Raw genomic sequence first — 137,500 nt, 5'->3', positions numbered from 1 at the left:
GCATATGTATCCAAATGTAGTGTATAAAATGTAAACATTGAAAAAACTGTTTCCCTATTTATTGTCATAATTTTTTACCACGTTTTCATTTTTAACTTGGAGCATAAAAATATTGAACATATAAAAGAAAAATAAATTAACATCATTGGAATGCTTATTTTATTCTCTTTCCATCAATGTAATTCTTTTAAAAATTGACCTACAAATAAAAAAGATATGATTTGTTGAAGCACATTAGGTATGTAATATTTTCAATGTCCATGAAAATACAGCATACACTTGTAATGCTAGTATATGCATCTGTATTTGTATCTGTAGGATTCACTTCTAAACTAATCACAGATCATTATTAATTTTGAAACATAGCTATGAGGTGTAAAGATGTGTGATGTAGACTATATTTAATTTAATATAATACTATGCAAAGGGTGTGACATCCATTTGTGAAAATTCAGGTATTTTGGATTTTTATAAAATGTTAGTAATAGCTATTCCACATCAATTAATAAGTAAATCACAAATTTCAGTTTCTTTTGATAATTTTTTAAAGGAGATTTAGGCATAATACTAGCACAACTTTTCATTTTGAAAATTCAAATATTTGCATTGACTTTGATTCAAAGTCATTAAATGCTAATTAAGCAAGATTCCCTGAATTTTAATTTTTCCTTATTAAGCTTAAGCCTAAAATTTTAGCCATTTTCTAGAATGAAAATCTTCACTGGATTTTAATCAAAAGTGGAATAAAGATTCTAGGTATAAATTTTAATTGTATCATTATATCTTGATTTTTATTTTTCTAAGTAGACATAAAAGCGGTGCAAAATTGTTCAGAGAATTAATTTTCCCTTTTGTGGGACAGATATTTTTCTAGTTACTGATAAATAAGTCGCTTTACAATTTTTATATACAAGGGAAATTACTCATAGGGAGTATTACACTTTATTGGACTTTTTTTTTAAATATTTTTTTTTTTTTTTCAAATTCTGCTCTCATTCTAAGTATGGAAACATAAACTACTTTAATGTTACCTCCTGATTTTCCCAAACTCTTTTTGTTCATGTGAAAGTGTTGTCACTCATGTATAAGGGAGTTACTGTGATAGGGGCCAGATTTATGGGGAGATGAGGAGTTGGGAAGCATGATGTTTGTTCAAATTGCATTTAAATCTCTGCTTATTAGCAATACTTGCAATTTATTTATTTTATTTCTTTTTTAATCTTTTCAGATGAGGCTTCATAATTTGTGCATTCATTCTTTTTCGCAAACTGTTATTCTCATCTTTATAGTTGTTGTTTTCACTATGTTTCGGCCAACTTCTGGCCATCTGGATGGAATACTGTTGCTATATCTGGGCAGGAGCGGCCAAAAACAGCCTATCATGCCTTGACAGAGTACAAAATAGACTTCGTGGCTTAGTGGGGGATGCCCTTTTCTCTACCCTGAAACCTCTCTCCCACAGAAGAGACGTTGCGAGCCTATCCTTGTTTTATCGTTATTTTCATGGCAGGTGCTCGTCTGAACTCCAATCTCTGGTCCCCCCCTCGCCAGTCTTTCACGAAAAACACCCGTCTAGCTGAATCCACTGTAAAAAATTTCCCCCACTCTATATCTGTGCCTAAATCAAAACGCGGATTCCATGAACAAAGCTTCTTTCTTAGAACTGCACACCTGTGGAACTCTGTTCCGTCTGCCTGCTTCCCTCCGGACTACAACTTGGATGTCTTCAAGTCCAATGTTAACAAATTCCTAATGAACCGCTCCCTTAATTAAACACTTCATCAAATCTCCACACTAACGTAATGTACTTGCAATAACCCTTATCCCTGAGTGGCTTCCGGGCCTTGATAAGTGGTGATCACTGTGTAAAAAAAAAAAAAAAAAAAAAAAAATCTTCAGATGATTAAACACGATGTGATAGGAATGCTGAGTTTTGTAACTTATCTCCTGTAATTACTACCTTCCATAGTTGTTGTCTCGTCATTTTTTTGGACAACTAATCCTCTGGTCTGCTTGGAAAAGATTGAAACTGCTATCTTCAGACAACGCTTATCTGAAACCATAGAGACTCAACACCTCTATCCACTGCGCTATGCAATTTGTTTTGCAATTTTAAAAGAAAATTATTATTATTTTTTTTTTTCTAAAAATATTTTTCATTCCAATCAAAGGTCTTTTTTTCTCCCCACTTTTTTTTTTTTAAGATGGCCATTTCCAAATAATTCGGACCCAGATATATTTTCTGGAAGAAATTAAATCTTAGCATCATGCTGCAGCAATTTACTAAAAAAACTGATGAACCAGAATCAAATGTTGATTTTTTTTTTTTTTTTTTTTTTTTTTTTTTTTAGGAAGAAAACTATTGATGACAAAGAAATGATAAAAAAAAAACTAGTTTTAAACCTTCTATAATTAAATAGAATAATGATTAAAAAAGTAAATTATTTTTTTCTAAGCATTAAAATATTTCTTTTGGTTTTACAGGAAGCTAAAGTTATTTCCTTCCAAGAAGACACAAAAATGTTAGAGATGAAAGTATTGTCTGCTCCAAAAAGTAAGTTGCACATTTTTTGTTCAAAAATATCAAATGTTATTTATATCCACGAAGAAGTATATATTCGTGTAGATAAAAGCATATGTTAATGTGACCTTTTTATTTAGCACAACCTGCTCCATATTACAATCCAATAATATTAATGTGACCTAGAACATTCCTACATTCTGCTAATATTGAAGAAATAAATTTAGAGTTGTATGTTTGTGCCATGATGTATAAACTATTCACATTTTGCTTATGTTATTAACAAATCCTAACCACAAATTAGGTTGAAGTAACTGTAGGAGTACATTAAAGTTAACATTTCTTGGAATTTGTAATAAAAGAACTGAAAGTCTGCAATCAACACTGATGCATAGCAATGAGTTTTCTACTAATATTTGTTATACTGATGACAGCATGCTCATGCCGCAGTCTTTTATAAGTTGAAGCTCTCTACTTCTGAGCTTAAAATCTCCCATAAGAAATGGGTGAAAGTGAATGCAGACAAATGCAAAATTGGTTATAGTCAGCTCACATACTTCCTAACTTCTGGCATAGCGCTATCGAAAATAGTGACAAGGCAAATCACTTTTATTACTCTTCAGTATTTCTCTGTGAAGCGATTTATTGAAATAAAATATAAGAAAAGGACATTATTGAAAAGTATACAATAAAAATTAACAATATTATGCAGATAAAAATAACACAATTTGTCTTTATTTGCACTTTTAATAGCAAAATTAAAATAAGTTTTCATTTTAATTTATATAATAACTATATGTTTATGAAAGTATAAAAATAAAATTATTGAAATCAAAATAACAAATGAAATTATTGAAATCAAAATAACAAATGAAATTATTGAAATCAAAAAGATTTTAAAGTATTTTCAATAATTATTTTTTAAAAATATAAAACTAATTACAATAATTCTTGATTAAAATAAGACCAAAAAAAAACTTTTCAATGATTATTAAATAAAAAAGAAAGATAGAAAAACATAAATAAAAAAAAAAAAAAAAAGAGTACATGCACAGGGAAGATATAGGCATGAGAGGAAAAAAAGCGAAGGAATTGATTTGCCTTGTAACCACTTCTAGTAGTGCTACGTCGGAAGTTAGGAAGTACATAAGAAGCTGACTATAACCACAAAATCTTTCTCTTTTCTGTAGATAATCTCTCAATAGATAATAAACCGATTAAAAAAACATTTACAGACTCACAAAGAAAATAATCTAATGGGATTAAATTGCATGAGTGAGGTGGTCAGTTTACAAGTCTATTTTGTGAAATTATTTGTTCACCAAATGTGAATAAAATAAATTTGCACAATTTGCAAACGCTGTTCAGGTGTCAGTCTGTTTATGATGAATTACCAAGTCTGCAATTGAAGAAAATAGTTGTTAATTTAAAGTTTACTGCTTCTTAAAAGAAACACTTTTTCTTTTCTGTAAAAGTAATTTTTTTATTTAAAAAAAATTTGCTTAAACATTTAAAAAAAATTTTTTTTGTCTAACAAAAAAGTAATAGAATATAAGAATACAGTATCCAAACTAAAATGGTTTACTTTCTGCAGAAGGATATTGTAGCTTTATACTAGTACTATGATTAGTATACTAGATTTTATTATATCTGTTATTGCAAGACATGTTTAGGCCAAATATTTTGCAATTCTACCCCACAGTTTTAAATTCATATTGTAAGTAGGACAGTTTTAATTAAAGATATTGAATATAAATATTTATTTATTGTATTTTTTCTTGTACATGCAGCTCGTAAAAAAGATAAATTTGAACTAATTTATGAAGATGACAAAGACATCATGATTCTTGAAGAATCCAATGACATGGTAAGTACAACCAAATTTAAATACATACCTATATACTAGCCATCCTTGACTGGTGTTTGCAAAACTTACGGAAGAATTATTACTAGCAGGATCTAATGGAAATTCCATGGTATTTTTTACATCAATCTGTATAATTTACTGTTAATAATTACATTACCTTTGAAATAATAAATATAATAATATAGATAAAATAGTGCCTAGGAATTTCAGATGTGGCAGGTGGGGGTATATACCAGAAGCTAAATGTTCCTGATGAATATCTTACTTTTGTGGGTACAATTACCAACGATTTCTCCTTTACAGAAAGTGTACAAAAACCAAAAATATGTTGATTTCAGCATTTTCCAATACTGCTTCGTTAACATTTCATATTTTCTTTGTGTGTGTGGATGGGAGGATTTGGAAAAATAATTTTTGCATGTGATGCCCTTATTTCATTTTATGAAACCTGAACAAAATATATTACACTCCCTTGAAATTTTAACATTTATAGATGTTGAAGTAATATTTATTTATATTTACTATAAATCCATAAATAAACAATACAAATGAATTCAATATTATTGTTTTGGAAAAAAACCCTGCTCATTAATATATATAATCTGATGAACTGTAAAGCAAAAAACATTCTTTAAAAAATTAATTTTTAAAAGATTGAGATGATTTACATTCGATTTTTATGAAATCTTCAATTTTAAACATAGAATTTTGAACACAGGCTTCCTATTTTAATTTATTTTTCTTCCATTTTACCTTTTTGCTACATCCATACCTATAAACATATACCTATAAGCAGCTTCGTAAAATATGCACAAAATAATGATGTCATCAATCCTGTAGCAAACATTTGCGGTCCTTACAGATAAAAGAGTGCAATTTCAATTATTTATAGGATTCAAATAAGAATTAGCATAGAAACAAAGCTTGTAAAGTATATTTTTGGGTGTTTGCATGTAAACACAAAATAATTTTAAGCATATATGAATTAAAAAAAAAAAGTATACTTTATATTTTTAGTTAGCATTCTTTTATATTCCCTGGTAACACCAGGAAACAGGACTTGCTAGTTATTATTATTATTACAATAAAAGTAAAAAAAATGAAGCATAGTCTTTTCTGTGTCACTATTCATTATGTAAAATTTGATTACATTCAAAAAGTCTTTTTTATTTTTCCAATCAATTTGAAAATTTAGCTGAATTGTTACAGTATTGTTATTCAATTCTTGATCTAAACACATATTTTGGTTAAGTTGAAATTGCAGATGTTAGGCCTCTAGGCTGGGATCAAAGTGTATTATCTGTTCTGCCTTCAGTCATAGTACAAGAAGTCCTCTGTATGCAAATTATATATTAGTTCCCAAAAAAACAGTAACTTTTCACAAACCAAATTTTTTTTTTTTTCAGGCAATTATGTGTAAACAGCCTGAAAAATAAATAAAACAAAAAGTAGGTTTTGCATATAAAATTAACAGAAAATGATTACTCTTTTAGATCAGACAGTGTTTTAAGGATGTAGGCAATTTTATTTGTTTTAAAATTTTGGCCATGTTAATGTTCCAGATCCAAATTTAACATAAAATGTCATTGTGAATAGTCATACAAAACATGATTTTTTTTCTGAGTACTTACCATAAATCGAGGTGGTAATGCAAAAAATATGAGTTTCATTACTTTGTGGATCAGACTTAAGGTTTGTGGTAAAAAAATTTGGTTAACTGCCCTAAAAGTTAGAATGGCCCGGAAATAGGGGCTTATTTTACACTAAATTTATATGTGCAACTCAACCCACACTAAATTCTACAATGATTATTTGTTTTCTTTGTGCGTTCCCATATAATCACCTAAAGTAGAATTTCATAGGGGATTGGGGGGGGGGTGATTTTAAATGTAGGTATAATTTCTTTTTTAAACATTTATCCTTTACATATTTTCAAGCATTTTATCCAAGGTTTTTATAAACACAAAATTTTTTTGTTTTTCACGTGTGGCAAAAAAAAAATGCAATAAAACATAGGATTATTTAAAAGATGACCACTCTAGACAACACACGACCAGGTTGGCACCAAAAAGATTAAAAATAGAACTTGTCAGGAGCGGTTTAAATCTTTTAATTTAACTGCAAACTCTGAAGGGTAACATATTGACTTTTATCAACTAGGTGCTAAAATAAGTGTGAGCATTCCGAAGGGTTTCCTAAGGGAATAGGAATAAATTAATTCTGGATCATTTACTTTGTTTGACATAATTTATGAATAAAATGATTAAATGGAGCCCAGGAATCTTTGTTCTGTGTCTTTTAGTTTTATAAATAAACACTCTTCTGATAAATGAAATGTTTTTTTATAATTGTCAGGAAAAAAATAAAAGAATCGTTTTGGAATCTGAAACAAGACTCAAATTTTCCGGATTCAGATTCCACTGCTCCCAAAAGTTCTGATTTTTCCAATTCCTGATTCCGATTAATCGTCCCAACACTAATATATAATTCTTCAGAATAATGAAATACAATAAATCTACTGGTGTGCAAATCCAGTGATTATCAGTCTTACAAAATATTATTGGATGTAATATTTTATATAAGACTATCCCAGCTAAATAAAATTGCTCAATATCCTAGATAGAGCAAATAAATCATATTCTATGTAGCTAAAATGATTTAAAAACATTTCATTTAATTTAATTTTCTATTTTTTTCAGCAAATTAGGTGCAAACCTTTCATTATATTTGCTAATATTTTTCCTCCGAGGAGATGTATAAACATCGAAAACTCATGGGTTAAGGAAATATTTTTTACTATAATGTATTCTTTGTCTTGCATACAATAAAATTTCTATATTTGAAATTTATCTTTTTCAAATCACAAATTTTTAAATTCCTAAATTACAATGTGTGTGTAACCTTCAAAACTATACAAAAAAAAAATTCTTTTTTATCATTCGTTAGAAAACCATTTAGTCAGTAAGTCATGCAATCACTGCATCAACTTGCTCTCTCGAATTCACTATAGTACCAGTAATAATTTATTTTTTAAGGGATCATCAGCTGTTTACTATGAAACACTGTTTCGGGGATTATTATTAAATATTTAAAAAAATAAAAATAAAGTGTATATATATATATACCTTATTTTTTTTTAATATTTAATAGTATTATAACTTACTATTTATACATTGTTCTTGTTCTATCAATTAAATTAGAGAAAGATCTTTTCTGTGAATAGTAGTTTGAATAATACAATTATTAATCCCCCCCCCCCCTCCGCCATCAAATTCTGAAAGAATGTCTTCCATCACTTAATGATTTATTTGAAACATTTTTGTTTTACTCTTTTTCAGGAGAGTGTGGAGCTATGCACCTTACAAGAAATTAAACTTTTAAAATAAAACCTTCATACTTCTAATGAATGGTTTACAACACATGAACACTTTTTTATTCAAATGTCTACAGTTTTAAAATGTATATATTTGTATAATAAAAAATAATTGCTAAATTTGTTTAAATTTTTGTCTATAAAACGCTTTTTTTTTATTAGAATTTTAAATAGAACTTTATTTTCTAGATAAATAAAATTCAGTGCATCTTGACATAACACTCTGATAAATACATGAAATAAATAAAACAATTATTTTTAGAAAATACATTTTTTTATGGTGATTAAAAACCGCTAACGAATTTTATGGAAAACAATGCAGTAGTCTTTTTTTCTTTTTTTTTTTTTGACTTAAGAGCTGCCATTTTTTTTTTTTTTTTTTTTTTTTTTTTTTTTTTTTTTTTTTAGTTTATCATTAACTCATTTCACTTTTGATGCAAATAATGAATTCCTATTTAGGAGAATGTATATGAAGACAGAAATTTGATGAATAATAAAAAAAAAATATCAGATTTTCTGTAAAATTTGATTACTGATTTTGAATTATCATAATAAATATATATTTTTTAAAATTAGAATTTAATTTAGTGCATTTACTGGTAAGTGTTATACCAAGAAGCTTCTAAATTGTAATATTTTAATGGAATATACCCTATATCAGAGATTGTCAACCTTTTTAATATATGTTCATGTAAGACTATAAGACAGCTCTGTTCCTACTTTTTTTATGCGACCATCTTCCTTTTCATCCAGTTTTGATATTTAAGCAGTTATGAGTGTCCTAAACTTCAGGTTGGACAACACTAGGCAATGTCTCCTATCTATTCTCTATATCCAAGGGGTTGATATCAGTCAGCTTGCATGCAGTCATCACTTATGCATTTGAACAAGGCCTTATTCAGTATACTGCCCAGGAGATCCAGAGTTGACGCAAGTGGTGTTATGCTGTACATGAATGAACCATATGAAATGTCTAGTGCATACAGCATCCATAATCCTACCAAAAGCAAGTTTCTGGTAAAACACTATTGATGGGATCTTTCCTTACAATTTTCAGTTGCACATCATTGCACCAAACCATTGTAGATCAGAAGTGTTTAGGGCAAATGTTTTACTTTTGTGCAAGATGGCAGCATGAACACAGGCTGAAAAAACTTGAAAGAATTGGTAGCAGCTTCCTGAACTTTCCCCATGCAACACAATGAGCAGTGAGTGTGCGTTCGCAGCCACTACTAACATTCATGATTTTAACAATAGCAGAAGAAGGTTTCAGTATCAAGCAGGATGTCATCTCCATCCACATGAACTTCAGCTTGACCATGGATTAGACGGTCATCTACGGCACACCTGATCTGGATCAGCTACCAGTCTCCCAGTTAAAACTACATTTCTTGTGAACCCATATTTGGCACTGGGAGCACTCTGTAGAGTTTACACTTGCACTTACATACAGTACAACAGGTAAGCTATCATCAAAAATTAATACAGGACAGGAAATGAATAGGTAAGTCTGATATTTATTGAATGGTGACTCTTTATCTGTTGGCATAGCATCACCATGTCATGTAGGTGTGAAAAGGATTTTGGACTGTATGTGTAAAAAAAAAAAAAAGTATTCAGTATTACGTCTTGAAAGAATTAGACAATGGAACTTGAAGCAAAAAGCAAACATCCATTGTCAAGTGAGTTTTCGGAATAAGACAGCTAAAAGTCCTTCCTGAGCAGCAAACATGAGTTGATAAGTCAGCTGAACTAAAATAGAAGAAACGGCTTACAGAAGACAGCAATATCACACATCCTCTTTAAACCCAACAAGTCACATTCTATATAATTATGTGTACTTGCGATGTAGTTCTTCCTTATTCTGACCATGCACAGCCACAAAAATCCACATTCCAATTGAGAAAAAATATATTTAAAATTAATTAACTATATGCATAATGAGAAAAATATATCCATAAAAAATTTTGAAATCAAGGAAAAATATATTGTAATAAACAAGTCTGTTTATTGTTCTCTGAATTAGAATAAAAATAAAAAGGAAAAAAAAACACAATCGCTTGAATCATTATTTAACTCATGCATCAATTGAACAAGAAATTTACTTTAAAAAAAGACAAATAAGAAAAGAGGCAATGCATACAGGTTTGAATGCGATTGATAAAAAGAAATATTTAACACAAAATATCTATTCGGTCTTAAGGTTTTTACAGAAACAACAATTCAGGATCAATGCTTTGAGTGTTTTGTATATTTTCTTTGCTTTGTTCTTTTTTTAGAAGCAGACGACATTTTTGTTTAGCATTAAATTCTTAAACAATTGTTGGAAAAAATTTTATATGAAACCTACTATTAGGATGGCTGAAATGTTGGTGTCATTTTAAGTCTTGTGATAAAATTTTCAAATAATCAAACAGCACACCATCATTATTAACATCATCATATTTGGTTCAATGTCTGTTTTACATGTTGGCATATGTTGAATGGCTTTTAAAAATTGACTTCCAAACTAACTTATCTCAGGTCAGGTCTTCATTTATTTATCCATCTCTCACGTTCATTCTTATCGCTCTTTCCCATGTTTTTCTTGGTGTTCCCAACTCTTCTCTTAGTTAACAATGGTAATGTTCTGCTGGTTATTAATAGAAGTTCTCTGAACTTATTCCATTCATTCTTAACTCTTTCAATAACACTAGCACCTGCTCTTTCTTAAGCGTCAATGGTATCACCAATGTAATAAAACTTTTCAATAACCTTATTAGCTTTGCTATCCAAATATACTTTATTATAATTTAATTAACATTGAGTTAATTCTAAAAATAAGATATAATTACGGTAAAAGCCTCAAATGCTTATACTCTTCAGTGCTTGTATTCTAGTTCATACTGATTTGTCGACCGCAGAAAAATATCTTGTATAAAAAAAAAAATATGATAGTCCGTAGTATACGTTGGAAGTTCATTGTGTTTGTAAGAATATACCTTAAGGTAACACCCTGTCGAGGCATGTTTCTATATCTAACCAAGCTATAACTTGTAGGCAAGTAAGGGTGATTTCCACTGAATTTTTTAAAAAGTTTACATATTAAGCAAACACTTTAATACAAGTCTTCCTTGTGACGATCAATCTCACTAAATGCAGGTGAGACTTTTACCCAATCACACAAATTGACAGCAATGTATTTCAAACAAGTCTCAGATGCAGGATAACACCAATCATGGCGCCATTCATAGTGTAAATCTCATTTGTTTGATTAAATGTATGTATGTTTGTATGTCTGCCTAAAACTTTTGACAGAGGCGACGGATTTTCATGAGATCAATATTGTTTTGAAGCTCGACCCTTTCGACAACAAATATCAGAAAATTAGCTAAAAACATTAATTCCTTCACCCTCAACTGGGTACTTTTCTACAAGGAGGGGGTTGCTTTTTTTCGCTTATATTTTCGAAAGTCATCACTGACTAGCCTTAATTTAAATATTCGTCACTTCTGGTTTGGCGATGGACGCAACAGCAAAAATGTCAGGGTTTTTTTTTTTCACATTCTTTGCCTCCTTCGCTGTACGGGTTCAAGTCTGCCTGCCTACTACCACATTTTTTTTTGCTCCACACACTTGGGCAACGCCGGTCATCCAGGCTAGTATCTATCTATATATATATAAAAGCGAAAATGCGTGTATGTATGTATGTGTGTTCGTTTTTTCTGTATGTCAACAAAAGGCTTTTTTCAGAGAAGCGGTCGCTCGCTTAACAACTTTAAAACTTTTTATATCACATACAAATCGTAATATCTCACAGTTAACAACGAAGCTCGCCTGTCTATTTAATTTGCTCGATTTCAGGAAGATAAATATTCAATATTTGTCGCTCACCACATGTGGGTTAATCTTTCTCCTATAACATCTTGGGGGTGGGAGGAAAAAAAGTGTTCAGCAGTAAATGAATACTATCCTGCAGTTGACCTCATTAACTCATTAAAATGGGCACCTGCTAAATCCAACTAATTAAATAAATTCAAACGTCTTTCTGTTAGCATCTCGCGGTGGGGCAATGGTTAACATCACACTTTTTTTTCACACTTTAATTTACAACTTTGCCTCAACGGTTCAGGTTCGATCCTCATACTTACTTTTTTTTTTTTAACTCCCCCAAACACCCGGGCAATGCCGGGTACCCCTCGCTAGTATCTATATATATATATATATATAAAAGCGAAAATGTATGTATGTTTGTGTGTCTACTAAAAACTTTTGACCGACGGAACAAAAATTCACAAACTTGGTCTCGTATGAAAGCCCCACCCTCCGGACGACAAATATCGAAAAATTAGCCCAAAAAGACCATCAGAAGTGCGTCAACTGATCGATTTTCTGCAGGGGAGGGGGGTGGCCAAAAAAGTGACATTTTAATATTAAACATTACATATTTTAAATCGATCGATTTATAACTGCCCCCAAAAATACGGGCGCCAACTCTTCTACATAAAGTATACACGAGGCCGTTTATTTTGGGTCAACTTGTATTTAAAACCCGCTGAGTCATGTTACGTGATCTTGACGTCAGCAAGCTATAATGGCAGTCTGAATTTAAAAAACATTGTTGTTATCGGTAAAAAAAAATTTAACCCTCACACAAGCTAAACTATGAACTTCTACGCTATGACAATGTTACCAAAGTTATTAGCACGTTAAAAATAGTTAGATATGATAGTTAAATGAAAAATAACAAGCCAAAAATGTGAAGTAAAAAAAAAAAAATATGCTTACAAAAAATATTAACGATCAAATTTTTTACAAAAAAAACAAACCCAGACGCCATTTTCTTTTTTAAGTAAGGAAGACGAGGTGTGTGAGAGAGAGAGAGAGAAAAACGTTAACTTTTTCACCCCGAAATCGACAATTTTCGATAGGTGGGGGGAGGTCAACAACGCATGCGTCAGATGACGTCATGACCTGATTTACTTTAAATAGTTGAAAAACCGAACAAATTTCATATACGTCGCTTTAGCTCAGGTAGTTAATGCCTTGGTTCATTATCTAAATGTTTTGGGTTCGAATCGTGGTGTGAGATGTTTTTTTGTTTTTTTTTTCGATTTTTGTTTTTTAAATTTAAATATTGAACCCTGTATTATTTAAGCCATTTTTCACGTAACGTTCGTTTTCTTGTTTTTTTTTTTTTTACTTCGCTTATTCTTGACGACACCCTAAAACACCCGGGTACCCACCGATTTTTTTTAATTTTAATATCGAAACAGGCTTATTTAAGCCATTTTTCACGTGTTCGTTTTTCTGTTTTCATCGTTCATTTGCCTTACGTTAGTTTTTTTTTTTCGATGTTTTGATTACCCCCCCCCACACCTAATTAAAACGTTTTCTTTTCTTACTTCGCTTATAACAATGCTTATGTCGTCGTCGTCTTCGTAACGCTCGACGACTTTCAAACATTTTTCACTTATTCGCTTATAACAATGCTTCATTCTGGCTGGCCGATTTTATTTTCAAACTTCGCTTCAGGGCTTCGGCTTCGATCCTACCCCCTCCCCCCGGTTTCTTTTTATTTAACACCACACACACCTACAAACACCCGGGCAACGCTGGGTACCCCCCGCTAGTCTATATATATAAAAGCAAAAATGTATGTATGTATGTATGCTTTTCCTCGATATCCACAAAAGGTTTCTTTCAGAGAAGTGCTTGCTTGGTTCACAACTTCTTAAAACTTTTTATATCATCTATAAATTTTAATATCTCAGAGTTATCCACGGAGCTCGCCTGTCTATTTAATTTTATTGACTTTCAAACGTTAATTATTCGACATTTCTCGCATCGGCACGTGTTACATTCGGTTTCTGGTATAAAAAAAAAAGCGAAACTCGACTCTAATCACAGGCCGGAAGCCAGTTGTCTCAAGAGAGCTAAGTAACGTTTTTTCAATGTCGACTTCGTCATATCAGACTGTAGCTTTCATTTCACTCCTAATAAACAGGGAGCGGGTTTTTAAAAACAAACAAACCGATTTATTCACCGCACAAAATGCTTACTGCTGAATACCTATCGCCGTCACGTCGATCAAAAACGCGCACCTGTTTTTTTTTTAACACTTTACTATTTTCCAACTGCGCGTCATGAAGGCTTCATTTTTTTTTTCACAGGCACCTGTTTTTTTTCACATTTTCGGGTTTTTTTCACATACCCCAAAAAACACCCGGGAAATGCCGGGTACCCCTCGCTAGTATATATATAAAAGCGAAAATGTGTGTGTGTATGTATGTTTGTTTGTATGTGTGCTTGTATGTCTTGCAAAAACTTTTGACATGGGTCACGGATTTTCACGAGATTGGTATCATTTTAAAGTTCCAACCTTCGCTCGGCAAATATCGAAAAATTGGCCAAAAACATTAATTTCTTCACCCTAAAATCGACAGCCTTGTAACTCTTGCTTCCCTTATTTTGTCCTTTAGTCCTCACATTCTATGAACAATGTTTCTGATACAGAGAAAGAATTGCTATTTTCTGGGTTGGAATCTATCCATCTAGCACTTATTGTTGGTTAGTTTTGGACCTTGAAATACTACTTTTTATGAGCTCTTTATAACAAGTTGCTTCATGCCATGTCTGGAGAGATTTCCATAAAAAATAAGGCAAATACCGAGCAAAATAGAAAAAAAATTTCTAAATATTTTCCTTATTCATTTCTAATGTTGTTTCTTTTGTAATCTCCATTTATTTACTTTGTCTTGTTAGGATCAGAGTTATCTTCCTTTGAGATATTTGGTTTAAACATGAGTTGTTGCTATAGTTGCAAACTTTAATACTTTCACACCTCCCAGTGAATCACAAATTCAAAATTGAAACTCATAATGTACACAACTTTCGAGCTGGTCAGATGTTGTCCAAACCATTTTGCTTCTTAGCATACTTTTCAAACCCTAACATTTTTTTTTCTGTTAGAGCTATTTCTCTATTTAAGTTAACTCTCTGATGTGATCTAGGGACCAAACAAAGCTTGTGCATATTTTCTCTGAGTCCTGCATTGCCAATGTTGAGTGTGTGTAGCTTTATATTTGTTTCATTTACACATTTTTATTTTTGTGTAGCACATTATTATATGACTTGTATTATTTGGATGATTCGAATGACTGTTCTCATCTTGAATGTTATTTGCTCACAACGTTTTAGCCAATGTAACCTCTGACCTTTTTATCTTGTTGAACTTGGGAATCAGCACAGAATATCAAACAGAATCCTTTTTTTAATCCACAGGGGTAGTATGCTCTCATTCAGTCAGCCATAACTAAGTAGAAGTCTTGAATAATTTGCAATTGTATTCTTAGTATCACCCATACTGAAGATTGACCCTAAACCTCCAGAAGAGTGTCACTTAGAACTGAATTTTACTTGGTATTTTATCTGTTACACCATGGGTCCTTGCAATACCTCTAAAGTAGGTTGGATGTTACATCGCCTGAAATGTTGTGAAAATAACATGCATAATAGATGAGAACAATAGAAATTATTGAGCCTCAACTAAAAAATTCAGAAACATCTATATATTTAATCTTAGTCTGTCTGTCTGTCAGTTCCACTTTTTTTTAATTACTGGGCCGATCTGACTAAAATGTTGTATAAACCTTTATGATAACATGCAGTGAACTAAGTATTATAGTATCAATTTGATATACATTTATGGATATATAGGGATTAGTATTTAAATGCAAAAAATGAGCATAGATTTAGCCATATTTAATCATCAGTTTAGCATTAATCACTCATTTTAAGTCAACGTTTTGAATGGGATAAAGAAGTTTAGCAATATTGTATTACTTGTTCAGAATTCAGTTTGTCTAACTGTTTTTTTTTCTCTGTACTTTCATGTCTTTAACCTGCCTTTAATGTCTAATCAGAATTATTAATATACACAGATAACATGTCACCTTTATTTATAGTTTGTTAACTGTTTCTTGTTATATTGCTTTTCAACATTTGCAATATCAATACAATAAACACACATGATGATTGCCACATGCCAATGGAATGAAACATTATCAAGAATCATAATCTTATTTGGTTTAACATCCGTTTTACATACTAGTATGTATTGAACGGCTTTTAGAAATTGGTTCCCAAACGAACCTATCTCTCCCCAGGTCTTATCTCTTTTTCTCTGAAATTCATCCTTGTCAATATGTTTTCTTTGGACTTTCCTTGTCAGCTGATACTACTACATCATCTGTTCTATGTCTACTAGCCGAAACACTTTCAGTAATTCTTTCAATGAGACCAAACCAACAACGTCTCCTGTTATGCATGCATCTCCCTATATAAAAGATGAAACACACTTTACTGAAAATTCCATAATTGTAAAATTGGTTCCAAACATTTATAATAAATAGTAATAATAGAGTAGAAAGAGACTAGCAATGTTTCCTTTGTAGGAAAGAGAAACGATAACTCCTCACTAGACTGTAAAGTTGATTTTTGTATCCCATCAACGCAAGGGAAGGATGCTGTGAATAGCATCTCCCTAGATATAACAGCAGTAGTTCATCTTTTAAATTAAACATTTAACGATTTAATTTTATTTATTATTAGTGTTAAACTCTGTGCACTTATTTCAAATGCCGTTTTTACTGATACTGTAACAGTTGCTGACATGTGTTAGTAGCAGCAGATATGACCAAGCCAGTGCATGATGTGACGTCACAGCAGAGGAAGAGAAGAAAAGAAAAAAAATGCATCACATGGCAAGGGCCAGAGAAAAAAAAATGTGTGGCAGCGTAAGATGAACATGTGACCTATGGTGACAAGAGACTTTTAAGCCAGTGTCAAGACAGCAGGGTTTTGTTAACTACTTGGCAGATGAGATGAACTAAGAGACTTTTAAAGCAAGATGCAATGCTTGTTGAAAAGACGGATAATAAATGCCTTTTATTAAAACTGGAAAAAATGTTGAGTTGAATTTCTTCCTGAGACAGTCGCATGGAAACAATGTGTTGGGTCCGAGTGTTAAAATGTAACACTATTGAAGAATAACGATCACGTTACAATATTCTCGGTGACAGGGATGCATAATTAAATATATCTATTTTTATCCCCTATATTGGAATTTGTAAGTAACAGGTTGAATGTTCAGATATATTGGAGGTGGTTTATACCCACTTAAGAGTTTTGGAGATGGGCCAAACAAAAAGTAATCCCACTTAGGAGTCACATGAAAAAAGTCGATACAAACACAAAAAGCTCTCCCAACAAAACTATAGTCATCATTATCTTTTCTGTTAACAGCCTTCTCAACAGACGTAGCAGCTGTGAGTGCATTTACTTTCTCCCATCATGGAGAGATGTAGCACAAGTCCAGTAGGTGAGAGACTAGACCAGCACACAAGACGTAATGCACGCTGGGTCTTTAAAAATTGCCTGAGCAGCCCTATTGGCTTTTTTTTTTTTTGTGAAGGTGCTCCAGAGAGTTAACTATGAATTAACTCCTTCCCAAAATGAGAATGCAGGGCCTGGGAGCGTGGACCTCTTAGAGCTGAACAGAAGAAATACTATAATCCAGCCGAAAAGGGCACTACTGTCAAAAGGACCCAATCTCTGTTGGACTGATTGCCAAGGACGGATCCTTGATTGGTATGATTGGCATAAGAAAGGCTTTCTATACTGAGAGGTCATTGAGAAAGCATCTCACTCCACCAAACAATACAAGAGCTGAAAACCTCAAGGGATAAAACTCCTACCACATAAGACACACACACACAGACACACACACACACCAGCTACAAAGACACTTCTTCACCACTACGGTAAGAATGCACATATTGGCAAACTGAATTTTTGTATATTTCCCTTTCATTATTTGCATATTTGTATATCCTTTTCTTTTTTTTTTTTTCTTTTACTAATTGAATAAATAAAATTGCTCAATTTATTGATTTTCTTTCTTTGAAAGCTATCATCCCAATTCAAAGTTTGCACTTATCTGTGGGTTTGAAAGGAAAAATTTTTCACCACACTTATTCTCATTGGTCAATTAACATCACAGCTCAACTAATGGAATCTAGCCCCGGATGACAATGGGCCAAGATTTTATATGACTTGTTTCTTGAATCCAAACTTATTGATTATTTTAATTAACCAATCCTATTATCAACACAAAAATACTTGTTAATCTACACAGCTCGGAGATGGGAGAGGAGTCACACCAAAATAAAGATCAACATGTAGCATTAAGGGCATTTAAGTTCAACATCGAATAGATTGGTAGCTAAAAAAAAATAATAGTTTAGTTCTAGAGGACTAACTCCCCACTATTGAGCTGATTATATATCTGCAGTATTCTGGAGAACAGATTTTAATTCATGTGTATAAATCTTACAATTAGTAAACATCGTTGAAAATTATATAAGTAGAGAATAAATTTACTTGCGTTTGGTAACAGTAATATGTTGCTGTTTGTTTGTTTGGATTGATGGAACCGGTTCAACACACTCTGGGTGAATGTTGTTTCAAGTCAAAGCTCAAACAGTTATCGATTTTGATTATAGATATTTTTTGCCTGAATTTAGATGCAGAAAATATTTTTGAAAATTTTTTATCATCTACAATTTTTGTTATTATAAAGTCAATGTATAAATCTTGTTAATGAATACACTAGTGATGGGACGATTCCAATATTTTCCCCAATTCCAATACATTTACCGATTCCGATTCTTTATAAATCTCTAAATATTTAACTATAGACTTGTCATTTTTTTTCCTGATTACCATAAATACACATGCTAAATATGCAGATATTTTTTAAGCATAAAAGAAAAACCCTTGCGGAGGATGATCTATAGATTTTAGGTTTACTGGTAGTTTAAAATCAATAAATATTTATTATTTTATCATTAACACCAGAAGCAGAAAATATTGTTTTAATCAAATAAGAAAAAAAAAAAAAAAAAAAAAAATCGTTTTTGGCATCGTAAAATCGGTACATTATTTTTTTGATACCAATTCTAATACCCCTAAAAGTTCCAATTTTTTTTATTCCAATTCTGATTAATCCCCCAACACTTGAATTGGGGGCCATTGTTGTGCCGTGTTAATCATGTAATCAAGTTTCATAATTACAGCAGTGCCCCATGCCCAAAGATTGCTCTATTTATTTAGCTATCTCATTCGTATACCATGCTACACATCCCAGAATCTGTGAGGTTTGATGCCTTAAATTGACCTCTCCCTCCATGGAGACCTCAATCTATCTTCATCTTCTACATCTGTTACGATATTTTCATTTTCCTTCATTTTTCATTTTTTTGTTCTTTTACTTTTTCCATTCTTTCAAAAACCCATTCCTTATTTTCTTATGTTATTTTCCCTATTGTTGGGCTTAGTCTTAATCCTGGAATAATTGTTTGTTGAAAATGTGATTTTCTTTTTTTTTTTTTACAAAGGAATCACCACTAATCAAAGCCTGGAGGCCACTCAAGGATAAGGGTTAATAAGTGTACGGTAGTTAATGGGATAATATCATAGTAATCATTAGTAGTAGAAATTTGGTAAATTGGATTACTTAAGGGGAACGGCTCATCAAGAACTTGTTTATGTTGGACTTGAAGACAACCATATTGTAGTCAGCTGGAAAGCAGGGAAACAGAACAGAGTTCCACAGGCGTGTAGTTCGAAGAAAGAAGCTTTGTTCATGGAATGTACGTTTAGATTTTGGCACAGATAAAAATTGGGGGAAAATTTTTATAATGGTTTCAGATAGATGAGTGCTTTTCGTGAAAGTCAGGCAAGGAGGGACCATAGATTGGAGCTCAGGTGTGCACTTGCCATGAAAATAACAATAGAGCAGAAACAGGCTTGCAACATCTCTTCTGCGGGAAAGAGGTTGCAGGGAAGACTACTAGGCTACAAAGTCTATTTTGAACTCTGTCAAGGCAGGATAAGATGCTTCTAGCAGCTCCTGCCCAGGTGTGACAACAGTACTCCATCCTAGGATGTATTTGGCTCTTATACAGATAGAGAATTGCATCAGCAGTCAGATATTTACTGGAGCAGTAGAACGATCCCATCATTTTTCCAGCAGCCTTGGCAACGGATTCTATATATGTGTTTCGTCTTAGATCAGAAGTAAAGGTCAGATCTAGAACCTTGTCAAAACATGGAGCCTCCCCAAGATGAGAGCCATTCATTTCAATTGATGCCACTCTCTTAAAATTCACCTAAATTTTTCTAAAGATGAGATATGACTTTTTAAATTACCATATTATCTCGAGTAGCAGTGCAGACGTTCAGTTAATATGTAGTGAAAACTTTCACTAAAATTTTGAAAACTTATGAGTGGTTTGGTCGATCAGTCATGCTTAATTTGAAATAGCATTACTGCCAATTTGTCACGCTTATGTTTAAAATAGAATTTTCATTGCTAATAACTAGACTAAACACACACCTGAAGAAGGTCGGAGGTTCCATTGATTGAAACATTATAAATGTTCCACAAGCTTGCTTTCCAGCTGACTACAACTTGGTCATTTTCAAGTCCAATGTAAACAAGTTCTTTCTACCATTACCGACCATTATACTGTTGTCCCACAAACCACTTGGCATTCATTGACTCTTATCCTCGAGTGGCCTTTAGGCTTTGATAAGTGATGAATCCTTTGTAAAAAAAAAAAAAAATGTGGAGATGACAATAATAATCCAAATAATCAGAATTATCCATCTTTATCTTAAAACATGTATGAGCGCGTTAATATAAATGCATCAAAATGAAAATGTGATTATCGTGTTTTGGGGGTTATTGTTAGGATCAGGGTCAGTGTTGCTTGTGTTTGCTTTTCCACTTGTAAAACTACAATTGTAAATTTGAATATTCATTAGGTTTATTTTTGTCCAGAAATGAGGTCGTTATCTCTCTGTCTTTCTTTTTAAGCTTTTTTCTTTTTAATTATTAGACTGGTTTCTGGTTCTTTATCTTCATGAGTATAAGGTTAGATCGCGAGTAACAAAACTGAATTTAATGTGTGTCTTTTACATAAAAGAAAATGTGATGAAGATGTTAAGTGATTTTAGTTGTGAAAGTACCAAGTTTACACTAAATTTCTTTGCATCTTGTGCAGATTTTTTTTATTAAACATTGAAAAACCAAAACGATGATGCAATTTCAAGATGAAAAAAAAAATCATTTTTTAAGATTTTTTCAATAAATATATTGTTTTCAAAGCAAAACTTTCTTTTCCATTTGTTCTTAGAAAAAAAAACTGGTGCTACTAGATACACTTGTCCGAAGATATTGGCTTCCTGACTTAAATGCACCAAACATTGATGCTATTGTTTTGATTACTTTTCTTTTGCAAAACCAAAAACAAAATTTCTGTAAAAAAAAAAAACTAAATTAAACATCATGAATCAATATTTGAATATATAAAAAATCAAAGATTAAATTAAAAAAAAAAAATTACTGGATTCTGCATTAAATTATTCCAAAAGGGCTGATATGTCATTAAAAAAAAAACAACCAAACCAAACACTATAAATAAATATTTGAAAATATAAAGAACTTGAAGTATATAAACTTACTGGATTCTGCATAAAATAACTGAAAAAGGTTTGATAAAACAACAACCTAAAAAAAATGTCTTGCTTTGAAAAGGATATATTTATATATTTATCAAAAGTCCTAACGAACACATCTATTCAACAGCGATTTTAATTAAACAAAAAAAATGATACAATTAGTACAATGTTTCCACAAAGATCAAAGAGTTCATTATGGTACAATTACGAGGGGCGTGCAATAAGTAATGCCCCTGACCCACTTCCAGTTGTTTGATCTAGCGGAAATTTTGCATGTGCAATGATTTATATATCTACGGGTTATGTGGCAAATTACAGCTCTAAACTAATTGTGGTTTCTGTTTTACAGGTGTCTGAACTGAGTCAGGTGTGAAATGGAGTCTGTTGAATGTCGAGCAGTGATCCGGTTTTTGTATTTGAAAGGACACACACCACAGGAGACTTTTGATGAAATGAAAGAAACTTATGGTGATAATGCCCCTTGTAAAACGCTGGCATCATGAATTCAAACATGGCTGGAAGTCTGTGGAAACAGCTCCCAGACCTGGTCGCCCCCCCCCCTTCTGCCATTGATGAGGTATCTGTCCGTCAAGTTGAGGCTGCCATTTTGGAAGATCCGCGCATTACTATTCGCCAAATAGCCCAAGATGTCAAGATTAGTACAGGGTCTGTGTAAACTATTATTCATGACCATTTGCATATGCATAAGGTGTCTGCCAGATGGATTCCCAGGCTGCTCACACCATTCCAGAAGCGAGAACGCGTTGAGTGCTCGAGGATGAATTTGGAGATGTGCCAAGAAGATGAGTTGAAGTTTTTCAAAAGACAGATTACACAGGATGAAACTTGGGTCCATCAATATGATCCAGAGACCAAAGCCCAGTCAATGCAGTAGAAGCACTTGGACTCACCACTTCCAAAGAAGGCAAGGGTGCAGCCCTCCACTGGCAAGGTCATGCTCACAGTCTTCTGGGATCAGGACGGAGTAGTGATGACAGATTTCCTGGCAAAGGGTACCACAATTACAGAAGCCTATTATACTTCACTTTTGAGGAAATTAAGGAAGCTATCAAAATCAAGAGGCGGGGCAAGATCAGCAAAGGTACCCTCCTCCTGCAGGACAACGCTTCGGTCCACAACTCGCATGTTGCCAGATCAGAAGCATGGGCATGTGGTTATGAAATCTCCCCCATTCTCCCTACTCTCCTGACCTTGCACCCTCTGACTTTCACCTCTTCCTAGCCATACAGTTGTTTTTGAAAGGAAAGTGTTTCCCATATGATGCAGCCTGGATTTCTGAAGTCACGTCGTGATTGGAGGACCAACCTGGGGTGTTCTACAAAAACGGTCTCCAGAGCTGCATCAAACGATGGGAGAAATGCATAACTCTGGGTGGTTCCTATGTAAATAAAGACTAATAACTGTGCCAAGTTTCGTTGCTCTACTGCTATGGGAAGTGGGTCAGGGGCATTACTTATTGCATGCCCCTCGTATAACAAAACTCTAGCTAGCAACGATGCCATGACCAAAAACTCCCAAACATTCACCCATTATAAAAAACCTTCAGGGAATTCAATCAATGAAGTCATTTCTGTCAGCACCATAAAATAAGTCTTACGAGATTATTATTATTATTGTTATTATTATTATTTTTATTTTTATTATTATTATTTTTATTATTATTATTATTATTTTGTTAGTTTTATCATTTTATTCTAGCTGGAGATGGAGCATCCTATCTCAGACATTCCAACTGAGAGACTCAACTTTTAAGACTCTAACCTAACTTTTAAGACTCTAACTGTCAATTGCTTGAATCTCTCTTGCCATGTAGATTTTAAATTCTTTTTCATGAGTCCGGTTGCTCCTATAATTATTGGCATGGGACAGATCTTCTTAAGATTCCAGTTTCTTTTCATGTTGATCTTGGTATTTTGTTATCTTTTCACTCTCAGCTTTGTTCAACCCAGCATCACTGGGCACGTGAACTTTGAACGAGTACAGATACATATGCGCTAATTATTCAACAACACTGGAGATTCATTATTTTCTTTATAAGAGTACTCATTAACTTCAACTGATGCACACAGACAATAGTGTAGACTCACTAACATTTATTACTTAGAATTTTCAGACCAGCTTGATTGGTTTTTAACAGCCATTCTGATCTGCTTGCACCATTATCTTTTAGCAGAATGCACCACTGGTCTTGATACTCAAACATTCGTTGATTAACTCCTTAAGGAAAAAAATTGTCAGCTTTGAGCACTGCAGTTTGTACCACTGACTTTGAGTGCAGTGCAGACAATTGCACTCTGCACTTCAACTGCCCTTATAAATTCACTTTGAGAAGCTGTGCACATCAGTTTCATAAACAACTCTTCCTAATGAACGTTTCTAATTGATATGATCAATTAGCTTGGGAAAGGACATTGTTGTGCTCCCGTTTGTGGCCTGGCACTCCTAACAAAACTAGATATTAATTTTTTTATAACTTTGGCATGCATAGCAAAGATAGCCATGATTTTATATCTCTGTGCATACTTTCCTTTTTGGTCAACCAATGGGGTATCATAAAGGTGTTAGTATCAGAAGCAGCTGGAAAGCTGTATAAAAGGGGTGTTTTATCCATTCACCAATCACTTCAAGGGGGTTGATCACCTGTTACTATGAGGCGACATCGCATATCGATCATATACGTCATCAGACAATATAACCCCCCCCCACATTGATGATGACTGAGTTCCAGTATCAGCAACAAAGCAATTTTATCAAAGTGATAGCAATTCCACTATGATGATGATGGGTACCTGCAACATTACTAAAGTGTCCCACAGCATAAGCCGCAGTTTCCATGATATTCACAACACAACATTAACAGCAGCTCTGTTCCTAGTGCCAAGGTTAATATCTTTTGTTACACAGGAAATACTGCTGCACTGATCATCATCATCATCATCATCATCATAGACTGAGACAATCCACTTCATGATGGCTGGTAACCTTCAAATGCTGTCATCATTATCGTCATCATCATCACCATCATCACTTTTCTCTTCTTATTTACAACTAGTAGCAGCAATTCTGCCATCTATAACTAGCAACAATTTCTGATCCCGCCTGCAGTAACATTCTGACCTACTCCATCAGCTATTTCATCATCATCATATTCGATTTAATATCCAGTTTACATGCTAGCAAGTGTTAGATGGCTTTAAGAAACTGACTTTCAAACTAACAAATCTCTGGACAAATCTTTATTCATCCCTTTTTCTCTAAAGTACATTTTTATCACTTCCTCTCATGCTTTCCTTAACTTTCTCCAGTGAACTGAACCTGCTACCTTAACTGGTCTACATCTATTAACACAAGAACTCTCATCCAATCTTTCAATGGAGTTACACTATCAAAGTTCTGCACGCATCTCATTTTCCCCTAAGCTCATCAGATCTAAGCCTTTCTTTAAATCCTCCATCATATCATTCTCATATTATTTCTCCCCATGCAATGCATGTCCTCAACCACCACTTTCATACATCATCAAACTGCGTACACATGCCTGATAGATTTTTTTCCTTGTTTGACAGTGGTAACACTCTGCTGGTTAGTAAAAACAGAAATTTTCTGAACTGATCCCTCTACTCTTAATTCTTGCAGTCACACTGGCACTTGCTCCATCCTGTGCTCCTATGGAATATCCAAGGTAACAAAACTGCTCGACAACCTCAATAGCTTCACCATCCAGATAAACAAACAAACCACCATGAACAAATATCTTAAGATATAAAGAATTTAAAGCATAAAAACTTTCACCAAAATAACCTGATTCTGTATTGAATAACCGAAAAGGGTTGATATGCTGAAAAGCAAAACAACCAAACTAAACATCATGAATAAATATGTGAAGATCTTGAAGCATAAAAACTTTTTCCAAAATAACCAGATTCGGCATTAAATAAAAAAGGCTGCTATAGCGTAAAACAAAATAATCAACTATCATGATCCAGATACACTTTATCCATTTCTGAGTTTGCATAGAGACGTCTTACTTTTATGTTCATTGTTTACCTGAGTTTGTCTTTTTCTTTATTGTTGCCGCAGTCATCACACATTTTTCTATTTTGTATTGTCCATCAGCTTGCCATGATATATCTCGCAAATCCAATAAGTGTCCTCTAATTTGTTCTCTTTACTTAAGTTTCTAACGTGAGTCTGAACAGAAGCGTGTGCTCCATCCCAACTATCATCAATGGACCTGAGGTAATCTCGTCAGCATCAGACAAAGCCAAACTCTTTGTCAAGAACTTTGCAGCTAATTCTACCTTTTGCGATCAAGGCCGCCAACCCCCAATATTTCCTCCTGTATCAGAAAACACACTATGTGATATACGTATATCTGTACGTGATGTTGCCAAGCTAATCAAAAACCTTGATTCCAGTAAAGCAACTGGCCCGGACGGTATTCCAATTATAGTACTCAAAAAACTTCAACCTGAACTAGCGCCCATACTTACAAAACTATTTAAACGTTGTCTTAAGGAGAATAGTTTCCCATCTCCCTGGAAAATCTCATCAGTATGCCCAGTATTTAAGAATTCAGGTTATCGCTCATCTCCCTCTCAGTACAGGCCAATAAGTCTCCTGTGCGTCATGAGTAAGTTGCTGGAATCTGTGTTAAATACAGAAGTAATCAACCATCTCAACAAAAATAACTTTCTTAGTGACACTCAATATGGTTTCCGTTCTGCTAGATCTACAGCAGATGTGCTTACAGTTATATCTCATAGGATTAGCAAATCTCTCGACGGAGGCAACCTTTCTAGGGCAATTGCTCTTGACATATCTAAGGCCTTTGATAGGGTATGGCATAAAGGTTTACTTCATAAGATCTCTAGCTATGGTATAGCTGGAAATGTTTTCTCAATTATTAAATCATTTCTTTCTGATAGGTTCATAAGAGTAGTAGTTGAGGGGCAAAAATCAGAAGCTCACAGTATTAATGCCGGTGTCCCTCAGGGGTCCATCCTGGGCCCAACTCTTTTCCTGATCTACATTAATGATCTTCCAAATCACATCCTTACATCATTTGTAGACATTTATGCTGACGACACTACCATTTATGGTAGCACATCTAAGACAGTAAACGACCAAGTTCTCTCCAATTCTCTCTCCTCTGATCTTGAGCATGTAGTACAATGGGGAAAGGAGTGGCTGGTTACTTTTAATGCATCTAAAACCAAGCTTCTCTCTTTACATCATAATCATTCTGATCCCCATTTGGCATCAATTGAAATGAATGGCTCTCGTCTTCAGGAGGCCTCAAGTTTTGACAAGCTTCTGGGCTTGACCATTACTCCTGATCTCAAATGGAACTCGTACATCAAATCTGTTGCCAAGGCCGCTGGAAAAATGGTGGGATCTTTCTATCGATCCGGTAGATATCTCACTGCTGATGCAATTCTCTATCTATATAAGAGCCAGGTACGTCCAAGGATGGAATACTGTTGCCACATCTGGGCAGGAGCTGCTAGAAAGGACTTGTCCTGCCTTGATAGAGTTCAAAATAGACTTCGTAGCCTCGTAGGAGATGCCCTTTTCTCTTCCTTGCAACCTCTATCTTACAGAAGAGATGTTGCGAGTCTGTCTCTGATGTATCGTTATTTTCATGGAAAGTGTTCAACTGAGCTTCAATCTATGGTCCCCCCTCGCCAAACTTTCACAAGAAACACTCGTCTAGCTGTAAACACTATCAATAATTCCCCCCACTCTTTATCTGTGCCTAAACCTAAACGTAGATTCCATGAACAAAGCTTTTTTATTAGAACTGCACGCCTGTGGAATTTTCTTCCGTTTTCCTGCTTTCCGGCTGACTACAATATGGTTGTGTTCAAGTCTAACGTAAATAAGTTCTTGATGAGCCGTTCCATACAATTATCAAATTTAACAAAGTTTCATTACTAATGATTATTATATTGTCCAATTTCTACTGTACACTCTTTAACCCTTATCCTTGAGTGGCCTCTTGGCCTTGATAATGTGTTGATGCCTATGAAAAAAAAAAGTCCAATGTGAACAAGTTCTAATTGAATCGTCCCCCTAAGTAATCAAAGTTACAAAATTCCCACTGTTTACTATGCTAAAATCACAATGACTAATGTATACCTATTAACCCTTATCCTCGAGTGGCCTCTGGGCCTTGATAAGTGGTGACACCCATGTAAAAAAAAAAAAAAGTTAAAAAAGAAGAAAAAAAGAAAAATGGCTAACGTAATCATAAAATAAGATATTTATGAGGTAAAACAATATTAAAAATGACCTTGATTAACCCCAACTCTGAAATCCGAAGTAGGAGCTTATAAAAAAAACAAAAAAAAAAACATGCACATTATTCATCCCAATGTTGGATTTGTAATATATATATATATATATATATATATATATATATATATATATATATATTGTTTAAATATTTATGTTTTTTAATTGAATTATATAAATATTTTCTGTTTTATATATTACTAGTTGAACCCGGCCACGCTTTGCTGTGGCTCAGTTTGTTTAAATAGAAATACAATAAAAAAAAAATGAAAATGTGCTGTAAATTTACTGAGTATGTGTATATATATATATTGATTTATTTATTTCACGAAAAGTTGCATTCGTTAATGTTCATATGCATTCATTAGTTTTTTTGCAATTGGTTTAACAATAAAAGCTGTTTTTTTAACATACGCACACAAACACACGTATGCACAGACTATAAAAAGAACCATTAGCGATGCATGTTTTTTGTTTGTTTATGTTTCAATACTTGTGGATACACAATCTTTTGAAATGTGTTAATGTCTATAGCAAATGCCCAGTGAATTGTGAAGTGCAACACACACATACAAATACAAGACAGTAATGATCTACGCATGAAACGAACTTGCCGCTGTGTGAAGTAATATGTCTCTTAGTGATGCCATAATTTAATTTTAGCAACCGTTCATTTATGAAGTGTAAAATTGGATTTCGGAATATGAGAATTATCAGAGCTCAGCCAATCACAATGGACAGAGTTTGGCAAAGGAACTGTTATTATTTATTAATCAGAAACTGTGAAGATTATGTTAGGTCTATGTATTTATTAGCAAGTTATGAGCAGTGAAAGTACAGAATCTGTGGAAAGTGTAGAATTTATTCTGGTGACAACTGGTAGTAGTGGCAGGACTAAATATTTAGAGAGAAAAATAGAGAATCCTTTCTCTAAAGATATTGCGATTGTGATGGTGTTGCTTGAAGGATGCAATGTAGCATTTTAATATCACGGCTGAATGTGTATAAAATGGTGTTCGTAAGATAATGGCTGTAGCCTAGATGTATTGAATTTGCATATGACATCTGTTGTTGCAAACCTACGATACTTTGCCCCATTTCTACAATCATCTATCTATCTATATATTTATAAAAGTGAAATTGTGTGTATGTGTGTTTGAGTGTGTACATTTTCCTACTGTCAATTTTTCAGTCTACAGACTCGAGATTTTGACATTTGGGAAAATCTTTTTAATTGGTTTTTGGCTAGAAATTTGGCTGTCGAGGGGCCAAAGTTCAATGATTTGACCTTTGAAAACTCTACCAAACTCCTCTGCAAATTTTGGGTCTAAACACTCGAAATTTTAGATGTAGGTTATTTGGACATGGATTAAACTTTTTAATTTGAATTACTCACGCAATTTTTGGTCTAAACATTTGAAATTTTACATTAGGTGTATTCAGATAAGGGGCAAGCTTTTTGATCGGTTTTTGGCCAAAAAATTTGGTTGCCAAGGGGGCAAAGTTCAAAAGATTTGACCTTTGCTATCTCTAGCAAACTATTCAGCCAATTTTGCATCTAAACATGTGAAATTTTACATAAAGGGTATTCAGACATGCAATAAGCTTTTTAATCAGTTCTTGAGCAAAAATGTTGCTTCCAAGAGGTAAACGTTGAAAGAGTTGACCTTTGCCGACTCTACCAAACTCTTCTGCCAATTTTGACATTTTAGATGTAGGTTACCTGGACATGAGTCAAACTTTTTAATATATATATATATATATGCACATAAAGTTATGAACAGTACATAGGACTCAAGCAAAGCCGGGCTGAACTGCCAGTTTTATTATATAGAAGATATTGTGTACTGTGTCAATTTTGATTATCAAAATTGTTGCCTATTTTTGGTGTAAGGAAAAACCAACCAAACAAAAAAATGGTGAATTAAAGTTAGCTTCTAAATACTTTAAGAAAAGTAAATTAGAATTTCAATTCAGGGCAATAAATAAAAGAAACAATTTTATCCAAAATATGAGCGAAAGCTAAGAAAAAAATAAATGAGATATTCTAATAGTCCCTATAAGTAGAATCAACTCCATCCAAATAGTTTTTAATAAATAAATAGATAAATAATAATTCTCCACTATAATAAAAAGCAATACATATCAATTTGTAAATATATATCCTTCCCTTCACACAAAAGTCTACCCAGCTAATAAAGGCAAGGGATATACAAATTTCTTTCCATAATGGGACATTTTCTTTTTTCCTCTCTTTCTGCTTTTTTATACTGATTAATTTTTTTAATTTTTTTATTTTAAACTTTCCAGTTGAGATGTTTTTATTTCTTCTATTTTTTTAAAAATGTTTTTATAAAGTTAAGTGAGTGACGATTGTTCTCTTTCATTTCATTTTTAACCATTTCACTTCTGCTAACCTCTTTGATTTTAAAAAGCATCATTTTTTAAAAAAAAAATCTCTAGTCGCTCCTTACCTTTCAACGATAAAAAGAAAAAAAGATTAAATAAAAGCAAAGTGAACTGTTAGTATTTGTTTTTTCCTTAGGAAATAATTTGCATATTTTTTCCACTTGTCATAACCATCCTATGCAAATGTAAAAAGCATTAGAAATACTTACATTGAAAAGTAAATAGCAAGTTAGATAACCCCTACTGTCTAAAATTAATTTAGAAAGAAATCTTCCACTCTAAATTAGGTTATAACACTGATTGACAATAAATTTGTTGCCTGCCCTTTTTCATTTGATTTAAGATGAATCTGATGCGCTGAATCCCAAAATCACATTAGTTTTACTCAATCAGGTCATTTTTTTTAGCTATGGGCACATATCTTTTTTTACGTTTTTGCTTACATTGTGACATTCCTAATGCTGGGCATCATCAGATCACCTTACAATCAGATGCCGCCATTGTCTTATTTCACTTCGTTATGTAAGCAGATAGAGTCTGTGGAAACTTTTAGTCAGGCGATCGAATTTAACCAATCAAATTAACCTATTTTGCTTAATGTATAAGTGAAGGATCATGCCAAGACCCGGCACAAGTTAAAGAAATCACTCCTGAAGCAGCAGTGAAATGAAAGGAAGTCCCCTTGTGTGATCGTCACCTAAGGTAAAGAAAGAAGTGGGAATGAATCATGTTGAAATGCATAATGTCTGACAGACAGGAAAAGGCAGCTGCAAAAAACGTGACAAGAACATTTTGAAATGAATCAATTGTCTAGATGAAAATTTTATGACTACTTGAAATTTACTGCTTCCGAATTGGATGGCACAAGGCCTTAAGTTTAAAGTTACTGACTCATGAAAGTAACAGAGAGAAATGAAAAGATATTTTATTTAAAACAGAAATAAAATTATGAACTTGGTGCTGCTCGAGTTGGAAGTATGCATCTCCCCAAGAGGGCATCCTGCGACACAAGATCTTTTGTGATTTGTAAATTCTACTTAATTTTTGCAAGCTATGGATTCAACTTAACAAAGTAAGACGCAAGACCTCAGGTTTTTACGACTTGTGGATTGCCTTCTTTAGTAAGGAAAAGAACACAACAAAAAAAAAAGAGAAGAAAAGAAAATAGAACACCATGAATTGCATGAGATCATCATATGTGTATTAATATTTCTCACATGGATTTAACCCCAGTGGAAAGGTTGGTGACAAATTAATTTTCATTCTCTATTTCTTTTAAGGTTTTTTCTTTCTAAATATCTTATATGGTATTTCAAAGGCTGCCGGCTCAATCTAAATGACTTTGGAACTTGCACAGTCACGCGCATTTAGTTGATTTGCATTTTGTTCAACTTTCACCTTGATATTCCAGCTCAATAAGTAATCCTGGGGAAATTATGTCAACTCTCAATGCCATGAGAATTTTTGCCTCGTCGGGCTATCCTGCAATTAAGAATTCTCTGGATTTGTGTCTTCTTTTCCATTTTTGTCTTTGTTGAACATTTATGCTTTTTACTACCTGCCTATCTCACTTCCTTCTTTATTTGAGGCATAGAAATTGTAAATATAGAGGTTCCCGGAGGAGATAAACATAATAGTCCATACCTGACTCGGTATCATTTGAAGATTTTTCCCATGGTTTTTCGTTTAGTGAGATAAAGTCTGGTGGCGCATTTCCAATGGTGGACTTCCCCGCCCTTGACTAATGCATGGATTGAAGATAACCAGAGCACTCGTTACTGAATTGGAAATGTAACAACATGTACGCATGTGTGGAGCATTGTAGAAGAAGTTGGGTAAAATGCCATGTTTTCATTGGAAATGATTATTTTAATGACAAGAAATATTCAGGTTCTGAGTAACTGCTGAAAAGGGATCAGTCTGAAGTCATAAAACCTCAAAATCTTCCAAAAATTGGTATTCAGCATGCACAAAGAAGAACTGGCCTGTGTAGGAAGAATTGGTGCCTTGGTAAGAAAAAAACGACCTCTGGTGGACAGAGAGAATACTCTTCCCACATCTGCACATCAAGCTCAGCTTAATCACACAGTTCACCAAGGCTCTGGACAAGGATGGTGACTGCTTCACTTACTTATGACAGGCTTTTCTAAAACTGACCATAAAGAATTTGAAAGCTAGCATCTTTGACAGTCCTCAGATCCAGTAGCTCAGAGATCCAGGGTTCGAAAACTCAATGAACAAAGTGAAACTGGAAGCGTAGAAGGCATTTGTTCTGGCAGTGAAGAACTTTCTTCGCAACAATAAGGTCAGAAACTATGCAGAACTTGTCAACAACATGCTGACTGCTTTCAGAAACCTGAGCTACAATATGAGCGTCAAGATGCACTATATATTTTCACATATGGACCGGTTTCCTGAGAACCTGGGTTCAATGAGTGACGAGCAGGGCGAGAGACTCCTTCAGGACCTAAAAGAGATGGAGACCAGGTATCAGAGTAGTGGGGACGCAGTCATAATGGCTGCTACTGTTGGAACCTGAAGAGAGACCTCTCTGCCACTAAGCATTCTAGGAGCTCAAAGAAAGAGAAGTTCAATCCCGGAAGTTTGAACAATGATGAAACAACATATGATTTACGTGTACTTAGCTTTATCAATGTCCACCGTTCAGTTTACAGTAATCGATGTTTCTATCGGGTAATCAATATTTGTTGTTGGCAAAACATTTTTTTCTCTTAAAAACATATTTAGGATGATATATGTTGTCAAAAATCAGGTAATAATGCCACAAAAATGTAATCGATTTCGTCACAAATTCTGATTTATTTTTCAAATCAACTTAGCACGAAAACCTGACCTAATGGAAAGAAATGGATGCCATTTCCTGATTCAGCAGTGCAAAAATGCCTGAAATCAGTTGTAGAAATGTAGACAACATTCAAAAAGTAAAAAAGATTGTAGCCCAGTGTAATTATTTATATATAAAACATTAAATTACTGACGTCATTCTATGATTTTATATAGACATTTGCAAAGCATATTTTTACGACTTTTCTTTTATATATAGGCGATGTAATAATTTTTCTTTTGTTTAACGCCCGTTTGACATGCTGGCTTCAGTTGAACTGCTTTTTAGAAATTAACTTCCAAAGTAGCCTATTTTAGGAAAGGTTTTTATTTATCCTTTTTTCTCTCAAATCCATCTTTATCACTTCCTCCTATGTCTTGGCTACATCATCTGTGCTACATCTACTGACCCTAGAACTCTAATCCATTTTTTCAATGTAACTAAACCAACAAAGTTTCCTGTTCTACATAGGAGGAGCCTTCAATAAGTTTCCAAACTTTTTTGTACAGGCATTTAAAATTGTCATAGGCTCTTGAAAAATCAGTATGTTATTGCTATACATCTTACAAGATGACTGACCAATTTTTATCATTTCAGGTTGAAATAAACAGCTACAGCATGAATGGGAATACACTCTACTAAAGTGTGATTGTCACAGTTGGCGAATTTTAAAAATGCAATCTGGACGTGAGGACACTTTAGAAGAACAATATGCAATAAAATTCTGTTTTGAACTTGGGAAAAATATCACAGAAACATATGGAATGCTCCACACTGCTTTTGGACCATCTTGCATCAGTTTTTGGGTGGCATAAGAGATTCAAGGAAGGCAGAGAGTCTGTGAGGGATGATGAGAGGTGTTGGAGGAGTAAGGAAGTCAGAACAGCAGAGTTGATTGGCCAAATAAAGAATTTTATTGATAAGGACCATTGTGTGTCTATAGAGACAATAAGTGCTCAACTTGATGTTAGTGTGGGTACTGTACACACAATTATTCACAAGAAACTGAAGATGGGAAGATTTGCAAAAAGTTTGTCCTAAGGGGCATCAAGACAGTTTCTTATTCTCCCTATAGTCCAGATTTTACCTTAAAGGCTGTTGTTATGAGACAATTGAGGAGATGAAAGAGACTGTGACAAGGGTCATTGACATGCTCGTACACGAGGACTTTCATGGGGCTTTCCAGAAGTTGTTGGAATGGTACAACAAGTGCATTGCAGCCGAAGGAGATTACTTCAAAGAGGACTAGAGTTTCATGCGTGTACTATCAATAAAAGTGCCTATACAAAAAAAGTCTGGAAACTTATTGAAGGCGCCTCGTACATCTCTCTATACTGTCCAAGTGAGATCTTCTAATCTAAGCTTGTTTTTAAGATTCACATTACAAATCCATTGTATCATTCTCATACTATTTCTCTCCATGCAATGCATGTCCTCAACCCTTACTAGCCTGGATTCACTCCCATACATAATCACGCTATGCATATCTGCCTGATAGATGCTTTTCTTGGTCAACAGCGATAATACTCTGCTGAAATTCCCTGCATTTACTCCATCAACTTATAACCAATGCTATTACACTAGCACCAGCTCATATCTATGATTCAATTATATGACGAAGGTAACACAATGGACAATCTCAATAGTCTTACCATTCAAATATACTTTCTTCACATTTGAACAATCTGTCTTCATCTCTGTCTTTGGCCTAAACGAGACAATTTTAATTTCTGTCAATTCAAAATACCTTTGGCGGAGAGTTGGATTTTTCCTGCCTTAAAAAACAGACCCTGTGTCTAACTCTGTCCTCGTGAGTAGGTAAGTAAATAGACTCTACTAGATGTACACAATAATTATCTATCTATTATATACAAGGAACTTTGTGTGTGTGTGAGTTCGTTCCCTATGAGCTCTGAAACGGCTGGGTAGATATTTTTTTAAGTTCACACGAAGGTACTTGATGTGTCTGGAAATGTTCTTACATAGGTTTTATATCGAAATGCGTCTGATAAGTATAACAATAGTATAGCAATAAACTAATCCCTTCTCAAAGTGAAAAGGCAAAGACTGGTAAAGTGAACCTCCTACAACTGCACAGGATTAGCTTCATACTGCAATCGACAGGGTCATTATAGGAACAATGTAGACCGTTGATTTGGGTGCCGATGTAAAACGCAAGCGCCAGATGACAAACGAACACCGGCGGAAGTTGCTGAAAATACGAACAAGGGGAGACAACCCTTGGTTATTTGTTTAGCTGTTGACTCGCGTATCGCGAGAGAAACAAGCGTAGTAGGAGGAGCTAACAGAGAGGAAGTTACCAATTGGCAATGTCTTCAATAGAGGGAGGTAGAAGACATCACTTAGCGCACGTCGCACACACGTACGTATTAATTGTTAAAGAGAAAGTAGGAGGGAATTACTCGCTCGCTGAAAAGGTACAATCGATTTACCAGAACGGGACAACTCTTTCTTTTTTTTTTCTCCTAACTCCCCTGCTTTTTTTTTCTTGTGTGTCCACGAGATCTATTCTAGTTAATTTCTACCAGTACTAGTGCGAATAGTAGTAACTACTAATGCTACTATATGTGTTCTTGAGGAAATTTTAAGTAATAATCGTATCAAAACTGAAAAAGGGACGGGTAAAAAAAAGCAACACAAAAAAAAAGCAACACAAAAAAAGATATGTCTGTCGCTTTTTGTCCCATGGTTTTTAACGGATTGAGTACGAGGAATACATCAACGTATGTATATGATTTTCTTTCTTTTTAAATGTTTTTTTTTTTTTTTTATATGGTTGTGTGTGGATAGTCTGGTTCGTTTGTAAAAATTATCCATATATCAATTAACGTGCACGATGTTAAAACATTGGTTATGTAAAAAAGCGTCCTTTAAAATGAAATCGATCACCAAAAGTAATTTTTTTTTCAAAAGAAAATTTTTAAAAAGTATCGAGTAAAACAAATTATGCACGCACACACGCATATATATATATATATATATATATATATATATATATATATATATATATATATATAATTGGTTTTAATATTTCTAAAATATATGTATTCCTAGCCTCACTGAAGAGCCGTGATACAACGAAACACACACATGGTACTCTGCGAACCGTGCTATTTTTTAAATAAAAAAAAAAAAATTATTTCAAGTTAAATTCAATAAATTGTTAGATGAAAGTACAGAATAGTTGCAAAACGCCCTCCATTTCACCATGTTAAAAATAGATTTCTAAATAATAGTGTTATTATTTCAGCACTGTCCGTATTCTAAAGGATCATTCATATATATTAGCCTAATAAAACAAACATTTTATGCGTAGCTAACTTGCCGTAATATATATATATATATATATATATATATATATATATATATATATATATCGGTGCTAATGCAGAGAGTGATCCGCGCTATTTTTTTCAATCGTATTTTCACGTTTAATTAAAGTTTTATGTTTTTTTGGTGCTAGTGCAGTGCAGTGCACTTACTGATCCGCGCTATTTTTTTTTAAATCGTATTTCCAAGTTTAATTAAAGTTTTATGTTTTTTTTTTTATTCAATTGTAATGTTAAAGTACAGAATAGGTACAACCCCCCCCCCATGTTAAGAATGGCTTTTTAAAATAAAATAAAAACATGCATAAATCACGAATAATTTTGTGTATAAATTCTAAGAACCACTGTGGCTTTATCTGGTTAAAATCTCTGCTCAAGGTCTATTTCTAAATAGTAAGTGAAAAGGCAAATTGATTTCTTCTTTCTTTTCCTTTCTTTATGATCATATTCAAAAGATAAATAAATCTGTAATGAAATTACCAAAATGTTAACGTTTATTTACATATATAAAATGTTCTTGTGTCTGTGGTTATTTTAAATTAATGTTTTCAGTAGTTAACTTTGTAAAGCAATAGTGAGCCAGCAGAACCAGCCAGTAAAATAAAAAGTAGAACTAAAAGTGTTAGTAATAATACTAATGGTAGTAGTAGAAAAATAGAGGTAGTAATAATATGAATTCAATTATATGACGAAGGTAACACAATGGACAATCTCAATAGTTTTACCATTCAAATATAGTTTCTTCACATTTGAACAATCTGTCTTCATTTCTGTCTTTGGCCTAAACAAGACAATTTTAATTTCTGTCAATTCAAAATACCTTTGGCGGAGAGTTGGATTTTTCCTGCCTTAAAAAACAGACCCTGTGTCTAACCCTGTCCTCGTGAGTAGGTAAGTAAATAGACTCTACTAGATGTACACAATAATTATCTATCTATTATATACAAGGAACTTTGTGTGTGTGAGTTCGTTCCCTATGAGCTCTGAAACGGCTGGGTAGATATTTTTTTAAGTTCACACGAAGGTACTTGATGTGTCTGGAAGTGTTCTTACATAGGTTTTATATCGAAATGCGTCTGATAAGTATAACAATAATATAGCAATAAACTAATCCCTTCTCAAAGTGAAAAGGCAAAGACTGGTAAAGTGAACCTCCTACAACTGCACAGGATTAGCTTCATACTGCAATCGACAGGGTCATTATAGGAACAATGTAGACCGTTATTTTGGGTGCCGATGTAAAACGCAAGCGCCAGATGACAAACGAACACCGGCGGAAGTTGCTGAAAATACGAACAAGGGGAGACAACCCTTGGTTATTTGTTTAGCTGTTGACTCGCGTATCGCGAGAGAAACAAGCGTAGTAGGAGGAGCTAACAGAGAGGAAGTTACCAATTGGCAATGTCTTCAATAGAGGGAGGTAGAAGACATCACTTAGCGCACGTCGCACACACGTACGTATTAATTGTTAAAGAGAAAGTAGGAGGGAATTACTCGCTCGCTGAAAAGGTACAATCGATTTACCAGAACGGGACAACTCTTTCTTTTTTTTTTCTCCTAACTCCCCTGCTTTTTTTTTTTCTTGTATGTCCACGAGATCTATTCTAGTTAATTTCTACCAGTACTAGTGCGAATAGTAGTAACTACTAATGCTACTATATGTGTTCTTGGGGAAATTTTAAGTAATAATCGTATCAAAACTGAAAAAGGGACGGGTAAAAAAAAGCAACACAAAAAAAAAGCAACACAAAAAAGATATGTCTGTCGCTTTTTGTCCCATGGTTTATAACGGATTGAGTACGAGGAATACATCAACGTATGTATATGATTTTCTTTCTTTTTAAATTTTTTTTTTATATGGTTGTGTGTGGATAGTCTGGTTCGTTTGTAAAAATTATCCATATATCAATTAACGTGCACGATGTTAAAACATTGGTTATGTAAAAAAGCGTCCTTTAAAATGAAATCGATCACCAAAAGTAATTTTTTTTTCAAAAGAAAATTTTTAAAAAGTATCGAGTAAAACAAATTATGCACGCACACACGCATATATATATATATATATATATATATATATATATATATATATATATATATATATATAATTGGTTTTAATATTTCTAAAATATATGTATTCCTAGCCTCACTGAAGAGCCGTGATACAACGAAACACACACATGGTACTCTGCGAACCGTGCTATTTTTTAAATTAAAAAAAAAAAATTATTTCAAGTTAAATTCAATAAATTGTTAGGTGAAAGTACAGAATAGTTGCAAAACGCCCTCCATTTCACCATGTTAAAAATAGATTTCTAAATAATAGTGTTATTATTTCAGCACTGTCCGTATTCTAAAGGATCATTCATATATATTAGCCTAATAAAACAAACATTTTATGCGTAGCTAACTTGCCGTAATATATATATATATATATATATATATATATCGGTGCTAATGCAGAGAGTGATCCGCGCTATTTTTTTCAATCGTATTTTCACGTTTAATTAAAGTTTTATGTTTTTTTGGTGCTAGTGCAGTGCAGTACTGCAGTGCACTTACTGATCCGCGCTATTTTTTTTAAATCGTATTTCCAAGTTTAATTAAAGTTTTATGTTTTTTTTTTTTTATTCAATTGTAATGTTAAAGTACAGAATAGGTACAACCCCCCCCCCTATGTTAAGAATGGCTTTTTAAATAATAACGTTATTATTTCAGCACGGATCATGCATGATTGCATGAGTACCTATTTTCATACAAAAATAAAAAAACCCTAATAAATGACATTTAAAATTAAATGCAAAACAAATATGAAAGTACAAAATAAATACTCCCAGGTAACACCGGTTATGAGTTCTGTACTTATATATATATATATATTTTTAATTTTATAATTTAGATATAATTTTACTGTCAATTGACACATTAAAAGAAATACAAAAACACCTGATTGAAACTATCATATCTTTCAACCTAATTTTTCTATTCAGGTGACAAAATATGTTTAATTTGTGAATAAATTGAGACGTTAAACTTTGTAATAATTACGTTCAAATGCGTGTATATATATATAATAAACTTTGCCTTTTTTCATCAAGCTTCTATTGGCCTCCTTTCAGTTTTGAGACGATCAGTACCCCATGTAGGAAGAATCTATAGTGAAGCAAGGCTGGCGCAATATTTAACACCCCACCTTTCTTGGATCTGCGTTACTTGATTCAGTAGTATATTTATTAAAATAATATTGTATGAATCATTTTTTCCCAGTTTTACTTTTTACAATTTTTATTTATTTACATAAACAAACCGCGTTCAGTAAATCTTTGATTATTTATCAGTTTTGTTTAAATTAGTTTAAATGCCATTTAATGCGACGAGACTAATCTCGTCTTTAAAAAAATGAAAGATATGTGTATTGTAGAAATAAATGTCATTATAATAATCACCTTTTAAATGTTTTTAGTGTTGATAACTAAAACTGTTTTTAGTCTAAAACTGTTTTCTACGTGCGTTGATTTTTTTTTTTGGTATTATTATACAAACACCGTGACAGCGTTAGGGTTAGGGTTAGGGTTTAGGGTTAGGTTTGGGGTTAGGGGTAGGGTTAATTCGCTGTCACGGTGTTTGTATAGTTTTACCTTTTTTTTTTTTTTTTTTTTTTTTTAAATAAATGAATTTTGAAAAAAAAAAAATAGAAAAAAAAAAAAAAAGGCCTTTAATTATGATTAATAATGCTAAATCAGAAGAATCCCCGACTCAATGCGCAGCAAACGGTGTCCGGTCAGATCCAGTTCTTGATATTCAAGACTTCCTGTTTTGGTTACTATTATGGTTTGACAAGTTTCGTACTAATTTTAATTTGATTTGTTTTTAATAACTAAATCAAATTAAGATTAGGTTAATCATTGTTGGGTGGAAGTACAGAATAGTTAGATGGACGTACAGAATGGTTAACAAAACACCACCATCACTCCATATTAAGAATGGTTTACTGACAGTGCTGCTGCTGCTGCTGCTGCTGAAATAACTTTATTCAGAAAGCCAATCTTAACATGGCGAGGGGTTTTGTTAACTATTCTGTATTTTCCCCTACCGATTTAATAAATAAATTTGGAAAAACTGAAAGTTTGGTCGGAAGTTATATTCCAGCAACTGAATTTGACCGTTTGCTATAATCATTAATATATTTAAAGAAAAAAGAGTAGACCGTGAATTTGAGACCATTTATTTTTCAATTGTGTATGTTTTCGGGCCGCAAACTCATTTTTCAAAATACGTCATGCCACACTATTATTTGATGTAACAAAGTAAAAATATTCATAAACATTTAATATCCATTTTGGGTTTGTATTACTGTACATATAGATTCGAAAAAGTTGTCAAAAAAAATTATATAACAAATAAATGTTATCAAAGGTAAGATAAGTTACTTTTCTACCTCACTGGATAATTTTCTAATGTTTTTATTTAATGTAACATGTTTATTCAGCTCGAAAAACAGTGTTTACCGATGTATGGGAAAATTTTATATGGCGCCCGACTTTCTCTTTGACACGGTAAGTTTGGGAAAATGAGTTATAAATAAAAAACTAGACAAAATACTGTTAGAAACTCGCTCAATATATTTTACCGTAACAGAGGCTGATATATATTCGGTGGGTTTTTAACAGTATTTTGCATATTTTTTATTTTTAACTCCTTTTCCCAAACTTACCGTGTCAAAGAGTCGGGCCGGGCGCCATTTAAAATTTTCCCATACATCGGTAAACACCGTATGTTTTTCGAGTTGAATAAACATGTTACATTAAATAAAAACACTAAAACATCAAGTTAGGTAGAAAAGTAACTTACCTTACCTTTGATAACATTTATTTGTTATATATTTGTTGACAACTTTTTCGAATCTGTGTACTGTACTGTACAGTAATACAAACCCAAACACCCTTTCCTCCTCATGTTAAGAATGGCTTTCTAAATAATAGCGTTATTTCAGCACGGATCAATAAGTGCACTTGCACTAGTACCGAATAATCGCTTAGAATATGCTTTTTTATGTAGGGTTTGGGACGCTAAAATCGTAATTTAATCAATAAAAAGGCAGCATATTTCTTTATTTACATTTAAAAATAATTGAAAATCTGTATGTCTGAAGTCATTACTTGATTTGGTGACAATTGTTTTCTGAAAGTTTTATTTTTTCTTTTCACCATGAGTGAAATATTCTTCTGTAAAAAGAATATTTTTTCTGTGTACTGTACTGTACTACCACCAACCACCACTACTACTATTACAAGCACCAGTGAGTGCGTGTGTAAAGATCGTATTTTCTGTGTATCAAGCTAAAATTCGGAAACTACGCAAGATACACACATCAGATTCAGTATAACCCAGATCTGATTCTATCAAAAAAAAAAAAAAAAAAAAAAAAAAATGTACTTTTACAAAATTTGAACCGAACGGATTTTTTTTTGTCAAACTCTAAAACTTAGTTTTGGGTTAAAAAAAAAATTAAGTTTGGTTCGAATTCGTTAATATATATATTCCATTCAGCTCACTAGTAAGATTTTTTTTACTAGTAGTTTTAAAAACAACACTGAAATTAGGCCAATCCGTCAGTTCTCTTTTTATTATATTGAATTAGTTGCTATATGTATTTAATAAGATCATGCAATCATGTGCTGATCAGCTATTCGTACCGGCGGTTTCTAATTGTATATTATAAATATATTGTGCTAGCCTCTTACTACGGTAGTTAGTTGAGCAATCGTACGCATTATAATATAGTCTGGCAGACTATGTATGTTACATCATCTGTTTATTTTCAGACATATTTTTTAAATGTAATAAATCAGAGGATACATCCACAGAATTTAAATTGATTGAACTGTTTTTTTTTTTAACCCGAGTTTTAAGCAAAAGTCAATCTGGTTCGGTTCAAATTCTGTAAGCACTTATTTTGGTTCTTCTTCGAAAAATCGAAATATTATTTCATCTGTTTCACTTTCACAATAATAACTTATAGAAAACAATTGAAGGTGGGCACTTTGAACACTTGAGAGCTAAAAAGTTCAATATAGAATGCGTAAATAATTCTCCAGTTTTTTAATAAAAGTAAAATGTGTGATTGTAACTAGACTTTTAGTCCACTCTGTTTTTATAATCACATACATATACATTAAAAGAACAAGCCATGCCCTTTTTACTCTTCTATTTTATCTATGCTCCCGGATAACGCCAGGTTGCCTTGCAATTAGCAGCTTATTTATTTTACCGTGTTAGCTGTACGTGTGTGTTGGGCGTATCATTATGAATATGCAGCTTTACTTTCATAAATGATATGCTGGTTTTCAGTAAAGGTAAGATCGGCAGGTGTTTCTTAAATTACCAGCCAGATGTAGATGTACTTTGAGACTTTGTGTATGTGTGTGTGTGTATATATATATATATATATATATATATATATATATATATATATATATATATATATATGCCATTGTTAAGCAACACAATACTACGAGAAAAGCGCGAGTAAAAAAAAAAAAAAAAAAAATGGAAGGGGATTTTCTAAATCTTTGATTTGCAGAGAGCTACAACCACAATTCAATAGTCTCCTATTCCCCCCTTATCAGTCGACCTCCTCTCTTTCCCCACAAGTGCTTGACACCAGGCAAGCTCGGGTCCTTTGACGAGTTGAGCGAGTATTTGATTCGATATGATGTACTAAAAAAGCCCCTCTCTTTGGTATGACTAATATCTATATTAATAAAATTATGTTAACGCGTCTCCCCGTTGTGTTACTTGCACATTTCTAATTACGATTATTTATTGACAAAAAATGCAATAAAGTATGAAATAAATAACTCCACCAGAATGAATTTCAGTTTTTTCCCAAACAAGTTTTGGTAAACACATATTAACCTAGTCGAGCGTGACACTGACCCACGTATATAGAAGGCCGTTCCAGTAAAGTCACGTAACCTGCTGACGTTGCAGAATAAAGTACAATGGCCACGGTTAGGCGATAGATGACTATAACGAGGATAGTTAATATTTGCTGTTTCAATGTTCAAATTGCCGAGGGATTTATAAAACTGATCCAAAAGTGACTGTTTTCATTTCCGAAAGATAAAGAGTTATTTTACATTTGGACATGGGCAATTAAAATGGAGTATTTTTGCTGGGAAAATACTGTATTGAAGTTTTTATTTATTTTATTTTTTAGTGTATTATTATTGATTTTAAAATGCACATGGTTTAAAATAATTCTCGTAATAATCGCCTAACCGTGACCATTATACTTATTCTGCGATGTCGGCCGGTTACATGACTAATGGAACGTCCTTCTATTTACGTAGGCCAAGCTGAACTTGATTAATATGCGTGTTTACCCAAGTCTTTAATTTATTTCATTCTATTCTATTAATAGTTAAAAAACAAACAAACAAACAAAAAACCCCGATAACCCTTCGAAATTTGAAAGTATTTAAAACACGTAAACAAGTTACGGACCCTCCTTATATAATAACATTTAGTAACCCATTTTTAACACGGAGAGGGTGATTTTTTTTATAACTATTTTGTACTTTCACCTAACAATTTAATAAACAAGATATCGTAAAAATTTAATTTGACTTGAAAATCCAGTACTTATACAAGGAAGGTACCGTGCTGAAATAACGTCATTATTTGAGAAACCCATCCTTACATGGGAGGATGTTTTGTAACTATTCTGTACTTTCACCTAACAATTTAATAAACAATAAATAACCTTAATTTGAATTTAACTTAAAAATACTAAAAAAAAAAAAAAAAATAGTACGGTACTTTCTCTACATAAGCACCGAAAATACTAAGCACGATCCGTATTCTGCATAAATACCCAATTTGGTTTAATTAAATTCAACTTTCAAAAAAAAAAATTTTTATTAAATAACTTTGTTTAAAAAAAATCATTTGATAAAATGAGGAGGAGAGGGACGAAAATGAAAGTAGAATCTGATTCTTCCTGGTGGTGCATGTACAAAGCAGAAAAAAGAATTTCAAAATAAAATAAAATTAAATAGTTTATAGAATGGAAATTTAATAACGTAAACTGAGCGAGCACCGACTTCCGGGGAATTAGCGGTAGGAATTATTTTTTTAATTTTTCATACATTTTTCCAATATCATAAAAGGGAAATCAAAATTTGTGCTACATAAAGGTAAATGTGGATTAACTAATATTATATAATATATATTGGGAGGGAGATCCCCCCCCCCCATAAAATAGTGTGAAACAATATTCAATGGGCACTGATGTATTTGATCAGTACCAAATTATTGCAATCGAAAACATTAGATTAGCCGGTGTAAAGGGAAGAAACGAGCCCTTCAATGAAGGGCCCCTTCATCTGAAATTACCGTGCGCGTTTATCGATTCGTTTTTTAATTTTATTTATTTTATTTTTTAGTCGGAAAAAGAAAAAAAAAACGACTCTGCTTCTCAAAAGTGCCTTTTTGTTTTTTGTTTAGTTTACGTTTAAATTTTAATAGTACCGTTTGAAAGATAAAATCTCGGTACTAGTGCAGAGTGATCCAGACGTAAATAATAACGTTATTATTTAAAAAGCCATTCTTAACATGGTGAGGGGGAGGGTGTTTTGTGCCTATTCTATACTTCAACCTTACAGTTGAATAAAAAAAAACATAAAACTTTAATTAAACTTGGAAATACGATTTAAAAAAAAATAGCGCGGATCACTCTCTGCACTAGCACCAAAATATCAAAGTTAATCTCCAAAAGAAAAAAATCTCGGGAAAAATAACTATCAGTTTTACGAAACTATTTCAACGATTAGTAAATTAAAATCTTAAGATGACGAATAAAAAAAAATTTTTTTACTAAAAATTCCATAATTACAAAAAAAAAAAAAGCAACAAAAAAAACAAAGGTACTTGTACAGTTTAATCAAGACATTAAAAATGAAAATATCGAAAAAAGTTTAAATTGTACGAATGGAATGAAGTCCCCCCCCCAAAAAAAAAAAACAATTCATTTAATTTCATCAAGTAGTTTTTGTTTTACAGCGAAAAACCAATTTGTTATGATACCGAGCAAAAGGTTCGATTTTTAGGAAGAAAAGCTAGTTGGGAGGGAGTATCGGCGCTTTAACTGGAGTTATCTCTCCGTAGCTCTTCTAAACTCCAAACAAAAATTAAGAAAAAATCCAAGATCTCTGCCTTCAACGCGCTCTCATAAAAACCTGTTTTTTTCCGCTGTAAAAAAAAAAAAAAAAAAAAAAATTATCAAATTAAGTGAAATTTTTTTTTCGGAGATCTTCAGTTCAAAACGGATACGTACAATTTAATGTTTTTTTTTTTGTTTTTTCAATATTTTCATTCTTTAATGTTTTGATTAAACTGTACAAGTGCCCCCCCCCCAAAAAAAACTGGTTAGTTAACGACAAAAACGCCAATCATTTGTAAACACAAACTGATTTTTCAAAAACTGTTAACTCTAATTGTAATAATTTCGTTTAATTTAATGTAGCAGCTAATAAAAAAAGAAGGTACTCTTGTATAATTTGACCCGAATTCCCGTCAAGCATGAATCAGGCGAGACCGGCGAGTCAGCCGAGCGTCGTAACGGACGCAGACTAATGATAAAAAAAAAAAAAAAAAAAAAAACCGGAAAAAATGCAAATAATCAAAAATAACAAAACAAAAAAAGCCTACCTTGAAAAATGAAAATATGTTTATTTATATGTGTATTTAATTTTTTTTATTTTGCAAAATATTTATCGACAGAAAGTTTTTTTTTTCTCCAAGAAAAGATTTTTTAATCGTATAATTGTTAGGTGTAAGTACAAGTTTGTTTTTTTTCTTTTTTGTAACCGTATTTTTTTTTCTTGTTTTTTTATTTTTTATTTTGAAGACTTGTCGTTCAGTCAAGTTCTTTTTGGTGACACTGTCCATTTGTACATCTCTAGGAGAAACCATCCTTTACACACGATCTTTTTTTTAAGTAAACATTTGTGTTTACAATTGTTGCACCTCATTTTTTGGGGACAGCAATTTCTTTTCCTGACAGTATGAGATTATCTGCATCGATGTTTTTATTTCTTTTTGTAACATAGATTTATTTCCTTACCTATCATTTTTCTGTTTAGCGAGTTTGAAAATATATTTGTCTTTTTTTTTTTTTTTTTTTTTTTGCTGGATAAGTCGCTTTCTTCCAATTCGAATGTCGTCTGCTTCCATTTAGATAGCGCTTTTTCATTTGGCTAATCAAACTCCCAAAAATTCAATTAAAAAAATAATAAATAACTAATCAGAAAATAAAAAGTCACCCCACCCCCTTAATATCACCTTAAAAATTACTAAAAACATAGCAGAAAAAAAAAATTAAATAAAATAAAAAGTCGAATTAGTGTTTAAACATTTGAACAACGCTCGGCCGACATTGATGATTGCCGGTCTCGCCCGATCCATGCTTGACAGGAATTCACAAGAATTCGGGTCAAATTATGCAAGAGTACCTTTAACTTGGTATAAGTTTTTGATGACATCGGTTTATCAATGTTTTTCCTTAAACTTTAAATGTTGTTCAAAATTTTCAAACTACATACTGCATAAATTTTAGCAATTACATTACTCGATTTATTAAGTTTTATTATTAATTTTAAAAAAATTAGCTAAACAATTCTTTATTTTATGACTAAATAGAATTCAAATTTGAAAGAAAATGATTTGCTAAATGAAATTTATAAACTTACATTTTATTTTTTTGCCGTTCTGTCCACCCATAGAAGTATCAAATTAATCGTTAGTAGAAATTATCCCATTTTTAAAATTATTGTTTTCTTATTGACTCGACACCTAAATTTTTATTTTATTTTCAAGTTTATATAAAAAAAATTTCTTATGCTGATGTTTACACATTCATGCATACAAGGGAAATATATCACACTTACAATTTTCCCCACAAACTGTTATCGGTAAAATCACAAAATATTTTTTACTAGCAGTATTACCTGACCTTGGTCGGGTGTTGATTTAATGCCATTTTTATGCTTATTGTCTGTATCTTTGGTAAAATTCAATATTTTTTTGTAATCCTAAAATTATTTTAGTAAATTTTGGTTATATTGATACCTTACTGACCAATGTAGCTTTCACATAGTGAATCCAACGTGCCAGCAACAGAATAGCTGCTAAGGGAAAAAATCAGAGAAATTAGATAATTTCTCTGATTTTTCCCCTTAGCAGCTATTCTTCCAGCTCAAAACCATGCCGTCCGAGCTGATTTTTTTTTTTTTTTTTTTTTTGGTTGCAGTGTTGGGAAATAGAATGCTCCAAGGAAGTGGTCAGAAAGGATTGCGGTAGATGTTTATTTAGTTTGCTATAGACTCTGTCGAAAGAATGGTTAAATGAGTCAATATTTAGGTAGTGCGTATGTTAAGAAATTTATTAAAAAAAATGTCCGGGAAAAAGGCAATCAATATATGTAAATTCCCCGATACATCAGTGAAGAATTATGAGGATTAGCAGAACTTTTCTAGAAATATATTTATTTGTTATTTAAAGTGTTAGTTAAAGTCAAGTTAATGGAAAAAATGGAAGAACTATTTTAAAATATAAAGAAATGTTAAGTTGTACTGTAATTGAGGTATTACCGTCTGTAAATTTTTGATTTAAGAAAGTAAATTGTCCAATTGTATCAATAAACGTCTTTCCAATTAATGGAACAACATTAAGAAGTTACGTCATCAAACAAAAAAAAAGAAGGAAAAAGAAAACACGCTGTAATGGTCGTGTGTGCGTCTGTACGTACGCTGTGAAGTATGAAGTAGTAGTACGAACAATTCCATAACAGAAATATGATGTCAACGTCGGTCTGGCTTATAGCTAAAAAATGGCCGGTCATTTGCATATGTACAATAATACATAGCGATTATCAGTTGCCGATACTTGTTGAAAACATTTCAATGCAAAATCTACCTTAAAACACTGCCAGGCACAGCAAGTACCTTTGTGTGAAATTTCATAAAAATTGGTCCAGCTGTTTTTCAGTCTATAATGAATGAACTCACACACAGTGACAAAGTTGCATTTATATAATTGTAGATGCATGTGTGTGTGTGAAAATATTGAATAAACAATACTTAGTCTAACGATATTGAATAACAATACTTAGTCTAACGATAATATTGTTAATTGAAGAAATTTATATTGATTTCATTAACATGGATTTTATGAGCTTTATTTTTGTAATATTCCCGAAATATTAAAAAAAATATAATTGTTAACATCTATGTTTTCATAAAAAAGGCAAGCAAAAAAAAATTCATGCGTTTTTTTTTTTTTTTTTAGTACTTGAAATTATAACTTTAATAAAGGTATTTTTTATTTGTACAAAGTAATACATTTTCACTAAGATTTAAAAAATAATGGGTTTGTTCATTATATTCTATGATCGTTGATTAATAAATGCTGAAAATTTCATTAAAATTGGTTTATTTCCTGAATTTTGGTGAATTTTTAAATGAAGTTGTAGGAAGCTACTATCAGGGAGATAAGTTGCAGGGATGCTATGTAGGGAGTTGAGAAGCAAGATATGTTTACCTTACCCTTGAACTTCTGTATATCAGTACAGTTGAGGAAGCAGGAACCCGAAAGGGAATTCTAAAGTCTAAAATTTCTGGGAAAGAAACTATTAGAGTAGAAAGCTTTCTAACATCTGGGGATCTCTACTGTGTAGGGGTGAGACTTTGCTGCTTGTTGTAGGGGGTATTTATGTCGAGTGGGCACAAGGGCTTTTAGTTCGTTGGAGCATCTACCACTAAAATACTTGTAAAAAAAGCAGAGGGATGCAACATTTCGTCTATGGGATAGTTGAAGCTTAGATGACAATTCAGAACCTATCAGGTTGGCGACATTCTTTTGAACCCTGTCCAGGAATGAGAAACTAGTAGCAGATGCGCCAGCCCAAATATGACAACAATACTCCACACATGGGTGAATGATGGTCTTGTAAAGGTACAGGATACTTTCAGGCATATATAACTTTCTAGCACAGTAAAGAAAGTCCACCTTCTTCCCAGTAGCCTTGACAATGCCTTCCATGTATCTGTTCCAACTCATGCTCCCTGTGAACGTTAAGCTGAGGAGTTTGAACAAAGTAATTTCAGGTAATGTATCTTAAGCCATAGCTATTAGTGGTAGAGAAGGTTTCTTGTAATTATAAACAAGTATAGTCTTGGCAGCACTGAACGTTACCATTTATTTTTGTCCCGATTCCACTACAGACTGGAGATCTTTCTCTAGGATTTCTGCCAATGCCTTGGATATGTGTTCATTCGTTTTCCCCTCGTACCTGTTATAAAGCATGGTGTCATCAGTAAATATGCCCATTTCAAAGACAATTTTGTCAGGGAGGTCATTTTATGAATATCAGGAATGATACAGGTCCAAGGATCAACCCCTGAGGTACACCCGCATTTATATCATTGTTTTGACGTGACGATTAAGCACAATCTGGATTCTTCTTTTCTTTAAGAAGGAGTTAATTATTAGTTCAGTAATACCATATTTTTCTGAGAAGACCATGGTGCCATACCTTGTCAAAAGCCTTAGATATAGCTAGGGCTACTGCTTCCCCTCCCCCTGCCTTATCCAGTGCATGGTATATGCATTCAAAGATTAGTTAGAATATCTACAGTAGAACTGGGTTGCCTAAATCGATATTGATGGTCAGACAGAACTGTAAGATGCTGGACTAGAGCTTTAAGTATGGACTCAAATATTTTGGTGACAAGAGGGAGGCGATAATTTAATGGGTCAGTTCTTTTGCCAGCATTCTTGTAAACTGGTACCACAGAAGCAGTTTTCCAACAGTCAGGGAAGCAAGATTTAAGACATTTGTTGAAAAGTTTGGAGAGAACTGGAGCAACCTCAGCAGAGCATTTTTTTTCTTTAATAGTACAGCTGGGATGAGATCGGATCTACATGCTTTTGAGGTGTTTAGTTTTTTATATCATGTACTTGAGAAGGAGTGATTTTCAGATCATTTAGTGTGGTTACTGCCCGCAAAGAAAACTCAGGGAGGGAGTAGTTTGGGGAGTCCAAAGTAGAGTTTGAGGCAAACTGACGAGCAAGCATGTTAGCTTTCTCTGTTGCCGTGCAAACAACTTCATGATTGTTGGATAGTGGGGGATTTGTTGATTGCCCATTATTTACTACACTATTATAGATTTTCCAGAAATCACGAGTTCCTAATTTCTGCGCTTCAATGCATTTCCTGGTGGTTTCAGTATATTCACTCTTAGCTGTCACTATTTCTTCCTTATAATTACTTCTAGCTTCAATAAACTTTAGTCTGTTTGTACTAGACTTATGTCGGATAAATCTGCGGTATGCATGTTTCCTTGGAGCAATGGCAGCTGCGCAAGTAGAAGTAAACCATTGGGGAGAGTGGGGTTTGCTATAGAACTTCCATGTGGGAATATGTGCTTCTATTGCTGCTTTTAACCATTCAATGGTCTTATTTGCGCGCTGTTCCGCAGGAAGAGAAAGATATTTCCCATGGGGTATCTCAATCAGCCTTATTGTAGTACCTTGTCATTTTGAGCAATAGCTCTTCAATTTGGGCTTGAGAGTTTAGAGTGACGTCTATCATTATCACAGCATGATCAGCATTCTTGCATGGGCAATGGGCATTTGTTACACAATCCTCAGGAACTGTTGTAGGAAATAAGTCCAAAAGTGAGATTTACTGGTCCTGACGATCTGGGAGACGGGTAGGAAACATGACTGACTGTGTCAAGGAATGGGATTTAGAAAAGCTATGAATGATGCTACCAGCTGTATCTATGTAGTTAGAAAAGCCAAACCGATTATTGTAGTGGGCATTAAAGTCACCAAATATATGTATTTAGATGCTAGTGTCAAGGAAGGATACTACATCTATGCTGTCAAAGACACGATTGATTTGAGTACAATCCTGGGTCGAGGAAGAGTGATAAAGAAAATATAAGTTGCTATGCTATGTTGTAAAGTTAGTTAGCACATGAAGGCTTGGTCATCTGATTCTAGTTTAGATTCCTTAATCATGGGGGAGGGTGTTACGAATGTAGACTCCAAGTCTGTGCATGTGTCTGTCAGAGTCCTTACGACAAAGTGGAAGATAACCAGACATGTTAAAGTGGTTAGATGGGATGGAGGAGTGCAAATTAGTTTCACTTAGTGTTATCCGGGGATTTTGCTAGGAGAAATGATTCTACATCGTCTAAGTTAGTTCCAAGTTCACGGATATTTGTAAATGTAAGACTCAAGGGAAGAGGCAAATCATTGTTCGAGTGTGTCTGGTTTAGTCGTTATTTTGAATTGAGCTGTCATTTATTTTTATTTCGTAGTTTCAGTTCAGGGTGAGAGGTGCTAGACAAAGTGGATGTGCATAGCTACCATAATGCAACACAAGTAGACCATCAGCCGATTCCTCATCCACAGGAATGTGGTCTCCAGAATGCCCACCAGAGATGAGTGCAAGGTCCCTTTCCATGTGAGACATGGCACTACAAACATCCTGATATACAACTGATGATAGAGCAGCCGCTCTAAGTGCTACCAAATAGTTAGGACACCTGTACTGTCAGTCGGAATACAGCAGCCAGACAAACTGTTAAACTGGTACCCTCAAACCTATCAGGCAAGAGTGGTCCAGTCCAATCATGTTAGCATACATGGTAAACAAGCACCCCCAAAATGCTCAGGTTTAGAAGGGAATGGTGCGCATGTGGGGAACAGCATTCATTGCTCTAGTCAAGAAACATAGCTAAGCACTGGACATCTCTAATGAGTCCATGTGATTACACCTCTGCTCCTGGCTAATAGGCAAAAAAGGAGTATGGAAGCCTGGCGATAGGCAGAGCCTATCTACTCCTTAAGCAGTTCAGGTTTGCAAACCAGTGATTTGATCGAGTCACCTGCTCTAAGTAGGTCGTTGACCAGGATTGAGAAGGCCTCCCACCCCCGTTTGGTGTCAAGATGTATGAGGTTAGTGGCACAGGTTTAACACTAGTTTTCCTTCTCCTAGATGGATGACCTGACCAGATCTACAGCTCCATTAGCACTGAGAGGGTTATCCCTGTTCCTGGTTTTAAAACTAGGTATTTCTACACCCCTGCATGGGTAGTTAGGATTAATTGAGTTAGTATCAAAGATAATTAGTATCTGCTTTGAAGTTACACTCCTCAAAATAGGATTAAGATTGGAAGATGTGGTTATTTACACGTTTTGAGTCGAACCACGGGTGGAGGTATATATGAGTATGTGCTGTAAATTTAAAGTTTATATCTACTAGAGTTCAATGAGGATTAAATATGGTTTGTGGATTAATAAATACATTGGAAAGACTATAGTATAAAGAGTTAGGGTATGATTCGAAATGAGCTTCAGGTGTTAGTTTTCATGTAAAGAAAATCACCAGTACTTTGGCCCACCTAAGGGAAAGAAAGATATAGTTGCTACTTAATATAGATCACTTTGAATATAAGTACAAACTATGGCTAATAAGTATATTTTATAAATAAGCTATAAAATACAGGTATAAGTTATAAGATAATGCATGCCGTCTCAATAGATAACTATAGATGTTTAGTATCAATTTTTAAAGGTCAGCCTTCTAAAGTTAAGGACCGGAAGTTAAACCCTTCTCCCAAGATATGTGCAAGTATGTGATGTTATAGCAGCTTGGGGAGAAGAGCGATTGGTTAGTTGTCCAGCTGGAACAGGAAAGATGATATAACTTACTAGAATACAGTATTAATATACATTAGGATATACAGAGATATGGGAAGAGTCTAGGAGTATAAGGATTTGTAATGTTTATCATGCAAAACAGACACAGGTAGTCATCTTGGCGGCAAAGTGGCTAGCCCTTTTAACTCTACATTTAGAAAAGAATTTGTACCAGTTATTTTAGTATCATACATAAGTAACCATATGTGTGGCCAGTCTAGGCCTTATATTTAGACATGCACTTAGTGAAGTAATGATAAGAGTGAAGAAATATCAGTAATTAAGAGTTTAGGTGAATTGTATTATTTTGATTTATTGGACTACTGTTCTCATCTTGAGTTTGATTTTCACAATGTTTCTATCAATGTAACCTCTGACTTTCTTCAGGCGTAGCTTGTCGAACTTGAGAATATTTCTGTCAAACTCAGAAATTTGGATGAAATTTTGGACGGAACCCTTTATTTATGTTATTTTTGATGTACCAAATGTTTTGTTGTTCTTATTTAGTGTTCTTGTTTGGGCGAGTCTTAGTGTGGTAGACAGTCTTAGGAGTGTTCATGTTGTGAGATGCTAGATATTATATATATTCATTGTGAGTGTTCATATTGTCTTAAGATGTTCATGTTTGTGGAGATAGATATTTTGGAGACATAAACAGGGTATATATATAAAGAGAGAGACAGTTCTGTATATATAAGAGATGGGATATATATAAAGAGAGAGAGACAGTTCTTATATATAAAATAGGCAGTGTACATGTTACTACAATAGCCAACGGCATGTAATACACATTGAGAGGAGATTTATGAATATCTTGATAGATAGACCGAGAGTTTTATATTTATACTTTTGACAGTTCTGTGAACGGGAGTGTTTCTATAACATTTATACCTTGACACATATACTTTCTAACACATATTTTTTAGATGATGATTTTATCAAGGTCCTTATAATATAAATGGACAATGCCTTTTCTGTTGAATAACAACACGACGATGCAGATACAAAACCACATGATGAAATCCTTTATTTCATGACCGGTCCTGATTTCGCTCGAGGAATTCAAAGTTTCTTTACATGGCTTTTCTTCTCTAACCTTTGTTTCCAAGGTTTGGTGTCAGCAGCTGTCTCTGACCTCTCTCTCTCGACTCTTCTCCTCTTTTTCTCCCAGACTGCATCTAAAACTCCACCTATATTGAGAACTCTTCACGTCATCGCATGATTAAACATGTACTCATCGAGCATGTTGCCTTGACATGCGTCACGTTGCAAAAGATGCCACACTGACATGACCCCGAGTTCAGTAACCTATTTTTCGAGTAACCTCTTTACAAAATATGTTTACAATTTCAATTGACGATTAAATTCCTTATTTTAATTTTCACAGAAACAAATTTCATCATTACATTCCTTTTCCAATAAACAGATATCTAACTAAACAATTGCGATTCCACATTCCTTATTTTCAATAACATTTTGTATTTATTTTAACATATGATTGGAATTCTCAATTTCAAATCTAGCTTCGCAAGTTCGAATCCTTGACTATCCTCTTTCATATTTACTCACTTACAAGAACAGGCTTCTGTTATTGTAACATATTTACTTAACGAGGGTAGCATGCTCTTGTTTCATCAGCCATGACTGGATAGAGCTCCTAAGTAATTCGCAATTCTATTTTTCAGTCACCCATACTGAGGATTGAACCTTCAGGAGAATATCACTTTTTACAATTGATTTTCCAAGTACTCTAACCACTGTGCCATGGTGCCACAGGTTCAATCCTCGGTGTGGGTGACCAAAAAAATACAATTGCGAATTACTTAGGACCTCGATCCCGTCATGGCTGACGGAACAAGAGCACGCTAATAAAGGGTTCTGTTTGAAATTCCTGAGTTCGACACGATACACCTGAAGAAGGTCGGAGGTTACATCCAAAACATTATGAAAATGATGCTCAAGATAAGAACAGTAGTCCGAAGAATCCAAATAATATGAATGACCAATCCTCAGCACAAAAATTCAGAAAAGTTTAGGTGAATATGCAATAACTTTGTAGTAAGTAAATAATTAAAAGTAAGAGGCTTTCTTTCCACAAAAGTTTCGACTACACATCGTGTTCAGCTACATTTCTATTTTTTAACCTGTAGTCAGTAGTTCAGCAGGGTGATCTTTTTTTTTGAAATTTATATTTTAATTTTATTTAATATATCTTACCAGGAAATAAAGTTGAGAAATTTAATTTAAGTACATTATGCAACAACTTTACAATGAGTAGCATGCAAGCAAAGCCATTTGCTCTGTTTAAGAAAAATATTTAGGAAATGGGGAGTCGGGGTTTGTTGGCCTAATCAGGAATCAAGGCCAGGCACAGTGTTTCAAGTGAGTCCCTCATATTGTAACTGCATCTGGCTAATGAGTAAAGGATAAGTATGGAAGTTGGGCGATAGGCAGAACCTACAACACCTTAGGTGATATAAGTTTGCAAACTGAGAAATTTGTTGTTATCAGCTCTAGGAAGGTTGTTGACTATGACCCAGGAACCCCCCCCCTTCCCCAGTGTTTTGGTGCAATGTCATGGAATAAAAAGCATAGGTTTACTCCAAAACTTTTATGTACTAACAGATTAGGTTAAAAAAACATGCAAATTCAAGTATTTTATTTTATTTTGAACAAGAAAAACACATTTAACAGCAAACTGTCTTCTTCCATTTTTTTGCTTACATCAAGGTCAAGGAACGTAATTCAAACTTGAATTCATACACAATCACCACAAATAATATTAGCGAGAAATCGTTTACCGATCAATTTTTATAAAATAAAAATATTAGATGAATTTGCGTAAGTTTTGGCGTACATTTTTTTTTTTTTTTTTTAAATGAAAATATTGGAATAAAACTTTATAAGTGCCAACTTGTGTGTGTGGAAAACGTTCTTCAAAGCGTGCACTAATCAAAAATTACACAGATTTTTCAGATCAATTGCATCAAAAATTGTCAAAATATAAAATAATTAAGGAAAATATATGAAAAATTGTTTTTTATTTATTAAATAGAGCATGTTCAAGGCATACTTTTTTTCCCACTAGGAAAATCTCCCTAAAAATATGCTTAAGGGTTGTTTTTTTAATATCACGTGATCTAATGTTTATTATAGTAGGAATTTTATACACTAACACCATTCAAGATTTTTAGTGTACATTTTTTTTTTTTTTTTTTTTTCGGGGCCCAGAAATATGCATTAGGAGAGAAGGGGTAATTTTTTTCTCCACAATAAAATGTAACTTGTGGAAACAATATTTAATGTTGGTACTAATTCCAAATAGAAACTTATAAATTGGCAGTCTTGATTTAAGCAGTTCTTTTATTAAGTCTAAAGACAACCGATAAAAATATTTTAGCAAATGAAAAATTTTACTTTTTCATTTGCTATTTAGCGATGAGCTTTGTATATTATTTAATTGGAATTCATTATTGAGATGAGAATTATTTATTAATTTATTTTATTGTGGACTATTATCCTCATCTTTCTTAGTTGTTGTTGTTTTACAATGTTTCGGCCAACTATTCCTCTAGCCTTCGTCAGGTGGTTCCAGGTGAGAATTGTCTGAAGATAGCGATTTCAATCCTATCCAAAGCCGATCAGAGGCTTACTTGGCCAAAAACGTGGTGAGACGACAACAACTATGGATGGCAGTGATTGCTGAGAATGCAGTTGGGAGATCCAGAGTTCCTATCCTGTCGCGGTTACCACCTAACGAAGACCAGTGGAATAGTTGGCCGAAATGTCATTAAACAACAGCTAAAAAAGATGAGGATAATAGTCCGCAATAAAATAAATTAATAAATAATATTCATCTCATTAATGAATTTCAGTTAAATAATATATATACCATTCGGTTCGGCCCAGACTATGGAAGATCAGATAATAAATAAACGTGGATTTATAAGACCAAAAAGTTCAACCTTGATTGCCCTTCGGGATCCGTGGCGCTGTGGATAGAGATGTTGAATCTCTACAGTTCCAGGTGAGAATTGTCTGAAGATAACAGTTTCACTCCTACCCAAAGCCGGCCAAAGGCTTACTTGGCCAAAAATGTGGTGAGACGACAGCAACTATGGATGTAATTTCTGAGAATGCAGTTAGGAGATTCGGAGATCCTATTCTGTTGCGATTACCACCTGACGAAGAGGAATAGTTGGCCGAAACGTTGTGAAAAAACTAAGAAAGATAAGAATAATAGTCCACAATAAAATAAATTGATGAACTTTGTGTTTTTACCTGCAACTTCTATAGAAGATTGTATAAGTTTTTGTTATATGGTGGATTCAACCAAATACAGGTACACTGCTGGTTCTTACCATTTTCAGATTTAGGACTAGATAATTTTCAAGTTTCATTAGCATATTGCTGATGCAAAGCTTGATTATCTCTGCCAATCACACCATTAATGTTGTCACAAGGTCTACATCTGTTTTTCATCGCCATATTATGGACAATCTATATATATCAAAGGCAAATACAGCGTGCACATTTTTGTATGTCAAAGAAAGGCTTTTTTTCGCCGGGGTTCTCGGGGGTGGGGGTGGGGGGGTACTATGTCTTAGAACTGTTTATATACCCCCTAGATCATAATATGTACGATTTGTGAAAGCGCGTCTAGATTTATTTACATCGACTTTTACAAAATTCTTGCTATTTCGGCTGGCCATGTGTGTGTTGGGCTTTTTCGTATAAAAGCGAAACTAAATCTAATGTGAAGGTGTGGTTCTTGGCCTCGTGCCGGGAACATCCAGAAAGCAATCAGCTATTGATCAATGCGGGGGGAAACCCCTTATATCAGACAATTGCTATTCAATTTAGACATTCTCCTTTTTATAGGGAGCTGGTTTTTCTCCCCCAATATCTTGGGTAAACAAAACCAGCCAAAGTTGGGTAAAAAAACAAAAAAAAAAACTGCCTTGCAGTAAAACTTAACTGCGGTATTTCTATTTGACCTTATTAAATTCACACACCTGTCAATTTGTGTAAACAAACCTCAAAAAAACGTTAACTGCACGATTTCGATGGCATGATATTTGACCTCATTTTTTAATTGTTAAATAAATTCAAACGTTTTTCTCTTACTCTCCCTTGCTGGCTGAGCGGGTAAACATGTCAGGTTTTTTTCACACTTTATTTTCCACCTTTGCCTTAACACTCTTGGTTCGATCCTATCTACCTACCAAAACTTTTTTTTTTTATTATTATTACCCCCCCCCCCCCCAACGCACACACCTACAAACACTCCTGCTAGTATTACTTAAAATACAGCCGCTAGTCATAGTTTTACTGTAATCTCTTGTATGGTGGTCAGATGATTTTATGTAGACAATGTTTTGTTCATAACCCAAATTTCTTAAAGCATCGTTATAGAATTGTGAAGTTTTCATCAAAAATATGATCGTAGTATGAAATACGAGAAATTCTTTGAGCCATATTTGGCACAATAAAGTTAAATAGTAGATTTGGAATGGTTAGTATTTATGCATGTAATATAAATTTTTCTTAGGTGTATGCTAAGGGTCATGTGTATTAGTCCATAGGTTCATAGTTAAATCTAAGAAATTTGCTACCTTTTTATTACAGTCAATTAATCCGTGTGGTTGAGCCTAGCAAGCGCATCAAGCCAGAGATTCGAAACCCAGATGCCAGGTCACTACTAACTGTAATCTCAAGAGTCAGATGTGTTCCCATTTGAGTTAATGATGCCACTACTAGATTATGAGACAACTTTTTTTTATGGATTAATGAATCATCATTTCAAGTCCCAACAACCATTCTAGTATAATGGTTAATGAGTGTGGTAGGTGAACGGTGGATATGGCATAATCACGTTGGCACACAGGTTTCCGCTGGATCACCAAAGTTAAGCAATGGTCAGTACTAAATTAGCCACTGGACTCAAACAGTGGCGATTCAAGAGAGGCGTGGTTGGGGATTGTGCCCCTTGCCTTACAATTACATGTGCAGCTGCCCCTAGGGGATATCCTTTGTCTTTCAAAACTGAATGGAGGCATCGAAATGAACAGTGAGACAACGCTACAAGAATTGGTAATGATAGTTAAAACTGGGCAGAATTTGATTATTTAAAAAAGATGGTTGAACAAGAGTTTGTTAACATTGAACTTTAAAATGATTTTTTGAAGCAGCCCCATGGTAATGTGTCCAACAGACAGTTCTTGGAAAGAAACTTTGTTCATGGAAGTTCCGTTTAGTTTTAGGTACACAAACGAAGAAAAGGAAAATTAAGTGGTTTTAACTAGATGAGTTTTTGCTGTGAATGTTTTACATAGAGAACCAAAGACTGAAGCTCATTTGAGTACCTGCCATGAAAATAGCAATAGAGAAGAGAAAGACTTTACAGGTATTGATGATTGTACATTGAACTATTTCTTTTCGATTTACCAGAAATCATGTATTTATCAAAATCCAAACTATAAAGATAAAATAGCATAAAATGAAGCAAAATTTTAAAGATCCTATTTTATAAAAGTAATTAAATTTCTTAAAAATCACCTTTTTGAAGGCCACAATGGTACCTGTTGTCACTTCCTTGGGTGACAAGTATAAACTCATGCCCCTACCTCTTTGAAAGGAAAAGTTAATGCCTGGGATTATGGCCTCCTGACTCCAAACAGATGTTATGGTTTAATCCTAAATGAATTGTTATATATTTGCTACGGCCGGTCGTTCAATGTGCTTTTCAGTCTATATAATTTCTAAAAATCAACTTTTGTCAACTGCCTCGATATATACACTTGTCAATGAAATAAAACATACATAGCTGGGTTATAAAATATTTTATTTATTGGCAAATAACCACCTTTATTTTTATTTCCGTATGACACTTGTGACATCAGTGAAGGGGCATGATGGGGGTATGGCTGCTTGGTAGTAAAGAAAAATGTGTCAGTTTGTCCTCGTTGTGTGGCTCTTCTCTTTCTCCTTCCCTTGTTGTTTGCTCCCTCTATTTCATTGGCACAGATGATGTCAAAACATTCCACCATGCATTGTCTTGTAGTGTCAGTTAGCCCTGCTTACTTAATCTCAGGAGATTGTATGTCCCCCATTTTGACTTCTTTGACGTCGTCTCCAAAAGTCCGGAGACAGTCAACCATCCTCTCTGCAACCTGCACCCCCGCCTCTCTAACAAAATTTATTGCATTTAAAGTGATCGAAATTCCAACTTGTCCTTGCCTGATGCAAAGCCTTCTGGAGGAATCAAAATCAGTATCTGTTCTGGTCAGTCCAAGAGGTCATTCTTTCAGGTATTACCATCACCTTTTGAATGGAGAGTTATTGCTAATTGCCTAAGGCATCTTCACCAAAGAATGCTGGCATGGTCGACCACGACAAATTTTGCACTCATTCAGAATACTTCTCCCATTTTTTTTTTTAGGAGGGGAGGAGTCTGGATTCCCCACTATAAACTGATTTAACTTTGCCAGGCAAGTAGATGAACTTGTCTTCTGATTGTTGTATTCTGTGTTAAAAACGTTTACTATTCTTTTCCTCTTGTTTAATTTAATAAATTGAAAAAAAGATGTAATTTGATCAATCAAAATTTTAATATAAAGCGAAAGAGTCTGAAAAAATATCAGATTTATTTTTATTTATTAAATATTTCTGTAAAATTTCTGTAAATTCTTAAATAAAAAGTGGAAATGCAATATTGTTTTGAAATATTTTGCTTCCTTTTCTCATTAATATATACTATTATCTGTTGAATTAAAAAAAATGCTCAAATTAATAAAATTTATTTTTCCAATTTTCAAAACTATTATGATATAATCTTGAATATTAAGCATACAAAAATGATATTGATGGTGATTTAATAATTTGTGATTTTTATTATTGCCATCTTTTCAACCTGAAGTTATCTAAACTTAAGTGATCAGCTTTAAAAAAATCGATACCCCCCCCCCCCCGAACTTGATTACAAATTCATGCAATCAGTTTCCATACTTTAAAGGTGTATGGGTCAATAGAAGATTTTAATGTTTGATGAAAGTTGCTAGTTGCAATTTAAATATAATAAAATTGATTTTTTATTTCTCGGTTATTGACTATACTATAAATTTGCTGTTGGCTTTCTTATAATGAACCTGATCAATCTATGCTTGCGATGAAACTAATATTTTAATGGCAATACAAAACCAAAAAACAAACAGTATGCATGTAGTGTGTATAACAGAACTATCAACTTTTTAGGGACGTCAAAATTTGGTTATTTTTATATACACTTGACGGAGCTAACCCTCTCCTACCCTCACATAAAACTGATTTCAGGTCTAACCTTGCTGCTGTGGGAAGTGGGTGAATGTTTTGTATGTATTTTTAGTATATTTTTTGTGCAAATATCTGAACATATTTGGCCTTTGGATCAAGATCAGAGTGTAGAATTCGTTCTGGGCAATATCAGGATACCATTCTTCAGGAATTACCCCCTCCTTCAAGTTGGGAAAGAGAGGTTTATAACAGATAGTTTTGCACACATTCAAAGTGCTCCTTTCTTAAGGAGCTGCATTTTCCCTTGGAATAAGATGACCTTGTTGAACATGAGACAGTGGACAGTTTGGTGGAAATAACTGCTTTCTGGTTATGAACTGGTCAGTGAATTTAGGTAAAAATGGCACACAAAAAAAAAAACAGATATAAATCTCACAATGAGTTTATTATTTTATTATTTTTTAGGGACAGTTAAAATTAAAGAGATTATATCTACATTTAAATCTGAGGTAAACTTATAGATGAAGACCTTCAGTTCCCTCCCTTTCCTCCAAATAAAATGAAATTATTTTTTTTCTTAGGTGATTATGTGTGACACCCTAAGAATTTTATTTTTTGGTGGTGGGGGGGCAACTATTTTAAAATTTAAAGGATTGGATGATCAGTTTGACATATAAATTTAACATAAAATGATCACTCCATTTTGGGCCATTGTTTAACCAGATAGTGTTTATAAGGAATTTATCCATTTTTTTTTTTTTAAATGGAGTTGGTGTGCTTTTTGGAGGGAGTGTATTAAACTCTCTTAACCATATCACTGTCCCTAAATTTTAGTGACAACAGACCCAGACCCTTCCTCTCTAAAAAGAAAAAAACCTTAATCCTACCACTAACACTCTACACAGTACAGATATTTTTTGTGCTTCTTACTTTGTTTGTGCTTTGTCATTTTTTTTTCTATTTGTTCATTTGTGCCATTTTTACATGTTCCATTGTTAGGCACTTTGATCAGTAATTATATTTTTAATAGATTTTTTTCAATATGTTGCAGGAAAACCCCCCAGAAAATCTGAAAAATAAAAATAAGTGTCATTTATTACTTTCAAAACATTTTTCATTTTTTTTTCTGTTTGTTTAATTTATTTACCTTTCAACCCCCACCTCCCCAATTTATTATTTTTTTTCAAAGCTTGTTGCAGCTGTTGTTGGTTAACAAACATAATTCTGAGAAGATGTTTAATTACAAATCAGCATAAAATTCTTTTTCTAATATTTGTATTAATAGTGATGGGGTGAAGGAGGGGGCTTATCAATTGTAGATACATAAACTAAAAAAAAATAAAAAAGTTAAACAAATTTGATTTTGTTTCATAATTTTTGAGATGTTATTATTAGCAGGGAGATCCAACGTTGCCCGGGATTGAATGATGATCAACAAATGTTTCACATTCTTATATTTTTATTGTCATTGAAATCTGTAAAATCGCCTATTTTTCAATCAAATTGATTGTTTATCTGCTCTAGTTGGGAACCCATCATGGTGCAATAGCAGTAAGCTTCACATGCCTCCCTGTAGTTACTCAGTCCACAATACATTTTAGTCTACATTGCACTGTGGAGAACCTACTGTTTTTTTATAAAATTATTTTTATATATAATGGCTTGAATTAAAGTTTAAAATGTCAAAGTCAAGTATCGTGCTTCTACAGAAACTTTAATTTCAAATATGCCCCTGCCATATCAATCAACCTACTGTTGATTTTGTATGTCGAACCTTTCTACTTGTGGGGCAATAAACTTCTCAAATGCACTTGTGATGTTAAGCTGTTATAAGGTGTTAACTTTAATCAAAATCACCTGTTTCTGCTTTCATCAGATTATATCGATTATCAATACTTATCGAAGACATTCTAATACAAAACCTATCTAAGAACACTGCCAGATACATGAAGTACATTTGTGTGAAATTCCATCAAAGTCTGCCCAGGTGTTTCGGAATCTATAGGGAACAAACACACACACAAAGTTCCTTTTATATAATAGTCGAGATAGAGATATGGGAGTTATAGAGTTTGGAATTTTTTAGCAGCATACCAAGTTAAAACATGTCAGATAATCACTGAATGTTTACCTTGCTTTTTATTTACCTGTGATCAGTTATGTGAATCTCTATTGTTCAGACCATCAAAAGAAGTTACTTTTTCGACTAAGGAAAACAGATATTTTGAGATAATTGAGTATAAAAGTTTTGGTAAAACTTGAATGGAAAGGAACACAGATCATTGCAGCTTTAAAAATGTTTATGGAATTTGTGCCCCAAAAAAGACTACAATCTACAAGTTGATTCAATAAACGAAGAAGCAACTTTGAAGATTACCTTTTGCTCAGAAGACCAGGAACCTCAAAAAATATCAAACATTGAGGCTGCTCAAAGTTTAATTGAATCAGATAGCTACATTGCTAGACATTTCGTATAGATTGGCAAATTCAGTTCTTCATGATAATTTGTGACTGAGCAAGCTTCTGGCATGATGGGTTTCAAATGTTGTGAGAGTTGATCAACCCGATCTTCAAAATGATATCTCCTTAACATTGAACAAGATTGAAGCAAACAAAAAACAATTTCTGGCAAAAATTATTACCGAAGATAAAATTTGGATTTACCAGTAATGATCCAGAATCCAAAAACAATTATAGTGAGGACTCTCACATGGCTCTTCAGGATCGATCAAGTTCAGATCTCGGAAATTTGCTCAAAAAGTGAGTCTAATGGTTTTTCTGTGATTCAGGGAGTGTGATACTTATCGCTTACCTTGAAAATCAAAGAACAGGAGTTTATTATGCTGAGATTTCAATGAAGTTAAACAACAATCAACATGCCTGAGGATAGTCGAAGGCCAATGCGACCGAAACGTTGCACAAATAATACTCAAGATGAGAACAATAGTCCGATCAATATAAGTAATATAAGCTAAAGAATGTTTCAATGAAAAAGGGAAACTTCATGGTAGGATCTGATTTCATCATGACAGTGCATCAGTCAGATCCTTTGAGGATTACAATAGGAAGTGTTTCCTTACCCACCATATAGTCCTGATTTAGCTCTATCAGACTTCTTCCCCTTTTCAAAACTCCTAGAAATTTTCAAAGAAACCCATATTAATGAGATAAAACAAAATAAGAAAAACACTGTTCCACTACTTGGCTCTGAACATGGAAATATTAAGTTGAAAAATACATTGACCTACGTTGAAATAATCTTGTCTATATATATATGTTTTTATAAAATAAATTTCTTGAAAATTCCATAAACTTTTGGACCCCCCCTCCTCGTATATTATTTTCATATTTTGTTATGTAATAAGCTTAAAGTTAAACATTCCATGACTGATTTCCAACTTTCCTCTTGCCATTTTGCTTGTGCCATCTACCAGGATAAGGTGGTCATCAACTGATCCATTTTGTCTTAAGCGGTCTAACCACATGCATTTGAAAAACGTTGTGCAACATACTTTCTCATGAAGGCCTGTAGAATGAGATTGGCAATTTTCTCCATCTGATGCGCCACAGCAAGGATCGTGTTGTTCTAACCTCTCATTGTTGATCGTGTTTCACAGACCTGCAAGAGTACAGGTCGGGCATATGTGCATATTAATTAGTAATACTATACATTTAAAAACAAGATTGAGCTTAAAGCTCCAAAAAATTTATACTGGATCTGTGGCGCAATGGATAAATGCTGTAAGTTTTAATCCTTACTGGGTTTAAAGCTTCCAAAATTTCATTCTAGATAAGGATTAGTAATTTTTGTGTTTTGGATTATTTTGACTATTTTTCTCATCTTGGTTATTATTTTCATGTTTCGAAGTAGATTAGAATAGCATTAGAATAAAAAGAAAGTGATGCAATTAATAATATGATGTATTCATAAACATGATTAGGTTTAAAACTCCAAAAAAATTCATATTGATATTATCCACATGGATCTGTCGCATAATGGATAAAGGTGTTAAGGTTCAATCCTCACTACAGACACTACTAATAATATAATAAAACTATCATAGCAGGTCGTCCAGTGTTAAAATATGCTTGAATATATTCTAATTCATGCAGATTTCGTATTTATTCTCTATTGATTATTATATTGTATCCAATATATAGTAGTGGTTTCAAAAGTTTTTAAAAAAAATGACTTGGGTGCTATCAGCTAGAGTCAAAAAGTTTGGAAAATCTTTAACTTTGCATTCAATTGGGCAAGGTTGAAGAAGAAACTTATGAGAAGACCACCAACATTACAGTTCTGTGAGTATGGGAGAGGATGGATGATGGTTCAATTCAAAAAATGGTTTAAAATTGTTTGAAAAATCCAACGTTGCTTTAATTTTTATTAAAATTCTATTTTCTTACGATGAGTTTCCATTAAATTGTTTGAAAAAAAAATCCAATGTTCTGTGAGGACAGAGTTAGACACAGTCGGTTTATAATGTGGGGAAAGAAACAAAAATAAAACTTGCCTCAGTCTAGAAGGATTTCTCCTCCACAACAGATACTACACTTTGTTCCTAGACTAAGACTAAGTAATGTTGCTTAAATTAAAAAAATGTATTTTTTAAATAAATGTTTTTACAATTATATTTTGATACATTTTTATACAATAACTTTTGGTTTTCAAGTATTTTGGTGTTATTTATTTTTTTGTTTTGTATATTATTTGACAAAGAAGTTATGTTTTATTGAATTTAGATGAGAAAACAATTTGACTTTTTTTGGTAAATGTAAAATTTAAGTGTGATGCTCTTTTTTAATGTCATTATTTAAAAACCTATTATTTAACATGTGAGGCGGTGTTGTGTTACTATTCCAAGAAGAAATTGGACTTACCACCCCTAACAATGGTACCGTCCATATAATGCATGTGCCAAAAAAAACAGTTTTCATTCAAATTCAATGTATTAATGTATCCTTCTAGACTGAGGCAATTTTATTTTTGTGTTTAACTCTGCCCTCGTGGGGAGGCAAGTAAATAGGAACAATATTTAAAAAAATAAAAACTTAACAATCAAAGGGAAATAACCTACAAATTTTATCTGAGACAGAGAAACAAATAAACCTAAATTTTTCATTTTATTTAAAAAAAAAAAATCCACATTTATTTTACCCTTTTTTTTTTAGCTCCTGGGGACGAAACCAGAATTTTTCTAGGGTCAAATATTATATTTCCAGATGTATATCATGTGGTCTTGCTTTTGAGTAATTTTCAGCAAAATCTAATTGTCAGAAAATATTTTATGTATCAAAAAGTGCTATTTTTTGCCCATTTTGTCCCTTTTCAACCCCCCTGGGGAAGCAACCAGAGTTTTTCCCGGGTCAAATATTACGTTTTCAGAGGTATATCATGTTTTGCTTTTTGGTAATTTTCAGCAAAATTTAATGGTTGGAAAAGATTCTATGTCCCCAAAAGTGCTATTTTTGGCCATTTTGATCCCTTTTGACCTACTGGAAATGCAACCAAAATTTTTATAAAAAATCCGAGAATGTTACATTTCCTCCTTTGCCTAGTTGTAACTTCATGCAAAATTTCAGAAAAATGTAATGAGTAGTCATTAAGAATTTTGGGAGCAAATGGACAAGGGTGAATTCGAAGGTCAAAATTCGACTAAGTCAGTGGACCAATAATAATAATAATAATAAAAAAAAAGGACAAGTCACAAAGAGGCGAGAAATACAGACACATAGCAAGTGTCCACAAAATTTTGTTATTAAAGATTACTTTAAGTGTACATTGCACCCAAATGTTTGAATAATCGTGAAAATGAATACAGTGTTAGTGTTCTATTAGGAGTCTCTCTCTCTCTCATTATTTGTAAAGTTTTCTTTTTCTTTCCACACCTTTATTGTGGTGTATGCAGGTACCCCTGCCCTTCCTGTCAGTTCCGTGTGGGTGGGTAATTTGAGTTTTGTAGCAAGTCATAATTTTATTATTACCTTCTGATAGTCAAACAGACAAGTGTTGTGTGCGCGCATCTTTACAATAGATGTCATATATATATATATATATATATATATATATATATATATATTATAATGCATTATGCACTGATATACATATTTCTCTGAATATCTTTCTCCTGTTTCACTTTTTTTCATTAATATTTATGTAATGCGGCTCTTTGTCTTTCTCGCGTGTGTGATTTTTTTTTTTTTTTTCATTTGTTTAATCGTTTCCTTTGTATATTGAACAACTTGTATTTTATGCACACGACGGTCGCGGCCCATGTCCCTAGGACAAAGTTAGGAGTAATGTCCGTTGTTAATATGCTTGAAAATCCAGTTCTGAAAAAGGGCACACTGGATAGGAAAAAGTATAAAATATTACTTCTGAAAAATTAGCTTAAAAAGAAAAATTTATAAAAATGCTAGCCACTTTGGAAATACAAAAAAAGTAGTTACTCGTTCTATCCTATGATGGATTACTTTGTTATATTTATATAAAAAGTAACTGGAATCTAAGGAAACTCTCCATGATTCCATTAATTATAGGAGCAACCGAACTCATGAAGAATTTCAAAAACTATCTGACAAATATACCCGGTGAACCAAGAGCAAAAGAGATATAAACAATTTTGCTTAAAGAAGAATCTTAAAAAGATCTCTTAGTTGGAATATCTGAGATTGCAGATCATCCAGTAGGACGCACCAATCTCCAGCTAGAACAAAATGCTAAAAAAATATAATAAAGTGAATCCGCACATTAGGTCAAATTATTACTTCCCCCCCCCCCATATATTTTTAAAGTGTTGATGTGTTTAAAGGAAATAAATAAAAAGAAAATAGAATCTCATTTTTATTTTTCTGTGTCCAGTTTGGAAGCAAATGGTAAAATTTCACTCAAAATACTTGTCTGGTCCTGGTGGCATGTTCTCTTGAATAAGTGTTGAGCAATAAGCAAAATAGTGATATCGCCCTTTTCAAAGGAAGATAATGCCTAGAAGAATGATGATCTGAAATTGAACAGATACTACACTTGAATTATTTGAAAAAAAAAAGTAACCAAATTAGGCACAAGGCTATCAAAGCTGCGGGAGTTGGGAGGAGGGTCGTCTGTCATACTTTGTCTGTTGTACTCTTAACTAGACCTATTTTGATTCATTCATCCATTGGAAAAAGATGGAGGGTAGGACTCTCTTCCCCTAAAAAATAAAATATGGGGCAAGTTATTAAGACCCTTTCAATCCTTTCTAAGAGTAAGCTAATCGCTGTTTTGGGTTTTAAAATCCAAAATAAGTGTTAATCTCTAAATGGGAATGAGGCTTAAAGTAGGAGCAAAAGAAAAAGGGATGAAGCTTAGAAATGGATGGTTTCATTCCAAGAGTTTTGGAAGGCAACTAACAAAAGTAAGCGGAGATTGAGCATCTTAGGTCTCTATTATTGTAAAATAAAAGGAACAGGGCTCAAACTTAGCATTCTCTTCACACAATTTTTTTATTTATTTTAAATAAGTCTTATTTTCAGTTGGCAGAATTATTATCCCTCAAACAACTGATTTTCATATTTTAGAAAAGACAATACTTAGTGACTTTTTTCTGGAGAAAATTAAAAAAAAAAAAAAAATGTCAAAAAACAGCCATGAATGCACATTTCAGATGTCGAAAGAACGAATGTGTGGCATTCCTGGAAAGGCGATAACAATTTTAATTCCTGGACATCTGACTGACTTCACTTGCGCATTCTTGGCAGCTTTTTAAAATTCTTTTCTCCAACCCTTTTTTTTTTTTTTATTCATTTGTTTTTTTACTTGGAGATGATTCAATGAAAGATTGAAAACGTTTGTGAAACCTGGAATATATATTAATTTTTGGATTTTGATACAAAAATATCCTTTTAAAAAATTAGGAAAATAAAAAAGATATAATCAATCAGAATAATTCTGTTATGCTTAACAATATTTGCTGAAATGTAAGAATGCTGTCTACACACACACACTAAATCTCTCTCTCTCTCTCTCTCTCTCTCTCTCTCTCTATATATATATATATATATATATATATATATATATATATATATATATATATAATGTACTAGACTACTTGTGACCTGTTGAGTCAGTATGTTATAAGCTAGCTATGGAATAGTGAGTATACAGAATAAATGTATAAACGGGCAAGCATTAAATACGCACACAAAAACAAGCATAGCAGCCAGTGCAAACAATACGCAATTTTGTGCGCGCACAAAAAATTGAATGCACACGCACATGAAAAAAAAACATGGTGACTCGTGAAAACCATACAGAATACATTGGATAAATGTTAACATCATTTCCCTTAGATTAAATGAAAAATCCTTTACATAAGAGGTGTGTAATCTGTTGAAAAAAATTGAAAAAAAAAAAAAAAAAAAAAAAAAAAAAAAAAAAAAAAAAAAAAAAAAAAAAAAAAAGAGGGAGTGTGCATTGTACAGGTCCACCTTAGTTTTTTTTTTTTTTTTTTTTTGTATTAATACCTTAAAAAAATCAGGAAATAATTTTTAACTGATTAAGTAATATTTAACGGTGAAACCTTTTCAAAGCAAATCCTAAAAAAGTAATGAGAAGTCACTTTTTGAAGTGTTTCTACATATTTTTAAAATGCTTGGAACTTATGACCCCATCTTCACCCCATTTCCCCTCTATGCGCCCACCCCCACCATCAAACTTGAAAAAATACTAACGATTACATGTCCCGCTACGTTGCCAAGAAGTGAGGTCTCATTTTCTGTTAAATTTATATAGGAAAGTGATCCCCCACACTAAAATGTTCAATTTTAATTATTTAAAAGAATTCCTTTTATATTATCTTTAAAGGCCGTTGAAACATATTAGCCAAAAAGAAAAGGTAAATTTTTATTTCTTTTTAGGAGGTGAACTATGCTGGGTTAGGTCATAAAAAACCCAAATATTTTTTTAAATTGATCAAGTAGTTTTTTTTTTTTTTTTTTTTACATTAGAAAAACATATTTGCTTCTTTTTTTTTTTTTTTTTTGTTTGAAAACAATTCCAACTTTCAATCAAAAATACAAATAAAATAATCGTAAGTAAATAATTTGGGACACAAAAAACTTTTTTTTTAATCTAGTTTTAATTATACACAACTTGGGTAAAAAAAAAATATTTAAAAAAAATATGTAGGTGCACCTGAACAATCGGCGCCCCCTTACAATTTTTTTCCTTTTCGCCTTTTTTTTTTTTTTAACTATTTCTGTAGATTATTGGACACTAAGCTACCAGATTATAAAAAAATAATTAAAGAAAAAAATCAATATTTAAAGATTTGGAAGTGGGTTCAGTTTCACATACGACATTCTAGTAAATTGATTCCTCATTTTAAAAACCGATTTACAGCTCCGATTTGACGTTGACGTTGGCTCCTTCAGCCCAATCCCCCATCATTATTTTTATTTATTTATTTATTTTTTTTTGTGACTTTCAGAAAAGTTCTGTCTGCTTCCCCTGTCATTATTTTTTATTTATTTACAACTTTTTAAAAGATGTTTTTGCATTTAACGACCTGCACTATTTTTTTTAAATAGTACTAGTCTATCCATTGGCCCTTATAGGAGGAGATGAAAAATGTGATTTTGAGATTATATTGTCTTTTATTGTCTTGAGAAAAACATTTTTTTTTAAACAATGAAAATAAAGCTCCAGACTGCAAGCACTAATTAAAATTAAAGAGGCCCTGCTAAAAGCACTACTAAAACCAAATTTCTACCTCCTCCCCTCCTTGAAGAGAAAATTTTTTTTAAGTAAGGCCTGGAAAAAAAAAAAATTGTCAGAATCCACAGGCACGCTACTAAAAGCAGTAAATATGGTTATAAATATGATTATAGAAAAAATGGTGGGATCCTTCTACCACTCCAGTAGATATCTCACTACTGATGCAATTCTCTACCTGTATAAGAGCCATCCAAGGATGGAGTACTGTTCCCACATCTGGACAGGAGCTGCTAGAAGCAGCTGATCCTGCCTTTATAGAGCTCAAAATAGGCTTTGTAGCCTAGTGGGGGATGCCCTTTTCTCTTCCCTGGAACCTCTTTCCCACGAAGAGATGTTGCGAGCCTGTCTCTCCTTAATTGTTATATACATGGCAAGTGCTCATCTGAGCTCCAATCTATGCCCCCCTTTCCTGACTTTCATAAAAAACACTCGTCTAGTTGACACCACTATCAATAATTTACCCCACTTTTTATTTGTGCCTAAACCTAAACGTAGATTCCATAAACAAAGCTTCTTTCTTAAAACTGCACGCCTGTAGAACTCTGCTCCATTTTCCTGCTTTCCAACTAACTACAATATGATTGTCTTCAAGTCCAACATGAACAAATTCTTGGTAAGTCATCCCTTTAAGTAATCCAATTTACCAAATTTCTACTAACGATTACTATGACGTGTTCCTTTGACCACTGTACACTCATTATCCCTTATTCTCGAGTGGCCTTTGAGCTTTGATAAGTTGTGATGCCTTTGTAAAATACATAAAATATTTTTGCAAAATCAACCAAATAAACAATGAGAACATCATAGAGTGTATTTCCTTATGCATCACAATTGTTTCATAATCATTTGGACAAATTCAAATATAGCATTTAAGTTAACAACCTTAACTAATTTTAGGTTCTTACTTGAAGTTCACCATGATATATTCTAAAATAGCTACTCTTCAGATGGTGAAATATATTTGTTTTATATAAGGTATGAAAACTTTATTATACAAACATTTTTTAGCTACATATTTCCAGGCGTGTCTCAGTCCGTGTCATGAATAGGCATAAATAAATATACAATTTTTAAATAAAATACATAAATTAAAATTCTAATGGATAGAACATTTTATTCACTTTGAATTTTTTTTTATTTTCAGATGATGTATAAGAAAATTTTTTTGTCTCATTCCATCTCGTGCAGCCATAAGAAAAAGGTGTTAGCCCATAGTAGTCTGCCTATATGTAGCTCTGACTGAAATGTCTAAAAATGTGTAGCTAAATAATGTTTGCATAAATAAAAAGTATAAAAAATTTTTGTATACCTAATAAACAACTTTATTTACTTTTATACAAATACAGAAAGGATTTATTGGATTTTTACTCCGTGAATGTAAACTTTCTTTCATACGTTACCATAAACACACGTATTAGAATATATACAGCGTCTCTATAGATGTACATATACGTACACTTATATACTTTACACACTCAACTTTATCGAGAATTGTTTCTATTCAAAGTTATTAACACTCACAAAATGTGTATATACTCGATAGAATATGTTTGCATGCATAATATATATATTAATGGCTGCCCCCTGTTTTTAATGATATATAAATATGTATGTATGTATTCATATATGCATGGTCTGTATGTTACTCATGTATCTATGCATAAGTATATCTCTGTTATACATATGTATGAAAATTGCCTGGCTCGCTTTTTCTTTGTGTATATTTATTGAGTGTTGTTGTTGTTTTTTTTTTTTTTTTTTTTTTTTTTTTGTGAGAGAGAGAGAGAGTTATTTGATTTGTTATACAATTTAGAAAAAGAAATCCATTGCTGCCTGCGCCTGTTTTACATGAAACCCTGTTTCCATACTTTTCATAGCTTGTGTATACAGCAGTATGTGATGTGTCAGCATGCAAAAGGAAGATTTGAGTGTAATCTCTCATATCTGGTCTTACCTTTACTGAAAGAGTTGGGTGGGGGATCATGTTATTGGCAAAGTTTCAACCATTCCGTGAGAATAACAATGTTGCAAATAGCTTGTTCAGCTCACTTATTCTAAACAACTGAGTACTTTACAACATCAAACTTATTCATATGCAAAAAGGATTTTTATTTTCTGCAAAGAGGGCCTAAAGAAATTCCATGGTGAACTTCAAGTAAGAACCTAAAATTAGTTAAGGTTATTAACTTATTAAATGCTATAAGTGAAACTTTTTCTATAAATCTAATAAATATGGTATTTTTGTTTTCTCTGCCTGTCTTGGTCCTTTGTCTGTGTCTCTCTGTATTTTTGTCTTTGTATCTCACTTTAAAATTCTAATTTTCAATCATGTGTAATTATTTTCAATTAAATCATTTTTATTGTTTTTTTTAAATTTATATACCTAAAAGTTACTTTTTTTTTTTCTTATTATGTTGAAAATTAGCTTTCCCAGTTGATAAAGTCATTACAGATTCCAAAAGATCATCAAAGTACATCTGTCCAAAATACAAAAATGTCCGAATTAAGATAGGGAGACATAGTTTTGAAAGCCGAATTATCATAATTTTTTTTTTTTTTTTTTTGGGGGGGGGTCCGACTACTTTGATTGTATTTGAAAGATTAAATTAATTTCCCAAAGGAAAAAAATATTTGTACACGTGAAAAAAAAAAGTTATGAAAAATGTTTTCACGGCGAGCTAACCAATTTAGCTAAATTTTGAAAGTTAAATAAATTCATTGTCAAAATCCTGTGAAAGATACATATTAGTTTTCTGGGTCTATTTCAAAGATAATTAGTAAAGTCCTAAGATATTGAATTAAATAAAAAAAAAAACCACCTTGTTTGTACAAAAAATAGCTTAATTAGCCCCCAAAATCGAGGAATTCTGTCCTTCGCAAAGTCACAACAAACGGAAGTTTTGTAAACATTGATTATACTGAAACTCCAAATCTTAGACCGTCAAAAGCCTGTCTGAAAATGATGTCATGTAATTAAACGGAGGTAGGAGGTGCTGGTTTTCTTTTTTTTCTTTCCCCAGCCGTGCATCCGTACATTCCTATCTTGAACGTTTGTATCTTTTTTACCATTTTTTAATTTAATTATTTTTCTATGTTCCTGTTTTTAAATTAAAATTTTTTATTTTTATTTTTCAAGATTATGTAAAAATTATGTTATGCCAAAAGTTTCACATTCATGCAAGCAAGGAAAATATTAGAATCTTACATATAAAAATTATACGAAACCTGTAATTGAAAAAAAAAAAAAGAAAGAATTTTTGCAATTATAATTTTTTTTTGTGTGAAAATATTAAATAAACAATGCTTAATTCAATGTGCGATAATATTGGTAGTTCTTTTAGTTATATCGAATTCATTAATACAGACTTCAGGGGCTTTTTTATAATGTTCCTGTAAAAATTTTTTTGTTTTTTTGTTATAATTTACAATGCTTTATTTTCATAATAAAAACCAAAAATAAATTCATGCATTTTTAAAATTTTTTTTATTTTTTTACTACTGAAAACAATAACTTTAGTAAAGGTATTTTTTGTTTAACCAAAATAATACATTTCCACTAAGATTTAAATAAAAATAATGGGTTCATTTATTTTTATTTGATAAATCCTGAAAATTTCATTAAAATTGGTTAATTTCCTGATTTTTGGTGAATTTTTAAGTAGGGGTCAAAATGATTATACATTTTGAGCATTGGCATTCGTTTTGCACGTACCTAGTTAACATAAACTTATTCTAGGGAGGTTTATAGCTGGAAGCAATTAAACAATCTGCTGCTCTTACTATAATAAATACTTCAGACCACCAAACAATTGTTACTAGTAAAATTATATATTTTATACCAGAATTCTTTTTAACATAAATTTTTTTGTTTGCATTGTAGAAATTTCATTATTCTAAATTCTTTACAAAACCACAATTTGCCCATGCATGGAATATTGTTTCCATGTCTGGGCTGATGTATTTACCATTAGTCTCTCACTCTTAGACAGGATCTAAAAATGTCTCAAATCTAATAAGTCCCACACTATCTGCCATCTCCAACCTCTGTCCTATTACCACAATATTGCATTCCTGAGCTTGTTTTACAAGAATCAAATACATCTTAGGTCCTAGATATGACCTTAAACTATATCCGATGGTGAGGCCTCAGCTTGCGGGCTTTGGAGAGTGTGGAGCTACCCTTTAATTGCCATTGCTCCCAGGTCCACTCTGACCCGGAGTGGTAGTACCTGTCAGGGTCCCAACTAAGGGTTAAATAGAAACTGACTTGAAAACAACAAATATATTCTATTTAAAAATTTTTCTTCAAAATCTTTGGATTCGGCATTAAATAACTTGAAAAGGGTTGATATGCCGTAAAACAAAAAAAAAAACAACCAATCAAATATGTCTTAAAATGGATTACAGTTGTCACATCGGGGGTGGAGATCATAAGAGCACCTTTTTCTACCTTGACAGTGTACAAAACCACTTTCAAAATTTAGTAAGTGACGATCTTTTCACCTCCCTACTCCCTCTTTCTCACAGAAGAGACATTGCGAGTCTATCTCTGCTGTATCAATATTTTTATTGGAGGTGCTCGACTGAGCTCCAATCTATGGTCCCTTGCTGTAAAATGTTGTCAACAAACACTCGCCTAACTGAAACAACCAACAATTTTCCTTGCTCACTATCTGTGCCCAAAACTAAACAAAAATTCCATGAGGAAAGCTTCCTAGAACTGTCTCTCTGTGGAACAAAATATTGTCTGCTTCTCGACTGACTATAACATGGTTGTCTTAAAATCTAATGTGAATAAATTCTTATTGAGTCATCCATTTAGATAATCTAGCCCTACCCAAATTCCACCGTGACCGATCTTGTTGACTCCCCATCTACCTAACACTTAACCCTTATGTCTGAGTGGTCTCCGGACCTTGATAAGTGGTAACTCCCAGGTAAAAATTAAAAAAAAAAAAAAAAAACTTTAATGGAATGTACTCTGAACTCCTAGCACTTGTGTCCCGTCTCAATGACATGCATACTTCTACGAAACCGACAAAACAGAATCACTGAGACATCTAGATGCTGGACAGCCTTCTACTCTAATAGATTTTTGCCTCGGAAAAGGTCATCGCTTACTAAACTTTGGAATTCTCTCCGTTTCCTTTTTCCCTGATGTAAAAGTTTAAATGTAATGTGAACAGACATCTCACTGCTCAGCTCCCCATAATCTCCTATTAGACACAATCACAAATAGTAACCCTTTATGTCCAAATGGCAATATTTGTTTAGTGGGGGTGGGGGGGGGAGTAAAAAATGTTTGAAAATTTAGAAAACCAAGTAATCTATCTATTATATATATAAAAGTGAATGTGTGTCTGTGTACATTTTCCTATGTAATAACTGTCAATTTTCAGTCTATAGACTTGAAATTTGATGTATGGGGTACTGAGATTTGGGGAAATCTTTGTAATCCATTTTCGGCCAGAAATTTGGCTGTTAAGGGGTTCAACGATTTGACCTTTGAGAACTCTATGAAACTCCTCCGTCAATTTTGTGTCTAAACACTTGAAATTTTAGATATAGGTTCCTTGGACATGGATCTAACTTAATAACTTGATTTGAGCCCAAAACAATAAATCTTAATAGGGGTAAAAAAATTTTTAAAATTTGACTGCTTCAGTCTCTATCAAATTACTCAGACAATTTCTGGTCTAAACATTTGAAATTTTACATAAAATGTATTCAGAGATAGGGTAAGCTTTTTAATCGGTTTGGGTAAAAAATTTGAGTTACCAATATATAAATATATGTATGTATGTATGTTTGCATGTCTGCCTAAAACTTTCGACAGAGGCAACAGATTTTCACAAGATCAGCATCGTTTTGAAGTTCAACCTTTCAGATGACAAATATTGAAAAATTGGCTAAAAACATTAATATCTTCACCTTCAACTGGGCACTTTTCTACAGGGGGCTCACTTTTTTTCGCCGATATTTCCAAAAGTCATCCTCTCCTTTCAATTGTCTAGCCTTAAAGCCTATATCACTTCCGGTTTGGCAGTGGTCATAACAGCAAAGACGTCACGTTTTTTTCCCTCCTTTGCAGTACGGGTTTGAGCCTGCTTTCCTACTACCACTATTTTTTTTTCCCCAACATACACCACCAAACACCCAGGCAACGCTGGGCATCCATGCTAGTGGTATATAATTTTATTAAATCCTTAAAATCATTTCGTTTTTGAGACTTTTATAGTTATTAAAAAAAAAATTGACATTATTCAGTTTTCTAAATTTACAATTTAAACTTGTGAAATAATGTTTTCAAAGATGTTATCAAGTTTATTTATTCTTTTCAATACAGTGACATATATTCAAACTATGTCATTCACAGATAAGTGTTTAAACGATCATGCCTCTTCCATACGTTTTGATATGACGGTTGTTTCAAACAGATCCGAAACCTGACCACTTCTAGCACCATCAGGTCTTGCCAGTATACTATTTGTTTTGTCACCAATGTAAGGGAAGTGATCTATTATATTTAACATTACTGTTCTCATCTATTTATGGAGAGTAATATTTTATGCTAAGTGGCAACCATTACTAGAGAGCTCAATTCATGTTATTCACAGACAGCTGTTTTGCTATATCACGGCTCTTTAATGTGGCTAATGTTTCAAGCTGAGATTCAATATACATAGGTATAAACGGCTTGATGTAAAATCACAAGTAGCTAAAAATATAAATATGCAATGTACAATGACGTTCTCTCAGTGGGTTTGACGATTTTTGAAGAATGGTAAATCCAAATGTTTTTCATTTTTCTTTTCTTTCAGGTAACAAAGAAACCTTTCCCTTCATCTTCCTTATACACGAGGTGCCTTTAATAAGGTTCCAGACTTATTTTGTATAGGCATTTAACATTGTCATAGACTCTGGAAAATTCAGTATGTTATTGCTTATACATCTTATGAGATGACTGACCAATTTTTATGATTTCAGCTTCAAATAAACAGATACAGCAGGAATTAGAATACACCCTACTAAAGCCTGATTGTCACAGCTGGTGAATTTCAAAAATACAATCTGGACGTGAAGACACTTTAGAAGAACAATATGCAATAAAATTCTGACAGCACGGGCATGATCTATATGGACTGGGTTCCCAATGGACAGATAGTCAACAGGAAATATTATGTTGAGGTTTTAAGTGAGTTCAGGAAGAGATTCCGTCGAAAGAGGCCAGCACTCTTTAAATCTGGTCAGTGGCATTTCCACCAAGACAATGCACCAGTCCACAACTCCATTCTTGTCACAGACTAGTTGACCAAGATGGGCATCAAGACAGTATCTCACCCTCCTTATAGTCCAAATCTTGCTTCCTGTGACTTTTGGTTATTTCCTAAGCTTAAGGAAAACCTAAGAGGCTGTCATTATAAGACCATTGAGGAGATAAAAGAGGCTGATGAGTCATTGACAGGCTCACACAAGAGGACTTCTCAGAAGTTGTTGGAACGGTAACACAAATGCATTGCAGCCGGAGGAGATTACTTTGAAGGGGACTAGAGTTTTATATGAATACTATCAATGACAGTGCCCATGCAAAAAGTCTGGAAACCTATTATGATGTCTATATATATATATATATATGCTTGTGTATGCATGCATGTATATGTGTATTTATTTACATTCGTGATGGGATACCAAAATTTTTCCTAATTCTGATACAACTAACAATTTTGTTCCAAATTCCCGATTCCGATTCTTTTAAAATTTCTTAAATTAATTAAATAGTCTATGCTTTTTAAAAATGTTCAAAATATTTTTATCTAATGTTTTCCCAATGGTTATATCTCATAGAATTAGTGAATCTCTCGACAAAGGCTTCCTTTCTAGGGCAATTGCTCTTGACATATCAAAGGCTTTCGATAAGGTATGACATAAAGGTCTACTTCACAAGATTTCCAGCTACGGTATTACTGGAAATGTTTTCTCAATTATTAAATCATTTCTCTCTGATAGGCTCAGAAGAGTAGTGGTTAATGGGCAGAAATCAGAGGCCCGGAGTATTAATGCTGGAGTTCCTCAGGGGTCCATCCTGGGCCCAACTCTCTTCCTGATCTACATCAATGATTTCTCAAAACACATACTTAAATCATTCGTTGACATCTATGCTGATGACACGATCATCTATGGCAGCACATCAAAGGCCGTAAATGACAAAGTTCTCTCTAATTCTTTCTCCTCTGATCTTGAGCGTGTGGTACAGTGGGGGAAGAGGTGGCTGGTTACTTTTAATGCAAGCTCTTATCTTTACATCATCAATGCTCTGATCCCCATCTGGCATCAATTGAAATGGATGGCTGTTGTCTTGGAGAGGCTCTATGTTTTGACAAGCTTCTGGGATTGACCTTTACTCCTGATCTTAAATGGAACATGTACATCAAGTCTGTTGCCAAGGTGGCTGGAAAAATGGTAGGATTCTTCTACCGCTCCAGAAGATATCTCACTGTTGATGCAATTCTCTATCTATATAAAAGCCAAGTGTGTCCAAGGATGAAATACTGTTGCCACATCTAGGCAGGATCTGCTAAAATAGCCTATCCTGCCTTGACAGAGTACAAAATAGACTTTGTGGCTTAGTGGGGGATGCTCTTTTCTCTTCCCTCCAACCTCTCTCCCACAGAAGAGATGTTGCGAGCCTGTCTTTGTTTTATCATTATTTTCATGGCAGGTTCTCATCTGAGCTCCAATCTCTTGTCCCCCCTCGCCAATCTTTCACAAAAAACACCCATCTAGTTGAAACCACTGTCAATAATTTTCCCCGCTCTTTATCTGTGCCTAAATCAAAACATAGATTCCATGAACAAAGCTTCTTTCTTAGAAGTGCACACCTGTGGAACTCTCTTCCGTTTGCCTGTTTCCCACCTGACTACAAGTTGGAAGTTTTCAAGTCCAACATAAATCCCTGATAAACCACCTCCTTAAGTAAGAAACTGTATCAAATCTCCATTACTAACGATTACTACGATATTATCCCATTGATTACTGTACATGCAATAACCCTTATCCCCAAGTGGCTTCCGGACCTTGATAAGTGGTGACTACCATGTAAAAAAAAAATGAAAATTCTGAAAAAAGATTTGTCTTTGTTTTAAAAGAAATCTTACTTGGATTTATTAAATGTCATTTGAAATTTTCATAAACAATTAAAAAAAAAAAACAGTTTAAGAACAGAATAAGAAAACAAGTTAGGAACAGAATAGTTAACACAGCCGTCCCATGTTAAGAATGATTTTCTACATAATAATGTTACTGTTTATAAAATCATTCTTAACATTGTGACGTGTATCTATATTTCTACATTCCCTCTATAAATATGGACTGACAGTTTTTTGTTCTAACTCAATAGAGTGAACACCAAGTTTGTTTTGAACTGAAAACATGCTTTAAAATAAGTTTAAATACAAATGTATCCAGATAGATAGAAGAGTCTTTTGGTAACATTTATTTGTTGACTATTTGTTTTTTGTCTCTTTTTATTTTGTTGGTTAAAGCAACAAACACCCAAACTTCATTTTTTTTTTTTTTTTGGAGGCGTATCTAAAGTTTAAATGTAATTCGGAAGACTTCTAAAGGTTTTTCCTTTTATGTATTTTATCCAAGACTTTGATAAACACATTTTTACTTGTGTCCAAAGCAAGTACCATAAATATTATTTCGGTACAAAGGCATGTTTACAGTAATATATATATATATATATAAAAGAAATAAGACCCTGAGAATCAATATTAAATTTGGGAGTGGCTTTTAGTCAGTTGTTGTAAATGAACAACTTCTAATAAATAAATAAATTTGTGTTGGCTTCATTTTTTGTCACGAAAAAAAATTAAAATCGTCTTTGGAGGCGGAAATTAGGCTAAAAATTTTCTGATTCTGATATCTCAAAAAGTCCTGATTTTTCCAATGTTGATTAGTTGTCCCAATTTATATATGATTTGCACTGACTGAGTTTATCAGTGTTTCAGAAAGTAGATTGTTCTACTTCACCACTATAAACAAATCACGTGGATTTCAAACAACTTAATTGAGTGATCCTCATGTGTCACAGTTCGACAGGAAAGTCCAATTTTACCTATATAGAACGTGAAATGTGTGTAACATTGGAATTGTATACTTTTATTACAAATTAAAGAAAAAAATCTCAATTACAAAATAATCAAAACTGGCATAATGTGGAAATATTAAAAAGGTTAAATGGAATAAGATGTGAAAGGAGTATATTAAACATATTTCTCATAATCTGAAGGCTAGAAGTTCAATCCCTGTACATTTTTATACTTCATGCAATCTTTAATTTAACAAAACCTTATCTAAGATGAAACTGGTGATATAAATGGTTTGTTTAAATATAAATTTTATTGTAATCTAAATATTTTGGCTATTTTATTAATGTGCACTTGAAAAAATATATTTTTTACATTGGGTATAATAATGTTGACATTGCATTTACTCGCAGTCGATCAAAAATGACAACGCATCGATAATTCAGAGTATTGTTTGTAACTTGGATCCAACACTTCATGCCGGAGTCAAATTGTTAGCTAGCCGACTGAATGGCAGCAAATGAAAGTTGTTCAAAGTAGCTAAAAATGCGAATATCAGCAGACAAAGCTTTAGCCTCCAAATCTTGGGATGCGCAAGTTATTTTATTCGATTATATTAAGAAAGGAAGAGTCATCGATAACGAATATTATACAACACTATTAGTGCATTTGAATGAGAAACACCATGATAACAAACGAAAAACAGTTCTCTTATTAAGACAATGAACCCTGTCATAAGTTGACTTTGAATTGCTTCTTTGAATTATTATCCTATTCTTCAGATCTGGCCTCTAACCACTACTAGCTGCTTGCAGACTTCAAAAGAATGTTCCAGAGCAAGAGATTTTACCAAAGTCCAATCATTCTAATTAAAAGACATTGAATTGTTACTGAAGCATTGGAATCGGTCTCCTAGAGTTGTATATTATACTGATGAAATCTAATTTTACTTAATTGTTGCTTTAATAGTTAGGAGCTGGACTTATTACTTATGTGTTAAATTGTTTTCACACAGGAAGTCAACATCTCCATCAGATTATTGGGATGCAGGTGTGTTATCCCTATAGAGCATCTGAAGTTTATCCTCATCACAGTCTCATCAGTGTGTATCTTCATCAACAAATTACTATGTCGCCTGATCATTTGGTTGGAATGAATATTTTGGGGGTTTTTTCTACAAAAGTTCAGAATTTTGTAAGGATTCCAGAGTTTGACACATGTTTATATTGGCAACGCATTGTAAAAATAAATTTAAGATTAGAACAAAAGTTTGAAAACTTTCAGAAATAAATTTTTCAATTTTCATTCTAAACCGTCTGAAACATGAATAAATAACTCTAATCTCTGTCTTTGATACAAAAAAAAAATCATGCTTCGTCAGAATAATCCAGAGTAAATGCTAGTCTTCAGTCAAGTAATCGGAATTGGGAATCAAAAATATGGGAAGCTTGGAGTATTGGAATCGGAAAAGTTAAACTAATTTTCAATTTCAAAAAACAATTTCTTCAAAACAATTTTTTTTTTTAATAAGATAGTAAGTATCTACTGATTTTAAATTATGAGTAAAACTAAAATTTATAGATCATAATGAATTGAGGTTAAAAAATGGCACAATAAAAATAGTATGGGTAAAAATGGCATTATTAAAAAATATAGATAAAAATCTCAGAATGAATTTACCAAATCTTGACTATAATACATAAAGGGAAACATAAAGAAGTTTGTCAAATTAAAAACCCACCACCACCGCTCTTTGGAATTGATTTCTACATTCACTTGGGAAATGTGACTGCATATTATACCAACACTTTTACATGCATAAAAGATTGTTTTTAATTTGAAGGGTGAATGTGAAAAATAACAACTATGAATTCATTAACCTACAAAAAAATGATTATTAAATGTAATCATAAACCTGTATTAAGTCACAGGAAGGACTTTGTATAAATGATTTTATTTATAAACGTACTAGCTGTACTGATCTAGTGTTAGCTGGGATCCATTGCATTCAAATTTTTCATTTTCTGTTCTATAACCACACCTCATTTTTCTTATGTATAAGCTAAAAGTGAACTTTGTTTTGATTTGATCAGAACAAAATATGATTAAGGACAAAATAATGGATGGATCAATAATCCATCAGTGTCTAAATTAAAAATAAACGTTTGTTTTTATAGAAAAAAAATGAGAAAATGTAATTGTTATTAAACTTTGAATAATAAAATGCAAATAAAGAACGATAATTCTCATAAAAAGGAATAAGTCCTTCCCCTTAGCTAATTTTTATTTTTAGTAATTTCTACATATTAGAAAACTATCAAATTGAATTTGAATTGTATTTTCATTGTAGTAAAGTATATTGATTTATTGCAAATAACATGATACAACAATAACAAATGAAAAATGGTTAGTCAGAAGAAAAGTTTGTCAGCTGAAATGCTATTTAGGTTTAGCTTTTAAAATCCAGCCAACATTATTTTATATATTAGAAGAAAAGATGGTGACTACAGAGAAATTTATACTTGCATGTACAAAATGTTTATCTATCTCGATATAATAATAATTATAATACTGGCAAAAATAAAAAAGGAATTAGAAATGATTAACTGAGATCTTTAGTGAGGCCGTGGAAATGCAGTTTGAAATAGAAAAATGTATACTTCTTGAGATGAAGGGAAAACTGAAAATTGTAAAAGGCATAAAATTACCCAATCAAGATCTGCGACGAGAGAAACCAAGTCACTAAAAAGATGGAAGACTGTTTAAAAAGAATGCTTACAACAAACAAGAAAGCTCCTAGAAACAAACTTGTATATTAAAGTAATCAATACTTTGGCAGTATTCTTAGTAATCTATTCTGAGCCCTTCATAAACTGGACAAAAAAAGTGCTTAGGAACCTGGATAAAAACAACTCAAAAACTAATGACCAAGCACAACGCACTACTGTATCTGAAGGATGATACTGACTGTAAATAGTAAAGAAAGGTAAGGGCACTATTATGTATGGAAAACTGTATGAACAATGCACTGGAAAAACTGCACTAAGCAAATACGGGAAGGCAGATTATTGCCAGCAAAAGCACTGCAAAGATAATACAGAGAAATGGGGAGAGGACAAAAGATAAGAGAATCAAAATAGTACGAGAAGCAGCTATATGGACAATTTATAAAACTAAGCAAAGACATGGCTATGGAAATGACACTTTAAACAATTAAATGAAATTGCTACTGACAATTATATAAAGCAATGCAATCGTAGCAAACTGCATAAAAGCCAAAACCTGAGAAAAATATTAAATGTAGACTCTGTGGACGAAGAGACAAAACAATAAATTTTGTTACTTTTGGTCTGATGTTACCAATTTTTTTTTCTTTTTTTTTTGAATGAGTCACCACTTATCAAAGCCAAAAGTCACTCAAGGATAAGAGTATAGGAGATGAAATGACCTGATGCAAATAGTTAGGCACTGTAACCATTTTAGTTTTGGTATTAGTTAATACCCCCCACCCCTCATGCCTTTATTTTCAAATTTGATTTCTATTTATTTAGTATTTTTAACTTTCTAAGGATGAAAGTCATTCTTTTGTGTGATGATTAGTTATTCCATCTTATACTGAATTGTACAACACTGGCATTATCATATATTTAGTCTAATGTCTGTTTTATGTGCTATATGTATTAGACGGCTTACCTTACAAATTAACCTATTTCTGGTCAGATCCTTCTTTCTCTCAAGTCCATCCTTATTATTTCCTCCCACGTTTTCCTTGGCCTTTCTCTGTGAACTGAACCTGCTACCTTAACTGTCCTACATCTATTAGTCAAAGAATTGTCATCTATTCTTTCACCGTGGCCAAACATTACCCAACCATTGTATCATTCTTGTATCATTTCCCCAGTTTTACTAATGAATCACCAAAGCTAAAAAAAAAAACCCCAGGATAATGTTCATGAGATGAATAGACTGAAAGTTCAATGATGATGAATATTATGAAAGGATTGAAAATTTCCACATGCTATCAACTCAAAACTGCAGTTCTCCCTCCACCCTTTTGTCAAAAATGTCACTCATAGAATATGAGGACTAAAAAGAAAGAAGCGAGAATTATGATGCTGCTGAAAATAAACCCAAGTTCCACTTGCTACTCTACCTAAAACAAAGTAATGTTGAAGATTTAATACAAGAGTTGCTCCAAAAGTAAAGCCTCCTATTTTTTTAACTCAAAAAATTGAAGAGCTATGAAGACAAAAGTGGTACCATTTAAAGGAGTGATCCTTTGTGGTCCAGAATTTATTTTTCTGTATAGTCACTTCTATTCTCAATGAACTTTTGTCAAGAATTCAATGATGCATTTCTGCTTCTGATGTACATCTATGACTGGGCTTGCTTTCTTAGTCTCACACAGTTGATATCTGCAACAGAGAGGTGAAATCTTTAGCTCATGAATGCATAAGTTCAGTCATAATAACAATGTCATTTGCAATCCCTTCTAATCCATTTGGGTAGAATAAAAATAATAGGAGGCATTACCTTTGGAACTCCCCTTGTAATTTTGTCCATTATGAGAGAGAGTGCATTACTTTAGGAGTCCACAAAAATTCTCTGATTAAAATAATAAATGAACAGAAAATAATAAATGAATAAATAAAAAATAAATATATAAATAAATAATAAAAAAATAAATAAATGCATAAATAAAAATAATGAATGCACTAATGTAAATAAAAATAAACTGAAAAAAATCTTGAACTAAAAAAAATTTGCATCTTACATGTATCACTTTAAAATACCATTTTCATCAGTTTATCATGCTTTGATTTGAACTAACAAAATCATGCCTATTTTTATCAATATTTACTTAATTTGTTTAATAAAATATAATATTTTCTTGTCTTTTTTTTTTTTTTTTAACACAATAAGTACTTTAGTCTATGTAATACTACAAAGTTTTAGTCCTATGTTAGTATTACTTGTCCTAGTTGGAATCCAGGATTAGCTCTGATGCAAAGAAAGACACATAACTTAATATTTATCTGAATGTCGTTATTGAAGTTTATTTTTTTGGTTTTATTGTGAAATTTAATATTTCATATTTGTTTTGAACACGGCTTTTTAAAGCATTACAATATGAAATAATTTTAAAAGCATTACAAATGTAAAATAAATTTAAAAGTATTACAAATAACTGCCTTAAATAATGAACAGTTTCTTTCCCCAACGTTTCCCATCTGTGGAATATAGATACCACAGTTCTGCTTTTTTATCAAGCTGCTGCACTTTCCCCTTTTCGTTTCCAATCCTCTCATACTATTGTTCATCATCCATACGACAATCGCATTGATCATTATTCTAGAGTTGCTTTTGACCTGAGTAAGTGTTGACTTTTTTTTTTTTTTTAGCATTTTCCATGCATCCATATAATAAGCTGTTTTGGTCAGTTATGCTAAAAAGCATTTTCACTGATAAATACGAGAATTGAATGCCTGCACTTTTCTTGTTTATTTATCGTTTATGGTTTGCCATAAAATAAAATTGTCAGTGGATCACATGCTATCATTCAAAATAGACTGAGACATCTGCAGCAATTAAAAATAGGCAACAAAGTGCTATGATTGAAATGTGACAGTTGTTCATATGCTACACTTGGTAATTAATGGTAGGCCATCTAATGTAAAGTTATCTTGAATTTTCAAAGTCAGATTAGAATAACCTTTAAACTGACAAATCGAACTTTACTTTTGAATAACCAATTTTTATTTGTTACTAGCAATTCAGTCCCGCGTTGCCCGGGTGTTTGGAAGTGTATGTTGAGCAAAAAAAAAAAAAAAAAAGCGGTCAATTTTTTAAACTATGACCCCTATTATGACCCCTTAACATTTATCATTTTGGGCTCAAATCAAGTTAAGTTAGATCCATGTTCAAGGAACATATCTAAAATTTCAAGTGTTTAGATCCAAAATTAGCGGAGGTTTGGTAGAGTTCTCAAAGGTCAAATCGTTGAACTTTGACCCCTTAACAGCCAAATTTCTGGCCGAAAATGGATTACAAAGATTTTCCCAAATCTCAGTACCCTGTATATCAAATTTTGAGTCTTTAGACTGAAAATTGACAGTTATTGCTTAAGAAAATGTACACACACATATATATATATATATAGATTGTTATACTATGTTATTGGCAATATAACATACTTGATCTGATCCAGACAACTGCTATATACAAAACATATTTAAATAATCACTTAAAAATAATTCTGGATGTCAAAGTAATTATTAAGGTTTTATTGTTTGGTGTTTACTCCTAAATCAACATCAATTCCAAACGCAAGCAGACACAGACATACAATATTTAAAGATCCTCGTCATGAATTCTTGTAACAATATTCAGTTAGAAGTCATCCGAAGGGCAACTGGAAGTTGGGTAGATCGTCTACTTAATTGTGTGGCTACTTGTTGCAGGAGTACGTTAAGTATCTTCTCTATCATTTATGTTTTTCTGTTTTAACAATCCTTCTGTTATCTATGACTGTTTTCCATTTCCAACAATTATGTATGCAAATGCAAATTTAAATAACCACCCAAATTGAAGAATATAGTAGGAGTGGTCTATCTTAAACTTAAAAATGTCAAAACAAATAAAAACTAAATTGATTTCAATTGATCGTGAGCAACGCTGAGGAGGTGTAGCTAATATGCTATACAGTGGTCTGCTGATGCCCAGAGTCAACTCCTTGATTGTATGTCTTAAACATTCAAGTATAAGTCCTAGTAAATATTATGACAAAGGAAGATAGTTGATATATGTAGAGCCTGTGAGGGATGATGAGGTGTGGGAGGAGTAAGGAAGTCAGAACAGCAGAGTTGATTGGTCAAATAAAGAATTTCATGGATAAGGACTGTTGTGTGTCTATAGAGACAGTAAGTGCTCAGTTTGATGTCAGTGTGGGAACTGCACATACAATTACTTGCAAGGAACTGAAAATGTGGAAGATTTGTGTGAAGTTTGTCTAAAGAGTGTAGTCTACAACTCCATCCTTGTCGCAGACTATTCAACCAAGATGGACATGAAGACAGTTCCTCACCCTTGCTCCCTGTGACTTTTGGTTATTCCCTAAACTCAAGGTAAACCTAAGAGGCTGTTATGAAACAATTAAGGAGATGAAAGAGGTTGTGATAAGGGTCATTAATACGCTCACACAAGAGGACTTCTATAAGGCCTTCCAGAAGTTGTTGGAATGGTACAAGTTCATTGCAGCCAGCGGAGATTACTTCGAAAGAGACTAGAGTTTCATGTGCGCACTATTAAAAAAATATGCACATATGAAAACGTCTGAAGACTTATTGAAGGCACCTCATATATATGAGAATAATTATCCTAGGACAGGTAAAATTAATTTTGCTCCACTTTTATGTACCGTTATTTCGATATAATGATACTAAACTTATGTCTAGAACACAATTCCAATTTTGACCTAAATTCATTACATGATTTTGATTTTAGGAAATGTCTAAAATGTAAGGGATTTTAAGAAATTAAAATTCAGTAACACTTGCTTCATTAGTGTCTAACGACCATGGATACAAATCTGAAATATTTGAATTTTTAATGGAAGTTGTGTATCATGCCTCCCCTAAAAACTTTTCTTAAAATACTGAAAAGGAACCTGAAATGTGGGGAATATTTATTTATTAATGTTTAATCCTTATTGTTACAGTTTCACAAAAATCTGAAGTGTCTGAATTTTCATAATAGGCATCTACTTTTTTTTTGTTCTTTTCATATGAAACTAAATAGCGTTCATATCATGACTTCTTATACCTGGTAGGTATCTTCTAAAATTCATAATTATAGATTAGTTCAGGAGTTGATTTTAAACATACAAACATTACAATAGAAAAATGCGAGCATGAAAAGTAATATGGATAAGCTTAAGCATGGAAAAGTAAAGGACTAGTTGTTAAAACTGGAAAAGAAAAGGACAAAATATTCCAGTAAAAAGTATAATAAATTTATAATTTAAAATATTACAGCATTAAGAATTGATTATATAATGTTATAAATTGAATTTTAAAAAAAGTTCTTAATGCTGCAATATTTTAAATTATAAATTTATTATATTTTTTACTAGAATATTTTGTCCTTTTCTTTTCCAGTTTTAACCATTAGTCCTTTACTTTTCCATATTTAAACTTAACCATATTACTTTTCATGCTCGCATTTTTCTATTGTAATCAATGATTTTTCCAGGTTTCCAATAAATTCACTTGTTCTTTGTTTAATTTAAGTCTTCTCCCCCCCCCCATAAACACATATATAAAACAATGTATGACACTCGTCTGCTTTCAATACAATACCCCAAATTATCTCCCTTTCATGCTTTCATTCTGTCTGTTTCACGAGTTACTTCTCTTTTCGTGACAGTTGCTATGGAAATCAGTCATAAAAAGCGTCTCTCACAGCCTTACATACCTTGATGATTTTAAACATCAGAAAATTCATAACTTTTGTTTTTACTGAACGAAAACTGAAAATTTGTTTTCACAATATAGCTGAGAAGGTGATCTATAAACTATAATAATTGTTTGAAATTTGGTCGAAAAATGGGTGAGTGGTGAAGCTTTAAAGCGGTTCTAAACGACTAAAACTGCCACTTAATCATATATTTAAACACAGTAGTGTTTGAATCATATAAACATTTACACATATCTAATTTTAAATCTCTCTCTCTCTCTCTCTCTCTATATATATATATATATATATATATATATATATATATATATATATATATATAAATTACACACACACGTGGAGGTAGAACTCATTAAATTTGGTTGTTGAATGTTTTCATACAATTTTCGTACAATTTTGTAGAATTGATATCCCTTTAAGTGGAAGGAGTTTAAAATCTATCCGTAAAAAAAAAAGGTTTCTTTTTAAAGATTTTCAAGTGGTCTTAAATTTTTGATGAGTGTACGCATACACACACTAGACTACTCATAATCTCTTAGGTCACAACCATAACTACCACTACATATATTAGGTTGCCAGTATATTATAAAGTTGTGATTTCAAAAATAAAAAAAATATATCCATATTACTTGGGTGCATCAGCTTAAACCAAAACTTATGAAAGAATATATATATATATATATATATATATATATATACTTGAGTTCCTTCAGCTATAATCGGAACTGAAATCGAAACTTATGAAGAATTCTTGGTAAAATTATTTATTACATGAAATGGAAGGTCATAACAATTAAACCAGTCACTCGGAAGAAAAAAAATGTAGACATGACACAGAAAATAACACACATTGTATTAATATGTAGATTAGAATAATTTTGTGCAAACATAACTCAATCTCTGAACTTAGGTATATTTTAATGTGTATTTTGTGTTATTAAAGTATATAAGAAAAATGCCGATGCTTGGTCACAAGTAAAAATCAAAAGTAAAAACTCCTTGATATACTTATGTATCCCACAGAAATAATATCCTTACTAAAATGAGAAAAAGAAAATGATCAAGTTTGATTACGAGTAAAAATCAAGCTTATTGAAGTTCAATTTTTACTTGTTTAAATGAATGACTGAATTATTTTCGCTGCCTTATGGCTTTTATCAATTGTGAATCGGAAAAATATAAGACTTATTTTTATATTTAATTAGCGGGGGTACCCGGTGTTTGCCGGGTGTGTGTGTGTGTGTGTGTGTGTGTGTGTGTGTGTGTGTGTGTAAGGGAGGGGGGTAAAATAAAGAATAAGCGAAGTAATAACCCTGTTTAAATTAAAAAAAAAAAAACGATGTTAAACTTAAAAAAAAAAAATCGGAAAAACGGAAACAGAAAAAAAAGCATCAAACAAAATAAAACGGAAATGATGTATTATATGTTTATTTAAAAAAAAATGGAAAGGATCTTTTCTTTTTTAGTGTATAAATGTTGGGAAATAAATGGTAATTAAGCAACGTAAAAGTAAGCGTGGTGCGTTTCACCCAATAAAAAGTATCGAATGGAAAGGCACGGTGAAATTCCATTCCAATTTTTTTAAACAACTACGAAGTACAGAAAATTGAAACCGGTGTTCGTTCGTAACTGTCCCTTGTGAATGATCACGTAATGGTGTAAATGGGTGGTGGGGGAAGGAGGAATTTATTAGAGAGAAAAAATTTTACTATTTGCATTGATCCTAACCGATTTTGGCAGTGAGCTCTCAACGAAAAAAAATATAGGAATCTTCGATTAGCAAGGAAGTGGAGAGGTAATAAGCCTATAACACACCTCAGATATTGTGCTGCAGTTTGTGCATATTACATTTGCATGCAATTTCTTGATTTTTAATCCTATTAAGGTCAAAATCACAGGAGAAAAAATGAGTTCATTTTATATAGATAGATAGAAGAAGAAGATAGATAGATAGAAGAAAGGAGAAAAATGAGTTCATTTTATATAGATAGATAGAAGAGAAAAGATAGAGAAGAGAAGAAGAAGAGAAAAAATGAGTTCATTTTATATAGAAAGAAAGATTGATAGAATAGATAGATAGAAGAAGATAAAAAGTTTTAGTCAACCTTCTACTCTATAATTTTTGCCGAGAATATTATTTATGTGCGTTATGTACGTGTATCAAAATGATTTTACTTGGAATGCGATTTTCACTTTTTATTAATCTATATGTATAGAAGTCACTTTGTCTGTGTGTGGAACAGTCTTTACAAAACTACTGTCAATTTTTGGTTTACAGACTTGAAACTTGATATATAGAGAATTCAAAGCTTATATGCTTTGGTTTTGATTCTAATTGATGGCACCCAAGTCATTTTTTTTTTTTTTTAAACTTCTGAAATCATAACTATATATTGGACACAATATCATAACTGATAGAAAATTGGCTCGATAATAATAAATAAAAAATCCGCATAAATTAAAATATATTTAAACTTATTTTATGACGGGGCAACTCCAGGCTGCCTGTTAACACTATATAAAAATAGAAAAGCCCTTCAGAAAGGAATGTTGATCAACTCATATCTATATAATACTTTTATGTTCAAAGATAATTTCATGTTTGTATCTATGCTATCACCCCACCCACCAACTTTTTTGAAAGATGGGATTGCCTGATTACAACAGATGCAAGTAATTTTAAAAATTTCATCTGCTGTCATTATTCTGTCAAACTAAAATACACTCTTTAAGGTGAAGGGAGTCACCTAACTTTAACGGTGCTATTGCTTTTCATACTAGGTGCCGAATACATTCTTAGCATTCAGTCCGACAGTCTGGTTTATTTTATTTGAGATCATTTTTCTCTTGAGCTGAGGTACGTTTTTTTGCAATACTAGGAAGTCCTCCTTCCAAGGTTTTACCTACGTTCTTTGAAAAAAGGTTAGTTTATTGCTAATCACCTGGTGCACCCCTCCTGAGAAGTTCCAACAAGATTGCTCCAACATTTTTATAAGCCAGAGTGCTTGCCCTCTTTTTAGTCCCCATCTTCTGATCTTGTTGCATCTTCCTATGATGAGAGGGAAGTAAATACTAAAATACGCTTTCTAGACTTTTGGACTTGGATCAAAGTGTAGTATCTTTTCTCTAAAGATGATGCAATAGGTGTGTCAGAAACTGCATGAAAAATATTGAATAATTCGACCCCCTGTCTTTCCAAGCTTATAACTACTCGAAAAATGTGATTCAAACCCTAATTTTTTTATTTTTTCAATTAAAGGAGCAAGGACCAAGGTTTCATTTAAAAAAACAAAAAAAAAACAATGTGGTTTAAAAAAAAAAAAAGGTTTTAAACTTCGGACTTTACAGGTAAATTTCTAAAAAAAAAAACACATTTTTGTTTTAAATTTGAATATATTATTTATTGATCTTGTATCTTCAATTTGTGATAGATAAAACTTTGATGAGCAAATTATTTACTTTTTAATAGACATTTCAAAATGGGAGGGGGCGTGAATTTAAAAAAAAAACGTTTGTCTAAAATATATTCGGTTTATTGGAAAGAGTATAAAATTTTACATTGACCCTGAAAATATCGTAAAAATAGAATCAATAGAAAAATTTTGATAGATTTTTAAAGTTTAAAAATTGAAAAATACTGAACTTGTAACATTCAATTAATTTCATTAGTTTTTTTTTTTTTTTTTTTTTTTTTTTTTTTAAAAATAAAAAAAATGATATTTCTATTACTTTTTATACAACTTTAATAGTTTATTTTGGAAGTATAATCGACAAAGAAAATAAATAACCCACTTTTAAGAGAAATTACGAGTTTTTTTATATTTTATTCGCAGTTTCGTGTTAGGGAGTGTCAAAAATTCTGATACACCTAATGATGCAAAAATATTGTGGGGTCTTAATTTGTGCTAGACGTCCATAAAATGGAAATATGCCACAGACTTCTACAAGGGTTTTGGAAATAGAACCAGATATATCTTGAAACTACTTCAAGTATGTTTCAACTTAAGCTACAATAATATCATGGGTTTGCATTATGTATCACGAACAAGGATATAGTTGTAATTCCTGCAAGTTTTTAGTATAATAGATGTAGCTTATTAATACATTTTAGCATGTCTGGAATATAAAATTTGAATTTTGTATGTCATTTTTTTTTTTTTTTTTTTTTTTTTTTTACATAAAGAGGAATCTTATATGCAATAATTAAACATGTTATTTCTTTCAATGTGAGGTATTTGAATCAATTTTATGACTTTTCTGATATAATTAGAAAAAGAAAATGGTCATTTTGACTCTTATACTGAAAACATCCACTTAATAACTAATACTTTGACTCTTATACTAAAAATGTCCACTTAATAACTAAGTTTTAATACATTATTGATCTTAGGAAAGTTCTTTTGCTGTCTCTCTAATCTTGTCTTTTTCTCTATTTTTCAGATCAAACCATGAATTGATGCTTTCACTGACTTTAATACTTGTCTCTATACCAGATGAGATGGCATCAAAATGGTGAATTTACAAACTGGAATAAGAAATTTTGATACAATGCCAGACCAACAAAATCTCAATGGTGGCTGATTTTATTACCCTCCACCCCCCGCCCCCATTGTAAAATTATGTCACTTGCAAAAAAAAAAAAAAAAAAATAGCCATTAGCAGCTTACTTTTGAAGGATAAATAATATTCTTTTCTATCTTTTAAGCTTATGAAATTGCATTATACTGCTGCTACTATTAAGATATATATCCCAAATATATGTAGACTCTCCCATCGAATCCAGACGTATAAAGTTCAGGCAACTAAGTTGTCTAAAATCCACACTGATGATTTGTTTAGTGAAGAAGCCTTGTGTAGGACCATCCACACTTTTTGGAGTCACTGCTAACCTCAGTTGGTGCAAATGATTGTCACAAGACAGAGCCAACTGTAGCCCTCAGGCTTTACATCAGAGTTTTCTTTCTCCTTGATGGATGTCTTAACAAAAACTGAAGGTGCATCTCTCCCAGTGATTTTTAGACGCATCTCCAGACATTAACCTAGAAATTTTTACAGCCAGGCACACACACACACACACATATATATATATATATATATATATATATATATATATATAGTACGCAATTTTTTTTTTCTTTTAATGAAATTTACACGTTCTCCACACTCAAATTATTTTCTTGAACTTGCACTTTTCTGATAAATTTTCGCCACATTATTAGCAAGAATGGGTGAATCTGCATTCATTTGCACGTTTTGCAGCAAAGAATTTCCCAACAAGTCTCGTCTTGAGTTGCACTTAAAAATGCACACGGGTGCAAAGACACACATCTGCTCGCAGTGCAACCGGGCATTTCGAACGGCGTCCGACCTCAAAGTGCATATCCGAACACACACGGGGGAGAAACCTTACAAGTGCAAATTCTGCGACCAGGCATTCGCAGTCTCGCGCAATCTCACAGCGCACACACGCATCCACACTGGTGAGCGCCCTTTCGTATGTTCGTTGTGCGGCAAAGCTTTTACACAGAAATCGGCGCTTAACGTTCACACACGAATACATACGGGCGACAAACCATTCCAATGCATTTTTTGTGCAAAGCAATTTGCATATTCCAACAGTTTCAAAATGCATCTTAAAGAACACACCCGTGAGTCGTCACAAAACGGCAGCAGCAGTCAGGATATTAGCGCAAATATCAGTGCTCCGTTGGTGACCCCTAATCCAACACCCACACTTATTTCTAGTCACTTACTAAACTGCAAACGCAGTAGCCGTGGTGGCCGTCGAAGTAGCAGAGGAAACCGAAGAAAGCGTGAACCGATTAAGCAGGAAATGACACTAGGATTTTCTGACTACACCCAACCAAAGGAGGAGCACCTCTACACATGCTCGATTTGTTCAAAGGGATTTGATCAGATCGAGGTCCTCGCTGAACACTGGAAGTCTCACAACGAGGAAAGTGACTCAGAGAAAAGCGACGATAACAAAGAAGCCGGACCTGTATCCTCACAAATGCTGACAACTGAGAGTACGATAAAAATAGAAGCTGGAACCTCGGTTGGTAGTCGCACTCGTAGTAGAAAAAATGCTTTTGACCCTTCGTCTTTAACCTCTGCAAAAGAAACAGATTCCAACGAAACCTCTTCGATATATAACAACTTGCGAGAAATCATTGCGAAATCACTTGGTGTCACACAGGTAAGCAACGGTCAACGCCACTTTAAGGTTGGCAGCCAAGAGCATTCCACTGTTACTTTCGGATCGGCAGCAAAGTTGTATCAGCCGCCCAGTCTTCTGAGGGGCTATCAGACTACCAAATTATCTTCTGATCATATTTTTGGTCGCTTGAAGCATCATTCATCGGTTTCAGATCAAGATGAAATGGAAAGTCCAACCTTTCAGTCGCCCCTCGGTGTTGATCCAACAGCATCAATAAAGACCAACAGTGAGAACATCTTTGGAAGTTTGGCATCAATTACCGAAAAAGTCAAGGAAATTCAAGACAATGCAGAAACTGGCTCCTTTTCCTCGCCAAATTTGAATGGATCATTTTACGTAGAAAATAATCCATCCAAGAAGTCTTGCTTTCCAGGAGACCAGAATAACAGTGTTGGCTGGGAAGACTATCCAAACAGTGATTTATCTAGTTTTAGCTACCATGATGACAGGAATATAGCACTAGGACAGAACGATGAGAAGCAATCGACTAACCCTGTTTTTCAATCCGGTTATGATTTGAAACCCCATGATTGCAGTCCCATCAAACAAGAGGGTTCCAAGTCTTCATGCCTCATTGACAGTAAACTGGACATTGCTTCACTCTTTGACCAGGACATTTACACATCTGCCCTGAATGATGCTCTAAAATCATTGCCTTCAACAGCGTCAACTTCGATTTTGAGCAGTGACAACAATGAAAATGCCGATCTTCTTTTCTCCAATTCGATTGATCCTACAAACTCTCAGGCATTGAATGAACCCCAAGAATCAGATTGCATGCCCGGTTCTTTAATGCCTTCTTCATCCACAATGATAGGGTCATCCTCAATGCCTTCAATTATGTCAATGATGAAAAATTCGCAGATAGATCTACTGACCGACACTGGCACCCCTACAACAGCAGTCACGACAGAAACCCCTTCTCTCCCTCCTCCTCCTGCACCTCCATCGAATAGCTACCCTTCTACATTGCAGACGTACAAGTGTAAACTTTGTGGCATGGTGTTCTGTGATTCGGAGCTGTTTTCTGAACACTTGGATAAGCACTCAAAGAGCTCAAACTCGTTCATGTGTACTGAGTGCGGGAAACAGTGCAGCCGCCAGTATGACTTGAAGGTTCATGCAAGGACGCATACAGGTGAGCGTCCTTATAAGTGCAAGTTTTGCAATCGCGGATTTGCAATTTCACGCAACCTTGTTGCACACTTGCGCATCCACACTGGTGAGCGTCCATACAAATGCGAAACATGCAGCAAGTCGTTCACGCAACAGAGTGCACTGCGTACACACAGCCGAATACACACTGGTGAGAAACCCTATCTTTGCAAAGCTTGCGGCACAACGTTCTCTTACTCCTATGTACTTAATTCTCATCTGCGCAATGCCAAGTTTTATCGTTGCCAATATTGTGAAGGTATGTATACCGGGGCATGCACCATGGCGCAACACATGAAAACGCACAAGGAGGTGAACGGCAGATTCGATTTATCACTTCTCGAAGAAAAACCTGCAGATATTAATAAACCACAGACAGGGCCAGTCGATACAAATGCTAGCAAAATAGAGACCCCACCTGCAAAAACAAAGCTTAAGAAGAACTCCAGGAAGAAAGCAGCAGTTGCAAAATCCAAATCCAAAACTAACGATTTAGTTTCTGATTTTTGTTCCAAAATTAAAGATGAACCAATACAAAACCTTGATTATTCTGACCTGTTGCCGAACCCTGACGTCGTTTCCAAATTAGATGATCGGTGCATCAAGTTAGAAAGCAAGGAAGATAATTCTGGGCAGACCAGTAACTTCATCCCTGATGAAATGCTGCAAATTAAATCAGAATCAATCCATGACCAGTTTTCACAAGAAAGATATAACACGCAATTTGCTGCGTGTGGAGAAGAGCTGGATAAGATCTTTGATGACAGCCTGAATCCAGCCACTGACACCTTGCTCAATTCCGAACAAACCTTGCCAAATAATGGCACTCAGGATGGTGGCTTTGGTGGGAAGTTGAGTTCTTATCTAAAATATGCCAAACATCTTTCCCGGCGGCATCATGCAATGATTTCACGGAAAGTTAAAAAGAAGCTAAAGACTTATATCTGCTGGTATTGCCGGAAAAGTTACGATTTGTGGAAGAACCTTAACAAACATGTCACGGATCACTGGAAGAAAAAACGTAAATATACGTGCCAATATTGTTGCAAGATGTTCACAAAAGAAATGGCACGTGTTGTTCACCAGAGAATACATAAATCGAAGAAACAATTCAAATGCAGTCATTGCCATAAAGGATTTGTTTTTGCATTCAACTTAATCATTCATCAGAAGTTTAAGCATTCTCTCCAGTACCGATTGAAGCCATTTAAATGTCAGCATTGTCACCAATCGTTCAGGCGCTATCCATTCTACTTAACCCATTTGAAACTATCTCATCAGAAAATCTCCTACAAAATAAGATTTCAGAATAATTCTTCGGTTGATCCCAGAGTTCATGACTTACAGTCTGAAACTGAGAATGGTTCCAATGATGGCAAGAGCCACTTAGCACCAGTGTTAAAAGTGGGAGGAGGAATTCTTTCTCCCTCTGAGTACCAAGCAGAAAATTCTGGTATAAGAATGGATTCAAAAGACTCTGAAAATCAAGTAGTTATGAGTCAAGTTAAAAGACGAAGAGCTAGACGTAAAAGGGGTAATCGTGTTGTCGTTCAAAACAATATCGTCAAAAAGAACAAGAAAGGTGTAAAGCTTTCTGACCCAATTGGAACGGTAACTGCAAATGACAGCAATTTTTCCTGTACGTTCTGCAATCGCACATTCAACCAGCGTCACCAGCTTATTGTGCATCTTCGCATTCACACTGGTGAAAAACCTTATAAGTGCACCTGGTGCCAAAAAGCGTTCCGCGTGTCCAACGACCTTAACGTGCACACCCGCATCCACACCGGTTATCGGCCATACCACTGTAAAGTCTGCGACAAAACATTCACTGTGCTACGAAACCTGTCAACTCACATGAGGGTGCATACTGGTGAGCGACCATTCCAGTGCAACATCTGTGCCAAACGCTTCTCCCAGAAATCAGCGCTCACTGTACACCAACGTATTCATACAGGCTCAAAGCCCTTCAAATGCGAACGCTGTCCACAATCATTTGCTCACTCTTCAGGCCTCCGACAGCATAAACAACGTCATAATAACAACCAGTTTGAGGAGAGCGAATTCTGCTGCACAATTTGTAAGCAAGCTTTTGCGGACTCTGCACACTTAGTGGTCCACATGAAAAATCATTCGGATAAATCCCAAAGCTATGATGATGTGACTCTAAATTCAAAGGTCAAAACTGCAGAATCCTCAATCCTGGATTATGATATATCGACTATCAAAGGTAACCATGGTTACAAGAATACAGAACGTTTCGATAAAAATCAGTCTGCCGTCTCCAATAAAAAGGATGCTGTTAGTTATAATAATGATGCTGCGATTGCTATCAAAATGGAGCCTGAAGTTGTCAATATAATGGAATCTCTCAAGTTCAAAGCCTTGACTAACGGTGAAGATGATGATGATGATGATAAAGGACAATCAGCCCAATTTGCTGCGCCAATTCTCCACACTGAGAATGTTCAATCGACCCTTCCGCAACATCAAGCTTCTAGCAGTCGCCGAAGAAAATCCAAAGTTTCCAAGACAGTCACACCGGAGACCATGGCATATTTTCCATCTGGTGTGGATTTGAATATCCCCGTCACTAACCATAGCGAAGATATAAAAGAAGAACAGTTCCAACAAACAGAGGAAATTGCTAACGCTGCCAATTGTTTTTATTCGTGTGACGATTGTGGAAAAGTTTTCACTCAGAAATGCCTCCTGGAAGTTCACAGTCGACTCCACAGAGATGAAAAACCATTTCTGTGTAAGTTTTGCAAGAAGGCTTTCACTCTCGCAAATGATTTGAAGACTCATCGTTGCAGCACGACGGATGAACGACCTTTCAAATGTCAAGTGTGTGGTCACAGTTTCTCTGTTTCACGCAATCTTACTGCACATATGCGAATCCATACAGGTGATCGTCCGTTTAAGTGTGGTTACTGCACTAAACAATTCACGCAGAAATCTGCACTCACTGTGCATATCAGAACACACACCGGTGCTAAACCATTCAAGTGTCAGCACTGCGACGAAACGTTCGCGTATTCTTACAGCCTCAACGCACACTGGAAGCAGCATCATAGCACAGATGATGACGGTAGCAGTAAGGGACAGGGTGACCAATCGGCAGCTGGCAAAGTTTTCAAATGTGGTGAATGTGATCAGACTTTTGCTCGTGCCAATATGCTTAGCGTTCATCGTCGAATACACAAACCATTAAATGCGAACCGAGGACGGCGTTCAAGATATTCTAACAGTAATCAGCTGGGAGCGACAAGCAATGCTCTCTTGAACTCTACCAAGCCATTAGAAGAATATCTACCATCCTGTGATGAAAAAAAATCTTGCGAATTGGCAGAGATGAAAGCAAGTTCGGTTGTAGCAGACTTAGACCAAAACGATTCTGTAACTAATGAGGTTGTGTCAGAAAACGTTCTGAATAATTATCAATCGCAGACGACGCAATACCGCATCACTGATAGAATCAATTTGCGGAATAAAAAAAGGCCGAAACGTTCCAGATCCAGTTCAAACATACTTGAAACAGATGTGCCGATGGAAGGGTTTAGCAAAGAAATCGTTGGGTCGGTGGAAGTGTCGGATCCACAAAGCGTGTCAGAACTTCCCGAAATGGAGGACGGTTCATTGCAAGGATGTGAAGTTTGCAACGTGTGCAGCAAGTCATTCAGCCAACGAGCGCACCTGAACGCGCATTACCGCATTCACACGGGTGAAAGGCCTTATCGGTGCGATTCTTGTCCGAAAGCGTTTCGGGTGCGAAGTGACCTGACGGTGCATGTTCGAACACATACTGGCGAGCGTCCGTACCAGTGCACATTCTGTCCGAAGGCGTTTTCTATTTCACGCAACCTGACGGCCCACCTTCGAACCCATACAGGAGAAAGGCCCTTTCCGTGCCAACACTGCAGCAAGCGTTTCACGCAAAAGTCCGCCCTCACTGTGCATCTACGAACACACACTGGACTGCGTCCCTACGTATGTGTGCAGTGCGGTGACAGTTTTGCATATTCGCACAGCTTAAAAGTTCACATGAAGCACCACGATAAATCGACTTCATTTAGTCAACTAATCCGGGGCCGATCAAAGAAGAACTTAAATTCCATATACAATAAACTCGCAGTAAATTCTTGTAAAATTGAACCAACTGAAAACGTAAACCGTATCCCCACAAAGAAAAAACCAGCATCCACAAGACGAGGTGCTCGCAATGCTGCGGTAGAGGATCAACAACAATCTCCATCACCAAATCCATCTTCGGTTCGTGCAAGTGACAGCAATCGACCCCATCCATGTCAGGTGTGTGGAAAATCCTTCATGCAGAATTCACGATTAGTTGCCCACCTACGCATCCACAGTGGTGAACGTCCTTACCTATGCAGATGGTGCCTGAAAACATTCCGCCTTTCCAGTGACCTGACAGTGCACCAACGGGTGCATACTGGGGAAAAACCTTACAAGTGTGATTGGTGCAGCAAGACGTTCTCAATCTCACGCAACCTCGTCACCCACATGAGAACCCACACGGGCGAACGTCCCTTTCCATGCACGTGCTGCAGCAAGAGATTCACACAAAAATCTGCACTCACAGTGCATATGCGCACCCATACAGGGGCCACACCTTACAAGTGTGACGCGTGTCTAGAGACATTTGCATATTTGAGCTGTCTTTCCCTGCACAGGAAGAACCGGAAAGCGATAGATTGCAACCAGTGTGGCGATGTCCTTATTGGCAAATGTGCCTTCCGATCTCATATGCAGACACATGCGACGGATAGAACATTCCTAACAACGGATTAAGAAAAGTGGGGAGGAGATAGTCGGATACTTGTTTATAATTAAACTTATTAAAAAAAAAAAATAAATAAATTGCAGAAAAGTCTTTATGTATGAACATAAAACACCTAAATTGATTTTGATCTTGATAGTTCGAATTGAGTTGTCTCCCCCTTAATTTATAAAACATGGCAGATGAAAACATAACGTATCGCTTCCTCATAAAATTTTATTTTCTTAGTAAAAAATTGATCAATCTATGTAATTTTTGGAATATGACATCTTTGTTCCATGTAAAATCTTTTAAAACATTTTTCTGTATTTTTGTCTTGAAAATAGGTTTAATTTTAAATAAGCACCGATAGTAGAGTTGTGTGAAAGAAGAAAACAAACTGTTTAATTGATTATATTTCTTTCTATGAGCAGGACATATCCACCGTACGGATTGACAGGCATTACAGCCATTACGCCACCTAGTTTTAAATCCTTCCTTGAGTGAAATAAGGATTCACAAGTGTTTTTCCATTGTGTAAAAATTCAGATGTATTACATAGAATTATTCCTCATTATGACTGGACATATTTTGCAATGTTTGCGCAACGTAACTCGGACGATATTCAATTGAACTTTTACATCTGCTTTATTTGTTGAATAATTTTTTATGTACACAACATTTTGATGTATAGATAAATCACACAAATATATTTTAGTATAAATGTATTTATTACAAAAAAAAAAACCTAAACAGACAAAACGAAAACAAGACAAATTGAGTTTCTAGTCGGCAAGAAAAAGTAAATACGAAATTATCTTTTTTTGTTTTATAAAATTCCTTTTTCTTCTAGGCTTCCAAACTTTAAAATAATGGGCGTTAATTTTTTGAGGCCACAGTATAGTCCCTTGTCTGTATGATCCAAATAATACTTTAAAGAATTTTTCTTATAAATATTCATTTAAAAACCTGAGCTGGATGTCTTGTTTCACAATATCTTTTTGTGGGGTAAAATTTAAAACACTTTCCCTCCTCCCCATTGCCTTGTTTCAGGAAGAATTTGAATTCAATCAATTATAACAATCTTTCATTCTCATATAGAAATTCTATTCAATGTTATTACAGAATGATGCAGTTTGTTTCAAGCATTGCAAGACAAATAAATAACCCAGCAGTTGCAAAAAGAGAAATTTGGAACACAAGGCGATTTTTTTTTTTTTTTAATTTTTTTTTATGCGTACATATATTATTATATCCTGTTTTTAGGATTCCTCCCCAACCACTAGCATCTTATGTGATGCCGAAATTCTTTGGATATACCCTTTTCTCATTTTTGAGGCAATAATTTAACAGCCTTATCTTTAGGAAGGGATGGTTGAACATTTCATTTCCTGTTTTTACCAGTGTATTATTTTCATGGTTAAAATATTTGATGATATTTGCCGCAATATTGTTTAGAATTTTGAGGATTGAACAAAAATTAAACAAATGAACAAAAAAGAAAACAAAAATTGGCAGATAGATACTACATTCTTCCATCTGTCAAAATTTTTTTTATTTAAATTAAAAAAAAAAAAAATGAAATTTTCTTTATTGACTGTGTTCTAAATTTCTAGATTATTAATTTTTGCTAATTTTTAAATTTTTTTTTTCACACTAACGAGTCACATTGCTGTTTTATATTTGAGTTGGTGAATCTGTCCCATTCGAAGGTTCTTGATAAAATGCAGAAACCTATCTGCAATTTGATTGGGCCTCATCCTGTCTTTTCTGCATCCTTTCTCTCTCACAAAGTGATGTTGCTAGTTTGAAGCTTTTTATTATAGAATGTGTTCTTTGAAAGTGTCTGCTTCCTTTGTTCCAGCTCATTTGACTTGTTGATCTAGTGGTCTCCATCAATTCACTGTTTTTATACCTTATCATATAGTTTGCTATTTCAGTAATTGCTTTCCAAGAACTGCAGGCTTGTAGAACTCTCTTTCTGCTGACTGTTATCCTCCTAGTTATATAACCTATGCTTTTTCAAGAATAAGGTGAATAGGTATCTCTTGTCTTTGCAATAATCATTCTTTTCTTTTTCGTTAAATGCCTTTATGCCTTGGTTGGAGTGATTTCTATTAAAAAATAACTTACACAGGTTCAAAAGCTATTTGAGGATAAGAGTTAATTAGATTGTTAGATGTTGAATAATATTATGAGAGGCTTGAATGTGATGAATGAAATGGACAATATTTGATTACTTAAGTGGCTGCCTCAACAACTATTTGTTCATGTTTGACTTTAAGACAACCATGCTGCAGTCTGCAGGGTAGCAGTTCTATAGCAATGTCTTCAGGATGTTCATGGAAATTTCATTTGATTTTATGAACATAAAGAAAGAAATGTTCTTGGTAGTGGTGATAAAAAAAGTTAATTTACGCACTAAATTTTCAGATTATGGTTCTTTTTTTTTAATGAATTTAGGTAGCCTTGCTCGTTTTAACTAAAGATTAAGCAAACAAATATGGAGATTATCATTGATAATAAACCTACATATAAACTTGACCCCTTTTCCTCCCTACTAAAAATTAAATTACTTTTTTTAATCAGATTAAATATTTTTATATGATCTGAAAATTTATTGCCTAGTCAGTAATAGCCATTTTTTTTTTTTTTTTTTTTTTTTATAACTTAAAAACAATTTTTATAGGGAATAAAATGGAAGGGGTCATTAATGTCTTCTTCGTTTTCCTCAGCACCAAAACCAACAGTCTCAGCAATTGTTGAGATGTATTGTTTCCCGTTGACTGAGATTTGGTTCTGTGCAATTTTAGGAGATCCACCCTGCCAGGCCATGCTTTCTCTTTCTAAGAAAGATTTAATTTGTTAATTACTCGAGGCACCTCTACCAGGGAATGCTGACGGGGCTGCCTAGGCATTTTTTGCAGTGTGTTCATCTAGGACACTGGCTTTTCAATTTCCACTTTCCGACTCTTGTATTACATTATGAAGGAGATAAAGATGGAGTCATTAACGTCTGCCCAAAATGGTTACAATCCAAGTTGCATCAAGTTAGTGCTTTTACCTTTTTAGAAAAAAACCCAAAAAACCCAGTAAATTTCTTTGTTTAATCTGAAAGAAAAACACTGTTTCCAGGATGAAACTGTTTTTAGAATAAGTGTGTGTGATTAAATTCTCACCTCATGTGACATACGAGAATCTCTTTCCAACTGACACAGTCTGATCTGTGATTCTTTCCCCCAAAAAGTCATAGGACCAGTATGGGGCATTAGTTATGGAAACAAATATTGGCAATTCAGGAAGAAAAAAAAATCTATGAATGTTAAAACTGGTTGACTTCTGTTTATCATTGTTCATATTATCTAACATATTTTCAGATTTTAGAAATCAGACCCAAATAGGATTTAAGCTGACAAATCAAACTTTGCTTCAGATTAGCCAATTTTCATTTGTTATTGTTGTACCATATTATTAGCAATAATATACCTTATGAGTCAACAAATCAAACTTTGCTTCTGATTAGCAATTTTCATTTGTACTGTTACTGACAATATAATGTTTTTCACCACAATCTATTTAAAAAAATAGTTTAGTGCAGACATATTTTTGAATCCTCTAAAAGTAAAAATTGGGAGGATAATTAAGTTGAAGAATATGATAGGTGTTGTTTACCTTAAATTAAAAAAAAATGTGCAAACAAATGAAAATTTAAAACTAAAATTCACTGAAACCCGGACAACACTGGATAAGTACAGCTAGTTATTATCAGCTCACTAGGAGTTCTCACACAGGTCATCATTAGATTACTGACAATAACCAGTGGTGTTACCGGGAGTCTTGAGTGATAACAAGTCTCCCCAAATGCTCAGTACTCTCCATCTTTTTTGATAATCATTACAAATAATTTTGCATTATTGCAACTGCTGCTTACTATTGATTCATCACTGGCAACAACCATTGCCCTTTTCTCTTGACTTTTAGTCAAACAAAACAAATGGCAGTGTTCTTCAGTCTTCATATATGCTTTATTGCAGTCATTGATCTTCTAGGATGTCTTAAACTGAACTTGTTATTTAGTCTACTGGAGCAAACTAAGAATGTTCAAGATTGTAGGCTTTATACAGTATCTCTGATATGTTCTTCTGGATGAAGGAGGATAAATTAATGGATATTAAAATGAAGGATGCAAGTTCAATTCCTGATGAAAATATTTATGAAAAAATTATTTTATATAAGATACTTAAAAGGCATAGAATAAATAACATCACATTCCATAAGCTATGTTTCTGACAAAGGGGGAAGAATTGTTTTATACATTAAAATCTATCTATATAACATTTATCCATGGCTAATTCTTGGCCTTGAATTTTTTTTTTTTTTAGCTCCTTATACCAAGTGGCTTCATGCCTTGTCTAGAGCGATTTTCATAAAAAAAAGGCAAGAATCAAACAATGAACTAAAGCATATATTTGAATTTTCAGAAAGTTACCAACTCTCACAAATGGCATGTGAAGAAGGCATGAAACTAGAACTGTTGAAACATTGTGAATCTACCTTTTTTGAGAGGATTTTAATCTTGGAGCCAAGTTTCAGTGTCCATGGGAACCTGCAATAGATGTACCACCATTCCTTTTGTCTCAATAGAAGAAATACAGTATTCATTGTCCATGTTTTTGCTGTATGGAACAACCTGCCAGAGGAGGCTGTGACAATGACTACCATATCCAGGTCTAAAGAGGCCTTTGACAAACATTTAGATTTTTAATGTAGATGCAAATATTTTCTGTCTCTTTAGATGGCTTGTTGTGTGTTGGGGTATTTTACCAATTGAATTTGAAATTGAAAATAAAAAAAATGAGCACCTACTGGCCTGTAATGTGTAATTAATTGTAAGTTTTAATTGATTTGTATTAAAAAACAAAAAAAAAACCTTCATGCTAAATATCTGATGAAAAATCAAGACTTTTCACCTGAATTAATTGTTATTAATTAGTTTGGATTATTCGGACTACTGTTCTCATCTTGGATGTTATCACAATGTTTCGACTCTTGTAGCCTTCAACCTTCTTCATATGCATTTTATTGAAGTCAGAAATCTGTATGCAATTTTGAACGGAACTCTTTATTTAATCCCTGGGGATAGCTTGCTTCTATTCTGTCGACCATGACCCAGTTGAATTGTATTCTTAATATTGCCTGTGCTGAGATTTGAAACTTCAACCTCTAGAAAATTGTTACTTAGAACTAACTATCATTCAGCACTGATATCCATTACGCCACAGGTCCTTGTGATCAAGGATTTGTAACATAACTGATGTAAATGCTAGGTAAACATCAGTCGTCATCTCAAAAATTCTACAACATTTTTAATTATTTTTGTCAGAAGACGAATTAGTAGCAAGTTTTAAATTCCCCATCCCTGCTTGAAAGTAGAAGAGGATGGCTTTTTCCTTTTATGGAAAAAGAGCAGAAGGCTGAAAGATGTGAAATTAGACATCCCAGACACCAGTTTCTTCATTAGAGGAATGCCAGGGTCAGTGGCTGATTACTCTAAAATTAAAGCAAGGAAGCCTGAATTTTTTTGAATTTGCACTATTTTGCAGTAACTAATCTTAACCTTGTGCCATGTTCTTTTTATTATTAAACTACAATTCCGATAAGTATATATGAAATCTTTAAATCTCCTATAGATATGATTTAAGGATTTTATACATACTAATGTTGAAGCAAAAAATTTGAACTTTTTAAGGTATTGGAATTGGATAAATTTTTGCCTATTTTCCAATGCCAAAAACGATTCTTTTAAATATTTTTGTTTTTGTTTAAAATGTTATTATCCATTGCTGGTACTAATGATACAAAAAAAATGAATTTAAACTACCAATGAAACTAGAATCATCCCTCAACAATTGTTTTTTTTTTTTTTTTTTTGACGTTTGTGAAAATGTATGCACATATATAAAATAAAAAATGAAATCCACAACTCTATAACTAAAGGTTTTAAAAGAATTGGAATCAGTAATTTGCATCAGAATCAAGAATTTTATCGGAACCAGGAGGGGGGGGGATATTGTAATCAGCTCATCACTAATATGTACTTTCTTGTAGAGGACATAGCAGTTTCTAATTAGCATGAAGCAAAGATCCGTAAAGAATAGATCCTCTAATTGTAGTGTGGTAAAAGTATGTAATGAAAATACAAGTTATAATTTCCTCTACTGTCGATCGCAAGTTTGTTTACACAGTAGATAATTTGACTGTTGATCACATGTAAATGTGACTGAGCATTTGGGTTTCAAATCTCACCATGAACACTTGTTAAAACAGCTGTCTGTGAATGACTATACACTAGCTCTATTGCCCATGTTATGTTCAAATTTGTTTTGTAAATATTGGATAGGCCAAAAGGGTTTTTAGGAAGGAGGAATCCAAACATCAAGTAGTTTATGCAATTCATTTTTCACGCTCAATTTAAAAGTTTGGAAAATGTGATTTGTCTGATTGTCAAACAGCAATCTTATTCAGCTATGACTTTCACTTGATTGCTGTCAATCTTTGACTGGCAGAATATCTTTTATTAAAAAAAAATTTCCTTTTCAGAATCAAGCAAACCATATCTGCTCATCCGTTCTGTAATGGCATTCTTCCCATATGCATTGTATATCTTCATGCAGGTTTTTCTAGCTTTTCTTTTTTTTTCCTTTTTTGTAGTAAAAAAAGCATCGGATGTTGGTAGTGCTCTGCTTGATCTTCCATTTCAAGGCCTGAAATACAAGCAAAAATATAAAAACTCCTCTGCTTGGAGGCCTATTAACACACTGACCTCAACATACTTGCTACATTACCATCTCACATTCATTAACCCTTATCCTCGAGTGGCTTTTGGGCCTTAATTTGTGATGACTCACAAGTAAAAAAAAAAAAAAAAAAAAAAATTACAGGATTTTAGGAATATGAATATATAACAATTTAATTAGGCCAGAAAGATGGCGTCCAAAAAAAACAAACTTTTTGACTAAACCCAATATTTCTATTATATAGCCATGATTTTTTAGTTGGATTCAGTATTTAAGTTTAAAAAAGATAGCTGTATTGACCTCGCATTGCATGGGATTATGTTCAAATTATTTATTTTGGAAATATTTCTATGTTCTATAATCTTTTTTTTTTAATGTTTAGTATATCAGCTAAAAATGCAAATAAAGAATGCTAATTCTTATTAAAAGAATAAGTTATTCCTGATTTTTCTTCAGAGGTGATTTTTTTTTAAGAAAAACTTTATATTAGCGACTACTGAACTTTAAAAGAAATAAATTATAGTGAAGTGTTGTTAGTTTATATTTAAAATAACATAGTACGATAACAAATGAAAATTAGCTAGTCAGTTTGATTTGTCAGTTAAATGCTATTTAGATTTAACTTTTAAAATCAGGCTGATATAATTTTATAGATTAGATTAATTGACCAGTTTTGCTGTATTACCGCTCTTCAACGTGACTAGGTGGGCAAATGCTTCAAGCTGAGATTTGAAATTAAACTGCTAACACTATCACCCATGCTACAAAGATATGAGAATCTTAATCTCTATATAAATAAAATGAACTCATTTTTCCCCGCCTGATTTTGACCTTAATAGGATCAAAAATCAAGATATTTCATGCAAATATAATATGCACAAACGACAGAACAATATCTGAGGTGTGTTATAGGCTTATTATTTCTCAAATTCCTCGATAATCTTAGATTTCTATACTTTTTCTGCTGAGAAGTCACGGCCAAAATCGGTTAAGATCAATGGAAGTGGTAAAATATTTTCTCTCTAATAAATTCCTCCTCCCCCTGCCACCACTTAACACCGTTTGGGGATCGTTCACAAGGAACAGTTGAGAAGAGAACACCGGTTTGGCTTCATAGTTCTTTCATGTGAAGTTATTTAAAATCACTAAACTAAGCTGCAGTGCTCTATGGCGTAGTGGTTAGCGTGCTGGAAAATTCACATTATATTTTCACGTTCGCGCCGACCTACCGTAGTCGTTTTTTTTTTTTTTTTTTTTTCCTAAACAACTGGAATGGACTTTTCTTGGTGGCCGAACTGTTAACGTTGCAGATGTTTTTTTTTTGTTTTTTTTCACACTTTATTTTCCTACTTTTACTCATGACTCCGGGTTTGATCCTTCCTACTTACCTACCATAACATTTTTTAAAACTCCCCCCCCCCCGTCCCGGAAACAAACACTCGGGCAACGCCGGGTACCCCCGCTAGTATGTAATAATATATTATCCACTGTAACTGTCTTTGAATTTCTGCTGCTGTGACCCTCAACTAGTTGTGATTTGAAGAGGTCATTTGAATCTGTTCACTTTTTTTTCCCCCTGATTTATAAGAACAACAAAATTTCTACAACTAATTGAAAAAAAACTAAAAAAAAAAAAAAAAAAAAAAAAAAAAAAAAAAATGGGATCAGGTTGGGAATTCCCACCCTGAAATTTCCATTTGTTTCCAAGCATTCATGACTGTAGATCAAAATCTACTAGCACTCCCTCTCTCCTCAAAGAGGTCTAAGCCCCCACCACCATCACATTATTTATTCAATGGTTGTTGTATTTGTCCAGGAAATGTAGTTTGGATTGTTATGTCAATGGCCGAAAACGTTCGGTGTTGATATGAAAATGGTCAGCTAGCAATTAAAAAAAAGTTGTTTTTTTTTTGTAATCCATTATTAATAATGAACGACTGTTGAATCTCAACAAAAATATATTTAAAATAAATGAAATTAAACAAAAAAAAATTATTAAAAAAATATTTATGTATTTTCTGTCTTTTCTTCTATTGTACCAGTTTCGAAATATTAATGTTTGACATTCCTGCCTTAATATTTTAATTAAAAAATTTTTTTTAGTTATTGTAGTAATGATATATACATAGATTAAAAAAAATTTTTTTTTATTTTCCTCTTTCCCCATGTGTGTTTTTTCATATAAATTAATTTTTTAAATTCAAGATTAAAAAAAAAAAAAACATGAATATAACTTTTTTTTTTTTTTTATGGAGATGACCAATGTTGATGAAGATATAAATAAATGAATATTGAGAAGTATTTTGTTTTTTTTTCTGCTATGTCTTGTATAATGCTGGAAAAAAATGTTGATTCTTAACTTGGACTGCACACATGTTCAAAATCCTAATTATCTTAAGAGATTTGAAAGTGAATTCTATTTTAAATTCTGTTATTTTTATTCAATTTTATTTTGCAGGACTTGTTTTTTATTTTTATTTTTTCAGTGAAAATGATTTTGCGTATTGATGTTTTTAACATAAAAAAATTAATGAATGGATCAGCAATTCTACCTCAGTCAAATATCTGTGCACTATCTCCCCTGCATGTAATACGTCAACTCTTAAAAAATTGTTACTTACTATGAATTTACGTCTGTGTGCATTCAGTGAGCAGGCTAGGATTATATGCTTGTTTGCTGGTCTAGAGTTGGCTCTCAACTCCAATTGTGAATCTCAGTTGTGCCCATAGTCAGTACTGCAACAAAAGAATTCTCCTTCCAAATAAAATAATTATTTCAGTTTAAAATCAGCAACAAAGATTTTTTTTTTCCCCCTAGATTTTAATGATACTCGTTTCCTTCTACTGAAGGACTGGCACATGAGACTTCTTAGCTCATCCAAATCAAAACATAAGTCTAATAACTTAGAGCCTCAGGGTTCATTTATTTCTGAAAGACACACAAACTCAACTGCCTACAAGACATTCAGAAAATCAATTACAACCCCTACCCATCGGTTGGAATATAGAGATAATCTATGACCACACCAGAAAAAAATTACTTGAGATGATCAACTGTCAATCTATGAACATAAAAAAAATACTGTCTAAGAGGTATCGTATCTAACTGGATATTTATGGGAACACTCAAGTGGGTCATAACTAGGGCTATGACAACAGCATATTCTTTTCACTATATATCCGATACAATTAGACACAGTTAATCAACCGATAACCACATTGCTCTATATAAAAGCATATGATATCAACGGATACACACTCGAGAGTCAAAACAATGAAAAGAAGATGCTGTTGTCATAGCCGTAGTTATAACTACAGTATGGAACATTGTATCTTCCAAATGGACAAATTTTATTAGTCCATCCCTAATCAGATATTTTGCATTTCTTGGGTGGTTTTACTCCACTTACTTGGATATTATTCAATCCCAGCAAATCTGTTATTCACATGCATTACAACAATGTAGCCCGTTAAACGTGCAATTGCAGTGCATGTCTACACCTACAACGAAATATGATACACGTGAACATTTATACAGGGTGGGGCAGAAATAACAGGTGTTTTATACCTATTAAACAAAAGAATATATACATGTTTCTGACCCACCCTTTATAGGTTGACTAGATATGCCCATAATCCACAGCTGTTATCATTATTTATTTTTTTTAATCATTTGAAAATTATAAACTGTAATCTATAATATAAATCTCACCTGTCTGTTTAACTGTATGTATGTTTGTATGTCTGCCTAACTTTCGACAGAGGCGACGGATTTTCATGAGATCATTGTCATTTTGAAGCTTGACCCTTCAGATGACAAATATTGAAAAATTAGTTAAAAACATTAATTCCTTCACCCTCAATTGGTCACTTTTTTTGTTGATATTTTCAAAAGTCATCCCCTCTTTTCGATTGACTAGCCTTAATTTAAACCTTTGTCACTTCCAGTTGGCGATGAATGCAACGGCAAAGACGTCATGTTTGTTTTTTTTCCCCCCCCCTTTTTTCACATTCTTTTCCTCCTTCGGGCCTGCCTGCTTGCCTACTACCATTTTGTTTCTTTTGATCAACACACACACCTCCGGGCACCCAGGCTAGTACCTTTTCAAACACTCTTCTTACATATGCCTAAAAATAAAAAAATAAAAAAGTCTCTTCATTTATTATAATAATATTGAAAAATTATCTGAATGAATAAATCCGAAAGTTGGGCTTGTTTCTCACACTAACATTAAAGTAAAAAAAAAAAAAAAATATTTAAAGTTTATTGAACACTGTTTTTATATACTGCTTAGGTATATGTGATATCAATTTTTATATAATAGTCATGTTTCGACAAATATTAAGCATTTGTATTCCTTTCTGTAAAAGGACAGTTTGCATGCAAAAATCTAAGACACCGAAAATGGCTGAGAATTCAGATGTGGAGAAAGTACATCTGGATGGCAAAGCTATTGAGGTTATTCAAAAGTTTTGTTACCAATGGAGCACGAGTGGAGCAGGTGCTAGTGTGATTACAAGAGTTATTAATCAGCAGATCATTATCACTGTCTACTAAGGGAAGACTATCAGGCATGTGTATGTAGTGTGATGTATGGTAGTAAAATCTAGCCAGTGAGGGTTGAGGACATGTGTTGCTTGGAGAAAAATGATATGAGAATGATACAATGGATGTGAAATGTGAATCTTAAATACAAGTTTGGTTCTTATGATTTTAGAGGAAGATTAAATCTTCATAGTATAGCAGATGTGTGCAGAACAGGAGACTTTGATGGTATGGGCATGTTGAAAGAATGGATGAGTTGTTGCGGCAGTAGGTTCATTTTACTAGGAAGCACCAAAGAAAACATGGGAGGAAGTGATAAAATTGACTTGAACGAAAGAGAGATAAATAAAGACCTGGTTAGAGTCAGGTTTGTTTGGAAATCAATTTCATAAAGTCATTCAATACATGTTGACATGCAAGGCGGACATTAAAATAAATATGATAATGATAACAAACTTTATTTTCGACAAATTGCAATCTATTTTTAAATGGTTTCCTTTCTTTCTGGCCAAATTTAAAAGATAACTAAACTTAATGTGTATAAGAATTAACAAAACGTTAATATTTGTACGAAAAAATGAGAAAGATTTTGTTTTGTATTTATATCACAGTTTGAATTAAATGTTTATTTTAAATTAATGTTTGAAGTAGTGAACTTTGTAGAGCAATTAGCAAGCTGCCAAGTCAGCTAGTACTTAATAGAAGCTTATAGTTTTTGTTTATTTGCTCACAAACTTCTGCAAGATTTTTTGAGATGTATCCACATAACTGTGCTGCGGTGCTGCGCTTGTCAAAATGCTAATCAACATCTTGCTTAGACAACCAGTTTAGTCAGATTCACAAAAGGGGAAATCAAATGCTTTCTATTTGAAGAAAAACAATAATTTATTCCTCTCGGGTAAAAATCTGAAAGAACACATGAAATAAAAAGGGAGGAACTTCACTGCAATGGAGAAGAAACAAGTAAATATTAAGAAAAGAAGAAAAGGGAAAAGTGAAGGCTAAAATGGTTGAAGGAATATGATATCTTGTGACAACGGTCCAAGAAATGGACATGTTAATAAAAACGTAGTGGCAAACTTAGCCTTAAATTGCACAGAAATACAATGAACATGTTACAAAGGGAAGATATCGTCAAAGAGGCAAGGGGCTAAACAAATTTGACTTAAACAAGCAATAAAGAAATTGAAATAACACCTGCCTTAATGAAAATGATCAAATGAAATCACGCTAAGAACCAAATTCCATAGCTATCACATTGCTGAGAAATGAATAATAAATATATAGCAAGACTAAAAGCTTAGAAAAGATTGCCCAAAGTAGCATAATGAAGTCTGAAAAATTACATGATCGATCATTAAAAATAAAATTAGCGTTTGTTGAAGTAAAGCAACCTGATGGTTGGCTGTTTTTGTTTTATGGCATATCAACCTTTTTCAGGCTATTTAATGCCAGTACCAGTTATTTTGAAGATAAGTTTTTTAATAGAATACATGTTTTTCCAAGTCAGTTTCTATTTAACCCATAGTTGGGACCCTAACAGGTACTTTCACTCCGGATCAGAGTGGACCTGGGAGCAATGGCAATTAAAGGGTGGCTCCACACTCCCCAAAGCTCGCAAGCTGGGGCCTCACCATTGGATAATGTTTAAGGTCATATCCAGGATCGCAACCTGATGAAAAGAACATAACATGATTATCCAAAATAACCGATTAAAGTCATAAATATAGACATAACTGTTCATCAGAGCAACCTGCAAAAAAAAAAATGAACTGCTGAATAAAACACCCTGGGAACAGTGAAGTTCAAAAATGGGCGTTTGCATGAGGTTAGGGTTAGGGTTAGGGTTAATATACATTGTTGTATAATGATTTGAAATGTTTTAGAGGAGGATTATCTAAGGGAAATAATTCCCATTGACTAAATTAAACCAGCTCCTATCTTTACACCATCAACGCTCTGATCCCCATCTGGCATCAATTGAAATGGATGGCTCTCGTCTTGGGGAGGCTCCATGTTTTGACAAGCTTCTGGGATTGACCTTTACTCCTGATCTGAAATGGAGCACGTACATTAAGTCTGTTGCCAAGGTGGCTGGAAAAATGGTAGGATCCTTCTACCGCTCCAAAAGATATCTCACTGCTGATGCAATTCTCTATCTATATAAAAGCCAAGTACATCCAAGGATGGAGTACTGTTGCCACATCTGGGCAGGAGCTGCTAAAAACAGCCTATTCTGCCTTGACAGAGTACAAAATAGATTTCGTGGCTTAGTGGGGGATGCCCTTTTCTCTTCCCTGCAATCTCTCTTTCACAGAAGAGACGTTGCGAGCCTGTCTTTGTTTTATCGTTACTTCCATAGCAAGTGCTCATTTGAGCTCGAATCTCTGCCCCCCCCGCCAATATTTCATGAAAAACACCCGTCTAGCTGAAACCACTGTCAATAGTTTTCCCCACTCTATATCTGTGCCTAAATCAAAACGTATATTCCATGAACAAAGCTTCTTTCTTAGAAGTGCACGCCTATGGGACTCTGTTCTATTTGCTTGTTTCCCACCTGACTACAACTTGGATGTCTCAAGTCCAATATAAACAAATTCCTGATAAACCGCCTCCTTAAGTAAGACACTTTATCAAATTTCCATTACTACCGATTACTACGATATTATCCCATTGATTACTGTACACACAATAACCCTTATCCCCAAGTGGCTTCCGGACCTTGATAAGTGGTGACTACCATGTAAAAAAAAAAAAAAAAAAAAAAAAAAAAAAAAAAAAAATTGCAATAAATAATTTAGGACGCTAAAAAATCACTTGAACAATGACAATTTTAAGTATATAAAAAAAAAGACCTCCTCTCCATAAGTTAATAAAAAATAATAATACACGAATACCTGAACAATACTATATTAAAAAAAACTAACAATGAAAAAATGTTAAATAACAAAATAATTAAACTTGTTAATTAACACGTACACAAAACCGTTAGTAAACAAACTGGTTCAGCAATTTCTATCACTAATTTCATTCAGCACTTTTTTTTATTTTAATTAAGTACATTTCCATATAAAAATGATAATAAAAACTTGTTTTTCAATTTTATATATTTTCTTAAAATCATTTTTTGTTAAATTAAAAAAAAAAATCTTTATAAAAAAAAAAAGTGTTTTTTTAAGTAGGTAAACATTTATCATTAATCAATCAAAAACAACTTGTTCGTTGTTGGCTATTCGAAAGATCAACAACTTAGCTAATTGAATTTTTATTTTAATTAAGCACATTTCCATATTTTCTTGTAAATAAAATCATTTTTTATTAAATTAAAAAAAATCTTTATAGAAAAAGTCTTTCTTTTTTTTTTTTTTTTTTTTTTTTTTTTTTAAAGTAGGTAAACATTTCTCATTGGCTAATCGAAAACAACTTGTTCATTGTTGGCTATTCGAAAGATCAACATTTTAATTGGCTAATTGAATTTCATATGTTGTCGCTATCGGCTAAATAGCTAATCATTACTAAGATTTTTAACGGAATGTTATGACCGGGTACTATAAATTACTGATGATTATGGACAGGGCCAAATTCGATAAGGTTCCAGCAATGTTGAAGTTTGGCAAATGGACCCTTTAGATTATAGTGGAAGGAAGGAAGCCACATTGCTGGCACTGCCAGAAGCAGGGTCATATGGCCAAGGACTGCCCCAAGAGACCACCGGAAAAACCGCCACCAAGGCCACAGGGAACATCCAGCCCTCAGCCAAAGCCCCAGTTGCAGTTGCACCCACATCTTCAGCCACAGTGCAGTCTGCTTCAACAACCGAAGGCGGATGGTCGACGGTCACCAAAAAGGGCAAAAATCAGTCCAAGCAATTGGTGACCAGAGACCAAACAGTCATGTCAACTCCCATGGACATGGATACTCCCTCCTCCTCGACCAAAAGGAAATTACAAGAGTCTGAGGAGAAGAAAGTGGTGTCTGAGGAAGAAGTCAGCAAAGTCACTGATGCATCAGCAACAGAGTCAAAAAGGTCCAGGAAAAAGAAGAGCAGGAGGACAAAGAATGACCCCACACCCCTCAAGAAAGACTTTGTGATAAATGCCGAGGCTGAATCCCCTAAACCCCCAATCTCCTCACAGCCAGAGCAACCAACCCCCTCCCAACCCACTTCCCCCAGAGACTTATCTGCAACAGGAAGGGCAAAGAGATGCAATCCCCTCCGCCATGAAGCACCCCGACCACTCCTCCTCTGGATAAAGAGAAAACAACGGAGTGAACCAAAAAACTTCCATTCCTGCCCGGAGCTTTCTGCCAATAGCTCATGAATTGAAGGGCAAGCAGAAGGCCCAACACAACAAACTCAGGGACCTGGTGTACATCGGGAGCAGCAATGTCACCGATCCCACCCAATTCCCAGATGCTCCAATGTTGACCACTTTCGTAAGAAACAACAAGGACTCTAGAACAGAAGCCCTCTGGTCAATGTTGGAGGCAGCAAAGGACGCGATACCAGGCCTAAAGTTGGTTGAAATGGATCATCCTTCGCTCATAAAGACTCTTGTGAAATGCAAAGATAGAACCCCCACCTACGTCCACCCATCACTATACAGGGCATTGAAACTAATCTTTTCCCTGGATGTGGGAGGCGTGGCCAAGGATGGACAGCCTGCAGAAGACTGGAAGCCTTGGCCAGGCCTACCACATCCTGACTGTCAAGGATTTCAGACCCGTCTGTTACACTGCTTAAGGTAAGTGATCATGTCTTTGAACTTGGCCACTTGTGAGGGGCATAAGGTGTCTCACGCGTTGTGAGAGACTTGGTGTCCCTTAAGGTAGATATTGCTGCTATTCAGGAGACCCACTTTGTTTGTGACGAGGATTATCAGGTGCTGGTAAATGACTACGATGTTTACTCAGCATATGGTAATACTTATAGTCGTGGAATCTCCTTGTTAGTGAGTCGCACCCTGTCAGTGTCTGTGAATGTTGTTCACGCAGGCAAGGACAGGTGGGTGCTCGTTATTGATGTTGCCATTAATTGCAGCGTTTTTCGGATTGTCGCTGTTTATGCTCCCAATTCTCATGGAGAGAGGGTATCCTTTTTTCGACGGTTGGAGGGCTTCCTAGTGGATCTGGAACGGTTAGTTTTAATGGGTGATTGGAATGCAATCATTGATCCCAATATAGATAAGGTCAGGGAGGACTAGCAGGTTGGTGTGGTATGACAACAGTCTGTCTGACCTGATGGCTTTGTGTGACCTCGTCGACAGATTTCGTCTGGATAACCCAGGGCGGGAGATGTGGACATGGCATTCTGTAGTGCCTTCCCATCCGAGTACTTACTTGGATCGGATGTTAGTTAGAAGAGGCGATGTAGACTTTCTATCTTGCCCCACATTCCACTTGTTAGGACACTCGGACCATAAACTTGTTATGCCCCATTTGAACTTAAGTGCTAGGCCTAAACTAGCCGGGTACTGGAAGTTCAACAGCACCTTGTTGGAGCTGGAGGACTACCGGTTGAAGGTTACTGAATTAATTCAGCGGGCTTTAGTGGGGGCGGTTACAGGGAGTAAGTGGTGGGTTAGTCTTAAGGCCAAAATTAGATGCTTTTCTGTCCAGTACAGCTAACGCCTCACGTTAGATAAGGCTAAGGCAAAGAAGCGTACAGAGGATAAGCTGACCCGGGCGGTGGAGGGGGGGGAGTCCCCTAGAGATAGCACTAGCTAAACAAGACCTCAGCCGCTTGGCTAGCAAGCGGTATGAAGGTCAAGTAGTTAGGGTTAGGTTAATGAAAGTTTCTAACGAAGCTGTGAACATTGACGTTGTTGAGCGTAAGGCTGCTCTAAAGCGTGGTTCGGACGGGTATATTCGGAAAATACATAACCTGGAAGGACACGCCCTCGTGTCAACTCGGGAGATCTGTGAGGGGTTTCGGGAGCATCTATCAGAGTGCTTCACCCAACTACCCAGACTCAGGGTCGAAGAGTTTGACAGCTATTTGGCCGACTCGTCCCACCTCACGGCGGCTAGCTGTGATGGTCTTGTTATGGAATATGAGGTCATTACTGCATTGAAGTAGGTCGGCTACAACAATTCCCCGGGGCTTGATGGTTTACCCTATGAGTTCTACTTGAGGCTGTCGCCCATGTTGGTCCCTATTCTGAAGGATGTGTTCAACCATTGGTTTGCTCAGGGTTCCATCCCTGGACAGATGACCAAGGGAGTGATCAGATTGCTGAGAAAAGGTCAATGGCATGGTGGGATGGAAAATTTTGACGATTTTAGGCCCTTGACTCTGCTAAACACAGAGTTAAATATTTTGGCAAAGGTTCTTACGAAGCACTTCCAGATTATCATCACTGACTTGATCAAACCAGACCAGAACTATGCTGTGAAGGGGAGATCGATTCAAGACAATGTTCATTTGATCCGCTCGATCATAGAGGGAATAGAAGACAACACCGGAGTCGTGCTGATCAGTTTGAATCAGTCCAAGGCATTCAATAGGGTCGACCATCGGTTCCTGAGATCTGTGCTAGAGGCCGCCGGATTTAATCCGGACTTCCGCAAGTGGATCTTTGTCCTGTATGATAGGCCGATGGTAGCGGTGCAAATCAACGGTAAGCTGTCGGAGTCATTCGCCGTCTCCCGGTTAGTGCGGCAGGGTTGTCCGCTATCACCTTTCTTGTACGTCCTGGTGTTGGAACCCCTCCTTCGCAAGTTAATGGACAAGGTGGCTACACCAGTCCTGCGTGGAATTGCTTCACCTGGAGGCACACAAGCCAGGGGTTCTGCGCTTGCCGATGACGTCACCGTGTTCGTGTCTTGCACCACGGACGTTCAAGCGGTGGTCGAGGTGCTTGCTCGATACAAAGAAGTCACAGGGGCTGTCTTCAACCACAGAAAGTCTGTCAGCCTGCAGTTGGGAGCGTGGACCGGAGTAAACTCGCTTCCAGGCATCTTCAGCTTGACCGATGGGCTGGTCCATATTCTCGGTGTCTGGTTTGGACCGGGGCTTCAGCTGGAGAAAAATTGGTCGGAAGTATATGGCAAGGTCAAATCGTCTGTCAAGACTTGGATTTGAAGGAAATTGTCCTTGAAGGGTCGGGCGGAGGCGTGTGCTACATACGTCTTCCTGCTCATCCTTTACCGATTGTCTGTATTTCCTCTCCCTTCACAACGCCTAACCCGCTTACAAAAGTACCTTGATTCACTTCTGTGGGACGAGGGTAAGCATTATGTGTGCAGAGAGGTCTATGTCCAGAGTCCAAGCGAGGGAAGCCTGGGCCAGCCCAGTCTCTTGTGTTATAAAAATGCAGAGAGATTGGCTTTCCTGGGTTGTTTGTTAGAGGAGAATGCTCCTTGGGTCCCTGCAGTTGAGAACTCGTTTCCCAATCTCAAACCCGACCCCTCGGTAGAAGGTCATTGTAAACCGAGGGGGGAGTCCAAGTTCTTTTCCGAATGCTGGACCGCACTTAGAGTTAGTGTCCTCGATCAGCCTAGGAAGAGACTTTATCGGGAGTTAGTGGAGGGCACTGCGAATGGGATGGTCGATGGAGGTTATCTGCTGTCAATGGAGTTGGGTGCTGGGACGGGATTTTCTGACTAACTCGGAATTTTCCTTGGCCTGGCGACTGGTTCGAAAAGCACTGCCCCTCTTCGATGAATTAAGCATGTACAAAGAACAAACAAGGGCCTGGTGCCCACGCTGCGACGAACACAAGCTCGAATCGGTCGAGCATGCATTTTTTCGTTGTAGCCGGATCCAGGCCCTATTGGAGTACGTCGGAGAGGTAATGGCTCGCATTGATAGTGAGTGGCCACTCGATCTCGACGAAGGATATTTTGTCTACAACATGGAGCCGCCATTCCCCAGGGAAGAAAGAATGATTTTCCTGGCGATCCTAGCAGTAGCGCATATGGTGATCTGGATCACACGCCTCAAGTTGGTCCGCGAAGGGACATCTGTTCCAGATCGGGATCTGATCGTCTACTTTAAACATCTACTTAAAGTAAAGATCAGATGCGATTGGAGGAGGTTGCCTTGAGTGGAGTTTAATAAGAGGTGGGTACACAACACCAGTTTGTGCATCCATCGAGAAGCCAAGTTTGAATACGTGTTCCTTCCTTAAGCATGGCACGAGCGGTGCTGGGTCCTTCGGAACCCATCCCGCTTAGTTTAGCAATATTACATTAAAGAGACTCTTGACTGGTGGTACAAACGAGATCCCGCTGCTGTCTTTATTTTTTGGTATTAGAGAACCTCTGAGTCTGCCCACCTCCCTTTTGCACCACATTTTTATTTTTAATATCCCCGGTCATCCCCTACTCAGAGGTCACCTTCCAACCCCCTCCACCTGTTGCTGTATTTTCTCCCACTCCTATTAAGACTTCTCCCCACTCCCCATTGGGGATCTCCCTGCTTGTTTTCGGTCCCCCAGAAAACAGTAGGGGGGGGGGTCTAGTCATTTAGAGTAGTACGGGGGGGTCCATACTAACAACCCAATAGGATTTATATTTTATTTTTTGAAATGAACTTTTTGATTAGCCTTCCACACTCCACGAACTGTTTTTATATTTAATTTAGAGACTGTTTTAATGAAATTGAACTTTTTACCATACACATGCACACAAAAAAAAGTATTATGGTAAATGTTGCCAGTCAAGAGTAAGACTCCAAAGTCTTCATTTCTTATATTTTTTACTTTAGTTACAAAGACTCTGCACCTTCCCCTCCTCAATTTCTTATAGGCCCTTGTGTCTAAGTTTGTTGTTGAAAATTTTTTCTTTTTCCAATTTTTAATTGAAAGCTGTAAATCTTTGAGACAGATAAACTATATAAATAAGATTTTTAAGGAGGGCTAACATGGCAAATTTAAGACGTTTTCGGTTTTGTAAAGAGCGTTTTGTAGACCATGTCTTAACTCCACTAGAAATTAAAGATTTAAATTGGACATTTAGTTCAATTTTGCCAAAAATTTCTGAAGATGGGTTATACTTTGCGGTTTCCCTTGGATTAATAGGTATTTCGGTGGAGTTGTACAACCATCACCCCCTCCTGCATAATTTCTATACTGATAGGTTATTATTGATTGGACACTAATTAACCAGATTAGGAAAAAAAAAATTTAAAAAAAAGAAAATCATTTCGACATTTGAAAGGGGTGCTCACTTTTTAGTTTTAACGTTATGGTAAATCGGTCACCCATTTTTTTTTTTCTAAATACGGAAGTGTCTTCAGGAGATATGAAATGGTCGCATGTTGACGAAGCAATGTATCGGGAGGTGTACGATATGAAAATTGACAACGGGATGGAAAATTATGAAATATTTCTTCAGCATGTTAGTGAAATTTATAATACTTAATTAAAAAAACAAACAAAAAAACATGTTACATTAAATAAAAACACTAAGAACATATCCAGTTAGGTAGAAAAGTAACTTATATTACCTTTGATAACATTTATTTGTTATATATTTGTTTTTTGAAAATTTTTTCGAATCTATGTGTACAGTAATACAAACCCCAAAAACTAAATAAGTTAAAAAAAAAAAAAAAAGCTCGAAACATTATTTTCATTAACATAGAAAAAAGTCATGTTCATTCTATCTTTTTTTCTTTGAAGAAACAAAAATATTTCTGACTTACATTGCAGTAGGCACATGTCATTTTTACTTTCTATGGTTTTGATATACCCGCGTTTTTATTGGTTACAAAATGGGTGACTGATTTACCATAACGTTGTAACTAAAAAGTGAGGAACCCTTTCAAATGTCGAAATAATGATTTTTTTTCTTTTTTGCATAATCTGGTTAATTAGTGTCCAATCAATAATAATCCAGTGACAAAAAAAATTTAAAAAACCTATCAGTATACAAATTATGCAGGGGTGATGGTTGTACAACTACGCTGGGAATTCAGCCTGTGAAGTACCTAGGATTTTAGCCTAAAGAAAACGCACAGACGGATGGGAATGGTTATGTCATGGCTGTCAGTCAAGAAATAGCGTACGGAAAGGATTTTTTTTTTTTTTAAAAATCGTTTGCAAAATAAGGCAGATAATTCTGATAGTTTTTTGTCGGAGTATGGAACTGAAGCATTATGATATTAAGAAGGAAATCTGTGTTGAATCTGTTGCAGACCAGGATATAAATACCCTAAACTCGCTACAAGAAAAAATAATGAAACGAATTGAATAAAGGATACAAAAAAATGAAATGCTGGAATAAAATAAACATGTCGTCTATTTTCCGTTGAGAAATGAAAGTCTTGGGTGTACACGTGTTCATTCAGCCGTTGACGACTACGCGCGTGGAAGGAAAGGGGAATTCAATAGAGAAACGTGAAGTAGCAAGCCGGCCTGTAGAAAGAGAGGGTTAAGCTCAGTAGAGAGTCGCGCACATATCTGTTTTGATGGACCAAAGCCAAAGGGGAGATAGAGTGAGAAAGTCAATCCAATTCAGAGAAAGTGTATAAAGTGTACGTACAGTCTGATAGCTTTTTGTCCCACGTAGTAGCAAGTGTGTGGATTTCCTTTGAAAGGGGAAGCGACGTTGTCCTTGTGTGCATACGTACATGTGTGTACGTTAGCGTGTGTGCGTATACTTGTGAATGTGAGTGTATGTACGCGAATGTGAATATATGTACGTGTGTGGATGTGGGCGCATATGTTTGTGTGTGCGTATGTATATGACAAGTAATATAGCTTGAAATGTGAACGCGTGTTTTTGTGTGAGACTAGAAAAGGCTCGCGCAAATCGCACGCTGTCGTAGATTGGAAACAATTCATTAGAGAAGTGTGTGACCAGGACATTTTAAACAAGCCGATGTTGCTTGGTGGTGTAGATAGAGACAATACTCCCAATGAAGTAGAAATAGATAAACCATACTTTTTTCAAGAGGAAATATAACAGAATTAGATTTAGAGATAGTATCTGGGTCTTCGGGCCACTGGACAGATACTCCAATAAATGTAACTTAAACCATAATAGAACGAAGAGATAGAGAAACATTGTTCCCAATAATTCAATCACGGATTTTACCAAAGACGCGTATTACATCAGATGGTTGGGCTGCTTATGAAGGTTTAAATGAATATGAAAATGGGGTACTTGTACAGTTTAGTCAAGACATTAAAAAATGAAAATACCGAAAAAAGTTAAAATTGTATGTATCAGTTATAGAACGAAGTTCTGCGAAAAAAAATTTCACTTAATTTCATCTAGTAGTTTTGTTTTTTTTTACAGCGGAAAAACACGTTTTTATGAGAGCGCATTGCAGGCAGCCATCTTGGATTAAAAAAAAAATTGTTTGAATTTTAGAAATGCCAAAGGGAGATAACTTCAGTTAAAGCGCTGACACCCCTTCCCATCTTTAATACTAGCTTTTCTTCCTAAAAATCAAACATTTTGTTCGGTATCATAACAAACTGTTTTTCGCTGCTGTAAAAAAAAAAAACTACTTGATGAAATTAAATGAAATTTTTTTTCAGAGAACTTTGTTCCATAACGGATACATGAAATTTAAACTTTTTTCGATATTTTCATTTTTTAATGTCTTGACTAAACTGTACAAGTACCGAAAATGGCATATACAGACATCCATGAGGCCAATTTCGTAAATCCCGGTGATGACAGTATACACATACAAACCATTAAAGATAAAGATACGCTTAAATATTTATTAACATTGAAATTTCTGTTTTGACTTATTGAAGGGTCGTTAAAAAATAAGTTTATTTATTTTTTTGTAGTTTTGACATTGTTTCATTGCTACAGTTTATTTATTTTTAGTTTTGTGTACATTAGGGACTGCCAAAGGTCACCACAGAATTACCCCACTCTATATGTAACATGATGTAACTTTATTATAAACAAGCGGGGGTACCTGGCGTTGCCTGGATGTTTGGAGGTGTGTGTGCTGTTAAATAAAAAAGAAACCGGGGGGGGGGGTAGGATCGAGTCTGAAGCCCTGAGGCGAAGTTTGAAAATAAAATGTGAAAAAAACATGAACCGTTCGGCCAGCCAGAATGAGTTACCGAAAGATGTTTGAATTTATTTAAGTAAGAACCAAATTGACAAGTGCCCGCACGGAAGTTGTAGAACATTACTATGATGACCACGATGTAAGCAATAGCTATTCAGCAAATGAGGTCAATGACCAGGTAACGAACATTAAAACTTAAGCGGGGGGGGGGGGGTAATAAAAAAATCGAAAATAAAACTAACGTAAGGCAAACGAACGATGTTAAATGTAAAAATCGAAAAACAAAAAAGAAAACAGAAAACGAATGTTAAAACCAAAAGAAAACATGTGAAAAATGGCTTAAATAAGCCTATTTCGATATTAAAATTTAAAAAATCGGTGGGTACCCGGGTGTTTTTGGGTGTCGCTAAGAATAAGCGAAGAAAAAAGAATGTTACGTGAAAAATGGCTTAAATAACACTGGTTCAATATTTAAATTTAAAAAATCGAAAAAAAAAAAGAAGACATCTCACACCACGATTCGAACCCAAAACGTTTAGATAACAAACCAATGCGCTAACCAACTGAGCTAACGTGACGTACATGAAATTTAGTCAGTTCTTCAACTATTTAAAGTAAATCAAGTCATGACGTCATCTGACGCATGCGTAGAACCGGTCGTCGTCACGAGAGGACCGTTTTTGTTGACTCCCCCCTGTCGAAAATTGTCGATTTCGGGGTGAAAAAATGAACGTTTTTGGCCAATTTTTCGATATTTTTTGAGCGAAGGATGGAGCTTCAATATGATACCGAGTTTGTGAATTTTTATTGTGTCTGTCGAAAGTTTTTAGCAGACACACAAACATACACACATACATACATTTTCGCTTTTATATATATAGATTAATATTATCAATATAACTTTTGTACCATTTAAAAGAAGGGCAAAATAGACCAGTAATAATTAAAAAAATTTTTTTCATCGAATGTGTGCCGATTTCCAATGGGAAGCATCGGCACAAGAGGGAGGGGATGACCTTAGCAGGGAAAAAAAAAGAAAAAAGTCTTTCACCTAACAGCAGCAACCGACAGAGAAGAAAAAAATAAGAAGAGAATGCCTTACCTTAAATTTTGCAATGGATTGCCGATGTTGCGATTGTTGCGACCTTGTGAAAAAAAACAAAAAACCCTGCAACAAGGTCCGATAGTTTCGAGGAATAATAGTAATAGTAGATCCGGAAGGATCTTGATAGAAAAATGCAAAAAATAACGCTTGAGCTGTAAAAGGGACGAAGAGAAAAAAGCCCCCCCAAAACATATGTGTACTAAGTCTCTTTTATAGCAGACAAGTGCCACGTGATGCTGATTACAAATAAAATTAATCACTAGCAAGGCACTCACTTCCTAGTTTCAAGCATCTCCGCCAAAAGCTGCAGGAAGGTGAGTACCGTAACTTTTTCTGATACTCTCCCATCTCAAAAAAAAGAAAGAAAAATAAAAATTAAAAAATAATGATAACAATAAATAAAATAAAGGATAAAAAAAAATATTAATCATCATGACCAGGCTTGAGAGGGTTTACTTATTAGTCGTCTCTCTGGTTCAGGCAATCCTGACAATACCATCCTTCCTCGATTGGTGGAGGTTGACATATACTCACACAATAAAAATGATACCAGTTATCACACTGATCACAACAGACCATGGCACTACCATCATCTGGTTGGTCGCAGCCAGGACAGATCCAAATGCAACAATTATCTTCTGCTGGAAGATCATCAGGTTGAAAGGACGAATGGTCATCAGAATCGACAGAGTCATCTGGATTTTGTAGTAGCGAACTAGGACACTCAACAGGATCCGCAATCGACAATTCCAAAGGATGGAGGTGTTTCAGAGAATGAACCTGCAAGGATCCATCTCCTCGCTTGATTTGAGCAGATCTAACCAATCCATCATCTCCTGGGTAAAGATGTGTGACTCTACCCAAGGCCCAAAATGGTCTAGTTTTATTGGGTATCTTAATTATTACAATCTCTCCAATCTTGACTCCAGATGCAGTTTCCTTTGGTTGCTTTTGGGCATGTAAATAGTCTTCGTATCAGATCCTTTTAAACATTTTTAATGCTTCGTCTCTTGTAGTCAAGGAGTCCAATAGCTGTCTTCTGGAAGGAGGTTCGACTTGGTAGATGCTCCAATTGTTTAGTCTCAATATTATCCTTGGGTTGACGGTTGGGTGCAAAAAATGATTCGGAGTTATGATCTCTAAGCTTGGATTTGTTGAGCTCCTATAGGTCAATGGTTGATCATTGACAGCATTCTGAAGATCAGAGAGGATGGTCAACAGATTGAAATAAGAGTAGCTGGCACAGCCAATCAATTTATACAGACAAGATTTTATGGTCTTAATTAATCGTTCCCAAACGCTTCCATACCAGGGTGAGTGTAGAGGTATCTTAATGTGCTGAATTACACAAGCACTCAAACTTTCCTTAAATTCACTGGATGAGAATACATCATGAATTATATCACATCCTGCAACAAAGGACTTGGTATTGTCGATGTATACGTGTGATGGCATGCCATAAATGTTAGTAAATCGGATAAATGCCATCAAAAATGAGTGGATCGTCATGTCTTCAACCAGTTCCAAGTGTACTGCCCTCACCTCCAAACAAGTGAATACAAGGATATACATTTTCGTCCTTTCTCCACCATTCAGGACCCACAGATGACCCGTATAATCTACTCCGGTATGTAGGAAGGGTTTTATCATATTAATCCGATGCTTGGGTAAATCCGTCATCCTTGAAGGTGAAGGGGATAGTGTTAAATTTCCGGCACAGGGCACATCCAAATAAGACCTTTTTTACAGCCTGTCTGCCTTGAGGTATCCAATAGCCGGACAGCCTCACCTTATTCAAGGTTGTGGAAATGCCAAGGTGCTTGCAACGCTTGTGGCAGTCCAATATGATGAGGTTGGTCAACCGGTGGTCCTTAGCTATTAGGATGGGATTGATAACTTCGTATTTATATACTGACACCTTACCAATTCTTCCTCCCGAACGAATCACTCCATCTTTATCCAAGAACAGATCCAATCTGCCCACCCTCTCAGGTACTGCCTTTCCAGAAGGCCTCCTCAAGTACTCCAATTCTTCACAGAAGGTCTGCTGTTGCATTACTCTTATCAGATGGAGGCGAGCCGCTGTAATAGGATCCACTTCTTCCTTCCTTAAATTATTAATAAACCTAAACACACAGGCTGTAATGTTCACAAGTTTAGACAACTCCGAATACCTTTCAAAGGGGACAATAGGCTCATCCAGACCACTCGTTGTGGTGTAATATACCGAAGACACAATCCTCCTATTTGCAGGGCTTAAGCAGTTCAAGGCATTCTCAGGCCAAGCAGTTGGTTCTTCTTTTATCCAAGATGGTCCAGAAGTCCAAAATTCTATGTTGCTCTTCAATTTGGCAGTAGACAATCCTCTGGTTATGAGATCAGCAGGATTCTGTCCTGAGAGCACGTATTTGTAGTGAATAAAGATTTTAAATTCGGATGTTAATTCAGCTTCTAGTTGAGAAATGTCTCTTAATCGGTTTTTGGCAAAAATATTTTTATTGTTCGTTTGCTTGGTTAATAACCAAGACAGAACTATCTGTGCATCCACAGCAACAAACACGCTTTTGAAAGTTACCCCAGGATATGCCCTCAGTAATGTTGGGAGACATTTAATAGCCAGGAATGCGGCTAATAGCTCAAGCGTAAGCAAAGTTTTTGATTTTAGTGGAGCTACCTTGGCCTTGGAAAAAATTAAAGAAGAAAGGCCCCCCTCTGAGCAGCATAGGCCGCAAACCCATATGCCCCTTTAGAGGCATCACAAAATAGAAATAAGTTAATTTTCACACATTCATTAAGGGTTTGTCTTTGAAAATTGATGGAACCAAGTTCTGATAATTCCTTCGCAAGGGATGCCCATCGAGACTGAAATTCCTTTGGGATAATATCATCCCATCTCAGCCCCATCTTCCACAACTCGCTGATGAGAATTTGAGCTTGTATGGTGACTGGTAGACACAGAGAAAGAGGGTAAAATATTTTGGAGGCATTGGACAGTATTTGCCTCTTGGTTCCTCTTCTGGGGTTACATGCACGGTGGGCAATGCTAATGGTATCGGTTTTGGGGTTATGTCTATAACCTAATGCTTTCTCCCAAGGGCATTCGTGTTTTACCAGTGTGCCCTTTTCCTTCATTAATTTCCATAGTCTCGGATTATTTGAGTTGCAGGATTGAAGTTCAACCCCTCCCCTCTGGAGTCTCTCCACTGCTTGCGAATATAAGGTTATTAATTGATTTGGAGAGTTGCTCGTTTTGATAAGATTGTCCACATAAAAGTGGGATTGCAACATTTCAGAGCAACTGTCCGATGGAAACCGTCTAGCGTGATATTTTAAAACACAATTCAAGATAAATGGACTAGCATTAAATCCGAATAAAATTGTAGTGTACCTGTAGCACCTTAACTGGTTCCCCTTTTTCAGAAAAAAGCAAAATTTATTTTTATCTGAATCCCGTGCTAAGCAAATCATCAGAAATGCCTTCCTGATATCCGCCAGAAAGACATACTGGACCGTAATGTCAGATTTAACATATCTTCCATCAAATTAACTCCAGGGTAGGCCGCATCATTGAGCGAAATAAAATTGTTAGTTTTGAAGGAACAGTTGAACACAGGTCGGATTTTCGTTGTGCTGGTATCCTCGTTCTTAAACACTGGTCTATGAGGAACCCATACATAGTCCTTATACTTTTCAGGTAGGCATTCTGGGGGGCTCGATTATTCCCTCTTTCTCCTGGTCCTCAAACACTTTTACATACTCCTGGTAGAGGTTTTTCTTCCCTAAATTTTGGACCACCCTGTCCAGAACCTTAAGGGCTACATGATGATTTGAGTGGACACACCGCAATCTATCTTCATGCCATGGTAACCTCACCAGGTAATGACCATCCCAGTATTCAATGTTGCACATGAATTCATCCACTTTTTGATGATCATAATCTGAGATAGTTTCTGCCTCCAGGAGGCCCAGAGACTCCAGGCTGAACATCCATTCTAATCCCCTATCTACTGAACTCTCTTCAAATATATCAGCAAAAGGATCTGAATAGGAAGGTACAGGATTCATAATGCTGTGTACAAGGGAATTGGGGCAAGAATGACCCTTGACCATCTGATTATAGTTCTGAACGTTGGTAACTGTGTTGCCGGGATTGATCTGTTCCTCGTGCAGGAAATGGTTTGTGTTCCCAAACGGGATAATTCCAGTTGGAATCTGCCATGCAGTGCCATTCATGCATCTTACGACCTTAATAGGGTGCATATATTGAATCAAGTCCACTCCCATGAGACCCCACAATTGGACACAGCCACTTCTTATCTCTGCTGTGAACTCATACTTCTTCTTGAGATTTTTCCAGACTAATGGCAAGTCAGGCACTTTATGTGAGAGGTTTAATTTCTCATCAATGAGAATGGGTAGTTGGGGAGAACTTCCTGGAAACAACTTTACAATAGCCGTCACCTGCTTGAACTTTCGGTGTTTCCTCCCTATATAAAGGTCACAACCTCCATTGCCAAGTTCTTGGGGTCACACCTCAGATGATCCAATACTTCCTTTGAAAAATTGGATCTTTGACTGCCAGAATCAATGAGACAATTCAGAGAAACCGAGTATTTACTCCTTCTGATGATGATCTTCACCATAGGAAGAATGTTCTGTGTGTTTCCCATCTTACCATTTATGCTGGTATTTACTTGGGTTTCCTCCGATTTAAAATGAGGACACATAGATGAAAAGTGTTTCTGAGATCTGCAAAACTTGCATGGATATCTAAATCCTTTGACACCAAGACAGGATTCACCATCATGGCCCACAACTGTACAAAATTCACATATTCCGAGCTGTCCACAATGCATCAAGCACTCATCATAGGATGGATAAATCTTGCAGTTAAGACTGTCCTGTCCATTCCTTGTGCAGAAATTGCAATAATATACATTGTCTGCAATGTTAATATCCGCATGAAAACTTTCCAAGGCAGATCTCTTGGTCGTGTCCTTTGTCCAAGCCGGAACTTTACTTTTTACTTGTAAACTGGAGTCTGCTTGAGGAGTCAAAGTTGGTCGAATCCGGATTAGTGCTCTTATAACGTCCTTACTATTTTGCAGTATGCAATTCAAGCTAGGATATGGACTGTTTGACCCCCTAATAAGTTCAGCCCTGATCTCCTTTGGGATCCTATCAAATAAAATATGTGCCACCAGAGCTCCGCTTCCAGAATCCTCGATCAGAAAATCATACCCATAATCTGTATCTAATTCCCCCAGTTCATAATGAACCTGGGCAAGATATTCTTTTATTTGCTGGAAAGACTTATCGATTTTTGGTGTGAAATTTAATATTTTTTTGAAGATTTCTTCTCGAATTCCTTCTCTGTCCCAATACTCCTCCTTCAGTATGTTAACAGCCATGTGGTAGTTTCGGTCGTTTTCTGACAGATGATGGCTCAAGTGGAAAGGCCGACCCACAAGGCATATCAATCGTTCCTTGTCTGTGCTCATTCCAGCTGTACAAAATTCAAATCACGTTAAAAAGTCACGGAAGGCAAATTTGTTGGCCTTATCAAGTCCATTAAAAGCGGGACATGTTATTTTCGGTTTAGCCAACTCAATCCAAAGCCGTGGTGATGATGGTGAAGCAGGAGATGGAGTTGACGTCATCACAGGAGCGGGAATATCAAAACTAGGCAATGAGGTATCCAGTTCTGATAAAGCCTTATTTATATTGGTTTTATATGAAAAGCTGTCTGCTAATCGTTCTCTCACTTCTTCTCGTGGGGAACTCCTGGTTATAGCCTTATCCAGTTGCGAAAGCTCTTGTAACCACTGAAAATGTCACATTTGTAGAGCTCAAACACATTTCTTTCAAGGGGGTGAAGAGAACTGAGATTCTCAAGCGTCAGATCTACCAGAGTTCTCGTTACTCTCTGTTCATCAAGTAGTGATGAACGGTGTGTGGATTCCATCTGGTAAAGTGAAGTTATTCACTAATCAAGGTTTACAAATATATTGTAATTGATACTCCGTTGCAAAGTGTGCCGATTTCCAATGGGAAGCATCGGCACAAGAGGGAGGGGGTGACCTTAGCAGGGGGGAAAAAAAGAAAAAAGTCTTTCACCTAACAGCAGCAACCGACAGAGAAGAAAAAATAAGAAGAGAATGCCTTACCTTAAATTTTGCAATGGATAGCCGATGTTGCGATTGTTGCGACCTTGTGAAAAAATTAAAAAAAAAACCTGCAACAAGGTCCGGTAGTTTTGAGGAATAATAGTAATAGTAGATCCGGAAGGATCTTGATAGAAAAATGCAAAAAATAACGCTTGAGCTGTAAAAGGGACGAAGAGAAAAAAGCCCCCCAAAACATGTGTGCACTAAGTCTCTTTTATAGCAGACAAGTGCCACGTGATGCTGATTACAAATAAAATTAATCACTAGCAAGGAAGGCACTCATATTAGATATTCATCGTTAGTTACTTAGACGAGACATAAATCATGATTTTCTCTAGTTCAAATGGGTGCAGTAAATAAATTTTTAACTCGAAATGACCCCTAATGTACTAATGTATAACATAAGACACAGAACACAGCTTTATTTTCTCATATAACCACCGTACGGTCCGTACGCTGTCAATGGATTTTACCTTATGAAACATAAGTTCAAATAAGTAAAAAATATATATATATTTTTTTTAAATTTAGATACACATATTGAACAAAAATTTACCTGGAAGTTGCAATTAAAAAAATTAATATAAACAATATTGTTTTTTGTTTTCTTTTTTTTTTTAATAGCGTTTTTTCGAATTAATATATACTATAATCAGTTGAATTGCCAAGAAAAAGAAACTTCGTAAACGTTAATTAATTTTTAAAAGATTAAAACGATTAAAATTCCATTATTTCAAAATGTTCCGTTACAACATAGATTTTTAATTAATTGTGTTTCTTTTTAAATATTAAGTTTTAATATAAACATGACTCTTGTCAGCTATTTTATCGTCAGATTAAAACCAATTTGAAAATATTGCACAATATTAAGCGTTTTATAGCCCCCCCCCTCATATTTTGGGTAATATCCATTGAGAGCGTATGGTAGTTATATGAGAAAATAAAGCTGTGTACGCATTATGTTTCTAGTACATTAGACGTCATTTCGAGTTAAAAGTTTATTTACTGCACTCAATCTGGACTAAAGAAAATCATGATTTAAATGTGTATGTCTCGTCTAAATAACTAACGATAAATATCTAATATGGCCGACCAGACGGGTAATCAAAAAGTCAGTTCGAGCGTACCGGAAAACGAAATAAGACCAAACTGACAACTGGCCTTTTTTTGTTTTTGTTTTTTTGCTTGAACTTTGCGCTTTTCGGATTAGTTGGTTATGTTTTATTTTTTTACGTTTAGTTTACAATTTCTACAATTTTCAAGTTATAAAATAAAAGGTTGTATTTCCTGTTAGGAATTTTAGCATGAATGCTGACCACACGATATTACTGGCCCACTGTTAGTAGTACTACATTGTAACCCGGATATAAGAAAAACGGATTTTCTCTGGTCCCAAATTAGAACCTGTGTTAATGTACAGTGTAACCCGGATATTAGAGAGGTGTAGGGACCGGAGACGAGGTCTCTTATATCCGGGCTAGACTGTAGTATTAATAATTAGACCAGTTCCTGAACTTTAGAATACTGTGTTTACAAATGGCAAATATTCTCAATTCATTTTGTAATATAAAATTTCGGACGAAGTAAAGAATAGATACCCTGTAGCAGACGACGACGCCTGGCGGTGCCAGGCGCACAATTCAACTAACACCGGTGATTCGACCTTGACATTGGCACAAGCACACGGCGTCGGTTGTTTGTAAACACGTCAAATAGCAAACATGCTAGAATATTCACCAGCATTTTTTTAAAAATATATTTACAAAACCTTTGAAGATTTAAAAGAAAAAGTATATATTTACAAAACATTTTTTTTTAAATAAGTAACAAAACGAACGTATTTAAATAAAAGATATTTAAATAAACGGGTGTCTCTTTCTGTTTCGGATTTTTGCGACCAAGATTGATTTTTATGTGCCGTGTTTTTTTTTTTGGGGGGGGGGTTCTGTGTGCGTTTTTAAGACAATTCAATATTTATTCTTTAAAACATTAACTTTAGCGACAATTAATATATTTTCAAAATAATACTTTTAAATATTACATTTTTACGAATATTCGCAAGCAAGATTTTAAAAAAAAAAAAAAAGACGAGGTGTTTTTTTTTTTTCAATTAAATTATAAACTTTATTTGAACTTTCAACAAACTTTTACAGACATAAAAATAGACTTTACGGATATTTTATAATAATTTTTTAAAAATATATTTAACGAAAAGTTTTTTTTTTTATCATTTCATTGTTGAATAAAATTTCAAAGTAATAAATGGTGAAAAAAAATATCTCGAAAAGAAAAAACACCTTGTCTTTTTTTTTGTTTTAAATAAAACTTTAATTTTAAAATTTCGATGTTTGAAAAACAGTCCATAATATATATTTCATTATAAAAGTTCTATTTTTGTTTGATAAAAAGAATAAAACAGTTAATAAATAATAAAAAAAAAACAACAGTCCATTAAGTTCAAATAAAGACTGTTTGAATAAAACTTATAAAAAAAGGTTCATTCTATACGGTTTTGGCCATTTCTTTTTTGTGCATTTTTGATACAATTCAATATTTATTTACAGTGCGATGTATGTCGGTGGTCAGTGAAGGAGAAATCCTTTTAGGCCGAGGCAATTTTTATGCATAATAAAATCACAAGTATAAACAATTGAGATAAAAAAAAATATATTATTTTATTCACATCTTTTTATAACTTTTATTTTTATAAAGATGAAATGTAGTATCACAAGATAGAAATCTTTTTATAATTTTTATTTAAAAAAAAACTGTCTGTAAAAGTTTGTTGAAAGTTCAAATAAAGTTTATAATTTAATTGAAAAAAAAAAAAACACCTCGTCTTTTTTTTTTTTAAATCTTGCTCGCGAATATTCGTAAAAATGTAATATTTAAAAATATTATTTTGAAAATATATTGTCACTGAAGTTAATGTTTTAAAGAATAAATATTGAATTGTCTTAAAAACGCACACAGAACCCCCCAAAACACGGCACATAAAAATCAATCTTGGTTGCAAAAATCCAAAACAGAAAGAGACACCCGTTTATTTAAATATCTTTTATTTAAATACGTTCGTTTTGTTACTTATTTTAAAAAAATGTTTTGTAAATATATACTTTTTCTTTTAAATCTTCAAAGGTTTTGTAAATATATTTTTAAAAAAATGCTGGTGAATATTCGAGCATGTTTGCTATTTGACGTGTTTACAAACAACCGACGCCGTGTGCTTGTGCCAATGTCAAGGTCGAATCACCGGTGTTAGTTGAATTGTGCACCTGGCACCGCCAGGCGGTGTCGTCTGCTACAGGGTATCTATTCTTTACTTCGTCCAAAATTTCCATAGGAAATAGTGGAGAAGTTGGGGGTAGAAATTTATCATTTAAATGTGATAGCAAAGAAAGAAAAATCACAACGTGTTGCAAATCAAGTCAGTTCTTCTATACTAAATATTTGTTCAGGAAGTAGAACAAAATTGCAAAACAGAATTGTTATATCAGAGTTAATATCATCAAATTAAAAATTGTTAACAAATAATAGTTAATTAATAAAATGCTATTTTTCAAAACCAATATGCAAATTAGTTAATCTTGTGACTAATATCACATATGCAGAAACAGTGTATAGCAAAGATGGCGTGTCTGTTGTATAAAATTGAATTAATTTTTTACTTGATTGTTTTGTATGTGTTTATTTGGACTAATAAAAGACTTAATTAGACAGGAAAAAGTGAGGAAAATAAGATTTGTATCCCCCCCACTCCCCCCCCCCAAAGCAAATTCTATTCACAGGATTTTTTCACTCAAATTACTAAACCTTTTTTTACAACATAAAAAAAAATGTGTAAAATGGAAGGTGGGAGGGGTTAATACTCCCTAATTTGTTTACTTGCACATGGTGTATGTGTGTGTATTATTTGGGAAGTTGTGACATGGTCCCTGACCTTAGTAGGGCTATTTTGGGATTACAATATTATTTAAGGATTGTAAAAATCCACACAGAAAATATAAATTGTTTATAAAAGTTACGTTATAGCAAAGAAACAAAATGAAGCATATTAAACGGACGCGAATGCATGTTAAAATCAAAATAAATGAAACATTGAGGAATATTAAGGTTGTCAGCAAGCAAGTGTAGCTTCACATGAATAATGCTTTGTAAACAAAGAATGAATAAAAATATTAAATAACAAGTCATTTATATAACTATCAGTTTGCAATAAGAACAGATAGTTGATTAATGAGATGTTTTTTGCAAAGCAATATGCAAATTAGATAATTTTAGGATATCAATTATATACACTTGATAAGTATTTTAGAAAAATATTGTTTGTTTTTTTAATATGAATTTGATATTTTAAGCTCACTGTCAGTGTGATAAATATAAAGATATAATAATATGCTACACATTTTTTATGTATGTTATCACGTTTTACACGGAGTACAGGGTGGAACGATAAAATGGTTGCCCTAGCAAAACAATATGATTCCATTTCTGTTCGATGAAAACTGTTTTTGTTGGGTTTTTTTTTTTTGCAGACCATCTATTAGTTGGTCAGTTGTGTCCAAATCCCAAGAGTGATAGGAGCCTTCTATCATGTCTGAAAGTGACACAGTGCTCAACAAGCGAGATTGGAGATGCGCCGCTGTACTCATGCTCTCTACCGATCCAAGTTATGACAACAGCACCCTCAAAATGTATCACTTGATTGCCACGAATAACAGGGACGTGTGCCCAGGGTGATGAAACAAAGTTTCCGGGCATGGTTATGGTCTTTGGTGTGGTTTTAAGTGAGGGCCACATCATGCCACCTCACATCTTTGAAATTGGCTTGCAAGTCAACACCAAAGTGTATCTGGATGTGCTGAAGAGTGTGGTGATTCCCACATGTAGAAACCACTGTTGAATTTCCACAAGACTCTGCTTGTAACTAATGTCTATAACATTAAAATTGCATAATCAAACACAGATTTTTTTGTTTGCTTTTGATAGCTATATCACATTTTGCTTTTCTGAGGATTTATTCACTTAAAAAATAAGTTGGGTAAAAACCTGTTTTTATACAACCATCAAAATGAAGAAAGAAAAAAAAAACCACAAATTCCTCTTTGAAAAACTTGTCTTACCAGCGAAAGTG

At 34.1% G+C, this 137,500-nt stretch overlaps 2 protein-coding genes across 3 annotated transcripts in view; both read left to right on the top strand.

The window, feature by feature from the left end:
• LOC145252700 (uncharacterized) overlaps positions 1–7,881 on the top strand; it is a 45,855-nt gene extending 37,974 nt beyond the window's left edge. The window contains exons 6-8 of the mRNA XM_080112524.1: positions 2,485–2,554; positions 4,312–4,388; positions 7,727–7,881. Of these exons, the coding sequence (XP_079968650.1) occupies positions 2,485–2,554; positions 4,312–4,388; positions 7,727–7,774 (195 nt within the window). The 3' untranslated portion in view covers positions 7,775–7,881. The remainder of the gene's footprint in view (positions 1–2,484; positions 2,555–4,311; positions 4,389–7,726) is intronic.
• A 27,309-nt stretch (positions 7,882–35,190) lies between these two features.
• LOC145252699 (uncharacterized) lies at positions 35,191–110,568 on the top strand. Of its 2 annotated transcripts, none has more exons than XM_080112523.1 (2): positions 35,191–35,643; positions 94,051–110,568. In XM_080112523.1, exon 2 carries the CDS (start codon positions 94,835–94,837, stop codon positions 101,795–101,797), a length of 6,963 nt encoding a protein of 2,320 aa, XP_079968649.1. In that variant the 5' UTR covers positions 35,191–35,643; positions 94,051–94,834; the 3' UTR covers positions 101,798–110,568. The 2 variants fall into 2 exon arrangements, with proteins under 2 accessions (XP_079968649.1, XP_079968648.1); XM_080112522.1 differs by lacking the exon at positions 35,191–35,643 and adding an exon at positions 37,729–38,065.
• Positions 110,569–137,500: the final 26,932 nt, after the last annotated feature.

The sequence above is a fragment of the Euprymna scolopes genome, chromosome 29, assembly GCF_053919585.1.
Source record: "Euprymna scolopes isolate OS-2025 chromosome 29, ASM5391958v1, whole genome shotgun sequence".
Classification (NCBI taxonomy): domain Eukaryota; kingdom Metazoa; phylum Mollusca; class Cephalopoda; order Sepiida; family Sepiolidae; genus Euprymna; species Euprymna scolopes.
Note: the sequence above shows the minus strand (reverse complement) of the source record. Positions and strands in the feature narration are given on the sequence as shown.

Bases quoted from the DNA above. Each gene is read 5' to 3' on its own strand.
- LOC145252699 (XM_080112523.1), top strand. From the start codon at position 94,835: ATGGGTGAATCTGCATTCATTTGCACGTTTTGCAGCAAAGAATTTCCC.